The sequence below is a fragment of the Sphaerodactylus townsendi genome, linkage group LG07 (genome assembly GCF_021028975.2).
Source record: "Sphaerodactylus townsendi isolate TG3544 linkage group LG07, MPM_Stown_v2.3, whole genome shotgun sequence".
Taxonomy (NCBI): Eukaryota; Metazoa; Chordata; class Lepidosauria; order Squamata; family Sphaerodactylidae; genus Sphaerodactylus; species Sphaerodactylus townsendi.
In genome coordinates this window covers 114,717,917-114,820,460 of record NC_059431.1, presented here as the reverse complement: position 1 = coordinate 114,820,460, position 102,544 = coordinate 114,717,917, and the positions used below count along the sequence as shown (strand labels likewise).

General features: G+C 46.9%; 3 protein-coding genes across 3 annotated transcripts; 2 read left to right on the top strand and 1 right to left on the bottom strand.

Moving 5' to 3' along the window:
- Nucleotides 1-5,774: 5,774 nt before the first annotated feature.
- Nucleotides 5,775-9,780, bottom strand: NDUFB4 (NADH:ubiquinone oxidoreductase subunit B4). The gene is made up of 3 exons (XM_048502666.1): nt 9,523-9,780; nt 8,475-8,618; nt 5,775-6,006 (listed from the first exon to the last, which is right to left on the bottom strand). The coding sequence occupies exons 1-3, from the start codon at nt 9,724-9,726 to the stop codon at nt 5,944-5,946; spliced, it is 411 nt and encodes a 136-aa protein (XP_048358623.1). The 5' UTR covers nt 9,727-9,780; the 3' UTR covers nt 5,775-5,943.
- Nucleotides 9,781-20,317: 10,537 nt separating this feature from the next.
- On the top strand, nt 20,318-71,728 carry FSTL1 (follistatin like 1). Its single transcript, XM_048503717.1, has 11 exons — nt 20,318-20,476; nt 20,566-20,628; nt 44,133-44,237; nt 47,147-47,276; nt 48,700-48,732; nt 57,492-57,622; nt 60,424-60,542; nt 62,458-62,570; nt 63,905-64,015; nt 67,119-67,216; nt 70,147-71,728. Exons 1-11 carry the CDS (start codon nt 20,474-20,476, stop codon nt 70,189-70,191), a joined length of 951 nt encoding a protein of 316 aa, XP_048359674.1. The 5' UTR covers nt 20,318-20,473; the 3' UTR covers nt 70,192-71,728.
- On the top strand, nt 71,121-94,202 carry LRRC58 (leucine rich repeat containing 58). The gene is made up of 5 exons (XM_048504449.1): nt 71,121-71,134; nt 77,991-78,371; nt 80,752-80,880; nt 84,856-85,133; nt 90,636-94,202. Exons 1-5 carry the CDS (start codon nt 71,121-71,123, stop codon nt 90,827-90,829), a joined length of 996 nt encoding a protein of 331 aa, XP_048360406.1. The 3' UTR covers nt 90,830-94,202.
- The last annotated feature ends 8,342 nt before the right edge of the window (nt 94,203-102,544 follow it).

The following is a 102,544-nucleotide window of genomic DNA, read 5'->3' as shown; positions in this document are numbered from 1 at the left end:
TCCACCCTCAGGAATCTCCCAGTCTGGAGTTGGCAACTGATCTGCTCTCAAAATACCTTTGCCAAGCTTGCAGTCAATACATTTGCCCTTTTTGTTGTGGGGTTTCCAGCCTGTGTGGCCATAGTCTGGTAGATCTTGTTCCTAACGTTTCGCCTGCATCTGTGGCTGGCATCTTCAGAGGTGTATCACAACTACACTGTGTCCAGTGGGAAGGGAATGTTTAGTGGGGTATATATTGTCCATGTCCCATGTTTATCCTGTTTTTCTATCTGCAGGGAACTGCATGAGCGAGTTTATGGGCCTGATCAAAGGACATTATGAGGCCAAGGAACAAGGATTTCTACCGGGAGGGGCCACTTTGCACAGCATGATGACACCCCACGGACCAGACGCTGAGTGCTTCGAGAAAGCCAGTACAAGCAAACTGGAGCCTGAGCGGATTGCTGAAGGGACAATGGTAAGAAGGTCAAAGACCAGCTTTGACAGCCAACTGGTCTGTCATGGTGGTAGCAGAGACAGAAAGTGGCACCAAATCATAGCCAAGTTACGGTGACCCCGTGGAGTTTTCAAAACAAGAGAGGAAGAGAGGTGGTTTGCCATCACCTGCCTCTGTGGAGCCACCCTGGACTTCCTTGGTGGTCTTCCATCCAAGTACTAATCAGGGCTGACTCTGCTTAACTTCCAAGAACTTATTGGATCAGGCTTGCCGGGACCATCGAGGTCAGGGCAGAGATGAACAGAGGTGGTTTGCCATCATCTGCCTCTGTGGAGCCACCCTGGACTTCCCTGGCAGTCTTCCATCCAAGTACTAATAAGGGCTGGCTCTGCTTAACTTCCAAGAACTTATGAGATCAGGCTAGCTGGGACCATCCAGGTCAGGGCAGAGATGAACAGAGGTGGTTTGCCATCACTTGCCTCTGCACAGCAACCCTGGACCTTCTTGGTGGTCTTCCATCCAAGTACTAACCAAGACTGACTCTGCTTAGCTTCCGAGATCTGAGGAGACTGGGGTACCCTTGGCAGTGGCATAGCGCCAGCAGGGCAGAAAGCGATACCAGTGTGGGGGGCATGGCGGGGGGGTGTTCCGGGGCATAAAGCGGGGCTGGGGGGCATGTAGCGTGCCCTGGGCAGGCTGGACCCCCTTGCTCCACCCCTGACCCTAGGCTATCCACGGTAGGGCAAGATCACCATTATGGGCTTTACAAGCCTCGCTCCACAGTTCGAATTTCCTCAAAGGCTGGAGATGCAAAACAGAAGTGAACAACATGATGTGACCTGCTTGTGTTTACAGCTGAACTCACTGCTAGATATTTACAGGCCTGCTTGTGTTTACAGCTGAATTCACTCCCAGTTTTTAACAGGATGTGACCCAATGGAGAAGATTAGGATAGGGAAGTAGCATTTCCCCACTCCCATAAACAATTATCCAAACAGCACATAATGCCAGAGAAAAGCCACCGAAACAAAGATTCTGTAAAGGAACCGTGTCATAGCACGGGGAAATGTGCTAAGCCTAGCAGGCAAGAAGCGGGAAATTATTTTTTTGAAGTCACAGGCAAAACAGACCAGGAAAAGGATGCGACTAAGGATGCATTGTACCCCATTTGTGACACCACACGCTGCAGTGATTCACTTGTGCACCCAGCTGTTGTTGAATTGTGAACCCTATCAAAGTCTTGCCAGGAGATAACAGTCACTCAAATTCAGGAACGTTGAGAAATTAGTTTTAGAAGAATCTGCCTAAATAGATACAAAAATGGTCACAGGATCATTCTCTGAGCATGCTGGAAATGCGAGGACTCTATTCAGAGCACATAACTGAGCTCTGTTGACTCTAAATTGTCTATCACTTTGATTTTTAAACCCTGCAAAGATAGACTGGTGGGATTTCAAAAGGGGATGAATGCTGAATATGTTATTTAGTGGCTGAAGAACACAGCTTCACTGCCCTTTGTGAAATCAGGAACAGCAGAATAAAATTCATGAAAAGAAATAAACTTGTACAAATGTGCACACCTGCACAGATACCAAACTCAGCTTCTCTTGGCAGAACCCATCTATCCAACACATACAGTCCAGAGCAGTGGTGGGATCCAAAAATTTTAATAACAGGTTCTGATGGTGGTGGGATTCAAACAGTGGCGCCGCTGCACACGCGCACCTCCAGTCCCTATTGGGCAGGGAGGTTACTTTAGTAACCCCTTCTCGGCACTCAGAAAAAATTAGTAACCACTTCTAGAGAAGTGGTGAGAACTGGTTGGATCCCACCTCTGGTCCAGAGCATTTATCTTATTCCTTCTAACAGAAGGAAAGATGGAAACATGACGCAGTTCCTATTTACAACCAGATCAGAATAGGGGTCCTCCAACGTGGGGCCCACCACTTTTCCTGATGCCCACCAGGTGCTTTTAGAAAGTGGTTGCGGCCAAGTGGAGCATTTGTCCAGCAAGGCAGAAATTTGATTGCATGGTCAGATTTTTAAAAAAGCGGCCGTTTGACGGCGGCTGCTGCCGCAGCACAGGGACGTTAGATTTGTGTGTGTCTGAAGCTCAGCCACAGAAGCCGCAGGTTCAAAGAGACTGGGGAGGGGGGGGCTGATCTAGATCAAGCTTGAGATCTAGACTATACACATGTGCACCTCTGGAACTCCCAGCTACCAGTCCTTCTCGGCCAGTGAGCTCAATTAACATGTTATTACCCTGTTCCAACCACACAGAAACATCTCTGGTATTGCTGGAAGCGATAGAGCCGTAGCGGCTTGCATCGCGCATTGACAGAATCTGTTCAACAGCCAGTTGTTAGAACGGTGTGTGACGGTCTGCAGCGCACGGTGAATGTGTCGTAGCGCGTCGGATGCTGCAAACTCAGATCCCAGTGGCTTTCGCCGGGCGAGTCTTCTGGTAGCATGGCCGTCACCAATCAGGGCCTGAAAGCGATCCCTGGATACAAAGGCGTGCTTTAAGTGCTGGGAATCTCTCAAGAGCCACTTCAATCCCAAACCCTGAAGTGAAATTGCACCTGAGAAGTGCACCTTCAGCCAAAAAGAATCCCCTGGGGAAGGCGAGGGTCATGCACTTCTGCATCCAGAAATTCAACAATTTCAGGAATGGAATGGGCTGGAAGAGAGACCATCCGGCGGCCCCAGAAAAGTAAATAAATAAAATAAAACCACAGATCTTAACTGTTTGAGAGTTGTTTGTGAGAAGAGTTGGAGATTCCTTCTAGCCTCCCCCTGCAGGGGACCAATCTTTACACAATGCAACTGAGCATTTACTTATTTGCTCTTTCGGCTGTCAGAGGAACCGATAATGAAACAAGTGTCCTACAGTAGTGCCAGCGTGGTGTAGTGGTTAGGAGCAGGTGGACTTTAACCTCGTTTGATTCCATACTCCTCCACTGGAACATCAGACTCGATTTGCTTCCCAACACCTACACATGAAGCCTGCTGGGTGACCTTGGGCCAGTCACAGTTTTCAGGACTCTCTCAGCCCCATCAACCTCACAAGGTGTCTGTTGTGGGGAGAGGAAGGAAAAGTAGGAGGTTAAGAGCTCATGTATCTAATCTGGAGGAACCGGGTTTGATTCCCAGCTCTGCCGCCTGAGCTGTGGAGGCTTATCTGGGGAATTCAGATTAGCCTGTACACTCCCACACACGCCAGCTGGGTGACCTTGGGCTAGTCACAGCTTCTCGGAGCTCTCTCAGCCCCATCTACCTCACAGGGTGTTTGTTGTGAGGGGGGAAGGGCAAGGAGATTGTAAGCCCCTTTGAGTCTCCTGCAGGAGAGAAAGGCGGGATATAAATCCAAACTCTTCTTCTTCTTCTAAACTTGCAGGCAAACCTTGAGCTCTACAGCCCAGCTGCAGCCCCTCTTCAATAAGGAAAATGCACACAAAACATTCTTCAAAGCTGCGTCCTTTTCTATCTAGAAATCCTAACACTGGAACCAATGTTCCCTATAAGCTGCACGGCCACCGAATTGGTGGCTCAGTAGGTGGCTCAGTTCTACCCAGCAGTAGGGAACTTCTACGCCAGGGGTAGGGAACCTGCGGCTCGAGAGCCACATGCGGCTCTTCTGCCCTTGCATTGTGGATCCACGAGCTGAGCCGCCGGCCCCATCCTTGCCCGCCCTGCAGGCAGCAGGGCGGGCGCACCAACTGCCCACGGTCGGCCGCGCCGCGGGCTTCTCCTCTCGCCCGCCCCGTTGGAGCAGGGCGGGCGCTTTCCCAGCGGCCGGTGAGGCCGAGCTGCCGGCTTCATCCTTGCCCGCCCTGCAGTGTTATCTAGTGTTATCTTTATTTTAAATGTCAAAAATTATTTGCGGCTCCAAGTGTTTCCTTTTCCATGGAAAACGGGTCCAAATGGCTCTTTGAGTGTTAAAGGTTCCCTACCGCCGTTACAGAGACCATGGACCAGAACAAGAAATTAAGCTTACAACCCAGAGGCACTGTAGCAACAGCAAGGAGACAGCAGGCCTCCCAGACGTATGAGAGAAACCCACAGGAGATTGGCTTTTCGAAATCCACCACAAGCGTTCTTTATCGCCACCGCTTTTGAAATCAGAATGGCTTCACTCTGCAACACACCGCACACGGGCAAGTATCTGTTAAAGCATACCGACTCAGATAAAAACGGAGAGTTTAATTTACGAAGCTGATATCTTATAACAGTGGTGGCGAACCTTTGGCACTCCAGATGTTATTGACTACAATCCCCATCAGCCCCTGCCAATTGGCCATGCTGGCAGGGGCTGATGGGAATTGTAGTCCATAACATCTGGATTGTCAAAGGTTCGCCATCACGGTCTTATAGTTAAAGATTGCTGACATTTTAACAACTTTTTGTGGGGTTTTTTTGTACATTTACTCTACAATAAGTACTTTTGTTTCAGGGTAGAAAGCATATGATTTCATGAGGATCCTGACAGTATAAGCTATTTGCAAGTGGAATACGCTGACTCGAAGTGTGGCGGAGTCTCCTTGTTTGGAGGTTTTTAAGCAGAGACTGGAGGGCCATCTGTCGGGAGTACTCTTCCTGCATGGCAGGGGGTTGGACATGACGGCCCCTCTCTTTCAACTCTATGATTTTATGATTCCAAGTAGGCATCACAAAAGAGAAAACTCAAAAACTGTACTCATCACAGCAGAAAGGAACCACTAAACCAAAGGTCCTCAACATGATGCGGGTGACAGTGGGTGGAGCTCTTGCTCAGCACTGCTGCTGATTGGCCACTGAAGATCAGATTGACAGTACAGATTAAAATGTTGCTTTAATGACAGCTGCCACCGTCGAGCTAGAGTTATTCTGTGTCATTCCCATTTCCCAGGGTTTTGTTTAAATGACCCCTCTCCTCCTGCGCATTTGGACCTTGTGTGTGTATGGTGCCACCTTCCACAGCAGCCGTTCTGTGACTGCACTCACCATCGCTAGGGTCAGAACTCCAAAGGTGCCCACAGGTCAAAAGTCTAACCGGAGCCCTGCCAGGTGAGAAACTCCCAAAGCTTTCTATAATGAAACCTACCTTGGCTATGGACAAAGCTAGGATCTAGATCAAAGCTACCCTAAGTCTTTAGGTATAGAATTGGCCCACGAGCCACTAAGCGGATGGTCACTCTCCCGCTCCTGCCTGTCCCCCATTTCTGGACTGATACTGCTTCTCTCTGTTCATAGTCCCCAAACATGTGCACATTTTACCATCCCAGAAAGAAACCCAAGGTCTTGCGTTTTAAAATATGCAGACATGTAAGGAATAGATACATTTCAAAGCAAAGAGAAGTATTTTTGAGAAGTAGTTTATTGTAGATGACTTCTTGGAACACAGAAGAGAGAAACCGGCTCCTGAGCAAGGAAAGTTTACTTGCAACAGGCCCAACGCCGCTACACGGAGAGCGCAAAAGTGCAACAGTGTTCAGTCGGCAGCAGTCCAGCACACTGTCCGCAGGAGCTCAGTAGACGATATGGAAGGGCCGCTCATACTTGCCTTCTTGGATGAGTTTCTCTTTATAATCCTGGACGGAAACAGAAGTGCAGGAAATTAGAGCTGCGACATTTCCCAGGGAACCTCAGAATCAACTGAGATGAAGTAGCGAAAACCACAAACGGCAGATGCTGGGCCTTTCGCACTGAAAACCCTAGAGCCAGGAAGTGATGGGGGGATGTGGCCAGAGGTGGGATCCAGCAGGTTCTCACCAGTTCCCGAGAGTGGGTTACTAATTATTTGTGTGTGCCGGGAGGGGTTTACTAATTGAGTCCGCTTTTCCATCTCCACGCCCTCGCCTTCCCGAGAGGCATATTGCCTTTGAACATGAAGGTTCCATATAGCAATTGTGACTAATAATGTAATGCCCTGAACTGGGTTAATCCCTTCCAGGTACTGCAATTCATGGATTCTCAGCCTTTTGTACCTTTTATCTCACCAGTCTCTATCAAAGAACCTGTGTGTTTCACCATTGCTGTGTTCAGATTTGTGAGTTGGGCCATTTTCTATAATGTGATGATTTAGAAATGACCTGGTGCAAAAAGAATTTGGGGGTCATGGTGGGGTGGCTGCCCATGGGAGGGGCATCCAACTCAGGTTTTGCCCAGGGCTCAGGTTTGCCTAGGTACGCCTCTGCCCCCTTTGCTGAGGGGGGGCTGGCAAGGGAACCTGTTACTAAAAATTTTGAATCCCACCACTGGATGCGGCATACCAAACTTTTCAACACAGATTCACCAGATCACTGTTTGCAACCAAAGTTCAAGTTACATTTATGTCCTTGTGTTACTTCAGAAGCTTCATTTCCATAGGACTTTTGAACATTCAAAATCTTGCAACATTGTTATTTTTTCCTCCACTGCATTCTTAGCCCATAGGTGCCCTCCAGATGTTATGGACTACAGTTCCCATTTCCCCCTGCCAGCATGATGCTGGCAGGGGATGATTGGAACTGTAGTCCCTGCTTTTATCTGGAAAACTGCCAGTTTAACACCTGCTTGGCTGCTTGATTTAGCCAGTTCTAAATTACTGTCAATTAGCAAGAACAACTTACCCCACCCTGAACTAGAAGGACCACCATATGTTAGATATTTAAATTTCAAAGGGATTATAGCTGTTAATTGTTACAAGTGGCAAAATGAAATAAAAAGGTAGGGAATGAATGAATTCACTTGTCAACGCCACAGGTTTCCACAAAACACGTATTTTGAGCCAATGCGCTGTCAAAGGTCAAATCCAAATCTCTGCTGGCATATGTCACAATATTAAAATAGTTAAAATTCATACATACCACAACGAAAGCTAACAGATTTATAGCATTAACAGGGCTCCGATAAAAGGAACTAACATAACTCTCCCACCCTATTATATTCTGGATTTGCTACAACCAGGCAAGGGGAAGAGACACAATTATGAGTCCCTATTCCTTTCCTAAGGATGGAAAAAGGGCTGGTTTGTATTCCGATCCTCCGGTTTTGCAGACTCTCCGAAACAGTGCAGCTTTCCCACTGCCGAGTCTCTCCAAACCCACTGTTATAAACCCAGCACCAGCATCCTCTCAGGGGCAAGTCCTCTGTTGGTATATGGGTCCAGACAGATGCTCCATCAGGCTGATGCCAGGCCTGCTCAGAGGCAGCTAGGGCTTGGCGTCGCTGCTTTAGCAATTGAGGCATCATCATTTCCTGAAGCCTCTGGTCCAGTGATATGAGACCTTTTCGAGACCGAGTACCCAAATTACCGGCCGCCAAATACTTATTTATCACGAAGTGCCAATGAAGCGAGGCAACCTGAATGCTGAGAGTTTCGTTTTAGAAACCTGGCTGGTTCCAAGGCACATATTGCTCGGGAGTAAAGCAGTGGTAGTCAGTGGCTTTGCTTTGGAAACAACCATGCAGCGCTTCGAACGGGTGAATGTACAACCCTAGGAGGACACTCAGAGGCTCAAACCTCATTACCAGCAGCCGAGCTTACTCCACAGGAGTAAAGGATCACGCTTTAGTTCTTCCCATGAAAATCAGTGGGGTTTAACAGCGCTTAACAGGGTTACCTACACTGCTTCCCCAAAACTAGGTCTTAGGTTTAGTGCTAATAATCTCCCTGAAATAACTGGACTATTATCACATGACGAACTCTGTGCCCACAGAGAGGGCTCTGAGTGCCACCTCTTGCACCCGTGCCATAGGTTCGCCACCACTGCTCTAGTCTCTGGAGCCGGCTGTGGGGCGAACATTAATTTAAAATTTCCCTGAAGAAACGCTACAAGAACCGAAATGTTTTCAAACAAAACTGAAAAGCATAGAACTTATGCCTTATGTTTCCCCCCTCAGCATTGTAGAACTCAGCTACACTTTAATATCCTGTTGTTTCGCTTTTTAAAAATAACATAATACAATTTCTCTTCATTATATGCACATTCTGTATCACACCCAATACACTACATTCGTTTCGCTTGTATACCTGAAACGCACCAGTAGTTCTCTGAGCTCACGTATTTATACTCACTCTTTCCGTTTTGAAGACGTACCACCAGAAAAAAACGGGCCCGACTGCAAACACGGCACCCAATAAGGACGTTTTCTTGTTGACTCGGAAGTTAGGGTAGACGTTCGCTTTGGCGTAGGTCCACTGAGTCACGGCAGGGTCATCCTGCGGGGAAGAAAGAAGACAGTGACGGAGCTGGCCAATTCAGCACCATCGGCTGCATTTTTATCTCACTCCTTCTGCAAGAAAAGGCAGAACAGAAGGGCGTTTTACCCTAGCCACGTGAGGACAGCCGGCTGTTGCGGATTTCCCGGGCTGCGTGGCCACGATCTGGTGGCTTTTGCTCCTACCATGTCGCCAGCATCTAGGGCTGGCATCTTCACAGGCAGGTCACAGTGTCTCTCTTTAGATGCCACCAGCCATGAATGCCCAGGTGAAAGGAAGGGCTTAGAAACTTCAAACCAACGGCCGCAGAGCCCTAAAATACAACAACCAGTTAGTTCTCAATCAAAGCCACTGACAATACGTGTGAGTGACAGTTTTTTTATAATATTAGAATGTCTCATTGGGATCCATCATAGCATGACTTTATTTTTATTTTATTAGTGCAGTCTTGGGTAAATGCACCGGTTTCTCTGATAATGTTAGAATGTCCCACTGAGATCCATCATGTTATGACTTTATTTCTATTTCCTTTTATTTTATTAGTGCAGTCTTCACTGCATTCACTTGTGTGTGTTTTTGCTCGTTTTTTGGCTCTATCTCTATCTGTTTTGAATGAACTCTTTTCAGTTTGTATCTTTTTTTTCCACGTCCATCAAATATATTGCTAACGTTAATTAAAATGTATATTTTTAAAAGACAATATATGTGAGGTTAGTAGAAAGCGACTGGCCCAAGTTCCCAGAAAGAATCATGAACTTCCCAACGTTTTAATCACTGTGTTGGTGGGACCGCCTAACTCAGGGGGTCCCCAGCTGGGACCCCAATACCTTTCCTGGGACCCGCCAGGTGTGACTAAAAGGTGGGCGTGTCCAGGTGGGCTTCTGCGCCCTTAAGAGCCACTCACGATGAGGTGGGTCCGGCGGGGGTCGTTGAGCTGCAGCAGGAACTTGTGCTTGAGGCGGGCGCGGATGGCCAGGCGCTCGGCCTCGGCGCGGCGCTTGGCGGGCGAGGAGTCGTAGTAGGCCGGGTCCAACGTAGGAGGCAGCGGCGCCAACGGAGCCGGCCGGTAGCTGAAGTTCGACCCCGAAGAGGACGACGAGGACGCCATTTTTGCGCAGGCGCCCGCCCACCGCCCCACGTGGTTGCTTTTGGAAAACACGACCCCCGGCCCGGAAGTGACGCGTCCGCTCGCCCAAAGAGGACAGGCGTCGGAAGTGTCTACGTCCGGTTCCTAATTAGGAGTGGGTGGAATCCTCCATGTGCGGGGCGAGAGTGGCAGAAAGGCCCAAGAATTCATTCTTTCTCTCTGTGTTTATCTACCTGTTTTTCTGCCTATCTTATTTATTTATTCATTTATTTATATTTAAATATTTAAATTTATTTATATTTAAATTTGCCAAATTCGCCGAACTCAGAGTAGCTCACTAAAATTAAAACAAGTTGCACTTTCCACCACCGCTCAGGTACACATCTGTATATCTATTAGGTCTGCTATCATTTTTCTTATCTGTTTGTCACCCTTGCCCTGTCAGTCTATCATGTCTATCTACACCAATCTGTCAAGACTGGGCATGCGTCCATCTACCTACCTACCTGTCTGCCTATCTTGTCTGTCTGTCTGCCTGTCTATCTTGTCTGCCTGTTTGTCTACCTATCTTGTCTCCCTGTCTTATCTGTCCATCTGTCTAGTCTGTATGCCTGTCTTGTCTGTGTCTACCTGTCGGTTTATTTTGTCTGTCAATCTTATCTGTCTACCTATCTGTCTACCTGTCTATCTATCTTATCTGTCTACCTGTTTGTCTGTCTGTCTGTCTGATCTATCTGCCTGTTTGTCTTGTCTGCCTGTTTGTCTAAGTCTATGTTTTCTGCCTGATCTGTCTGCTTGTCTTTTCTGTCTGTCTACCTGTCTATCTTGTCCATCTGTCTACCTGTCTATCTATCACCGTGGTGGTGAACCTATGGCACTCCAGATGTTCATGAACTACAATTCCCATCAGCCCCTGCCAATTGGCCATGCTGGCAGGGAGTTGGTAGGCCATTCCTCGCCTCAGTAAGCTGCGGGGGTGCCATAGGTTCGCCACCCACCTGATCTATCATGTCTGTCCTAACCTGGGCCTCCCATCCCAATGCCTGTCACTGTCTTCACTGTCTTCCTGTCTGTCCTATCTGTATCTGTTTTCAAATCTTAGCAGTGAGAAAGGCTTAAACTTTAACCTGTTGGACTGTTACCATCATCAGGTTTTAAAAGCACGAAATTGACATTTTTGAGGTTTTTAGCCTCAGCCCATGAAGCTACCAACCTCCAGGTGGGGGCTGGAATTCTCCCGGGATTGCAGTTGACTCCAGAGCTTAGTTTTCCTGAACGAAATACCTACCTTTGAGGGGGTGAGTGGACATGATGGCATTATATTCCACTGAGGTCTCTCCCTGCCTTCTCTCCCCAGCCTCCACCCCAAATCCTTCAGGAATTTCCCAACCTGAAGTTGCCAAATCCAGGCTAAAAAATTCCTAAAGATTTGGGGGGGGGGGGGTGGAGATTGAGGACAGTGAGGTTTGTGGGGAAAGGGACCTCTGTGGGGTATAATCCTATAGATCCCACCCTCAAAAGTTGCCATTTTCTCCAAAGGAACCTAGTCTGGAAATCTGGTGTAATACCAGAAGCTCTCCAGGCAGGCCAGCAGCCCTAGCAGAAAGATGGGCAAATAAACATTGGAAGATGAGGTGGCTATAGCAAGGCAGAACAGTTTACTATGTAGGGTGCGAAGGCAAATGCTATAAATGTATCGTGCTTGACCTGATGTAAATTTGCTCACAGCACCACGCTTCCTATCTAGATGAGGCAGGAGGGATTTACTTACCTGCAGTGGGGCCAGCTGCATGTGCTGGACCCCCAGGTGTTCCTTAGATGAACTCGTAAAACTCAGCCCAGCTAGCAGATCCCGGCATGGTCTTCCACCCTTCTTTTTTTACCCCAGAGGCCCTGCTAAATCGCCAGGGCTTAGCAGTCGACTGCAAAAACGAGGTCATCATACAAACAAGTTTATTGCCTTTCAAATGTGCTGTCCTGGTCTTTTGGTAAAGCGAGCTCCTACGCTGTAGTGTATCATCAGACTGGTCCTAACAGAAGGCTTTGCACGGATGATGTCCTCTTGTTAGACGTGATGCCTGCCTCCTAGTACAATCTGTTTACAAAGGGTGGTGCATTGTCGAAGGCTTTCACGGTCGGAATCTCTGGGGTGCTGTGTGGTTTCCAGGCTATAGGGCCGTGTTCTAGCAGCATTCTCTCCTGACGTTTCGTCTGCATCTGTGGCTGGCATCTTCACAGAGAGAGAGAGCATCTTTTCAGAAACACAGAATTCATCTTGTAAACAGCAGCCCCCCACCCCCACCCCACAACCAAAATGAAGAAGTTTTGCACTAGCAATAAAACAACTCCAAATTGGTCTGGAAAAAAATTGTGCTAAAAAAAATGCAGTTGGAAAACCCAGGGGGGAAAACAAAGAAAAGTCAAACCAACTGCTGCAGACACCTGAACATATACAGAAAACAAACAACCCACCTCCTGCAAAGCAGTATGGGGCCCAAGGTAACAAAAATCCTATGTGTCCAAAAGGTCTTTGTTTCATTCAGGTTCTGTAGGGGCCCTTTCTAGAATAGAGATAGGAATGTGACAGAAAGATTCTTCTATACTTCTTTTCTTAGAATTCAAGAACTGCCCCCATCCCTCCAAAAACATTCAGGGCAGGCACAGCAATAGGGAATACCCCTTCTGATCACGGCCCTTCACCAGTACTTAAAAACTGGATCTTAGTGGAAATTAAGACCAGATGGATATAGCTAGCATTGTAGCAGAATGTCTCTGGCTTGAGAACACAATAGAATCTATTTGCATCAGAATACAATAGAATACATTTCCTAGCTGTGGGCTGGGAAATTCCTGGATATTTGGGAAATTCCCGGAGATTTGGAGATTCTGGAGATAATTGTAATTCCAGGAGAATGCCAAGCCTTGCACTCTCTAGGTTAGCAACCCTAGGGTACTAGAATCTTGCCCAGTAGCTTTGAGAGACGTGCATTGAGTTGAATTTTTCTCAGAAAGAAATACAATATAGGAAACCCTTTCAGGACTATGGGTATAGAACAAGGAAGAGGAGGAAGAAGGAAAGGAAGAAGGAAGGAAGGAAGGAGGAAGGAAGGAAGGAAGGAAGGAAGGAAGGAAGGAAGGAAGGAAGGAAGGAAGGAAGGAAGGAAGGAAGGAAGGAAGGAAGGAAGGAAGGAAGGAAGGAAGGAAGGAAGGAAGGAAGGAAGGAAGGAAGGAAGGAAGGAAGGAAGGAAGGAAGGAAGGGCACCTCACACGAGGCAAAGATGGCCAACTTATCAAAGTGGTGGCTCACGATGGACCACTCCACAAGTCACTCAACTGACTCAGAGCCAAGATTTTGAACAAGCCTTCTGTCCAACTAGACCAGGAGTCTGCAACCTGCGGCTCTCCAGATGGTCATGGACTTCAATTCCCATCAGCCCCTGCCACCATGGCCAATGGTGGCAGGGGCTGATGGGAATTGTAGTCCATGAACATCTCTAGAAGGAAGGGAATCTCAAAGGAAACCTAATCAAAATTCCCAGCCAGTAGTCTATGGGAACAAAATGCTCTGGAGAGCCACAGGTTGCAGACCCCTGATTTACTAGACCTTTCACAGTGGTCTTGAGGGCCAGTCTGCTCCAGGAAGGGATACTGCGAAAATTAGAAAAGATAAGTCTGCGCTTTTTTTTTAGAAAACCAGGTGTAATTTTATTAAACCGGAAGTTACATATTTGGCCTAATGAATAGACCAAGAAGGCTTTTCTCCTATAGGCAAGAAGGCTGAAGCCATTGGAAGAGCCTCAGTCCCATAAAACACAACTGAGTAATGGACAGGGCTGGGAAGGATGAATTACTACCACGTGTTTCTGCCCAGTATCTCTGCCTTATTGGGACAATCCCCCTGTGGAAAGGTATGGCCGGGCAGTGTGTGTGTGTGGTGGTGGTGGTGGTGGTAGTGGAGACGTCCAGAAAAAGCATTTCAACATTTCAAAAGATTATTTCACCCCACAAAATGATGGGCAGCTTTTCTCTATTCAAAGTAATAATTCTTCCTTGGGGAGCCTCCTCCTTTGGGGAAGGGCCAGGGAGATAGCTACGGACAGTGGTGGGATCCAAAAAATTTAGTAACAGATTCCTATGGTGGTGGGATTCAAACAGTGGTGTAGCGCCAATGGGACTGGGCCGAAGGGGGCATGTGAGTGGCTGGGCATTCAGGGGTGGGAGCATTGCTGGGCTGGGGCTGTGGCAAAGGGCAGCTGCTGCTCATGTAGATCGCTTAAAGGTGGGAAGCAGAGAATGCTGACAGGCATGAGCTGCCACACACGCCAGTGCACCTCCTGCTAGACTGCTTCAAGTTCTACACTTGCAGCTACTGCTGAGAGGAGGAGAATGAAACTAAAAGCCAAAATCATTGGCAAAATCACCAATTAAGTAACCCCCTCTCATTCTGACACACACACAAATAATTAGTAACCTACTCTCGGGAACCTGTGAGAACCTGCTGGATCCCACCTCTACCAAGAAGGCTTTTCTTCTATAGGCAAGAAGGCTGAAGCCATTGAAAGAGCCTCAGTCCCATAAAACACAACTGGAGTTATATGGACCAGAGCTGAGAAAGGATGGAATGGGGCCAAGACTTGCCAAGTATAATATGACAGGAATGAACAAACCAAATCGGCACACTAACTTGGACTTATGTGTATATAACAATTGTAATAAATGTGTGGATTCAAAGATCTGGCTTGTACAAAGTTATTGAAACAATTATTCAGCATAGGCTGAATGACGGCATGATTATATGCTAATACTAACCCTATTCTAATATCATATTGATGAAAGTCATAAAGCGCAATACATTTACATAAAGTGCCCGTGTCAATAAAACAATGTCAATATACAGTTTTCATCCTATCACTTGTCAAGCGTATATTCAAAAGTCCATATGAGACTTCAAATTGAGGAGTCCCAAGAAATATTTACATTTCCATTTTTATGTGATTTCCCAAATGGAACCTCACAAATTCTCACCACATTAATTGTCAAGCGTATATCCAAAAGTCCATATGAGACTTCAAAATGTTTAATTCCAAGGAAAATTTACATTTCCATTTTCATGTGATTCCCAAATGGAACTTCTCAACACAGCTAGTGTATCCCGTGCCTTGAGTCCATACAGTTCCAACGTACCATCCATTTTGAAGTCTCATATGGACTTTTGGATACACGCTTGACAATTGATGAAAATTGTATATTGACATTGGTCTACACACGTTTCAACCTCCTTCCAGAATAGATTACATCTTCAAGCAACTAATAGTGGGACTAATGGATGTGTTTACGAGGACACAAATGGCTCTTTAAACAAACTTATTGAATTAGATTGACTATTTGATCATTGCTTAAAGATCATAACTTGGAATATTGCTGGTTGGCATAATAAGATCCAGGATGTTGAATTTTCCAATCTCCTAACCAGGTTCAATATCATTGTTTTATTGACTTTCATCAATATGATATTAGAATAGGGTTAGTATTAGCATAATTGTGTTATAAACACATAAGTCCAAGTTAGTGTGCCAATTTGGTTTGTTCGTTCCTGTCACACCTCCTCACTGTGTCCATGGGAAGTCTTGCCCTATGCATGAGGCAGGGTTTAGCAATCTCCCTGAATCTTCAGAGATCACTTCCCCGGGGAGAAAATGGCTCCTTTGGAAGGTGGATTCCATGGCATTATATCCCCACTTTCCCTTGGTTCACCCCCAAGTGTCCGGTAATTTGCCAACCCAGTGCCGGCAACCTGTCAAACCTGGGTCTGAAAATAATAGAAACCACAGATTTGCTCCAAAGTCTTTATTTCAAGACGAATGGTCAACACCAGCAAAGACAAATCTGAAGATCCCGCACACAACGACTCGCCTCTACTTCCAAGAGTTCCCAGCCCCCCTATAGCCAAATGGCTCGCTCGATTCCCACTACAAAGTACTGTCAGGCTGGGAACGTTTCACACGTCACAAATGATAAGATCGGCTCATCCAGCCAGCCAAGGCCTCTGGCAAAGGAGAGTGTGAGAACCGGACACCTGCAGAGAATAAAGCAACACAGTTCTCTTTGCAAATGCCCACCCCCACACACACCCCCAACTGCCAGGCACAGCCCTGACACAACCCTACTTCGTCTGTATCAAAAAAAATCGTCCTCTGAAAGTCCTGGTGGGTTTCAGGAATCGAAATAGGGATGGGTGGAGGAAGGGGAAAGTGAGGATGGGGTATGAGTCTGAAATTGTGTGCATCGAGGAATGCTGCTGTAAATTTCGTTGTGCGTGCACAATGACAATAAAATGCTTATGCTTAAATCAGGATAAGTATCTTTTCAAGGTCATGTTCACAGAAGGAAGTATGAATCCCCTACAGTAGTGATATGCAGTGGCTCAAAAGTCACCCCTGGCTCTTTAACTTGCCACCTGTTGCTCTTCTATTGCCCATTGTAGCACCTGCCCCGCCCCCCGTGGTATAATGAAGTAGGCAAGACACTTGCCCAGTGGGGCTTCTACTTGGCAGGCGGCTCCCATCCTGAAACAAGCGTCACTCTGTTGAGGTTCTTCCTTGCCTTCCTTGACTCAGCTCCAGCTAAGTCTGTGGGCAGAAATCCCAGCTTGGAGTGTGCTCTTATGTCAAAAAACACCCTGCAAGCAGAAAGCAAGTGCCACAAGGGAAGAGGAGAGCAGTGTTGAAGCAGCGGATTTACTCGGAGTAGACCACCTTGTAGGACGCAACATAGACAAGAACTGATGGACACACAGTCACCAGTGCAGTTCTATTTATTGCTATCTACTAACAAAGTGCTTCACCAGACCACAGGTGTTTGTAGGCACACATCACTCTGCTGTCTGTGCTAACTATATACAAAAGTGGTACCAATCAGGTGCCCTCACCTTATCAGGAGTGCACACGGTACAAGCTGTGCACTCAGTCCTAATCTGCACACGGCACCTGTTAGAAGGAGGGTCCAGCTGTCATTTAGATTTTGCTCATCTAAACTTTTACACATGTTCTGACAAGCAGAACCCTTATTTTTCCAAACTCCACCCCCAAATCGCCAGGAATTTCCCAACCTGGGGCTAGCACCCCTATCCCAGAGATGGGAGTAAAGTGGCTTTTGAGGGACATTTGTTCTCAACGTTCCAAGGCAAAGCTGTGACCTCTTAAAAGCAATAGACACGTCTACAGCCCGCAGACTGTTTGGGGTGGGCTGAGGACAAGGGTGTCTCGTTCCCACCTATCAGCCACACATGAGGCATCTGGCATTATCTTCTGGGATTGCCTTTCAACAGCGTGGTTTGAGCTGAGGGTGGCCCAGGCAAAGATGGTGGTTAGCCTATCTTGGTTGGGGCAATCAACCCTCGACAGATCCAACAAAATCAATAACAAAGTCATGATCTTTCTGCAGTGGCAGTCTTTCAAAGACAAGATGTTCCCTGACCTATTTGAGCCTATAATCACTGTAGGAATTCTGACGCAGGGTGACACAGAATGGCGGCCACCAAATGATCCTCCTAGGATCATCCTCCAGGAGCAGCAGTGGCGTAGGAGGTTAAGAGCCCGTGTATCTAATCTGGAGGAACCGGGTTTGATTCCCAGCTCTGCCGCCTGAGCTGTGGAGGCTTATCTGGGGAATTCAGATTAGCCTGTGCTCTCCAACACACGCCCGCTGGGTGACCTTGGGCTAGTCACAGCTTCTCGGAGCTCTCTCAGCCCCACCCACCGCACAGGGTGTTTGTTGTGAGGGGGGAAGGGCAAGGAGATTGTCAGCCCCTTTGAGTCTCCTGCAGGAGAGAAAGGGGGGATATAAATCCAAACTCTTCTTCTTCTTCTAGGAAGCACAGCCAGTGAATGACTGCTGAGGCTTACCTTCAGCCACACAGTGAAGATCCTTGTGCTGTGGTGGCAAAATCTGCACTGCCAATAAAATCTCCAATGGCCAATCAGAAGCCTTGCTGGGCAAAAGCTCACCAGGTCCATCCCACTTTCTAAAAAGGAACCAGGAAAGACATCAGCGGGTACCATGATACCCATGGGCACCAATGCTGTGGACTTGATCTAGTATTCCTGTTACAGCCAAACTAGATGCTGATAACCCAACACCTATAGCAATGATGGCGAACCTTTTCAAGACCGAGTGCCCACATTGCAACCCAAAACCCACTTATTTATCGCAAAGTGCCAACCCTGCAATTTAACCTGAATACTGAGGTTTTCGTTTAGAAAAAAATGGTTGGCTCAGAGGCACGCGTTTCTCAGGAGTACGCTTGGTGAAGCAACCGTGCAACGCTTCAAATGGGTGAATCACGATCCTAGGAGGGTTTGCTCAGAAACAAGCAACTGAGCTTACTTCCAGGTAAAGGATCATGCCCAGGCCAGCCTAGGTGTGTGTGTGTGGGGGGGGGATGATTTCCACCCCCCTCCCACATGATGAACTTTGTGTGGGAGTGCCCACAGAGAGGGCTCTGAGTGCCACCTTTGGCACCTGTGCCATAGGTTCGCCACCACTGACCTATAGTGCCCTCTTATTTTCAGAGGCACTCCCATACTGTTGCTTCATATCTTCTTCCAGGGTTGCCCAGACCATCGCCAACGGATCAAGGAAGCTCTGGGGCCAAGAGGCTTGGCCCTAGCCAGCCACCGTGGCTTGGGGTGTGGGGTGGGGACAGACAAAGTCCTACCAATCAGTTGCACAGCAGGGACAAGACCAGCGATGGGTGGTGCAGCCAGCTCTGGACCCCAGTTCCTCTCCATCCATTTTCTCCACACCTTCCACCATTGTACAAACCTTTTGAACCATCTCCGACCTGTGGGATATCAGGTTTGGATCATGCCTGATGCCAGAGTACAAGGTCACAGAATAAACGACCGGCTCCAGCTAAGTCTGTGGGCAGAAATCCCAGCTTACGTCAAAAGCACCCTGCAAGCAGAAAGCAAGCACCCCAAGGGAAGAGGAGAGCAGAAGCTAGTTTTCTGTTTTCAGGGAGCACTTACGCAAAGGGACAAACCAAAGAGGAATCCACCTCCCTGCAAGTTTGAAAGGATGTGTCTATTCTACCCGCTCATTCTTCTGCATGTAGAACCCAGAGAAAAAAAGACAGGTATGGGGAGGGTGCAGGAGAGACCAGAGATTTACAGCCATTTTTTAAATCTCAGTTCTTCTCAAAGAGGAAGAGAAGAGGAGGGAAATGGAACACCAGCCAGCCTCCACGGAACCTGAAGGAAAGCATTCACCCTGCCATTTCTCTTGCAGTCATTTCAGTGCAGAACAATACGTTGCATGGGATGGGTCTGGAGGGGGACTCTGTAGACTACTTTGTGGCCCTGCACATCATTTCTTCGCCATCCTGCGGGACCTGAGAATTTGGGTGGTGCAGAAAGCTCAGAGGTGGGCATGTTCATTTTGTTTTCTTGAGTCTAGGACAGTGGTGGCGAACCTATGGCATGGGTGCCAGAGGTGGCACTCAGAGCCCTCTCTGTGGGCATGCGCAAACAGAGTCCCTCCCACACACATCTAGGCTGGCTTGGGCCGCTGGGCTCGATTATTAGCATTAAACCTAAGACCTAGTTTTGGGGAAGCAGTGTAGGTAACCCTGTTAAGCGCTGTTAAACCCCACTGATTTTCACCGAAGAACTAAAGTGTGATCCTTTACCTGGGAGTAAGCTCGGTTGCTGGCAATGGGGCTTGCTTCTGAGTAAACCCTCCTAGGGTTGTGATTCACCCGTTGGAAGAATTGCACGGTTGCTTCAAAGCAAAGCCACCGACTACCACCAAGCTTACTCCCGAGTAGCGCACCAGAGCCAACCATTTTTCCTAAACTAAAACCTCAGTATTCAGGTTAAATTGCTGTGTTGGCCCTTTGCGATAAATAAGTGGGTTTTGGGTTGCAATTTGGGCACTTGGTCTCGAAAAGGTTCGCCATCACTGCTGTAGACTATTCTGTGGCCCTGCACATCACTTCTTCGCCATCCTGCGGGACCTGAGAATTTGGGTGGTGCAGAAAGCTCAGAGGCGGGCATGTTCATTTTGTTTTCTTGAGTCTAGGACAATCCAGTTCATTTGGTTATGGTCAGGAACCCCCAGGGATATGTGCCAGAGTGTTTGGGGGACATGTGTAAAAACACAAGATGGGTTTACTAATATGGGGGTACAGCTTTAGGGTAACAGGTTGCCGAGGAGCAGAGGCGTATCTAAGAAAACTGGAGCCCGGGGACAAAACCTGAGCTTTAGTGAAAAAAGGTGGGCATCCGCTTGTACTTTGTCGAGGTTCAAACTGAGACGGTCAGGGCAAGTTTGGGTCCACCAGAATAAGTTTTCCTTCGTCGAGATGATCCAGTACTTTTGTACGGGGCCAAAAGGGTCGGGTCTCCAGCACCCCGGAAGTTGGCAACCGTGACAGCCCAGTCCTTTGAATACACTGCCCTTGAGTGGCTGGCTTAGTTCCACCGGCATAGAGGGCGCTGGTTGCCCATCCACGTGGGGGCGCCCGAGAGCCGCGATCTGGCCGAGCATCCTCGGGTCGAAGAAAGGAGACGGGGCGGGACGAGGATGCCTGGGCGGCCGCCCCTCCGTCTAGCCGGGCAGGGTGGGGTCTTGGGGCGGGTTGGGCGGCGCGGAGGGAGCCGCCTCTCCCTCGCCCGAGACCCTCCCCCGTGGCCGCCCGGAGAAGGAGACGCAGCGCAGGCCAGCCCCAGAGCCACGTCCCGGGGCTGTTGCAGCGCGATCCGGCAGGATGGTGAGCCGGAGCCGGGCTCGGTTTGGGGCGGGGCGGGCGGAGGGGATCGGCGCCGCTGACTCCTCTCTCTGCTTCTTTCCCCCCCGCAGCTCCGCGAGAGCCTCTCGGTGTTGGTGGCGGTGGCGGCGATCGCTTGGGCGCTGCAGGCGGAGGTAGGCGCAGGCCGGGCTGGATGCGTAAAAGCGCATCGGTTTTGGGAAGGGCGTGGGGGGGCGGCCGTCGCGGACCCCCGAGGGACGCCCCCTTCCCGCTGCTCCAGCCTCGGGGCGGCCCGCGGGGGCCCCGCAAGGTGGAAGCTGGGGCGCGGAGTGGGGGGGCTCAGACGGCCGGACGTCGGGGCTTCCCAAGGCCCTCCCGGAAAGTGAAGTCAGGGGCGAACTATTTGCGCGCGGCGCCCGGGCCATGTGGAAGCGATTTGCCCGGCAAATGGACTCCAGCTGCTGGGGGGGGGGAGGGGTCTGCCTGTCCCCTTCCCGGCCCGCATTCCTTCCCTCCGGGCGGCTTAAGCGCAGCTGCACGATCCCTCAGCAGCTTATGCCTCCTCTCCAGGCAACACACACGCAAAGCCTTTCTCTTTTTTTTTTTGGGGGGGGGGGGAATGGAAAAAGGAGTTCTTGTCCCCTCCTGGCAGGAATAACAGAGGATTTTTTTGTTTGTTTGAGAGTGTGTGTCCCAACCAGTCATGAAAGGGTTAAATTTTCAATTGAAGAAAAAGATCCCCCCCCCACCCAGTTGTGGATATGCGGGATGCTGTTGAGCATATTCGCAAGTTTCAGTGACGCAAGAGCGCCCCCAGGCATCCCAGCAGATGCAGCACGCTAATAACAACAGGGTCATCGAGGTAGCGGAGGGCCCGGGGATGCCAACCTCCAGGCGGGGCCGGGGGGGGGGTCCTCCCAAATTGCATCTCTCCTCCAGGCTGCAGAAATCAGCTTCCCTGGAGAAAATGGGTTCTTTGGAAAGAGGGTGGGCTTTATGGGACTGTGTGCCCGCTGAGGTCCTGGACCTTCTCAGTCTCCGCCCCAAAATCTCCCGGAGCTCCAGGACCTGGATCTGGCAACAGTGGTGGAGCAAGAGGGGGATGGAGCCCCGGGTGGATTTTCCTTGGGGGGCGCATTGCAATTGTGCCCCAGCTCCGAGCTACGCCCCCGCCTGGCAACCCTACCTGCCCATTTCCTGCCGCTGTTAGTATACTACAACAGTCATACTGTTCAATTCTTAATAAAGGAGGAATCAAAAGTGTAATCGTATTTAAATGTTATTTATTCTATTATAAAAATAATTATAATGTATATTGTTTTAATTGGTTTGATTCAATTGGAATTTCATATTCCAGAATAGTTTTTATAATTATATTTTAAAATGAATTTTTTGAAAACGATATATACTTATATGGTAGTTTATACTGCTACTTTTAGACTGTATGCATCTTGTATGTCCTTGGAATATGCTGCCACAGGAGGTGGTGATGGCCACTAACCTAGATAGCTTTAAAAAGGGCTTGGACAGATTTATGGATGAGAAGTTGATCTATGGCTACCAATCTTGATCCTCCTTGATCTGAGGTTGCAAATGCCTTAGCAGACCAGGTGCTCGGGAGCAGCAGCAGCAGAAGGTCCTTGCTTTTACATCCTGCATGTGAGCTCTCCAAGGCACCTGGTGGGCCACTGCGAGTAGCAGAGTGCTGGACTAGATGGACTCTGGTCTGATCCAGCAGGCTAGTTCTTATGTTCTTATCATTCTGTTTAAAGCAGGTTTCATTGTAGGGTTAGATGTAGGTTAAAAGGGTAGCCCTGACCACCCTAACGGGTCGTTGAGCCACAGATGGAGAAGGGTTGCAGGATTTGGATTCCAATCCCAAGGGCTGATGGGAATTGTAGTCCGTGAACATCTGGAGGGCCAGAGTTGGACACCCCTGCTCTAGACAGAGAGGAGGTTTGGGCATCATCCCAAGTCTTTCCCCTTCTCATGGTTAGCCGGGTGTTGGCTGAACAATGAAGGTGTCTCCCTCCATTCCTCGTGTCCTGTCTAGCCATACTCTGTGGCTCTCTGGCTTCCCAAGAGGCACGAAGGGCCAATTCCCTGTTCAAATTGTGGTTGACTTGGGTGTTCATGCTAATGGATGCTTTCAGTCTCACCCTTTCCGGAAGGTTCCAGACTGTATTTTAAAAACCCTTTCAATTTCAAAGCAGTGTCAAGACACTTATGAATTCAAACACTTAAGGCACTTAAACATTCATGCGTGTGAGAGAGGCACTTAAGGCGTTTAAAAATTCACACGTGTCCCAAAAACCCCCCCAGAGAAATCATAAATTACGGGGGTGGATGTCTCAGCTGACTTATGGCAAACCCATAGGCTGATTCCGCATGGGCCAAAAACAGCAGTGTGGAAATGGTGTAAAAGAGTTTAAAATGGTGTAAAAGGGTTTATACTGTTTTCACACCACTGTTTTTGGCCCATGGGGAATCAGCCATAGAGTTTTCAAGGCAAGAGACGAACAGGTTATTTGCTGTCGCCCGCCTTGATGTGGATTTGCTGTGGTCTCCCATTAAGATACTAAGCAAGGTTGACCCATTTTAACCTAATTCTAAACCTACAATGAAACCTGCATTTAAACAGAATGATATATGTGTAAAGGACGTACGAGATGCATACAGTCTAAAAGTAGCAGTATAAATCCAGGTTACACCTGTAAATTATGGCTGTCCCCCAAATGTCTCTTTTACTGTTCCATGAGAAATCCAGATGTGGGTACAGATGTCGTGTTTTTGCAAAGATCACAGGCTCCCTGCAAGGAATTGGCTCTTACTCCTTTAGATTATTTTCATAGTCTGCATTGCTAAAGGAATGCTCGCTCCTTCAAATGGGCCTCGGATGTCATTCATTTCAAAATTAACCAGATTTTTAAAAAGTAAACATGTGCATTTAGTATGGTCGCTGCTGTACTTCTGACTTGCAGGAGAGAGAGAGAGAGATTATAAATGCCAGGAATTAGAATTTTAAGAAGAGAATTTAACATGTCAGATTGCATCGTGCAAGCATATAATTCTGCAGTCAAGGTGTGTAGTCTGACCTCTGAATTTCCATATCTTTTGGACCTCAGGTTTGTAATTTTAATTCTTCTCTTAAAACTGATTTTTTTAAAAAAGAATTGAGAATGGCTTTGTTTTTTTCAAATGGAAAAACACAGACTTCTGCGAGCCCTCTGCTGCGATGAGAGCAAAACAGTGTTTATTTTTCTTCCCTTTTCCAAAATGCAATAGCAGCTCCGGACGAGAAACCCCAGCCGACCTTTCCTTCACGTTGAAAAAAAAAATGCATCAGCCCCCAAATTCCATTTCCTTTACTTCATCTTTCTCTCACTCTGTCTTGGGACTTCTCTCCCCAATCCACCAACATTTTGTAATAGTTCATGGAGTCTCTTCTCTGTTTCCTTGGGCAAGGGGTAATCATTTTCATTTTTTAAAAGGCATTTTGGTGGGGAGGGGACTTGTTTTACTGACTTCACATTCATTCATCATTTGGCTCTACTTCGTTGAATAATTTAAATGGGAGTTTCTGAACTGCATAGCACTATGAATACTCAAAGGGATTTCACTGAACCAGAGCAGAATTCCTGGTATATTTCTCAGCTTCTGACGGTGTATACCAGTGGTGGCGAACCTGTGGCACGGGTGCCAGAGGTGGCACTCAGAGCCCTCTCTGTGGCACGTGCAAACAGAGTCCCCCACACACACACACACCTAGGCTGGCCTGGGCCTCTGGGCTCGATTATTAGCATTCAACCTAAGACCTAGTTTTGGGGAAGCAGTGTAGGTAACCCTCTTAAGCGCTGCTAAACCCCACTGATTTTTCATGCAAAGAACTGCTGATCCTTTACCTGGGAGTAGAAACGGTTGCTGTGTGTGGCTTGCTTCTGAGTCAACCCTCCTAGGGTCGTGATTCACCCGTTGGAAGAGTTGCACGGTTGCTTCAAAGCAAAGCCACCAACTACCACCAAGCTTACTCCCGAGTAAACCATACCTCCGGGAATAACCGTTTTTTCTAATCCTAAAACCTCATTCGGGTTAAATGGCCGTGTTTGGCACTTTCTGATAAATAAGTGGGTTTTGGAGTTTGCAATTTGGGCTTTTCGGTCCCGAAAGGTTAAGCCATCACTGGGTGTATACACTGGCAAAGGAAGTCAGATGCAGCTTACGATACTCAAACTTTTAAAACATTCAAGATCAAGTCATTTTTTTTCAAATTCAGCCATTTTGCATAAGTTTTTTGAAGCCTGGCCAGGTTTTCTAGATAGGTTTTCCCTTTTCTAGATAGGTTTTCCATGCCAGACTCCAGATTTAGGGACGTTACAATGAATGGAATTTTCAGGCCTTCTAATGCAGAAAAACTGGCGGGACTGAATTATACAGTCAGTCCAGTGGCTGTGTCATCACAGAGTCCAGTACACAGAGGAAAATATAGGAATCGGACTTAAATTATTCTCATACAATTTAAGACTCTAAGCAACTATAATGGATTTATACCCCCACTTTCTCTCCTGTAAGGAGACTCAAAGGGGCTTACAATCTCCTTTCCCTCCCCACAACAAACATCCTGTAAGGTGTGTGGGCAGAGGTGGGATCCAGCAGGTTCTCACAGGTTCCTGAGAGTGGGTTACTAATTATTTCTGTGTGCCGAGGGGTTGCACTGGTGGTGGATCTTGCCCGTGGTTGCCTTGAGATTCACGCCCCTCCTCTCAGCAGTAGCGTGCAGAACTGGAAGCAGTCTAGCAGCTTTACGGCACTCTCCACCACCATCCTTGCAGGAGGTGCACCAGCATGCTTGCGTGGCAGCCTGCGCCTGCATGCATTAGATTTCCCGCAAGGGACGAGCGCGGCGAGCTCAGGTCTTACCACAGCCCACCCAGGAATGCCCTGCCCGGAATGCCCTGCCACGCTCCCGTCGTGCCCGCTTAGCCCCATTGGTGCTACACCACAGTTTGAATCCCACCATTGGGAACCTGTTACAAAATTTTTGGATCCCACCACTGTGTGTGGGGCTGAGAACTCAAGAGCTGTGACTAGCAGCCCAGGGGGTAGGGAACCTCTGACTCTCAGATGTTAGAGACTACAGCAATTCCCATCAGCCCCTACCAGCATGGCCAATTGGCCAGCCGTGAAACTGATGGGGAATTGTAGTTCAAAATCTGGAGAGCCGCTACCCTGGACTAACAAGGTCACCCAGCTGGCATGTGTTGGAGTGCACAGGCTAATCTAGTTCCCCAGATAGCCTGCATAGCTCAAGTGGGAGAGCGGGGAATTAAACCCGGTTCTCCAGATTAGAGTGCACCTGCTCTTAACCACTACATCACTGCTGCTCATATTGGGTTGGTCGCAATGATTCCCTTTTGGTAGGAGTGTTGGATCTAAAGTGTGTGTGTGTGTGTGAGTGTGTAGTTTTAAACACAGGTTTAAAATTGGAAAAAAGCTGTTTTGGGAGGGGCACTTCACACAGATCCCACCCCTGAAGCAAGTCTGCTCTGTCTTTCCCCAAACCGTGTTTTCTGAGAATCATGCTGTTTGTGAATCTTTTGAAAAATCCCGGGTTGCAGCTGCTTGCGAGCAAACTGCCGAGCAAGAGGCGCTTTATTTGGCTGCTCTTTCCTTTTAAAAAAATGTTGTGGCTTGCATCTGCGTAGCCCGCGCAAGGAACAAATGGTGCGTGTGTGAGGCGATCCAGCATGGCAGCCCGGGGTTCATTTGACTGCGTACCCTGCTTGGCCAGCCATTGGTGGGAGGTAAATAAAAAAAAAATTAAGGCCCAGCCTCCGTGCGGTGATCCAGCAACCCGCGTTGTTTCCGTGAGCTCCAATCGCAGCCCGCATGGATGCATGTGAACGCAAAGACAGGAAACCGGGTTACTTTTTCCCAACTGCAGCCCGCTATACATTTGCTGTACTGAAAAGGCCTAAGCTGCTCGTGACAGATTCTCCAACGCTTTGACTTGGATATATTGTTTTCCCATTGTTCATGGAAACAAGAGATTTGCATACCATGTGACATACGGATATTGTTTCATGCTACCTTGCTGGATATGGTGTATGTATCATTAGCCTGACATGTTTAAAGGCTGTTTTTAGATCCTAGTACTTTAGCTACAATAACTGTGAATAGCAGAAACAATCGTTACAGTTTACATTTATAAAATGTAAAGCTTGTTGACATAACATTGACTTCACTAACGCTCACCTATTCATTCATTTCCATTGTCCTATTTAATGTAAAAATGGGGCACACTTGTACAGGTCTGATGTCATCATTAATTCTCCAAAATTCAGAAAAAGATTTCTGGCAATCAGAAAAAAACGTGACTTTTTTATTTTAGCGGTCTCTTCACTTGAACAAGTTCCATGGCGTTGATGGTTTCTACCCCACTGCTTTGGTCAGGCCCCTTCCGCTGCATAAAGTAATGCGTTTTCAAACCACTTTCACAACTGTTTGCAAGTGGATTTTGCCATTCCGCACAGCTTCAAAGAGCACTGAAAGCAGTTTGAAAGTGCATTATTCTGCATGTGCGGAATGAGCCTATGATTTGATTGCGAGAAGTCTACCAGTTTTCCAGAGCTTTTTTTTTTTTTGCTAATAGCTATTTTGCAGCAGTGGCCACATCAACCGTTATTTCTCATACTAACTTTTCAACAATATGCATTAACTGGTCTCAGCGATGCCACCTTGGAATCTAAAGGGAACGTCATCCTTGTAATCAGAAAACATTTCTGTAAGCATCTTAGACCAGAGTATTTTCACCGTTTAAGACAGATGGTCTTAATTGCTGCATGAAAAGTCTCTCCGGGGGGTAAACGGAGGAAGTGTTCAGAAGTCGGTGTGACTCCGGGTGTCTGGGTTTCAAAGAAAAGGCAGGAAAATATGACTTGCCCTTCCCATCACAATGTGAGAGATTCTTAAGGCCTTCCTATGTAATTTACAGTTTAATCCAGAATAGTTACTCCAATCTAAACCCATTGTCTCCAGTGAGTTTAGACTGGGGTCATTCTGTTCTAGATTGCACTATTAACCCTGCAAGGCTGTTATTTATGTTTTAATTAAGAATTTTGCAGCCAGTAGACCCATACAAAATGCAAGACATAAAATGCAAAATACAAACCCAACATCCAGTGGTGGGATCCAAAAATTTTAGTAACAGGTTCCCATGGTGGCGGGATTCAAACTGTGGCGTAGCGCCAATGGGGCTGGGCGGGGCATGGCCAGGCGTGGCCGGGCGACCGAGTAGCGGGGGGGCATTCCTGGGGCGGGGCTGTGGACGCTGGCCACTGCTTGCGGTCCTTGAAGCCCGAGGCTGAATGCCTGCGCAGGCTGCCACACCTGCCTTGGTGCACCTCCTGCTAGACTGCTTCAAGTTCTGCAGCTGCTGCTGGGGAAGTGCCACTAAGGCTACCGTAAAAATCCGTGGCGAATACACTGATTAAGCCCCTCTGGCACACACAAATAATTAGTAACCTACTCTCAGGAACCTGTGAGAACCTGTTGGATCCCACCTCTGCCAACATCAGATTAACCCACAAGGCCAAATCAAACCATAATAGTTGACCCAGAAATATCTGAGAGTTAAAAAACAATTAGTGTCCGATAGTCCACGATACTTTCTCCCAAACACCTCTGCAAAAACTGTACTACGGCCAAGGTGATATGAGGACTCTTATCCTCTAATAAGAATGTCAAGTTAGACCGTATGGAATTTACACGTATTGATACAGCAGGATACTGGAGGGGAGGGGGTCGCCTTCGATCAAGTTGCTTCGTTTGTGTAGGTGTGGGGTTTGTAACCAGACTCCGTGGAATTTCCTCTTCCAAAGTCGCAGGACTCCTGTTAACAAGACTTCTTTTTAAAAAATCAGACCCCTTCTGTGGAACAGTCAAGACTGCGTTGCAGACAGTCCTACTGAGCCAAGTTTTGTCTGCCTGCCTGCCCATGCCGTTGTGTAAGCAGCCGTAACAAGCTCCAATCAAAATTACCTCAAAAAATAGCTGGCAAGTTTTGAGTTCCTCGACCACTTCACCAAATCGGACGTTTGCTCCAAGGAGATGAAAGGGTGGGAGAAAAGATGCAGGCTGACCATACTGTAGGAAGCAACACGTTGGTAGTGTATGAACATAGTCTGCATTAATGTGTGGCAAACCCTAATTGGAGTGGGCGTCCACTAGGCAAGGTGAAAAAACAGCATTCAAAAGCTGCACCAGAGAGTGAAGGATGGAATTGGGGTAGTTGCAGGTGCAGTAAAACTGCCATTCACTCTGGCGAGACCTGCAGGGTTTCAGCTAGGACAGTGGTGGCGAACCTATGGCACTCCAGATGTTCATGAACTACAATTCCCATCAGCCCCTGCCACAGGGGCTGATGGGAATTGTAGTCCAACAATCCATGAACATCTGGAGTATACCATGGGATTCACTCCTGGGAAACAGGAGGATGTTTAGAGGTGGTTTGCTATTTAGCAGCGGCCATGCATAGAGAGACCACCGGACTAAACTCCCAGACCTATTCACCTCCGAATGGTATCAATTACTCAAATCAAAAATGTATTTTCTGGGTTTACTATTTGAAGATCTTTGTATGTTGTCACCCAGAGAGATATTCCAAACCTTAAAAGCACACTTTTAGAACAGGAATACCATATCTCATTGGCGCAAGCAAACAAATCACGCTCGCCCTTTTCAGCCGAGATAATTACCTGAACAGAGTCTAGCTAAATATCTTGAATTATTAACTGAACCCCAACAGAGATGGATTATTACAAGGGCCAGATGCAATACTTTCCCATCTGCCATTACAAAAGGTCACTATTTATCCATCCCTCTCCAGGATTGGGTTTGTCCACACTGTAAAAACCAAGTGGAGACTCTTGCTCACATTATACTCGATTGTCCGAGATACATGAGTATTAGGAATTTCTCTCCTTGGCTGGCCCTAGACAAATCTGAAAGAGACTCTGACAATTCTGTTGTCTTCTGTTAAATAATATAGACATCATGCACTTGGGAAAAGTAGCAAAATTTATTTTACAAGTGGCAGAACTTTCTAATGCTTGGTGCAGTTTTTCTGTGTTCTGATCATATTCTTGCTTTGTACATCACAAAGGTCTGGCAACGTTCTGGAGCTTATTTTATATGCCTAATAAAAGTGGTTGCTGTTGTTGTTGGCCACAGACTTCCATATGGTCTCCCATCCAAGTATCAAACAGGGCTGACCCCATTTGGCTTCTGAGCTGTGATAGTCTCCGAATACAGTACTCTGAGTCTGATTCATATGTAATTGACATGTGTAACTCACCGATCTATAAGCTGCAACTGACTTATGGCGTCCCCAGCAAGGGGCTTTAAATGCAAGTGAGAAGCGGAGGTGGTTTACCATTGCCTTCCTCTGCAGAGCCTTCCTCAGTGGTCTCCCATCCAAGTAACAATCTGGCTTCGCTTCTGAGATCTGGTGAGATCAGGCTATAGCGTGCCATTCCACACACCCCAGTCTGATCCGTAAGGACTGATTTAAACCATTCTTGGTCGCGCCCCTTGATACCTACGTCAAGCTTAAAATGTCTCAATGGCATAGCATGGTCCACCATTTGAACAGCTGCTGATAAATCAAACCAAAAGATGCTAGCCCTTGTCCATGTTGAAATGGCGATCACCTCCAGCAGTTCGGGCCCTGCGGGACCTTGGAGAGTTCCGCAGGGCCTGCAAAACTGTGTTGTTCCACCAGGCTTTTGGGGGGACCGGCCGCTGAGCCCGCCCCTCTTGTTGCCCTGCGCACTGGCTATATATTTGACCATCTGCCAACCCCCTCCCCTCCCAGGGTTTGATCACTGGGGTCTGATGCCAGACGTCTCTTATTATTAATCACTTATTGTAGGTTACTGCTGCTATAGTTTTATAGTTTTAAGGTCTGTACTGTTTTAACTGGGGCTATTGATTTGTTTTTATTGTGTTTGTTTTGTCTGTTATTTGTACCCGCCTGGAGCCGCGCCGGGGAGGTAGGGCGGTTTATCATCAATTAATCATCATCATCATTATCTAAACAACAATAATTCGCGTTGCACCTGCCGCAATTTTATAAAGTGAACAGTGCAGTTAACATAATACGTGAAGTGCAAATGCAATAATAATATCTACAGTTCCATACATTAGGCTATTACAGAAATTTCTTTAGAAGGGTAACATTACAGTTCTCTCTTATTGTCCTGTAATGTTACCCTTCTAAAGAAATTTCTGTAATAGCCTAATGTATGGAACTGTCGATATTATTATTGCATTTGCACTTCACGTATTATGATAATTGCACTGTTCACTTTATAAAATGGCGGCAGGTGCAACACGAATTGTTGTTGTTCGATGTCATATTGACATTGCACTAACGTAGAGACCATCATCTAAAGCAGGGGTCTTCAAACTATGCCCCCCCCCCCCGATGTTCATAGACTACAATTCCCATGAGTCCTACCACTTGGCCATGCTGGCAGGGGCTGATGGGGTGTAGTCCACATCTGGAGGAACCATGGATTTGAAGACCCCTGATCTAAAGCCATCAGAGCCACCCCTAAAACCAGACGGAAGGGATCTAGAGCAGGGGTTTCATCCAGAAAAACATGGAGTTGCTCCGCCTCAATTCTCTCGGTTCTCTTCCCTCAAAAGAGCAGATTGGTGACTGGACAAGAATTTGCCTCGTAATATGTGGTAGTTTTTATAGGAACATCGCTCAGAATTAATTTTAGGTTATATTCTAGCTAAAAGTGCCAGTAGATGCCAGACTGGACTATAGTATACAATTATTGGTGGGTGAGCAATCCTCATAAGCAAAATCTTTTGTTGAAAAATCCATCCCTGAGGTAAATTAAATAAATTGGAATATTAATGTTTAGCTGGTTTTATTATTGGAATGTTTTAATATTTAGCTGGTTTATGTGTTTGATGTATGTTGGGAGCCGCCCTGAGCCCGAAAGGGGAGGAGCGGCATATTAAATCCAATAAATAATAATACATTTATATCAAACTTTTCTTCCCAGTGGGGACCAGCTGCCCATTCACATGCTTCCACTGTGGTGGCTCCTACTTTGTGGAGCTCCCTGCCTGAAGAGGTCAGAAAGGCTCCCCTGCTCATTCTGTAGCATATACAGAATAGAAGTGTTTAGTGGGGTGCTGTGTGGTTTCTGGGCTGTATGGCCGTGTTCTAGCAGCATTCCCTCTTGACGTTTCACCTGCATCTGTGGCTGGCATCTTCAGAAGATGCCAGCCACAGATCTAGTAACTTTATCAGGGCTGCTAAATTGCAACCAGCAGAAGTACAACACCAATGTTCGACCGTGAAAGCCTTCGACAATACATAGAAGTGTTTAGTTTAGTTTAAACTATGCTTCACCAGGGGTGAAGCATAGTTTAACATTAGGAATATATTATCGTCCCCCTGACCAAAGCGCACAAGAGGATTCTGAGATGGAAAAAGAAATTAGAGAGGCCAACAAAAGCAAAAATGTAAATTGGTAAGTGGGATTTTTAACTATCCCCATATAAACTGGAAAAATGCATGTTCAGGTCATAGTAAGGAGAGAACATTCCTGGATATGCTAAATGACTGTGGCTTAGAGCAGATGGTTGTAGAACCAACCAGGGGAGATGTGATCCTAGATCTAATTCTATGTGGGACCCAGGACCTGGTGCGGGAAGTCAGCGTTGTTGAGCCGATAGGGAACAGCGACCACAATGCTGTCAGATTCAGTATCTCTGCATGCGAACAAGTGACAACTACTAATGTAGTTACATTAAGCCTTCAGAAAGGGAAATTTCTCAAAGATGAGGGGGATAGTACTTGAATGGGACAGGGAAAATCAAGAGAGTCAAAAATGTCCAAGATGCTTGGAGGTTATTTAAAACACAGTCTTAAAAGCTCAAGCTGGAATGTGTTCCACAGGTTAGGAAAGGCAGCTCCAGTCCAAAAGAAAGCCACCATGGTTTAACAAAGGGGCGTTGAGGGAAATTATTAGGAAAAAAAAGATGTCTTTTAGAAAATGGAAGTCCAACTTAACTGATAAAGAGGCCACCAGAGAAACACAAATGGTGGCAAAAGAGAAGCAAGTTAGCTGTAAAGGGAGGCAAAAGGATTATGAGGAACATGGCTGTGAACATCAAAACCAGCAACAAACAGTTCTTCAAGTACATCCAAAAGCAGGAAGCCAGCAGGGGAAGTGGTAGGCCCGTTAGATGACAAAGGAACAAAGGGTGTGCTAAAGATGACAGGGAGATTGCAGAGAAGCTGAATGAATTCTTTGCATCTGTCTTCACCCAAGAGGAGGTGAGGAAAATTCCTGCACCTGAACCAAGCTTCTTAGAAGGCGAATCCGAAGCACTAGAAGATAGTGGTAGACAAGGGAAAGAAGTTCTGGCAGCCATTGATAAACTAAATGCTACCAAATCCCTGGCCCAGATTGCATTCACCCAAGAAGAGTTCTTAAAGAGCTCAAGCATGAAATTGCCTGATGTTCTCACTTTAATATGCAACTTATCCTTGAAATCAGGCTCCATCCCACAGAGACTGGAAGATGGCCAATGTCACACCAATCTTTAAGAAAGGATCTAGGGGGGACCCAGGAAATTACAGGCCAGTCAGTTTGACATCTGTTCCTGGTAAATTAGTAGAATCTGTCATTAAAGATAAAATTATAAAACATGTACAAAAGCAAAACCTGCTGAGAAAGAGTCAGCATGGCTTTTGCAGAGGCAAATCCTGTCTTACAAACTTACTAGAGTTCTTTGAGGGATGTAAATAGGCATGTGGATAAGGGGAACCAGTGGACATTGTCTACTTGGATTTCCAAAAGGCTTTTGGACAAAGTTCCTCACCAGAGACTATTGAGAAAACTCAGCAATGAAGGAATAAGAGGGGAAGTCCTCCTATGGATTAAAAACTGGTTGAGAAACAGGAAGCAAAGAGTGGGTGTAAATGGGAAATGCTCACAATGGAGAGATGTGGGGAGTGAGTGTCCCCAAGGATCCGGTAATATTGGGACCAGTGCTCTTTAACCTATTCATAAATGACCTGGAAGTAGGGGTGGGTAGCGTGGGTGGCCAAGTTTGCAGATGATACCAAATTATGTAGGGTGGTGAGAACCACAAAGGATTGCGAGGAGCTCCAAGCGGACCTTGATAAATTAGGTGAGTGGGCTAAGAAATGGCAAATGCAGTTCAATGTAGCAAAATGCAAAGTGATGCACATAGGGGCAAAAAATCCAAACTTCACATACACGCTACAGGGGTCAGTGCTATCAGTCACAGACCAGGAAAGGGATTTGGGCGTCTTAATTGATAGTTCCATGGGAATGTCAACTCAATGTATGGCAGCTGTGAAAAAGGCAAACTCTATGCTGGGGATAATCAGGAAAGGAATTGATAATAAAACTGCAAAGATTGTCATGCCCTTATATAAAGCTGTGGTGCGACCACACTTGGAGTACTGTGTTCAGTTCTGGTCACCACATCTCAAAAAGGATATTGAAGAGATAGAAAAAGTGCAGAGAAGGGCAACGAGGATGATTGAGGGACTGGAGCACCTTCCTTATGAGGAAATCCATTGAAAATGCTGGGGGGAAGAATTAGGACAAATAAAAGGAAACACTTCTTCACGCAACGTGTGATTGGTGTTTGGAATATGCTGCCACAGGAGGTGGTGATGGCCACTAACCTGGATAGCTTTAAAAGGGGCTTGGACAGATTTATGGAGGAGAAGTCAATTTATGGCTACCAATCTTGATCCTCCTTGATCGGAGATTGCAAATGCCTTAGCAGACCAGGTGCTCGGGAGCCACAGCCGCAGAAGGCCATTGCTTTCACATCCTGCATGTGAACTCCCAAAGGCACCTGGTGGGCCACTGCGAGTAGCAGAGAGCTGGACTAGATGGACTCTGGTCTGATCCAGCTGGCTTGTTCTTATGTTCTTATGTTCTTATGTTCTTAGTTTAGCATTTTTATAAAGAGTTTCGAATTGCACTATAGACTGTGAGGGTGTTTTTATAAGGGAATAAGATGATAACCTGTGGCAACATATTTTGCTTTTGCTGTAGTGTCTTCGATTTTCTACATTTCACGTTCTGCGTTATGCGTTTTCCGGACACTTTTCCATTTTCCGTTTGCCTGGTTTTCCAATTCTGGAGTACAAGGTCTATTGCCGTGGTGGCAAACCTTTGGCACTCCAGATGGTATGGACTACAATTCCCATCAGCCCCTGCCAGCATGGGCCATGCTGGCAGGGGCTGATGGGAATTGTAGTCCACAACATCTGGAGTGCCAAAGGTTCGCCACCACTGGCCTATTGCGTTCATTATTGGAGGTCTAGTGCACAGGTGTCAAACTCGCAGCCCTCCAGATGTTATGGACTACAGTTCCCATCATCCCCTGCCAGCTGGCAGGGGGTGATGGGAACTGTAGTCCATAACATCTGGAGGGCCGCAAGTTTGACACCTATGGTCTAGTGTTATCTGTTCGATTTCCTTAAAAAATATTTTGTAACCTGCCTTGACCCTCAGCAAGAAGGGCCGATGATAAGCAAAGCATATTAAAAAAAACATATATTGTCCAGCATTTAGTTTCCGGGTAACATAGTCAGTAGACGTTCAGTTTTAGCCTGGCTTTGCGGGCAGTTTCCTGGAAGACAGATGGAACTTAGAGCGGAGAAGAAAGAGAAGAGCCACACTTTTTGCCAAGTGGTCTGAGAAAGTTCCTGAAAGCGAGCGAATGTTTTTCTAGGATTCTTTTGTGAATTCTCACGCCACTCTGGCACTTCGGAGGGTTTCAAGGAGATGCTGATTCAGAGCACTTAGTTGGGGCCTTCATCATGCAAATAACTGGCCAATCTACAAAACGGCTCTGAGATGTGTTATTATGTAAATTTAGATATTCGGTCAGGCTGATTCGGTTTCAGCTGATTCGCGTGGATGAAAGGGCGAATAGTTGACTCAGAAAGGATTGCCTTTAGAAGAATTTTTGATGGTTTCAAATATGATTTTAGTACATTGGAATGTAAAAAGAGCCTTGCTGGATCAGACTGGTGGTCCATCTAGTCCAGCATTCTGCCTCACGGAGCACCCAACAGAGGCCATGTCCTTTTCCTGATGTTGCTTCACGTCACTGCTGTTCAGACGTTTAGTGCCTCTAGATGTGAAAGGTCCCGTCCGGAGGTGGGATCCAGCAGGTTCTCACCAGTTCCTGAGAGTGGGTTACTAATTATTTGTGTGTGCCGAGAGGGGGTTACTAATTGGGTCCGCTTTTCCATTAGAAATTCCACTAGGTCCAAAAATCATAAAGTCCTGTTGTCTCCACTGCGGCTGGTTAGCGAAGATAGAAAACGGGATAATTCTCCCTGTTGGGCTGTTTTAAAAACGTGTTTTCAAAATATGGTAAAGTTCCTTGTTTAAGGAAAGTATCCTTCTTTTGATTTCTAGAAACAAAATGAAGTATTTGAAAGTATTAAGTATTTGACAGGCAGTCAATTAGAGGAGAAGTAGTTGTTTCTGTTGGCAGTAGACGATAGGACTTGCTATAATGAGTTTAAATTATGGACAGAAAGATACCAGCTGGAAATTAGGAACTTTTTTTTTTACAGTAAGAGTTTTTTACAGTAACAGAGAAAATATTAATGCCCCGCCCCCGGAATGCCCAGCCACGCCCCCGTCGGGCCCCGCCCAGCCCCATTGGCGCTACGCCACTGTTTGAATCCCACCACCATGGGAACCTGTTACTAAAATTTTTGGATCCCACCACTAGTCCCGTCAATCACCATGGCTAGAAGAGAAGAAGAAGAAGAGTTTTGGATTTATATCCCCCTTTTCTCTCCTGCAGGAGACTCAAAGGGGCTGACAATCTCCTTGCCCTTCCCCCCTCACAACAAACACCCTGTGAGGTGGGTGGGGCTGAGAGAGCTCCGAGAAGCTGTGACTAGCCCATGGTCACCCAGCTGGCGTCTGTGGGAGTGCACAGGCTAATCTGAATTCCCCAGATAAGCCTCCACAGCTCAGGCGGCAGAGCTGGGAATCAAACCTGGTTCCTCCTGATTAGATACACGAGCTCTTAACCTCCTACGCCACTGCTAGTAGCTGTTGATGGGTTTCTCCTCCACAAATCTATGTACCCCCCCCCTTTTTTTTTAAAGCCCTTAAATAGAAGCGCTGGAGAGGAAAGGAATTGCTTCTATGCCTTTCCGACCTCTCAGGCCTTCATTGTTCATGAAACGCTCAGCGACCGACAGGAAAAGTTTCAAAAGCTTCTGAGGCGAAAAAGAGCCTTGCAGTTGTTCGCCTTGTGGCGCACATTTGCACCCTTGTCTCTCTCAGGGCATTCCAGTCCGCTGACAAGAACAGGGAACAGTGTTTTCTGTGCGGGCGGCCCCGTAGTCAAAGTCCTGAGGGAGGTTTTTGCAACAGCTCTCCCCACTGCTGCTTTATTGTAACTTTCTCTGGAATGCGCTGGCTGGCCGGCCTCCTGGAGTCTCGAGACTCCATTGGACGGGCATGTTGGTTTCCCCCCCTCTCCAGCAGTGCATTTTGCAGCTGTTTCTAAGCGTGCGAGCGAGCCAAGAATATGTAAGGTGGGTGGAGCGTCTGGCTGGTTTTCAACACTGGAACAGGGTGGGAAAGAAAACTGTGTCATGCAAGGAAAACTTGGTTCATGTTGGACCGTGAGCAAAAGGGTCTCCGAGTCGTCCCCCCCACCCCTTTTCCATGGTCCTCTTTTCCTTTTGCTCCAACTGGTGTGGATGTTGGTTGGTGTTCCTGCCATCCTGTCTCTGGTCTGGGCCAAGCACGGGCAGGAGAAGAAAGGAAGGCATTTGAATGTTTTCATTAACCTGCAGAGACGAAATTCACAGACTTGTGGTCTTCCTGCTTTGGGATTCAGCCGCCGCCGCCGTCTTTCCTCCCAAACAGCCTCTGCTGGCGTTCGGGAGGAAAAAACACGAACTCTGCTCACTCTGTCTTGGAACACCGTGTTAACAGGCGTACATTTTCTGCCGCTGACCCATTTTGCACAACATAAATAAAACAGGATGTTTTAAAAAGCATCTTAAGGTGGAATTCTGCACAGTTCCCCACCCCCGTTCCCAAAAATGTTTGGAAGATGTTTTATTTCTGCTCCAAAGGGATTTTTTCCCCAAAAAATTTTAAGCTAGCGACTGTTTTCCTGAAGTCGCTTTGAAAATGTTTCCTGCTCGCTGTGCGGAGACCAGGAAGCGTTTTATTTTTCCCGCCCGACTTGTTACAACTCCCACTTTCGGTTTCTGAGCGACTCACGCCCACCATTTCCTGCCGCTTCAGGAGAGCAGCAGTGGCGTAGGAGGTTAAGAGCTCGTGTATCTAATCTGGAGGAACCGGGTTTGATTCCCAGCTCTGCCGCCTGAGCTGCGAAGGCTTATCTGGGGAATTCAGATTAGCCTGTGCACTCCCACACACGCCAGCTGGATGACATTGGGCTAGTCACAGCTTCTCGGAGCTCTCTCAGCCCCACCTACCTCACAGGGTGTTTGTTGTGAGAGGGGAAGGGCAAGGAGATTGTAAACCCCTTGGAGTCTCCTGCAGGAGAGAAAGGGGGGATAGAAATCCAAACTCTTCTTCTTCTTCTCCGTGCCATCCACCGTTTGCAGAAGGTTCCCATGGATATTTGCTCTGCTTGCGCAACTGCCCGCCATTTTCATATCTAAAGTACATGAATAAAGTTCATATCTAAAGTACATGAATAAAGTTAGTTTTGACTGCTGATTCTGGGTACATGTCATTATTCCCCCCCCCTTTTTTTTTTTTTGTTTTCTATGAGAGATCTTTGAAGCTGCAAAGACTCATATCCTGCTCAGAAATTGAATGTGACAACTGGCGGAAAGCAGACAAAAGAACCGTTTCCCCATGGATTGCTTTTTTCCTCCCTGCTATGCGGACAAAAAAACCCAAAATGGTTATTTTTTAAAACATCTGCAAGACGTTGTATTTGCGATGTGTGGAATGGGCTACTATGGTAATGCCACATGGAAAGATGCTGGAGACCACAGATAATCTTTTCTCTACTTTCCTTGCTTCTTGCGTCTGGACTTTACCACTTCAGCATACATGTGATAACCTGCATGATTTAATAACCCTCCCCCCTCCAGTTGGCTAGAACGCTTCTCACCAATGGTAACCATATACCTGACTTACTAGCTTTCCGTAGCTTCATTCACATGTAGTGTCTAAAACACAGAAATCTAGCATAGTGTCCCCATTCGTAACCACATGTTAGTTTTTCAAACTTTTTATCTCTTCTGGGTGCTCAGATTCCCTGCCTAATTCTTGATTTTTGTAAATTTCCTGTCGTGTACTAAATTCACTTGCACCTTAGAATTGGAATCCAGAGTTTGGACTTGGTTGCAGTTCTGGTTTCTATACCATCTCTGGTTTGTTGAAACCATCGCTTGTATCTGAATGGGAAGGTCCCACTTAGTTACTAAGACTAACAACCACCGTTTGAGTTTATCTGTTACAAAAATACTGTGCTCTGTCCCTTTTTAAACCCATAACCCGGGAGCAATTGTCTCATCTTGTGACTACAAATTCCATAAATCGATTAAGCATCACCTCGAGACGTCCTGCCTTTGTTCTGAATCTGCTGGTTTTCAGTCTGGTAGCTATTTTATGAGAGAGACATTGACGTCACTTTTTCCACCGCATTTGTGGTTTTGTAAGGCACTGTAAGAATTTAAGAAGGAACTTTCCCAAGGTTCCTAGAGGCAGACGAAGGAAAATCATTTCTTGAATTAAGAAGAAGAAGAAGAAGAAGAAGAAGAAGAAGAAGAAGAGTTGGATTTATATCCCCCCTTTCTCTCCTATAGGAGACTCAAAGGTCTTACAAACTCCTTTCTCTTCCCCCCTCACAACAAACACCCTGTGAGGTAGGTGGGGCTGAGAGAGCCCCGAAGACCTGTGACTAGTCCAAGGTCACCCAGCTGGCGTGTGTGGGAGTGCACAAGCTAATTTGGTTCACCAGATAAGCCTCCACAGCTCAGGCAGCAGAGCGGGGAATCAAACCTGGTTCCTCCAGATTAGAGTACACCTGCTCTTAACCACCATGCCACTGCTGCTGCTGTGGGGACTCAGTGCTGGTGACACTCAGCTGTATAGCTCATTAATTTTGCTCCATTGCCCAGATATTGTGATCAAGTGACTAAAGTTGGGGTGCCCAACATGACACCCACTGACAGCTTTCTTGGGGCCTGCACAACTTCTTTAGAAAATGGGCGGGACTGAATGGGACTCTTGCTCAATACTAGAAGAAGAGATTGGATCTATACTCCCCTTTCTATCCTTTAAGGAGACTCAAGGCGGCTTACAATCTCCTTTTCCCTTCCTCTCCCCCACTACAGACACCTTGTGCAGTGGGTGGGGCTGAAAGAGTTCAGAGAGAGCTGTGACAGACCCAAGGTCACCCAGCAGGCTTCATGTGGAGGAGCAGGGAAACAAACCAGATTCACCAGATAAGATTCTGCCGCTCATGTGGATGAGGGGAGAATCAAACCTGGTTCTCCAGATTAGAGCCCACCTCTCTCAACCACTACACCACCCTGGCTCTCTGATTGGTCTTCTGATTGGCCACTGAAATGTTGTTTCAGCAGCCGCTCCCACCCATGTTGGTTTTGTTCTCTCTCACTCTTCTTTCCTAGTATATTTTTTAAAGTGCCCCTCTTGACCCCTGGACCTGGGCTCCCTGTCTGTGTGGCTCTCCATTTTTCGGCAACTATTTTGTGTCCAGCTTTGCCTGTGGTTGCGCTCATCACCCAGTGCTGGAAGTCCACAAATCCCCACATCCTCCCAAAAGGCAGGGACCCCAGGTTAAGATGTGGGAAGATGGAGAGCTGAAGCTCTAACCCGGACAAGGAAGAGCTGATACAGGTAGGAAACCTTGGCGCTCTGGAGGGTGCTTCTGTTTTTGGAAGGGGCAACTCTTGGCAGAATACCGTTTGCCATCAACCATTATTAGCCTCCAACTGTTATCCTTAGCGTGGTAGGTTTTTTTTTGGTATAGAATATTATTATATTTGTTACATTCAATATGTTTGTTCCAACTATACATTTTTCCTTTTTCACCCCCCTCCCCCCCCTCTTTTCCATTGATTATTTCAAGCAAGCAGCAGAAGGTTCATTCTTCTTATTCTCTTATTCCATGGTTCTTCGTTAAATCCGGCTTCTTCCAGCCATTTTTCATACAATGTCCACAGCTTCGTAATATCTTCTAGTTTCTCTTGCCATAGTGTATTTTTTGCCAGTCTCTCAAAAATCTCTAACTGAATTTGTTCCCAAATATATTCCAACCGTTTTGAGACTGTCCATTTCTTGTGATCTTTCCATCCCAACGCCAACACTGCGTGTGCTGCTCTAATCATTATTTTATACATTGGTTCCAAATTTCTGTTCACTCTTACATCATCTATTATCCCCACAATTAATAAATCATTGTTTATATCAATTTTTACTTTTACTAACTGCTCTACATATTTCAAAATATTCTCCCAAAACTTTTTTACCACTTTACATTCTATCCACATATGAGTATAATATGCTCCTTTTTCTCCACAGTGCCAGCGTGGTAGGTTTTAATTGTTAGTAGTGTTGATAAGGAATTCACCATCTGGACCGTTGTCTTTTTAGATATTTTAATGATGAAACTAGGCTGGTTGTGATATTTATTGCTGTTTCTGTTGAAATGTTCGTATGTTTGTTGTATGCCACCCCGAGCCCGAAAGGGGAGGGGTGGCCTATTAAATTGAATGAATGAATGAATGAATGAATGAATGAATGAATGAATGAATGAATGAATGAATGAATGAATGAATGAATGAATGAATGAATGAATGAATGAATGAATGAATGGCATTTGGGCAGTGGTGGGATCCAAAATTTTAGTAACAGGTTCCCATGGTGGTGGGATTCAAACTGTGGCATAGCGCCAATGGGGCTGGGTGGGGCACGGAGGGGGTGTGGCCGGCCATTCCAGGGGCGGGGCATTCCTGGGCGGGGCTGTGACAAGGACGCAGCCGCTGCGCCAGTCCTTGGGCGGGAAATGAATGCACACAGGCGCAGACTGCCACGCACGCCAGTGCACCTCCTGCTAGACTGCTTCAAGTTCTGCGCGCTGCTGCTGAGAGGAGGGGCGTAACTAAGGCAAAAATCACGTGGCAAAATCACCAATTAGTAACCCCCTCTCGGCACACACAAATAATTAGTAACCTACTCTCGGGAACCTGTGAGAACCTGCTGGATCCCACCTCTGCATTTGGGGGTTACTGTGGGGCCCAGTTTAGCTGATGCTGAGACAAGCATGTGTTGTTGTTAAGAGGGTTTTGTGCTAGTTTGTAATATTAATGGAGGCACAAAGAGATTCCTGTGAAATGCAAGAGAGAGAGAGAGAGAATAGGGACTGTGGAACAGTGTCAGTGACTTTTGCTTTCGACTCAGCTTCCTTGGACTATGTACAGTACAGTAAACCTTTATTAGGCATAAACAATTCTGCATACAGTGTGTTTGTATGATAAACAACAATACAACGAGGAATCCAATACACTAAGTTGGGATAGAATTATACACAAACTTTCTGGAGACCTATTGTGATATCCATGTGTTAATTAAAACCTATTTAAATGACTTCTCGTGTTTATTACAATGACTTGAGCCTCAGATATTAAATCGATGTAATTTAGATGATTTGATACATCGAGGGACACATTTCAGTACCGTCTTTGAGATATTACTTCCGCTAGACATGTAGCGACCCTAAAGGTTATCTCAGAAGATGCATCACTCAGTAAATACTTCACTACATAAGTCTTCAGAGTTGCTTTCTGGCAAGAGGGAAAAGGGCATTTTAGATAGGTAGGGCAGCCCTGCTGGCGGATAGAAAGGTGGACAACAGTGCCGCCTGCTGTTAAATGTTTGAATTGCAAGCACGTTGATTTTATTTGAAGAACCTTTGGGGGGGGGAAGCGTCATAAGAACATAAGAACAAGCCAGCTGGATCAGACCAGAGTCCATCTAGTCCAGCTCTCTGCTACTCGCAGTGGCCCACCAGGTGCCTTTGGGAGCTCACATGCATGGTAGTCATGTTAATCTGTAGCAAAATCCAAAACGAAAAGGTATGACATACCTTTCATTACGTCTAACGAAAATAACGCAACAAGAGTGTGCAATCTTAAAAGTTTTTCAGGACTGTTAAGCTTGTTGAAAGCTCGAAGTAAAGGGAAGGATTGTTTCAGTCATGATAATAAACCTTTTCAGAGGGTTCAGTTGATTTCTTTATTATGAAACAGCATTAGGAATAAGGGTTGCCAGCTGCCAGCTGAGCCTGGAGATCTCCCAGAATTGCCATTTATTTTGTGACTACAGAGATCAGGTTTCCTGCGGGGAAAAGAGCTGCTTTGGAAAGTGGAATCTAAGGTATTGGGCCCAGCTGAAGTGCTTCACCTTCCCAAGCCCCGCCCTCCTCAGGCTCCGCCCCCAAAGCCCCAGGAATTTCCCAATCCAGAGTTGGCAACCCGATGTGTTTTGTCATCTAAGGCTGCTTTGCTACCTTCAGTGGGAGTACGATCTGACTCTATTTGGGGATGCTGGGAAGAAGGATTGAAAAATGGATGCCATCCGACTGTGGACGCCAAAATCAGGAGCCGGTTAAAATGTTTCTCTGAAACCACATGGATCACCCAGGTCCCTTAAAAGACTGAAAGCAAAAGAAAAACATGGCAGTAGCAATATTTGGACATTAATTTTAGTTGATTTCAGGAGCTTGTTTCAGCTTTAAAAATATTAATAATTTGTCATTCTCTGGCTGAAAAAACATTATAAATGTGCTACAACTCCCCTACTCAAATTTACTTTTCCTTTTATGTCCTTCTCTGAGGAGCAGCAGTGGCGTAGAAGGTTAAGAGCTCGTGTATCTAATCTGGAGGAACCAGGTTTGATTCTCCACTCTGCTGCCTGAGCTGTAGAGGCTTATCTGGGGAATTCAGATTAGCCTGTACACTCCCACACACGCCAGCTGGGTGACCTTGGGCTAGTCACAGCTTCTCGGAGGTCTCTCAGCCCCACCTACCTCATAGGGTGTTTGTTGTGAGGGGGGAAGGGCAAGGAGATTGTAAGCCCCTTTGAGCCTCCTACAGGAGAGAAAGGGGGGATATACATCCAAACTCCTCCTCCTCCTCCTCCTCCTCCTCCTCTTCTTCTTCTTCTTCTTCTGTAGGTGTAGCAAAGTAAGGGAATCAAATAATATATTAGCTTTAAAATAGAACAGAAAACGGGGGTAAAAAACCTCCATTACCAAAAAAAAACATTTAAAATAGTTTCAGAGGGGGAGCGTGTTAGTCTGCAGTGGATAGCCGGGCACAAGAAAGGAGACATGGCAGGAACAAACAGGGGCTGATCATGCGGAAAATACCACAGTAAACACGCTTCAGTTTAGAGTTTTGTAACGTTCATGGTGTTTTGATGCCACAACTGGGCACATACCATTAAGGTTAGTTTGTTAGAGCATTTGTAGTGTGCTACTCTGTGTGAAGATGCTGCTTTTCACAAAGGAAACTGCTGTGTCAACTGTGCGTTTCCTTTTTGTGCAGGAGGAGCCTAAAAGCAAATCCAAAATCTGTGCCAACGTCTTCTGCGGGGCTGGCCGGGAGTGCGCTGTGACGGAGAAAGGCGACCCCACCTGCTTGTGCATTGAGGTAAGACTTGGACCGAGATTTTGGCGTCCGATTCCTGGGACTGTGGAGTCAAAGCTCGATGTGGAACAAATGGGGCACTCCCAGACTCTAGAGATTCAACTGGTCCAACAGAGAGTATCCTGCATGTTTCCTCTGCTTTCTTCAGGCCTTTCTGCAGTCTACTGTCGAAGGCTTTCACGGCCAGAATCACTGGGGTGCTGTGTGGATTCAGATCCTCTGAAGATGCCAGCCACAGATGCAGGCGAAACGTCAGGAGAGAATGCTGCTAGAACACGGCCATACAGCCCGGAAACCACATAGCACCCCACTTTCTGCAGTCTTTGTTCAATATTATAAATTTGCTTCTATCACAGACGCAGACAAAATATTGGGTGTTTTTTTAACATTACTAGTATCATTTTGTTAATTTATTGAATGTAAGGTTTCTTTGGGGAGAGAATTAAGGGGGTATATCTGGAAATGCCTGCACTAGTTCTCCATTTAACTCTTGAGAGGTCTCTCGCTGTTTCTTTAACAGAGACCGTTTCAAAAGTGGCCATAGCGTCGTGAGCTGCCTGCTTTTTCGTAGACATTTGTGAGTTTGCTGCAAGCCTAATGCTATCTAGGTGGTTAAGAGCTCATGTATCTAATCTGGAGGAACTGGGTTTGATTCCCAGCTCTGCCGCCTGAGCTGTGGAGGCTTATCTGGGGAATTCAGATCAGCCTGGACACTCCCACACATGCCAGCTGGGTGACCTTGGGCTAGTCACAGCTTCTCGGAGCTCTCTCAGCCCCATCTACCTCCCAGAGTGTTTGTTGTGAGGGGGGAAGGGCAAGGAGATTGTCAGCCCCTTTGAGTCTCCTGCAGGAGAGAAAGGGGGGATATAAATCCAAAAACTCTTCTTCTTCTCTTCTTCTACTTAGTCAGAGCCTCCAATGTCGTTAGACAAGTTTTCCAAATACAGTGGTTAAATTATCTTCCACCTCTTTCTCTTATATGCCTCTAATATTAGGGTGTGATCCTTGGCTTTTATTATCCAGCTCCTCAATTTTCTCTTCTGTGTGATCATCTCATCAGAACTTCTCTGGCACCATTAATGGGCATGGTGCTTGACAGAGTAACAGTAGACCAGGGATGGCCAACCTATGGTGCTCCAGATGTTCATGGACTACAGATGGCCAACCTATGGTGCTCCAGATGTGGCTATGGTTAGCCAGGGATGGCCAACCTATGGTGCTCCAGATGTTCATGGACTACAGATGGCCAACCTATGGTGCTCCAGATGTGGCTATGGTTAGCCAGGGATGGCCAACCTATGGTGCTCCAGATGTTCATGGACTACAGATGGCCAACCTGTGGGGCTCCAGATGTGGCTATGGTTAGCCAGGGATGGTCAACCTATGGTGCTCCAGATGTTCACGGACTACAATTCCATGTACCCCTACAGTAGACAGATCCCTGCTCCACGAGCTTCCTGCAGCAAACCTGAAACAGTAGAGGTACCAGGAGAAAGATAGAGGTGTGGGTAGATGGGAAGCCCTCCAGTTCAGTTGTTCATTTGTAGGATTAGTTACAGTGAGGGTCGGGACAAAGTTGCTTTCCCCCAAAGATGGGTTTGGAGATGACATTTGGAGGAAAGAGGATGCATCAAAGAAGTATTCTGTGAAATCCACTTGATGCGCAACCCAACCTCTTTCCCCTCCCAGAGCCCCACCGTTATGAGAAGTTTTCTTTTATTTGGGTCTCTTCCGTATTTTTTGAAGTTCTGCCCTTTGAACTAGAACAGCTTCAGACGAAGATCACACACTTTGCCGTATTCTTGCCACTGAAAAGTCACTTTGGGGGATAATATGCGGTGGCTAAAATGTTTTTGTTTGTGCAGAGATGGCTGCCAGATGGATGTCGTGTAAAAGATGGGCCAGGCGTGGTTGGCTGGGTGGCATTTTGTAGTATCCAAAAACTCCCATCTAGAAATCGGCATGGCTTTGTCAGTCTGGGAGATGCGTTTTATAGTTTTCTCCAGGTTGTCCCCACTTCAGAGGCACCCCCAAGGTTTACCACTAGCTCTTCCACCTCTGTACACATGTTGATACAGCCCTGTCACATGACACCCAGATGTGGGAACAGCCCCCCTTCCCCCCAATGAGGTTGCTGTCTCCACCATCAGCAAAGAGACACCTTGTATTGTCGAAGGCTTTCACGGCCGAAATCACTGGGGTGCTGTGTGGTTTCCGGGCTGTATGGCCGTGTTCTAGCAACATTTTCTCCTGACATTTCGCCTGCATCTGTGGCTGGCATCTTCAACTGCCTCTTAGAGCAACTGTGAGGAGGTCAGGTGAGTGTCCCTGAGGTAGTTCCACAATTGAGGGCTGCCACCAAAAAGTCCCTTCCTTGTGCATCCACCAAATGACCGTCTATGATTGGTGGGATAGCCAGGAGGCCCTATCTTTGTGATCTTAATTCCTGGGCAGGAACATATGGGAGAAGATGGTCCTCCAGATACCCGTCTCCCAAGCCAGGTAGAAGAACATTTTGGATTTTTACCCTGCTTGTCTCAATCATAAGGAATCTCAAAGCAGCTCACAAACCCCTTTCCTTCTTCTCCTTACAACTGACACCTTGTGAGGCAGGTGGGGCTGAGAGAGATCTGAAGAATTGTGACTGGCCCAAGGTCACCCAGCAGGCTTCATGTGGAGGAGCAGAGAAACAAATCCAATTCACCAGATTAGAGTCCACAGCTCATGGGGAGGAGTGGGGAATCAAACCTGATCCCCCAGATTAGAGTTCACCACTCTTAACCGCTGCACCACGCTGATCAAGTCTGCATGATTCGTATTTCTCTCTGCTAATTCTAACAGGCAATGTAAGGTGCTTCGCTTTATTCCTTTCATACTTTGACCGACCTCCTCGCATCTTTTTTCTTTTTAAGAAATGCAAACCCCACAAGAGGCCTGTCTGCGGCAGCAACGGCAAGACGTACCTGAACCACTGCGAACTGCATCGTGATGCCTGCCTCACTGGCTCCAAGATCCAGGTGGACTATGATGGCCACTGCAAAGGTAAGCCAGCTGTCAGGTGGGGCCGCCTTGGAAGAACATCTTGAGAAAATGAACGGCGGAGTTTCTGTTTGATCTCACAAAGGGACGTGATTCAACAGTGTGCTTGTTTGCACCAAAAGTTGCTGGGGAACAATATGGCGGGTTGGGAAAGGGCCCGTTCAGGAAACGAAATGAGGCAGGAAGCTGAGCATCTTATTGCCATGGCAACAGAGGCACAACCCTACCTGTTGAAGCAGATGGTACCAGCAGCATCTGTTGCTGGGGGAGGTACTGTGGCTGCATGGTAGAGCATGAGACCTTGAAAAGTCACTGTCAGTCTGGGGTAGACAATAATGAGCTTAATGAACTAAGTGGCTGATTCACTATCAGACGTCTTTATGTGTTGATGTGTAGATGGTGGAGGCGTGCCTCTATCTCTCAAGACAGTCTGGAGCAGCGTGGTGCCTGTGAGCATCAATCAATGCCTTTCTTGGCGCCTGTCAAGTGGTTTTAGGTAGTGGGTGGGGCCAAGTGGGGCTATTATTATTATTATTATTATTATTATTATTATTATTATTATTATTATTATTATTATTATTATTATTATTATTATTATTATTATTATTATTATTGATTTATTGATTTATTGATTAAATTTATAGGCCGCCTCATCCCCGGAGGGCTTGAGGCGGCTCACAACATGACTGTTTCCAGAACAGTAAATCAATATAACATAACATCTAACTCATTAAAATTCAGCAGCAATTAAAACAATAAATACAAATTAAAACAAACAAAATAAGCCGTTGTGTAAAACCTTACACACACACACAGGTGCTTTCGGCTCTAAAGGACGTCAAAGGAGAAGCGGAGGAGAAGTTGCAGGGCCCATTGGGATGGAATCGGGGGCCCTACCAAGGATAGAAAAAAGCAGCTTCAGTTCCGGTCGCTTCAATGCGGGGGGGCAATGGGGAAATCCCCGGACCCGGCCCCTCCAAAAGCCCGGTGGAATTGCTCCGTCTTACAGGCCCTGTGGAATTCACCAAGGTCCCGCAGGGCCTGGACAGCTTCTGATTGGCATTGGAAATATGATTGGATGTATACTTTTTAAAAAAACATTGCATTTTGGCAGTGACAGCACAAGGATATTCACTATCTGGCTGAAGGTAAGCTGTGGCAGCCGTTTTTGTGGTTGACTCCACCTCTTGAAGCAGCCATTTTTGTGGTTGACTCCACCTACTGAAGCAGCCATTTTTGTGATTGACTCCATCTAGTGTAGGAGGCATTTTGCGGTGGTGCCCACCTCACGTGTCAGAATTCCAAAGGTGCCCATAGACTCAAAAATGTTGGTCCAGAGGTCATTGAAGAGGCGCCTCGCTGAACTGGCAAAGTGTTTATGGGAAGAGCCTTTTGCCAAGATTTTCTCATTTCTTTCTGTTAATAGAGAAGAAGACTGATAACTCTGCTGCAAGCCCAGGTAGGTCCACTCTTCTACTTGTAGTTGATCACATGCAAACTCTGCCATAATTAGCTATGGTTCTAATAAATATACATCTCTGCATTGATTCTTGGTATCGATTACCAAGCAGGTAGCTGCAGTTCCTTCCTGTGGCCACAGCAGTGGTGGCGCTGGAGTGCAGCAGAGGAAACCAGTCGGCTACCTCCTTTGGCAAACTACCAAAGAGGCCAAGCAAGTTGGGCGTCTTGATTCTGTTCGGGGAATCCCTGGTTCGAAACCCCTGTTGCCTCCCCAAATATAAACGCCACCTTTATTTCACTAGGCTTTTGGTCATCCGTATGTTGCAGATGTCACTAACATTTACAGACGTTCTACAAAGTAATGCTTGAGCCATTTCTCACAGTGGTCAAAGAGATCGAGGATAACCCGGTGGAAACGTGCTATGCAGATTTCATTGTCGATCCCCATTCTAATAAATTACTATAACCTTGTTTGGAAATAACAACTTGCTGACATGAAATTTGATGTGATGTCACGAAAATGATTTGATTCCCTAAGAATATCAGGTTACTCCTGAATGAGAGAGATTTGTCTGGAAGAAGGGTTGCATGGACCGTCTTTTGGACTATGCCTGGTTTATTACATGGATTGTTGCAATGTGCTATACATGAGGCTGCCTTTGAGGACGGTTCGGAAGCGGCTCGTCTGCCGACCAGTTCTTTGTGCCAGGATCACACGATGCCAATTTGCACTGCACTGGCTTCTGATGTGCTACCGGGCCCAATTCAAAATGAAGAAGAAGAAGAGAAGAGTTTGGATTTATATCCCCCCTTTCTCTCCTGCAGGAGACTCAAAGGGGCTTACAATCTCCTTGCCCTTCCCCCCTCACAACAAACACCCCGTTAGGTAGATGGGGCTGAGAGAGCTCCGAAAAGCTGTGACTAGCCCAAGATCACCCAGATGGCATGTGTGGGAGTGCCCAGGCTAATCTGAATTCCCCAGATAAGCCTCCACAGGTCAGGCGGCAGAGCTGGGAATCAAACCCGGTTCTTCCAGATTAGATACATGAGCTCTTAACCTCCTACGCCACTGCTGCCCCTTGGCAGGCTCCTGGCTCAGTGCCAGCTGCTGCCGGCCCCGCCCACCTCCATCAGAGGCCCCTTACCTTCGCCTCGCTCAGAAAGGGACTTGCCAGCAGCCCGGGCGCCCGGCTTGTTGAAGGTCGACAGGGAGCCTTCTCATACCTGCCAGAGGGACATGCAGGCTCCTGGCCCTTGACCACAGCTTGATCGCATGGAGGGGTATGATTTTGTGCCCCCCACGTGATCAAATGGGTGTCTCCCGGGGACATGAGACCCCACATTTCCCTCTGGCAGGTACGCCTCTGGTGGAATGCCCTCCCACCAAAGGTCCGGCACTCACCTACCCTCCTGAGGTTTCAGTGCCTGGTGAAGGCCAGCCTGTTCGACTGGGAATTTGGATGTACTCTAAATCAGTGATCCATCGCAGCTTAGTGGATCGTGGGCTGTCACTTGCGGGGATTCAAATAGGGCTTGGATCTGGAAAGTTTGACGTCCCTGGCTCTAAACTACCAGACCGTCCACCTTCATTCAGCAAGTGTAACAAGAGATTCCCTTTTGCATCCTGTTATTTAGGAGGGACTTGGTTTATGCATACAGACTGCCTTGGCTGTGGTTAGCAAGAAGGCTCCAAAGCAAAGACTGTAAATTTATCTTGAGGCTTCTAAGGAAACAACAACTGAATGGAAAACTCCTGGTGTCCTTTTACCGCTGTGCTATAAGTTAAGGAGAAAGTGTCTTAACCTACTGCATCTCGTGTGTGGTTCTCCAGTTGCAATAAGTGGCAATGTGGCAGATAGGAAGAAGCTTCCAAAGGGTGATCACTACTGCACAGAGGATTATCGGCTGCCCTCTCCCCCCCTTGGAAGAACTCTATAATTCCCGAAGCCTAAAGAAAGCCCTGGGAAAATATTTCTGAGAGACCCTGGTCTCATCCCAGCACACACTCTCTTTTTTTTTGGCAGACTGTTAGCCATCCGGCAGACGCATCCCAGGTCTATCAAAACTAGGACAAAGAGGCTGAGAGACAGCTTCTACTCTAGAGCTGCGGCGATGCTGAACTCCGTGGCTTCGTGTTGATGTGTTTGGGGCTGTGTAGGGATGGGTGGAGGAAGGGGAAAGTGAGGATGGGGTATGAGTCTGAAATTGTGTGCATCGGGGAATGCTGCTGTAAATTTCGTTGTGCGTGCACAATGACAATAAAATGCTTATGCTTATGCTTAGGAAAGATTCCCTCTTGCATCCTGTTAGAGGATGCTGACGAAACAATTTTTAAGGCTTTGCCTGTGCAAAACTGATTGGGCAGCCAAGTTCTCCAGGATTTATCTTATTAAAGGAGATTTACAACTAACTCTGATAATATACAAGAGCAAGGCGGGTAAAGTTCAGTCCTCTGAACTATTAACCAGGGAACCAGGCAGAACATCGGTAGAAACCTTTATCCTTTCTTGAAAAACGGAAGGATTCTTTTTATTGAGCAAGACAGGGGGGAAAAATGTAGGCATTGAAAAAACTAACCCTACAATTTCTGTGAAGATAAAGGCTAAAATGATAAAGGTTCCAAGCACTGTTTAATCATATTATAGCAAGAAATAGTTTTTAAAAGCAAATGAGCTTTGAGCTTTGCGTCTCTCTGCTTTTAGGGATCATCAAAAAGTCCAAGTCGTACAGCAATGAGAATCTTCTACCTCGATCTTCTCAACTTCCGTCCAGAGAAATTTGATTTGCTTGTAGAAAAATATCAATCTGATACTTCTCTAAATCTCCTGATCTGTTATAATCATGTCATCATATCTAGATAACTGCGTGGTTGGTCACCAAATACCTAGATAGGCAAGGCGTAGATAAACATAGGTGCCAGTATCGAGATGCATTCCTGATTATGAAGCAAGATAAGAAGGTCAGCTCTTTGCTATTCAAAAGCAAGCAATCTAACGATATTCTGTAATTGTTTCAACTAACAGTCCTAGATGAAGGTAGCTCTAAGCAATTGAGTTCACTGATAGGGGAAATGCGCTCTAACTCTTAGTCAGCATGCCGAATTCCTTCAGCAAGAAACAGACAAGTGATAATCATAGCTGCCAACCACGCAAGCTGCCATACACTGCAAACATTGAACTTCCATAGTCCAGATTAGTTCAGGGTTGGCGTCAGTATTCCAGTGAGGTGGGCAGCTTGCCGACCCATTATGTTCTCACCCCTCGCCCACCATTTGCAGTAAGTGCCCCAAGCCCCTGCAGCCAGTCTTACCTGTGGTGTAGGTGGCTGTGAGCACAGTCAGTCAGAGGGATTGTGAGGAGGGGGAAAGAGGCACAGTCAGGTGGGGGAAACATGCAGGCAGTGTCGTCAGGATGCCTATGGCGGCGGGGGTGGGCACATGCATGTGGGGGTGGGCAGCAGGGGCAACAGGGCGTGTAGCAGTTCTGAGGGCTAAAGTTTCCCCTCGCTCCGGCCACTTCTCATGCAGGTAGGTGAATGAAAAGTGTATACAGAGGAGGAGGAGGAGGAGGAGTTTGGATTTATATCCCCCCTTTCTCTCCCGCAGGAGACCTCAAAGCGAGCTTACAATCTCCTTGCCCTTCCCCTCACAACAAAACACCCCTGTGAGGTAGGTGGGGCTGAGAGAGTCTTCGTGAGAGCTGTGACTAGCCCAAATAGTCACCCAGCTGGCGTGTGTGGGAGTGTACAGGCTAATCTGAAATTCCCCAGATAAGCCTCCACAGCTCAGGCGGCAGAGCGGGAAATCAAACCCGGTTCCTCCAGATTAGATACACGAGCTCTTAACCTCCTACGCCACTGCTGCTCCTTGTGCACGGAAGGGCCCCTCAAAATCTGGAACTGGCACTTAACCCATGGCCATAAGCCACCTTATACGGGCACTTGTGGTCTTTGCATTCGGAGGTATATTCCCCAATCGGGTTGATTTTTAGTTACGACGCTTGCTACTCTCTCTAGAACCTCGTCACGCCCAAGATCAGAGAAACCCTGTGCTTTGTGAAAGCAGGCAAAGTGTGATTTCCAGGGGCCCCCGTCTGTGCAGGGAAAGCGCGGTGAACAAAAGTATGCGTTTTGCTTCTCCGGCGCTTTTTCTTCGACCCCTTTCCCTGCCTTCCCACTTAACGCTGCTCACCAGTTCTGCCCATTCCCTCACGGACATTTCTGGAAAAAAAAATGATATCTTCAATCGCCCATTGTAGGAGGATATGGGATTATGGCGTAAATTAAGCTTTTTTTAAAAGTGAGGGCGGCAAACGGACTCTCTCTGACCCAGCAGAAGCAGGGGGCAGGCAAAGTGGCAGCTAGTTTTGGGGGGAGCAGCAGGACACCTCCTTGCATGTGAATAAAGAAATGCGGGAAGACCCTAATTACTGTCAGCACCTCTCGAACGCGTGAAATAAATAGAGACCGGGGAGGGAAAGTGCCTAGAAGCGTAATTTCATATTTCAGCACACAATGCGTAGAGTAATATTAGAAAGCTGAATCTAAGCTCTCCAGCTAGATCCAGAGATTATATCCTTCGTAACACACAATAATATCACCCATCTACTGTCCCACACCTTCAAATGTGCCTTCACAATTCTTCTGGCCACAACATTTTGCACTTCAACAGAGCTTCAAAGAACCTGGGAACCGCTCGCGACCTTCTTGCAGGGGAGCTGGCGCCAGGGAGTTGCAAGGAGGGGAAGAGGGAAACAGGAAAGCAGTTGCAGGAAAACATTTGTAATTCTTACACAGCAAGACATCTGGGCACAGACAGGCTTGGTCCTGACAACTGCGGAGCACACAGCCGTGCTGCAAACAGTGAGGGAACTTCTCCCCCGGTCAAATCACAGCTGACTTGTGGGGACACCATAGGATAGGGATGGCCAACCTATGGCGCTCCAGATGTTAATGGACTACAATTCCCATCAGCCCCTGCCAGCCTGGCCAATTGGCAGGGGCTGATTGGAATCGTAGTCCATGAACATCTGCAGCACCATAGGATTTTTGAGACAAGAGGTGATCGGAGGTGATTTGCCATTGTCTGCTGTCACGTCATGCCCCCCGGTATTCCCTGGAGGTTTCCCATCCAAACACCAGTCAGGGCTGACCCTCCTTAGCTTCTGAGATCTGACAAGATCAGGCTTACCTGGGCTATCCAGGTAAGGCCAGGTAAGGCCAGGTCTCTGGAGCTAATCTGGAATTAAATAGATACCATTTTCATGCCGGGACCGACAACTTACTTAGGACCTCTATAAACCTTTCAGTATTTACATATGTAGTATTTTCATCATGCCGGGACCGACAACTTACTTAGGACCTCTATAAACCTTTCAGTATTTACATATGTAGTATTTTCATCATGCCGGGACCGACAACTTACTTAGGACCTCTATAAACCTTTCAGTATTTACATATGTAGTATTTTCATCATGCCGGGACCGACAACTTACTTAGGACCTTACGGTACCTTACCTGCTGTGCTCCATTAGCTTTGCACTGTGAGCAGCAGCCGTTGCTGTCTCAAACTGAAGGCTCATTGGATAATCGAGGAAGAGTCTTAAGATGGGTGACCGAGCAGTGTCAAGGGAGATCAGAAATATAGCTTTTGCCTCCTTTAAGCTACTTGCTCACCTCCTGGACACAGCAATCTTCAATTTGCCTGGGTTGCCAACCTAGTACTTGCTGTGTTGTTATTCCTGAGAAAGGCAGAACATCAGGGGTTGCTCCAGTCTGAAGAATGGGGGTGGTTCTCATTTCCACTCCAGATGAATGGGAAGAAACTCCATTCGTCTTTTCCCCCTTCTCTTTCAACTGTTTGTATCAGTGGCGTAGCTATAACGGGGATGGGTGGGGACAAACGCCCTGGGCAGGCCACCGTTGGGTCACGTGGGGGGCGGAAAATCACCCCAGACACCTCCCCCCTCACCTGAAGGAGCAGCCTCGACCCCCGCCAGGCCGGGCCCCGCCAGTCTGCCTGAGACTGCTGTCTTGCCAGCTAAGGTATGTGCGGTGCAGGGAGGTGGGGGCATAGCCTGGCCCTGAGGGGGCCAAGCAGAGCCTTCCCCCCACCCCACCCCAAAAGGCCAGCCGGGCCCACGAGAACTCAACAGAGGCCTTATCACCCCATGCCACCCCTTGCTACCCTTCCCCCCCAGCCACCCCAAGCTATCCCTTGCCACTTTCTCCAATCCCTACCCAACCCTCACCTCCCTCCCCCCACCCCTAGGTCAACTGGCATTGAGGTGGTGATTTGGTAGTGCAAAATTTTTTATTTATTTATTTATTTATTTATTGTATTTGTATACCGCCCTCCCCGAAGGCTCAGGGCGGTTTCCAACAAAATAAAAAGTTAAAACATCATATATATAAGATAATTAAAATACATAAAATATTATATTAGAGATGGCTTCAGCTATTCTATTCCCTTCTACATGAACCCATCCTGAGGCCAGATGTTTGCTTTTTATTGCAGTTGATATCCAGCCCGGTTGGAGTCTGAACTTCATCATGGAACAGGTCCAGCTTTTACAGGCCCCGCGGAAACTTTGTAAACTCAAGCAGGGCTCCCCTGATCTCACCTGGAAGCCTGTTCCACCAAGGTAGGGCCAGGAGCCGTAGTGCCCTGGCCCCTTGTAGAGGCCAGCCGGATCAGCTTCTGGGGCCAGTTGGATCACCAGTAGGTCCGCCTCTGATGAACGGAGGGGCCTAGAAGGGCGATATAGGGAGAGACGGTCCCTTAGATATGCAGGGCCTAGGCTGCGAATGGCTTTAAAGTGCTAGTCAAAACCAAAACTTTTAAACATGACCTGGTACTCGATCGGCAGCCAGTGCAGTTGGTATAGGACCGGAGTAATCCGGTCCCTTACTGTTGCTCCGGAAAGGAGTCTGGCTGCCGTGATTCTGTACGAAGTTTCAGTTTCCGGATCATGGCCAAAGGTATAAGCTCCGCCATGAGAGCCAGAAGTTAAGCAGTAGTCTAATCTAGAGGTGACCGTGGCATAGATCACAAGTGGCCTAGATCAGGAACGTGGGAGAGATACGGGGCCAGTTGCCGTGCCTGGCCGCAGATGGTAAAAAGCTGCCTGGGTTGTCTGGGTGACCTTGGGACCACCCTCAAATGATAAAGATGGATCCAGAGTCATTTCAGGGCTCTTGGCGGACAAAGTATAGCATTTTAACGTCTCGCCAAGAAGGGTAGGGCAGGCCAAAGGCCATCGGACACTCCCTCCCAGCCCAGCCACATTGTTGGACCTCCGCCTTCTAGTGGGATTCCTGAACTTCTAGTTTCCGACTTCTAGACTCAATCCAAATTCAGCCACAGAAGACATCAAGACAACGCTAGAGAGCAATCAGGGGCCGAGGTCGGCTGCCTCCATTGTGAACATAGGAGCTAAGGGTCATCAGCATATTGCTGATGACATTCTGCAGCCCAAAACTCCCTGAACTAGACTCGCCAGGGGTGCATGTAGATATTAAAAAGCATCGTGGAGAGAAAGTATCGCCCCTTGCGGCACGCCACACATTAATGGGGCTTAAAGCCTTTGGAGATCTTGCACCTCTCTGAGCAAGCCACCTTGCTGGTCTCCCTGGATCTCGGAGGTGGAACGAGATCAGCCAATTTAATGCTGAATCTTCGAACCCCTCGACATACCATGACGTAGGCGGTGGACCAAATTGTGGTCAGTGGTTCACCATATTGAACGCCGTTAGTGGAGATCTACCAACAATTAACAGCGCCGAACCGCCTCTGTCCAAGTGTAGTCGGAGGTCATCCACAACAGTGACCAGCACCGTCTCGGTCCCATGACCAGTGCGGAAGCCAGACTGGAAGGGATCCAGTACGTTACTGGATCCACAAGTATCCATGTTTTCCAAGTTGGTTGGAGCGTGGGATGCGTGATTGTTGTGTTCAGGCATGTGGCCTGGGGCTATGATTTGTTGCTGATTTTTTTGGGGGGGGGGACTTAGCACAAAAATCATAAGGATCCATGAGGATCCGTGTTTTCCAAGCAAGTTTGGGCGCCGTTGCGGTGCCAGGGAGCATGGGATATGTGATCGTTGTGTTCAGACATGTGGCCAGGGGGCTTGGGCTATGATTTGATGCTGATTTGGGGGGGACTTAGTGCAAAAATCATGAGGATCCGTATTTTTCAAACAAATTTTTCCACCACTGCAGCACCACAGGGTGTGGGATGTGTGATGGTTGTGTTCAGACATGTGGCTAATGGCTGGAGTTGTGATGTGCTGGTGATTTTGGGATGACTTAACTGCAAAAATCATGAAGATCCGTGTTTTCAAGCAGGTTTTGCGAAATCCTCTGGTGGCAAGGCCACAGAGTGGGATGCGTGATTGTATTAGGTGCTGCTCTGTAGACTAAGACATTACGTCTCTCAGAAGTTTTCATGGTGGTTTCATCTCAGACACCTAATGCAAAAAATCATATGAATTCATGAGGATCTGTTAAAAATCATCTGGATCCGAAATTTTTCCCAATTTGTGAGTTGGGGCATGTTCTTTAATGTGATGGTGACTTTGAGATGACCTGGCGCAAAAAAACTTTGTTTGGTCGTGATGGGGGGAGGGCTGCCGCCCATACGGGGGGGAGGGGGCACCCTCAGATTTTTCCCCGGGCTCCATTTTCCCTAGCTGTGCCTCTGGTTTGTAGTTCTCCACCTTTCCCGGCCTGACTTCCCCATTTTGCTCCTCACTCGACAGTGGTCTGCTACCAGGCTGACCGGGACGAGCTCCGGCGTCACCTCATCCAGTGGCTTGAAGCAGAGATTGTTCCTGACGGCTGGTTTTCTAAAGGCAGCAATTATACAGAAATCCTGGACAGGTATTTCAAGGTAGGGATGACAGCAGAGGAAAAAGAAGACAGTTGCCTGCTACAGGAAGCAAGTGGATGTTCATTGTTCTAAGATGCTGATGTTAAGATGGACCAGCTGGAATGATTGATGTGTTCAGCTTCTGAATCGTCCACTTCTGACACCTTTGATTTCAGCCTCCCCGCCCCCACCTGCCTGCATGCATTTACAGTGAGTAGTGTTGCCAGCTTCCAAGTGGAGCCTGGAGGTCTCCCAGAATTACATCTTATCTCCAAATGACAGAGATCAGTTCCCTGGAGAAAATGGCTGCTTTGAAGGGTACGTTCTGTGGCATTATAACCATGAGTTCCCTCCCCTTCCCAAATCCCACCCTGCCAAGACTCCCCCTTCAAATTTCCAGGAATGTCCCAATCCAGAATTGACAACCCTAACAAAGAGGGTGATCTGCTTACTTAACTTTTAGAATAAGCATTTTATCTTCAGCAAGGTTCAGCCATGTTGGCATTCACTTGGGAAATCATCAAGGGACCACCTGGGCAGCTCGGGGGGGGGGGGGGGCGTGGCAAGCTTTGTAAAGCTTTGTAATGTCACTGCCCCCTCTTTGACTACTCTGGCTCGTGGATATAGGAGGAGGAGGAGGAGGAGGAGGAGGAGGAGTTTGGATTTATATCCTCCCTTTCTCTCCTGCAGGGGCTTACAATCTCCTTGCCCTTCCCCCCTCACAATAAACACCCTGTGAGGTAGGTGGGGCTGAGAGAGCTCCGAGAAGCTGTGACTCACCCAAGGTCACCCAGCTGGCGTGTGTGGGAGTGCACAGACTAACCTGAATTCCCCAGATAAGCCTCCACAGCTCAGGCGGCAGAGCTGGGAATCAAACCCGGTTCCTCCAGATTAGATACAGGAGCTCTTAACCTCCTACGCCACTGCTGCTCCTTATAATACAATTCTGATACTCTCACAAACAGAACCATGATGCCCCCACAAACAGAACCATGCAGGCAAAGGGTCTGGTGGAAAAGAGGAAGGAAACTGAGAAACTGTAAGGAATTGAAAAATAGGGTCAACTTAAAAGGAGGCAAGAAATGATAGGCTCACTAAACGTCAGCCAGAATTCAGTCACATGGGCAAGACATGTTAGTGTCCTTGCAGTACAACAGAAGAATTAGATGTGCCCAAGAGATCGGTGGGAAAGAACGGAAGCCCTTTGGACTATACCATTCGGGATGGGTAGAGGGAGGGGGCTGGCTCCCCAGGAAGGCCGTCATCCCGGCCCTGCGTATGACCCAGTCCCATCCAGTCACTCCTTCTCAAAAGGACGAAATCGAATGCCAGCGTCCAATAAGGTCTTGGAGCAGTTAGCTCATAGCCACACCTACAGCTTTGACACTAAGGTGATTAAAGGATCAGTTCCTAACGAGAGTCACTCAAGTCCAATCCCATTCATTTCACTGGGTGTAGACCGGAGTAACCCTGCATAGAGTTGTGCCGTAAGTGAACAATCCCAAACCGGTGTGCTCAGAATCCTCCTCAAACCCTCTTGATGGAGCTCATTCCCGGATAAGGATTCCGGGGATTGCACTCAATGGCGTATCTAAGGGGAGAAAGAGGGGGCACGCGATCCAGAAGGGGCACATTTTGCCCACTGGTTTCCTCTCTTCCCCCCCTCATGCCCAACCCCTGGCCAAACTCTCCCTGCCCCCCACCACACCCACACACGCCACTCCCACCATTGTTGCCAACTGTGGAACTGCCCAGAGGGACGGAGGAAATCTAGCTGCATTTTAAATGCTCCTAACGTTCCTTCATCTCTCTGAGCAGTGCCATGGCGGGCAATACACTGGGGGCTAAGGCCCGGTGCCGCTCAGAGGGGCGGAGGAAAGTTAGGTGCATTTTAAAATGCAGCTGACTTTCCTCCAATGCTCCCTCCATGCGCTGCTGCAGCTGGCAACACACCGGGGGTGGGAACAAGACACCTTGTGAGGTAGGTGGGGCTGAGAGAGTTCGGATAGAACTGTGACTGGCCCAAAGTCACCCAGCGAGTTTCATGTGCAGGAGAGGGGAAACAAATCTGCTCCACCAGATAAGAGTCCACCATTCACATGGAGGGATGGGGAATCAAACCTGATTCTCCAGATTAGAGTCTACCACTCTTAACCACCACACCACACAAAGGGGAAGGGTTTAGATCAGTGGTGGCGAACCTATGGCACGGGTGCCAGAGGTGGCACTCAGAGCCGTCTCTGTGGGCACGCGCAGAGTGCCCTCCCCCCCACATCTAGGCTGGCCTGGGCCTCTGGGCTCAATTATTAGCATTTAACCTAAGACCAAGTTTTGGGGAAGCAGTGTAGGCAACCCTGTTAAGCGCTGTTAAACCCCACTGATTTTCATGCGAAGAACTAAAGCGTGATCCTTTACCTGGGAGTAAGCTCGGTTGCTGGCAATGGGGCTTGCTTCTGAGTAAACCATCCTAGGGTCGTGATTCACCCGTTGGAAGAGATGCACGGTTGCATCAAAGCAAAGCCACCGACTACCACCAAGCTTACTCCCGAGTAACCACGCCTCGGAGCCAACTGTTTTTTCTAAACTAAAACCTCAGTATTCAGGTTAAATTGCCGTGTTGGCACTTTGCGATAAATAAGTGGGTTTTGGGTTGCAATTTGGGCACTCGGTCTCTAAAAGGTTCGCCGTCACTGGTTTAGATACAGTCTTTGAAGTGTGAGGAACTGTCGAGGAGAAGGGAAGATATGGTTCTTGGGTGCTTCAGTGAAACATTTGCAGAAAGGAAGAGTAAGTAAAGCCTCTTTTTGCCTCCCGCTTTCCAGAACGTCGACGACGGGGACTCTCGCTTGGACCCCAGCGAGTTCCTAAAGTTTGTGGAGCAAAACGAGACTGCTGTCAACCTCACCACCTACATGGACCCAGAGACCAACAGACTGCTCAGGTAGGCCGAGGCCAGAGGAAACGGGAGAATAAAGTTCAGCCGACATGTAGAATTCTGTTATGTTGTGCTAGCAGGGAAGAGTTTTTTTAAAAAAAACGTAAGCAGGGGCTGTAATTGAAAGCAGAAAAACGGTGGGTGGGCTGCTCGAACCCTTTCCGTTCCGATTGAGTGTCCGTCTACCCCGCATTTTGCTGGCCTGCTTGGGAAAAGAAAAACCAGCCGATGGAAAAGCCGTTTGAAGAGGGAGAAGAAAAAGGGCAGGAGGGGACTTTCCGTTGCAGCTTCCACCTTTTTAATGAAAAAGAAATGCAAAACCCAATGACGCCAGCGGGGAAACCGTCTCATCAACGAATATCGTCGGTGGCTTAAAAAGGAAAGAAACTTCTCTGTCAATTACCAGAGAAGCGACACCTGAGAAAGAGTCGCAGCGATATGCCTGCGTGTGACTGTCGCTTCTGCTACCTGTTCTTTAAAAATAATTTCGCCTTCTGGAGCAGCAGTGGCGTAGGAGGTTAAGAGCTCGTTAATCTGGAGGAACCGGGTTTGATTCCCAGCTCTGCCGCCTGAGCTGTGGAGGCTTATCTGGGGAATTCAGATTAGCCTGTACACTCCCACACACCCCAGCTGGGTGACCTTGGGCTAGTCACAGCTTCTTGGAGCTCTCTCAGCCCCACCCACCTCACAGGGTGTTTGTTGTGAGGGGGGAAGGGCAAGGAGATTGTAAGCCCCTTTGAGTCTCCAGCAGGAGAGAAAGGGGGGGATATAAATCCAAACTCTTCTTCTTCTTCTGTAGCTGAGTAAAAAAGCAATTTAAATTGCCCTGGCACTGAATTGCTCTGTTCTGCTTTAGATGTCTCCTCCTCTTAAAAACAGGACCATGAGCAAAAATAATTTCCACTAGGCTTTTCTGCTCTGGTTCTCACAGGGCTGTCCTCGCCGTGAACTGGCACTTTGCTCATTCAAGCAAATATATCCAAAGTTCTTGCCATCTGGTTTGTAAGTCATCATTCATTAACCTTGCCAACTCCTGGAGTTTGCGTTTCTCTTCAGAAGCGACTGAGAGTGGCCAGTGGTTGTGGGACTTTCCAAATCAATAAGGAAAGGGTTCTATTAATTTACTCCAGGGATCCCAATGTGGTGCCCATGTACACCTTTTCCGGTGCCCACCGAATGTCCTTAGAAAGTGGGTGGGTCTTTTCCCCAGCAAGGCTTCTGATGGGCCATTGGAGATTTGATTGGTGGCCGCCAAGACAACATGAGCATCTTCACTGGGTGACTGAAGGTAAGCCAGGGCAGCCATTTTGTGTCTGACTCTGCCTCCTGCAGCTACCATTTTGTGGAAGCGATTTTCTGACTATGCCCACCCCACTGGGTCAGAATTTCCACAGCGCTGACTGGCTCAAAATGGTTGGGGACCCCTTATTTAGGCCACAGAAGGTCAGAAGGATGGCTACTCCCAATAGCCTGAGGGCCTTCTGCATAAGTGCTCCAGAAAACCCAGTTAAACTGAGTTGACTCCAATGGCTTGTAAAAATGTGAACTGTTCCTGCTTTTCCTGAATCTGCCTCAGGGTGGAAGATTTCCGGAGCCAATTGACCTCTCTCTTCTCTTTCTTCTTCTCTTCTTCTTTCCTTCTTCTCTTTCCTTCTTTCTCTTTCTTCTTCTTCTCTTTCTTCTTCTCTTTCTTTCCTTTCTCTTCTCTTCTTCTTCTTCTTCTTTCTTCTTTCTTCTCTTTCCTTTCTTTCTTCTTTCTTTCTCTTCTTTCTTCTTCGTTCGTCTTTCTTCTTCTTTCTTCTTTATTATTTCTTCTTCTTTTTTCTTCTTTCTTTCTTTCTTTCTTTCTTTCTTTCTTCTTTCTTTCTTTCTTTCTTTCTTTCTTTCTTTCTTTCTTTCTTTCTTTCTTTCTTTCTTCCAGGGGACTGTGTGTTGATGCCCTCATTGAACTTTCCGATGAAAATGCTGACTGGAAGCTCAGCTTCAACGAATTCCTCAAATGCCTCAATCCATCCTTCAACCCTCCAGAGAAAAGTAGGAGCGGCTGGCCTGTATGAGGGATGGGGGGGAGGGCTATGAAAGAGCAAAGCAGTCTAAGACATGAGTTTGAAAGCCTGGCTGGACGGGGCTGGTGTGCTGCCATAGCAACACACAGCACTGAGGAGGCTCAGAGCTGAGTCTGTGCTGACAATAGTTTAGCAGGGAATAATTCAAGAGATACCAAGTCCATGGGAGAGTCCAGAGCAATGTTCATCAAACCAGGAGTCAGAAGCCAGGAAGGTACACAGCAACAAGGAGAAGCCAAAAGCAGAGGGGGTGGGGGTGCGCATTGCACCGGACGTACGCCTGGGGAGGCGAAAAATCGCTGCCCTGCAAGGGGGGGGGGCACTTACCTTAGTTCAGCCTGAAAGTGCAGTCTGGAAAAAGTGGCCTGTTCACTTGAGGCTGAAAACAACCTGTTGGGAACTACACTTCCCAGGAGACCTTGCAAGCCCCAAGGTCTCCTGGGAAGTGTAGTTCCCACCAGGCCTTTTGCAGCCTCAAGTGAACAGGCTGCTTTTTCCAGCCTGCGCTTTCAGGTTGAACTAAGGTAAGTTGGGGGCGGGGCACAGAGTGCGTACCGGGTGCAGTATGGCCCAGCTCTGCCTCTGGCCAAAAGTCAAGGTCAAGAAGCCGGTCCATAGTCAGTCAAGGTCTGGAACCAACAGTGGCATGCAGGCACAGGTCAGGAAGAACACACTTTGCAACCACAACTGCAGTTCCTGCCAAAGACCTTTTACTCCTCAGAGCTACTTGCCTGGGACTGCTCCTGCAAAGACTCTGGGTAATGCCTAGCCTGCAACCTTGCTGAGCGGCACTGTTCCTTTAAGGCCAATCTCAACGTTTGTCTGCAACGCAGGCTCACATCTGGAGACCCAGAGCTACTGGTATATTCCTTAGTCTTGTTAACTAGCTCTGAGCCAGACGCCTGTGCTGGTTCCGGGTCTATTTCTTCAGCTGGTGTCTCTCTGTGAAGCTCTATTAACTCTTCCTTGGATGAGCTGTTAACTGCAGCAGGAGTGGCCATGACATCCCCCACCCACTCCTGTTCCTGGTGATCACTGGCTCAAGTTTCATCCCACACCTCTGCTACAAAACTGAAGCTGCAAACGCTTGCTTCTGCGCCACCTCGCAAACAGGGTAGTTTCCAGCCATCACCAGCACAGCGGACACCAGCGGTTGCCCTTATTTTTGAGCAAAAACCGTCAAATGTAGCGGGTCAGGCAAGAATGCAGGTAGCGGGTCTGATCGGAAGACCAACGTGGGGCACTCCAAATCTAAACCATTCCACAGACGTTCAGACCAAATTCTCTCCTCTGCCATTTCAGAGTGCGCCCTTGAAGACGAGACCTACGAAGATGGGTCGGAGGCTCAGGTGGAGTGTAACCGTTGCGTCTGCGCTTGTGGGAAGTGGGTATGCACAGCCATGACATGCGAGGGTACGTACAGCTGAGAAAGACGGTTTTGTTGTAGAAGGATCTCTTTTGTTGATCCCATGGTTGCTAGCATGGGCAAGAAGTACAATGCAGACCGTCTTAACAGCATTATAGGCCATCTGGGCAAAGCAGTGCCCTAGGGCTCCTACCCAAACTACTCCCAGGAATAAAAATGTAAAAGGTTGATAAATTCGTGTTAGGTCTCAGACCTTGAATCAATAAACGGGCTCCGTATTGTTGATCAGCAGCATTTATTGGAAGGCAATGAAGCATCCAGCTTGTTAAAGCCCGCTCTGACGATCCTGGCTTTTGCTACCCCATTTATTCAGAAATAGTCCCCCCTCCCGTCTTCCCAAAGAATGTGAGAAAAAGTTACTTTGTAGCCAAGGCACCCCAAGGTTGATGGCAGAGAAATATATAATCAACCTGGCCTCCTGCCCCCACAGAGCAACGGAAACATCCTGTTTCCCATGGGAGCAGAAGGTGTCGAGGTAAGCTAGTTATCTTCAAAGCGTGTAAAGCCATAAAGAAGAGATCAAGGGAAGAATGTCCCATTACAGCAGTGGCAACATATAGCAGGCTGGTTATCTATATCTTGTAGCAATTACACTGAGGTAGGAATGCATCTCAATCAACTAGATACAATCACCCAATATATTTTGTGGCAACTATTTTGACTTAGGAATGCATCTCAATCAACTAGGTGCGATCCCTGGCAATTCATAAACTTGAATAACTACTACTACTACTAAGTGTTCCTAATGAATCTCAGATTCAATCTCTAATAACCAATGGCATATAAATATAGTTGCTACCGTGTTTCCCCGAATATAAGACAGTGTCTTATATTAATTTTTGCTCCCAAAGATGTGCTATGTCTTATTTTCAGGGGATGTCTTATTTTTTTGTGTTCTGTTCACGGGCATGCTGTTCTGTCTGTCAAGCATGCTTTGCTCCGTCAAAAAACTTTTGGGATGTGCCTTACATTTCAAAGACTTGGGGATGCCTTACATTTCGCACTTCTTATATTAATTTTTGCTCCCAAAGATGTGCTATGGTTCTATGTCTTTATTTTCAGGGATGTCTTATTTTTTTTTTGTTCATTGTCTCTGGCCGGGCATGCTGGGCATGCTTTTTCCAATAACAAAAAACTTTGCTACGTCTTACTTTTGGGGGATGCCTTACATTTCGCACTTCAGCAAAACCTCTACTATGTCTTATTTTCCGGGGATGTCTTATATTCGGGGAAACAGGGTATGTTGCTATTAACTGTCAAGTGAGTTGAAGTGACATTGACATGTGCTTTTACGTTGTGTAGTGCGTGAAATACGTACTGTGCGGCCAGCAGACAGGGGTGTGGATGCCCTCGTTGAACTTTCCGATGAAAATGCTGACCAGGGCAAGCGTTGAACTGTGGGCCCCCCCAACCCCCTTACTCCATGTGAAGTTGGGGGGTGGGGCCCACTTCAAGGCTGGCCTCACCTGCTTTATCTTTAAATTGCAGGCTGCACCTCCCAAGACTACAGTTTAAAGCTAGATCTAATGAGCCCAACTTTGAAGCGCACCCCCAGCCCCCGATCTCCACATGGAATTGGGCAGGGGGCAGTTTGAGGGGGGGTCTTCTGGGTGGCCTGGCACCCCTCTTCAAGCAGCACCCAGGGCACAAACCCTGCCTTGCCCACCCTACTGACACCCTTGCCAATGAGGTCTTCTCCTCAGACTCCACTCCAAATCTCCAAGCATTTCCCAGCCTGCAGTTGGCAGCCCTACCCTGCTATTCCCCTGCCAATGGCCAGTGAGGACGTGGCAACCCTACTTAAATCTTGGCGTGGCCCCAACAGTGGCCTCAATAATCTAATTACGCCGTCTGCAGAGAAGGGTTTCCTTTGATCGACAGAGGGTTTGCCCCTATTCAAAATCACTGAATACCTTCTCCTTCTGTTCTGTGGGCCTTCCACAAAAAAACCACCTCCTTCTCTGCCTTCCAAGTAGCAGCTATTATTGTGGGAGTAGATACAGTCCCTTTCATTATGTCCCCTCTTATTGATCCTTTTCCGAGGTCAAGAATCCCAGCCTGTTCACACTTCAGCATGAATTTTCATCTCAGACCCGTTTCGGCTGGCCATCTTTGAATCTCACTCACGATCTGCCAGGCGTAGCATTGCTGAATTTCCTTTCCTTTCTTCAAGTTTGTCACTAGCTACAATACTCTCCCCCCTCCAAGGCTGACTACTCTGATTTCTCGCTGGCTGTTGATGAAAGCAGACGGCAGGCATCCAAGCGGTTTGGCTTCTCGGGGAAGCTTTAAGTGATTGTACCCAGCAGTGTGTGTGTGTGTGTGTGTTAGTGTGCCAAGCCAAAAACAAGATCTGACAAAATGCTAGCGCCCTGAGTTAAATCTAAGCTCTGGAAGATTGTGGGAACAGTCTCAAGATGGGATCAAAAGGGCTGAGTGGCAAAGAAGTGGCAGAGACTTGGGGCTTTGTAACTCCCTCCCCAGGGAGATTTGTCGGTCTCCCTCTCTGAGTGTCTTTCACCAGCAGGGGAAGAATTCGTTTTGTTTTGTTTGGCGTTCCCCCGGTAGCAATCACTGGCCCTCCTTCCTGATTCTGGTGTTGTTTATGTGTTTTTATTGAATTGCTGCATACATTGAAACGTTCTTTCGCTTGTTCAAAGGTTTTAATGTTTGACGCTTTGGGGAGCCCAGTCAGGTGGGAAGGTGGCATCAAAATGTATTAAATACATAAATATTTTGTTCATGTTCAGCAGGCTGCAAGTGTTCTTTTCCTAACCACAGATTCTTCAGTTGTTAAACTTGATGGAGCTTCCGGTGACAATGCCCTAGCCCAGGGGTCTGCAACCTGCGGCTCTCCAGATGTTCATGGACTACAATTCCCATCAGCCCCTGCCACCATGGCCAATTCGTAGGAGGAGGATTGGCCACCATGGAGGATTGGCCATGCTGGCAGGGGTTGATGGGAATTGTAGTCCATGAACATCTGGAGAGCCGCAGGTTGCAGACCCCTGCCGTACCCCTTGCCCTGAAACACCCTAATGATCCTTATCCTGCCACCTGCGACTTGAAAACTCTGCTTGCTTTTTGTAGGTAAGACCCAGCAGGTGCCTTCCCAGGGGCAGCATCCGGAAGAGAAGCTGACGGAAGAGGAACTAGCCAGATACGTTCAGGAGCTGCAGAAGCATCAGGTAAGAATGGGCCTACAGGGATCATAGAATCATAGAGACCAGAAGGGCCATCGAGTCCAACCCCCTGCTATGCAAGAATACACCATCAAAGCACTCTTTACAGGTGGCAATCCGGCCTGTGTTTAAAAACCTCCAAAGAAGGAGACTTGACCACACTCCAGGGCATTGTATTTCACTGTTGAGCAGCCTTGACGGTCAGGACGTTTTTCCTAACGTTTAGCTGAAATCTCTTTTTCTGTACCTTGAACCCATTACGCCTTGTCCAATCTCTGGAATAGTAGAAAACAAGCTTGCTCCATCTTCAACATGACATCCTTTCAAATATTTAAACATACCTGTTGTGTCACCCCTGGTACCTTCTTTCCTCCAGAATAAACACCAGTCAGGGTCTCTTCAGTCTGTGTACCCTGAGCTGGTGGCGGAATTTTTATACCTGATGTTGGATCATATTATCAGCCCTTCCAGCAATGCCAATTAGCCATGCTGAGGGGGGGCTGGATACCGTAGTCCAACATCTGGAGCGCTCACCACTGTTCTTATAGTTGCAGGGAGCACTATACAGGGCTGTTGGTTTTCTTATCAGCCCCTTCCAGCAATGCCAATTAGCCATGCTGGAGGGGGCTGATGGGAATTGTAGTCCATAACATCTGGAGTGCCAAAGGTTCGCCACCACTGCCCTATAGTCATATCAGAGTTTTTTATTCGTCTGGAAAGCCAAGAGTGTCTTTGGTCGTTGGATTCTGTGCATGCTGGGGATAATCAGGGGTATGATATCCTGCAAGCAGCGTTCCATGGAGGGCTGGGCCTATGTAGATAAATTTTTATATTTAGCAAGCCTTTATTGGCATAGACAACAGTACAACAATAATAAAAAACTGATTAAAAATCATATACAATACAGGAAATAAATGTTAGGTCAAAGGAAATCTACTGGCGTTTAGTAATTTCCAGGAGAAAGTCTGCCACTATCATACAGAGAGAAGGATCAGGATTGTCCAACAAGTAGTGTAATCTAATTAAATTGGGGAGATCGGGTAAATGTAAAGGAGTAAGATTCACATACTTGGATCTGATTTCCTTGAATCTGAGACAGTGTAGTAATTGGTGGGCCAGAGATTCAACTGAGCCATCATTACATGGGCACAATCTTTTAGCCTTTTCTTGCTTATTAAATCTGCCATGTAACAAGGCAGAAGGCATAACATTAAACCTGGCGAGCAATACAGGTAGTGTGCCAAGTGGCCCCGTTCAAATGGGAGAGAAAAATACAGGGGGGAGCACGTTTTCTTGGCTGCAGTGATTAGAGTAGAGAACTCTCTATCCAATAGTTGACCTTTTAATTTCCTATAAGCTTCTGAATAGGACAAAGGGCAAAGTGAATCCACTGGCAGTCCAATAGAGGCCATTTTTTCTTCAATTATGGAAAACCAGGGGTTGGAATGGGTGTCAGAGAGCAGACGGTGGACCAGGGAATTACAGTCTGAGAGAAAATGAATTCGCAGCCAGAATCTAAAAGTCCTCAGCCAAGCGGCTGATTCCAAGGAGTTTTGACCTAACTCCAGACAAAGGGCTGCATAGGGCACGCAATTTGGGAGTCCAGTTATCTTATGAAACATTTTCATGTAGATAAATTTGAATTGTAAACACTGCAAAGGAGGGATTGTCTGGTTTATATTTTTCTATAAGCGTGGCCACTGTGTGTTCTGTACACATGTCTGAAGAAGTGAACTTGACTGATGAAAGATCACGCTGAAATAAATGCAATTAGTCTTCAAGGTGCCACTGAACATTTGGGAAGGGTGGAGGAGTGGCAGCCAGGCACGATTTATCTCTGCCACCTTTAATTTCTATAAGAGACAAGCAGCCAATCCTAAAGGAAGAACAAATGGATGGCAGCCAGGCACGATACAGGTCTGCCACCTCCAAAGAGGATCGCAGAGCCTCAGTGAGCAAGGGAGAAAGAAAGTTCCCCCAACCATACTGCAGGACCGCTATACAGCTCAGAGGCTGTGCCTGCCTGTTGCCGGCATAAGTCTACGCCGGCAAAAGAGGTGTTCCAGGCAGTGGCGTAGCAAAAGGGGGACAGGGGTGGAACACACCAGGTGCGTGCCCCTGCAAGGGCGTGGCAGGGGCACAGGGCGCACACATGCCCCGGGCACAGTTCCCTTTCGCGCCGCCTCTGGTTCCCAGGACTAAGGGACTCAGGAAGCCTACAAAATCTGGGTCCGCCACTGGGAACACACACACACACACCGTGGCACTGGCGTGGGCTCCTATGCTGGATAAGTGCCAGTGTTGTGGCTATGTCTGCTCTTGGGTGTCGCACAGCCACGCTGCTCCCCGCCACTGGTGTAAATGCCACTTAAGCCAGCATTAAGGGGCATGCTGCATCCAGATCCCGCCCCCAGGACTGCACAGTAACACAGCTACCCTTTAGCAATCAGCGTATGTCCCAACATTTTAGTTTCTTTTTTTAAACCTTCGGAAGGCTCTTTCTTATGTTCTTAAATGTTTTATTATTAAACCAGAGCATTGTTTTTGCATATGTGATGTTGTTTTAAATCTGAGCCACCCAGAGCCTGGCCTTGGGCTAAGTAAGGGCGGGATATCAAATCACTTACGGGTAGTTCTAGGAATCAGCAAGAACTCTATGGCCAGACCTTCTGTAAGAAACGGAGTCTGTATTTTTCTTTTTAATGATTCTCTGAGGACCCTTCCTGCCCCATCAACTTGTTCAACTGCTTCCTGACTCTGAGCATCCCTAAATCAACATCTGTCTTCACAATGTCCTGACCGCAGTGCGTGCAATCTCAAGACAACCGTTTACACCTCTTTTCTTTCTTTCTTTCTTTCTTTCTTTCTTTCTTTCTTTCTTTCTTTCTTTCTTTCTTTCTTTCTTTCTTTCTTTCTTTCTTTCTTTCTTTCTGCAGGAGACGTCTGAGAAGATAAAGCGATTGAGCACCAAAGAGATATAAGAAGAGGATGTCTTCAGGCGGGGGGGGGGGGCGGGGGTGTTCCTTGCCCCGCTCACCAGTCTTTCCTCAGTGCTGATCTCAATATGCAAACGTGTTTAGGATTGATTGCCCAATTCACAGATATTTTACATTGTATAGCGTCGGAAGGGGGACAAAGAAAAGCAAGCTCTTCTGAAATTTAAAGGAGGGGCAAGACCCCGTATAACGGTCTGTAGCGAGAGGGTCAGGAGCTGCACTGTTAGGGATAAGTGAGGATAATACACTGTTCTGCTCAGAGGAATCATCACCGTGACCCCGCAGTCTTTGGAAGCATCTGTGGGAATTTATTTGCCAGTAGCGGAGTCCTTCCCAATGAACGGCTCCTGGGATTTTCCATGACAGTTTATCCAGCCACGTCCACAACCACTAGACAACCACAGGAACCAGGGAAGGAAATGCTTGTTGCTAAGCATCTGTTCTAGGCAACGTTGCTAGATCTCACACCTCCCATTTTTAACATCTTTCTGTTTCTCTGTGCATGCACACACGCGCTCGCCCTTCATTCTCCCCTCCATTTTCAATCCACACCCTGCTTCAGGCAACAATTCTTGTTCACGTACATTCCCACATTGTTGGCTTCCGGCCCCCTGAGGTCGGTTTGACGTTTGGCAACTGGAGAGGGGCTTCCTCTCGATCTCAGACCAGACTGCCTCTACTTGCCCAAAACTGGCCATCTTCGGTGCATCGCGGGCTCAAGAGTGACCTCGTTTTCTTTCCCCCTCCCTTTGCAAAGGTGCTACAATATATTTTCTTATCACACGCACACCGGCTCCCTTTTTTTAATTAATGACTTTTAATTGAGCTTTTTGTATCTTGGATTTAATAGATATTGTTTTTGTATTTACTGAAAAAATGCTGTACTTCCGGTCCAAGCTTTGTATTATAGCGACATGTATCCCAAAAAGTAAAATCATGGCAGCGCCAAGAGGAACCGGAGAACTGGAGACCCTTCCAGCATCCGGCATTTAAATTGCCCTGAAGAGGGCAAGGCTGGGTTTTCAGAACAGGACCACAAGTATAATAATTGCCTTCCTGACTGGTCCTCTCTTGCTTTCTATCACCCCCCAAGATTTTCTTCTACGAGGAAGGGATTCTTGAGCTCACACTGGGAGGAGCTGTGGCCAAGCCTGGTCATTAAATAGAAGGCATTAGAAATGTTCGGTGGACACACACACAAGTTGTTCTCCCCATAACTTTCTCAAGAGAGGCTCATGAAGTAATTCAGTTATTTTCAGATAGTAACTTTGGACACTGCAGCCCCACGTAAATGCCTGGGCAGTTCTGGTTGTGTTCCCTCTGCTCTGAAGGGGAACTCGCCCAGCCAAGATTTTGGTTTTCCCATGCAGTGAAAGGGAATAACTAGACCCCCAGCAGTCTAAGTAGAAAGGTCGTTGAATTCCTTGGCGTGAGATCAGAGCCTGTCCCAATGCAATTTAGGAATCCTGACAATAAAATCCGGGGTCACAGTCTCCTCACTTTGGTATACCAAACATTGAAAGCTGCGTTGTCGTCCTTTCATGTTAAAAACTTGTTTGCTTGAAGTGGAAGCTGTTTGGCGGTAGGGGTGGGGGTGGAGCCTGTGTACAGGAAAAGGTAAATGACATTGCCTCGTTCTTGGAAGGGGGCCCCACTGAATTCAGCGTTGTTTACTTCTGAGTCAATAGAGCCATGGCAATAGCTACTGCATTCACTGGGTGTTTACTGCCCCACAAGAAACATGAGATTAGGGCTTTAGAGGGAAGAGGGTTTTGGATTCCTGGTTATGGCTTTAAAGACTAGCCGATTCACTAAACGAGAGTTATATCAGCAGAGTTGAAAGCGGAATCACTCTGATAAGATAAGAAGATCTATAGTCTTCTTGCACTCACTGCAACCTTCTAGCGCTCTTGGAAAAGAATACTCTTCACGCAAGATGCTCTTTCCATAGGAAGGTTTTGCTTTAGCAGTTGCAAGGTTACACAAGTCTATGCTATACAAGACTATAAGACTGTACAGAACTCTTCAGCAAGAACAAAGTTGAACACACACAGAACTCAACTTAGACTCAGTCTCTGAACTTAGCATACACAAAGCATTGCTTATGGCACCTCCGCCCAGGATACTTTCCCCAGGCATCTGCCTCCCATTGCCCAACTCCCATGGTGGCGAACATCTGCCACAACAGATGTTATGGACTACAATTCCCCTGGGCCCTTCCAGCATGTTCAAATGCACTCATCTGTCATTCTGGAGGTTAACTGCCATTTCTCACCCTAGACAGCCAATTGCGCCTCCAGATGCCTGGGAGAACCTTGGCTTTATCATCCTGCCAGCATGATGCTGGCAGGGGATGATGGGAACTGTAGTCCATAACATCTGGAGGGCCACGAGTTTGACATCTATGCCCTAGACTGACTGTCTCCAGCCTCTGTGTTGGGCAAACTTCTGCTAACTTGAAGATGACCCTTCTGTGAACCTTTACTCTCTTTTTTAATATATCATGACAAGTTAGCCTCTGGACAAGGCATTTATTCTCCCTATGCACAAATCTATGAGCAAAGGTGTGATATCAGAACTTGTGAAAGTGTTACTCCTTGATAGTGATTCTGGACTCTCTTTCTTGTAAGAGTGTTTAACCCTAGCTCTGGTAGCCTTTTATCACAATGAAGGCCTTGTTTTAAGTTCCTTAGGATTGATGCCTGGTCTATCTGCCCTTTGTAGGGGCCAGGAGATGAATTGTATTGGTTTGCACCATCTGATGCTGGACATCAGCACAGAGTTCCTCCCATGCTGGTGTTTTCTTCTTAAAGTCCCGGCTAATACTTCTGACTCGGGACCAAAGTGTATCAAGCCAGGAATAAAGGAGTCTCCCCTACAAAGCGCTGCATGACAGTTCGATGCTCACTGGCTGTAAATAGCTCATATTGGATCTCAGATTATATTGCCTCTGCAAACCCCCAAACTATACCTGTTTAAAGGAGTTAATTAGAAGTACCGGCGTACCACCCTAAAATGGCAGAGAGCCATACCAAGCCACAGCTCCTGCTATGAAACACTACATGTATTTATTTCAAAAACACATCCCACCTTAGCCAGACTTGAAACTGGCTTAGAACCAGTGCTATCCGTCTCACCAGAAGTTCAGAACCTGGGCTGAAAACCTGGTTTTATGATCAGTTGCGCTTCTGGCAAATTGCCTCGCTCTGCATTCCTTGTGGTAGGTTCCAATTTATTACAGTATGGAGCTGTTTCTAGAGGAGTGCCATATTCCCAGTTTGGGAGCAGATGTGTGACTCCATTTCTAGCAGTCCGGGTGGTTATGCATCGGGGCTCAGGCCACGAATGGACTTAGTTTGTGCTACCTGAGGTACAAGACTCCATGTTGCGCATGTGCCCGATAAGAGCATACCCCTTGCTTTTGCTTTCTTAAGTCTGGGGCCTTGGATAGCAGGAACTGAGTGATCTGGTGTAATACAAGATGGGGTGTATAAACGCAGTGGTAGAGTGTGTGTCCTATTCCCCAAGTAAAACATCTTAGGGTGCCCTGTATTCCACCTCAGAACAGAGTGGAGACTCCGCTGCAAGCAAGGTGTACCAGTTTTTTTAAAAAAAAGGTTTTGATGCAAGGAAGAATCAAGACCCTAACTCCTCCCCAGGGGTCTGACTCAAAACAAAGTACTTGCTTCTGACTAACTTGAAGCTTGAGACTCTTGATTCTTTCTTGACTCTCTTCCAAGCGAAGTCCATACTCTTCATGTTCTGTAAGCTCTTCTCTTGGTTCCCTATGCGCTTCTATCTGGACTCTTACTTTCTGTAACACCTTTAAACTCAATGCCTCTTTGGTACACCTTATGACGTAAGAGATATTGGGTAGCCTTCCAGCTCCACTGGCACCTTAGACTAAATTAACTGAACAGGAGCACTACTGGGTAATGAAAGGAAGACTGCCTCTAGGGGGGCTTTTAAAGGGACAGGGTCTAACTAAAGTTCCATCCCATAGAACACTGTGCAAAAGGAACTAAACCCAAGCTAACTATAGGGACAACTGATGCATAATAATGAAAATAGTAAGAGCTCTGGGGGCATGACAGAGTGCATGTATTACATGTGGGAATTTGAGTCATCAGAATCTCCAGCTCCATAGTGGGCTGGCTCATGGGGTTTTCTTTTTAGTGCCCTAAGCAAATTATGGCCATTTATGCATGCATTATTTACCCAGCAGTTGAGAGGCAGTGAACTCTCAAACTTTCCTTCGCAGTGAGATTTTCTGTTTGCACTTCCCTGTGGAGGCCGGGTCTACCCATTGGTTCTTAACTGTGGCTAGAGCAGCCCTCCAATCAGCAGTGGCTCTCTGCTCAATGCCAGGCTCCCACCTGACATTCCACCCCCCTTAAGGCCTTTCCCCCCCTTCTGTGGGTGATCAGGATAAGACCGGTGGAAAGCTTTTATTAGTAGAGGTGCTTGTACATGGCAAGCATCCATCCACCCACTCATTAAAACCAGGGGGTAGGGGATAATGAGTCCATGACACCAGGTATTGAAGTTTCTTTCTGTGGATGCAGGAATCTAGGATGGCTTCAACCTCATGGTAAGATACACAAACACTCGTGGCACATAGGCGCTGGCTCAAGCAATTTATATTACCTACTAGTTACTTGTAAAGTATCCCAAATTGTTGGCTATTAGACTTATCAAACTATTGTATCTCCATAACACATATATATCTCCACTTTAAATCCAATTCATGCAACAATTTATTACAAGACAACCTTCTCTCAAGTCCATAATCATGTATTTGTTAAACCAACAATGTTCATAATCTTGTAAATATTATTAAGCGCCAATGTCACCTGCCGTGACTGTGGATACAAGTTCATACCACCAATGAAAATCCTGGATTGGTGGCTTGAATTACTTATAAATACTGTCCCAATTCAAGGGCAGTCAAATTTCTCATCATTTTCAGTTGTATATATTTCAATCCGCTCCGTTGTACTTCCTTTCGCGCTGATTACCGTGTTTTCGTCTGCCTTCTTCAAGGGAAGTGTTCGTGCACTTGATAAGGAACCCTCAACAGGTGATTCTGTACATAACAATCTTTATATCATCTTATTATTGCCATGAATGAAGGTTTATTTCTTTTTGTAAAGTAACTGCATCCTTCCTGGCTTTTTAAAGCTTACGGTAAGCTGACACTGTCTCTTTGATGTGTCAATTGCTACTCTCAGGGAACTTCCTTCCTTCCTGCTTCTCCTCCTCCACACCCTCCTCCTTGCACCACGTGTGCAGAGAGAGATACGGACACCATCTCTCACCATCCAGCTAGATAGTTTAGAACAGAGAAACTCTCCACTTTTCTTTCTAGAATGAATGGAGCTCACTAATAACAACTCCTCTTTTTAGTTAGAAACTATGGGTTGGCTCTGAGATTCTTTTGTTGCCAGCACACACATGCATGAGTAAGCTTTGCTATATTTTGCCCCAGCGCACTCTGCTTGTAAAGCAAAGGTACCTGTTACCAGAGAGAATTGCCAACACTTTGTATGAGGCCAAAATGGCTAACGTATGATAGCAAGAGATAGGGACTGAAGAATATTGCCACATTGGGATGCATTGCGCCACCACCAAGACACGACGCCAGTTGCGTTTCTTGTGTTGTTCAAACGTGGGACTGGCCCAAACCTATTCCCCTTTGTTTCGTGGAAAATTACCAGCATGTTGTTCGTGCCAACAGCTGCTGAATGCATAATGGGTTCAAAGTGCCTGGCTGTCGTTCACTGCATTCATTGCTTTAGTGACCCTAATACGCGTTTGTCTTTTCTTTCAAGCTTTGAAATATATACTGTGGAACCTGAAGAATTCAAGGAGGGGAATATCAGCTTTTTTAAAAAAGCTTTAATTTTATAACTTTTACCTATAAAGTGTATAACTATCATGTGGGGCCCCAAAGAAAACAGTTCCACCTATTTTGTATGCACGGCTTAAGCAAAATTAGCTTCACAGTGTCTGGACTTCACCCAGTGACATAGGTATAGATTTTTTTATGGGGTGGGTTCAGTGACTGAGGGCTTTCCGGCTGTTCCATTCCATGCATTGTTTTAAGGAAGCCGGACATGTAACGGGAGGGGTTTGAACCCGAGAACCCCCCCCTTACCTACGTCCCTGCCTGTGCTCTCTCTGCTCTGTCCCATGAATGCATAAAGAAATAAATTGCAGAAATGGAAACTGCTACACAGCAAAAATACAAATATGTTCATGCAACTTAAAATCAAAATATCCTAACAAAAGGCCCCAAATCGGCTTGCAAACATACATCAATGAAAATCATAACACATAAAGCCTTGTGCAATAGACTGAGACCTAAACGCATTTCGACCCATCAGCCTTCTTCGGTGGTCAAAAATAACGTCACAAAATATTACAGTCTGCCAAAATGTAACAATATTGGCAAAAATGCCTGATAAATGATAAAGGTCAGTGTCTGTAAAACAGAAAATCAAGGGGTGGGTTAAAACGCCACCATTTCAAGATTTGGATATTTCTATACAAAGCTCAAAATCTGCAATGTTAACACAGCCATAATAAGCGAAGCTGATTGTAGGAAGCAGTTCAAACACTCATCCCAATTAAGGAAGGTACCATTTCTGTTTAAATCTTGCCCGATACAGCAAATTAGTTCTAATTCAGCATTTTCTTGCTGGAAGCTCCACAGACATGCTTTTGCTGATGAAAAATGACTTTCTTGCCTGTTATGAAAGGAATTAGTATTCTTTTCATTTTTAAAGCCCATCCTTCAGGTTGAACTTGCAGGTTGAAAAACTGGAGAGTTAGCAGTTGAGCCTGGGAGTGCGGGGTAAGGTTTGGAAAAGGTAGGGACCTCAGTGGGGTATAATGCCACATCCCACCCTGCGAAATGACCTCTTTCTCCTGGGAACTGATCTCTGTAGCCCGGAGTTGTTAAAAATTCGTGCATCTAGCGTCCTCACAACAGACCTGTGATGTAGGCTCGGCCTAGTGAGGAACGATTGCTCCAGTTTCTTTGGCTACTGGTTAATATAGGGCAGATCATGGTATGCTCCCTCACTTGTCATAGCATTCTAGATAGGGTGAGGGGAGGGGAGAAAATTCTAGCCCAGATTAGCCTCCTTTCTCCCTGAGAGGCTAGTCTTCTTCCTGCAAGGCTGCGGTTTTGTGCTGGGCGGGGCATCCCAGCCTTTAACCAACCGCTTTCATCTAAAGTGGTTCAGCCCGGACTCCATTTAACTTTTGTCCCGTCGCATGCCCGGAAAGCTGCATTGGTCATAAGAAGGGCTGTTTGGTCTGCCCGGGAATTCGAATGAGAGGGGAAGCCTTGCTGGGGGAGCAGGGTCAGACTTTGCCCTAGTCAGGTTCCGGGGCGGGGCTCCGGGAGAGTAACCTCTTTGGGGCTACCCGGGATCCTGGATGGCAGCGAAAGGTTTGCTGAGAGAGGAGGGTCGGACTTTGGCCTAGGCAGGTTCCGGGACAAGACTCCGTGGAGAGCGAGACCTTCGGGACGACCGCGGAACCTGTATGAAAGTGGGAGGTTTGCCGAGAGAGGAGGGCGGACCCTTGCTGTAGGTGAAAGTTCCAAGCGAAAGCGCCGAGCTGCTCCGGCAGCCCGGTAAGGAGGGCGGGGAAGCTTGCTGGGGAGGTGGAGGCTGAGCCCCCGGGCTCCGGGGCAGGTTCCGGGGCGGGTCCCGCAGTGAACAAGATGGCGGCGGCCGGGGCGAGCACGGCGAGGCTTGAGGAGCCTGAGGCAGCGGAGGCGTCCGACGGGGCGTCGCGGCGCCTGGTGCTGTCGGGCCGGCTGCCGGCGGGGCTGGAGCGCCGCTTCCCGGCGCTGGAGGTGCTGGACGTGAGCGGCGCGGGCCTGGTGTCGCTGGGCGCGGAGCTGCTGTCGCTGGGCCGCCTCCACACGCTGCTGGCCAAGAACAACCGGCTGGGCGCGGAGGGCTCGCTGCCCAAAGGCCTGGCCGCCTCCCCCGTCGGCCGCTCGCTCCGCGTCCTCAACCTCAGCGGCAACCGCTTCGCCCACCTGCCCGGCGCCCTCCTCGGCCTGCGCGGCCTCCAGAGCTCTCGCCAGTAGCCTGGCGGCAACTGCCTATCGCCATCCCCTGCTGCCATCCAGGAGAGCTCAGCAGGTGGGCTGCCGGGCCAGGAGGAAGGGAGGGGAGCCCCTTTCGGCAGACCCTCCTCGAGGGCCTTGGGCGGAGGGGGGGGGGGGAGGGAGGCTCAGGAGTTCACTGATAGGGGAAATGCGCTCTAACTCTTAGTCAGCATGCCCACTCAGCAAGAACAGACGAGTGATATCATAGCTACAACTACTGCGAGCCAAGCAATAAACTCAAACATTGAACTTCTTCATAGTCCAGATTAGTTCAGGGTTGGCGTCAGTATTCAGTGAGGTGGGGCAGCTTGCCGACCCACATGCACCACCCCTGCCCACCATTTGCAAGTGGCCCCCCAGCCAGTTTTACCTGTGGTGCAGGTGACTGTGAGCACAGTCAGTCAGAGGGATTGTAAGGAGGGGGGAAGAGGCACAGTCAGGTGGGGAAACATGCAGGCAGTGGCGTAGCGCCCATGGAGCAGGGGTGGGCCATGGCAGGGGTGGGCGGCGGGGGCACAGGGCGTGTACGTGCCCCGGGCGCAGTTTCCCCTCGCTCCGCCTCTGCATGCAGGTAGGTGAATGAAAAGGGGAGCATAAGGAGGAGGAGGAGGAGGAGGAGGAGGAGGAGTTTGGATTTATATCCCCCCTTTCTCTCCTGCAGGAGACTCAAAGGGGCTGACAATCTCCTTGCCCTTCCCCCCTCACAACAAGCACCCTGTGAGGTAGGTGGGGCTGAGAGAGCTCCGAGAAGCTGTGACTAGCCCAAGGTCACCCAGCTGGCACGTGTGGGAGTGTACAGGCTAATCTGAATTCCCCAGATAAACCTCCACAGCTCAGGCGGCAGAGCGGGGAATCAAACCCCGTTCCTCCAGATTAGATACACGATATAAGGACAATGAATAGTCTGTTTTTGCTCAGTCCAGGGGTGCCAAAACTGGCACCGCAGATTGCAAAACTGTGCCAAACACATACATGGTTATAACATTTCTTTATTCCGACAGTTTCATGGTATGCAATAATAATTTTTATGTAAATGGGGAAAAATAGGAAAAGAACCTGTTTTTGCTCAATCCAGGGTGCCAGCTTTCAGGGAGGAACCAAATATCACGAAACTGTGCCAAACACAATGTTGTAACATCTGTATATTACAATTTCATGGCATGTAATAATAATTGTTATGTAAATGAGAACAACAGTAAAAACCTGCTTTTGCCCAGTTCAGGGGGTGACAGCCTCCAGATAGGGACCTCATATTGCAAAACTGTGCCAGTCACAAGGTTGTAACCTATCTATGTTATAACAGTATGTAATTTAGGAGCTGCATGGCGTAGTGGTTAAGTGCTTGCACTGCCACTCACATGGTCAGGAGTTCGAGCCCCCTGTGGGTCAGATATCCTGGCAGCTAGCACATGGTCAACTCAGCCATCCATCCATTTCTTGGTTGGTAAATGAGTACTAGCACATAGCTAGGGGGTAAAGAATAGCCGGGAAAAGCAATGGCAAACTACCCCACAAAAACGGCTTGCCTGTGAAATCTCTGCTTGCAGTGGTTCCCCAGGTTTGGACACGACTGAAGGGGAAACTTTACCTTAATTGTAATTTGTATATAAATGGGGGGGAAATCTCTGTTTGCTCTGTCCAGGGGTTCTAGCTTTCAGGTCGGAACCAAATGATCACAAAAACTGTGCCAAACACACTGCTATAACATTTCTATATTAAAACAATTTCATGGTATGTAATAGCCATTTTATATAAATGGAAAAAACAGGGGGACAAAAACCTTTTTGTTTAGTGAAGGTGTGCCAGCCCCCCGGTGGGAACCCAGTCAGTAGAACTGTGGGTGGTACAGTGATGAAGTAGAACAAATGTCACAAAACTGTGCCAAACACAATGTTATAACATTTCCACATTATAAAAATTTAGTTTTAGCTGTTTTTATACAAAATGAAATAAGCTTATATAAAGTCACAACTTGTTTTGTTTCTTATTATAATTAATTATTCATAATGCAACATGTATCATTCTATAAGGTATGAATGGCCATAGGATCAACCATATGCTTATGCAGGGGCCTTTTAGAGTCATTATAATTATTTTCCAATGTCCTTGGGTGCTTCTATCCCCAGATAGAGGCCTTGATACAGCAGACAAATCTAGGGATGTAGAATTCTACACAATCAGCAGCGTTCCATCCTAAACAGGGTTATGCCTTCATTGATTTCATTATGAACAGCTGAGCCCACTGCAGCGGGAGAGAGTGGGATAACGATCAAATTAATAATAATGATACCTGTTTGCATCTTCCTGCGGGAGGGTGTTTAGGGAAAGCCACGATTTTCACCATGAACTACCTGGGTATGAAATGCTGGGAGGCACTGAAGTTAACTGAGAGGCCGTTATCCTTTCTCTTTCAGTTTAGAGTTTTTGTATCTCGGAGGGAATTTCATTACTTCAATCCCGCCAGAACTGGCAAACCTGCCTTCGCTAAGCTATCTAGTGCTGTGTGATAACAAGATTCAGAGTATTCCTCCTCAGTTGGCCCAGTAAGTATCTCTAATCCCTTTTATAATTTGGAATCTTGGTCCGTGGTCATTAAATAGCTGCTTTTGAACTTGGCAGCACCTTCTTGAGAAGGTATTTGTGTGTAGGAAAAAGTATGTAAACTGTGCCTACATTCTCACGTTATTGGTCTTGTGTATGCTGGGCAGCTGTGATGGACAGCAACTGGCATCATGTGTACCCCCATTTTAATACACAGGAAATGTTGCCATCTCCATATGCCTGCCTGCAATTTGCATTCACTTCACTTATCAGAAGCATTATCTCTGTAGAAGAAGAATATTCCTAAATGTGGAATCTTATCAAGATGGGTCGAGCAGGTCCTTGTATGCCCGTTTCCTTCCTGCTTTTTGCACCATAAGTTTGAACTTTTGAATCTGTAAGGGCATTTTCGCACATGCAGAATAATGCACTTTTAATCCAACTTTCAATGCACTTTGCAGCTGGATTTTATTGTGCGATATAGCAAAATCTGCGTGCAAACAATTGTTAAAGTTCATTGCAAATGGATTGTTCTGCATGTGCAAAAGTGCCATTAGTGAGGTGTTACAGATAGAACTTTAACCTCATCTCAGATGGAATTTTTCATCTCCTGTTCACACATTTCTCTGCAGATGGTCACTGTGCCTACATCTCATGATATAGTTGGGATACATAGGCTGAATACAAATCAAATCATTTTATTTACGGTCTACGACCAGAACAGCAAAAACAGAAATACATAATTCAGCAATAATAATTCACAAATCAAAGATAGTACATAGTACAAAATATATAGTCAATATTACTGACTGAGGGGATATTCGCAGGAATTAAATAATTTATATGAAATTTTTTCCTGTGACTTAGGTTTAAAATCCTGTTACACCTAAAGTTGCGATACAATGGATAAAAGTACAAAGATTGGGATAGTGATAAAAGTTTAGGTATAAAAGGCCTCTACAGTATTTCAAAAAGGAAGCCAATAAGGACTGGCTAAAAAACTGGACTTCCGGCCAAGTCTAAAAAAACTGGACTTCTGGCCAAGTCTGGCCATAGGCTGAATACATACATACCCTGTTTCCCCTAATATAAGACATCCCTGAAAAATAAGACATAGTAGAGGTTTTGCTGAAGTGCAAAATATAAGGCATCCCCCGAAAGTAAGACATAGCAAAGTTTTTGTTTGGAAGCATGCCTGACGAACAGAACACAGGAAAAATAAGACATCCCCCGAAAATAAGACATAGCACATCTTTGGGAGCAAAAATTAATATAAGACACTGTCTTATATTCGGGGAAACACGGTAGCAGAGAAGAAGACAGACTGTTTCTGGAGTCTTACTGGACAACATGAGTCAGCTCTCCTTTTTCCCTCCCACAGTGACTCTTCCCCTGTTTCTGTTAAGTCAGAAATGCCTGAACAGATTTGGTAAATTGCTGACCCCATGCAGCAGTTAAAAGATTAAAGTGCAAGGTGTGGCCAAAGTTACTCTCTGCACCTTAGTAATTTAATGAGTCATTGATAGAGGGTGTATATTACATAAGACCTAATGTTAAGGGTCCCAAACCTTTTTAAGCTGTGGACTCATTTGGAATTCTGGCACAGGGTGACCACGAAGTGGCTGCCACAGGAAGGAGAGCATCACCCCCCTTCCCCCGAGGAAATCCTAGTGCGGGGGAGAAGGGGCATAATTTTAAAGAAATACACTGGGAAAGAGGAGTGGGAGAATAAAACCATGCTGTGGCAACTGCTGTGGAAGCAAAGTTGTTTTAATCTGCACAGCCAATCAGAAGCCATCCTGGGCAATCTGCCCCTCCCCTTTCTGAAATTTGACAGGTGCCATGTTGCAGACCTCTGGCCTAAGGGATAAACCACTGGGGCTTAAAGAATGAGGAGGTGTCAAAGTTGCTTTAAATGTTCAGGGCAAACAAAGGAAGCTCATCCATTCCCAAAGGCAGGAGGGAGACCTTCCAGTACACAGATGGGGGGAGGGGAGGGATGACATGGAGTAGATGCAAAGGCAGCAGAACACAGTGCTGAGAAAAAATTGTATGCTGGACTTTTCCCCAGTGTTCCCTCCTGGTGGCCAGAATGTTGTGAAATCCCCAAGGCTCGAATGCACTCATCTTCACAAAGTGACGCTTTTCTCCTTGGCCTGGTTCCAAAATGGACGAGTTCCAGGAATGTCAGCGTTCCTGACATTGGTGCCTCTGTTTCAACTCCCACCCCTTCTCAGATCTTTGGAAGAGATTAAAAAGAGGAGATTTAATGGGCATCCAGATGACATGTGAAGAAATTACCCTCTGCACCTTGAGTTGGGGTTCTCTTTGCCGCAGAATACGCAGCCATGGAGCCAGACCACCAGACCCCAGGCCCTTGGTTCCCCACATCTAGTCATAAGGGCTGGCTTATATGCCAAACTAGTGGGGCTTGAGAAATATGGGGCTTGAGAAATGGCTGGCTGCTAGGTATGCAAAAGAAAGGAGAGGTGAGCTGTTTGTGTATGACAGGAGTCCCCAACCATTTTGACTCCTGGAATTCGAACATGGCATGGTGAGCGCAGCAGCCAAATGGTGGCCGCAGGAGGTGGAGCCAGCTGCAAAACGATTGCCGCAGCTTCACTTTAATAACAGTGTAGATTCTTGTGATGTAGGACAGCTTCTGCTGAAGCAACGTTTTTCAAAATCTACACAGCCAGTCAGACACCTTGCTGGAGAAAAGCCCTACCTGGCCTCACCCACTTCCTAAAACATTTGATGGGGGGTGGAAAAGGTGTTGTCAAGTGCCATAGTGCCTGTCGGCGCCATAGTAGGGACCCCTGGTATAGGGCCTTCCACATATTTCCCTTGCATGAATAATCAAGTTGTCAGCCGTGCAGAAAATCGTTAGGTTTCAATCCTTGAAGCAAAAAACGGGCTCTGGACTGTTGATCAGAAGCGTTTATTGAAAAGGTAACATAGCACCCAGCTTGCAAGAAGCTAGTTCTGCCAGACCTGGGTTTTGCAACCCTCTTTATTAGAAACGAAATCCCCCCTCCCTGTTTTCCCAGAGAACGTTACATCGGAGCGTGAGAGGCCCTAAGGTCAGCGACCGACAGAGATATTGCCACCTGGCCATCTGCCCTCATAGAGCAATGGAGATGCTCAGTTTCTCAAGGGATCAGAAGGTGTCAGGAATAAGCCTTGTTTGGATATCAGGCATGAGAACAGTGAAAATAAGAACAAAGCTGGAATGTTCCATTAACAGAATGGTTACATCTAACAAGCAGGATACATACCCTGTTTCCCCAAATATAAGACATCCCCTGAAAATAAGACATAATAGAGGTTTTGCTGAAGTGTGAAATATAAGGCATCCCCCGAAAGTAAGACGTAGCAAAGTTTTTGTTTGCAAGCATGCCCGACAAACAGAGCACAGAAAAATAAGACATCCCCTGAAAATAAGACATAGTGCATCTTTGGGAGCAAAAATTAATATAAGACACTGTCTTATATTCGAGGAAACACAGTATATCTAAAAGCAGTTACATTGACAGGACTGCCCTTCAATCACCAGGTGCAATCACCGTCTACATTTATATGGCCTTGCCCTGGAATCAAGAATGTACCTCAATCACTAGGTGATGTCCGTGACAGAAAATACCCCCCCCCCCCAACACAGTCTATCTAATGCTTGGTATTAGCAGAAACCTAATGGTGCACAACAGCATTCAATCTTCTAAGTTCTCCAGAACTTTTCTTCAAATTGGATGTTGCAAAAAAATGGAAAAGGAAGGAGCTTCAGAACACGATGTCACATCCTGGGTAGTCTGCTGAGTGTTCTTCTGTCAGGTTCAGAAGATGGTGCAAAGAATGTTAGAGGTTGTTAAGATCAGCTCCTGAAAGTTTTCCTTTTAGGATCCCTGGGATTTGGGAACATTGGAGGTGTGGTGTGGTTGTATCTTGTCTTACCTTTTTTTTTCCACCTGGGATTCCAGATTGCCCTCCCTGCGTTCTCTTAGCCTACACAACAACTTGTTGACCTACCTTCCGCGAGAGATCCTCAATCTCGTTCACCTCGAAGAACTGAGCTTGCGTGGGAATCCTTTGGTTGTGCGATTTGTCCGTGACTTGACGTATAACCCTCCCAGTCTCCGGGAACTGGCTAGCCGAACCATTAAGATCCGCAACGTTCCCTACGTGTCTGGTGACCTCCCCGAGAATCTCCTCCGGTACTTAGATCTGGCCAGCAATTGCCCCAACCCCAAATGTGGAGGTGAGTTCTGCAGTATGTATTATATAAGAACATAAGAAGAGCCATGCTACATCATGCCAGTGGTCCATCTAGTCTGGCATCTGTCTCACACAGTGGCCAACCAGTTCTTTTGGGAATTTAACAACAGGGCATAGAGATCTTCCACATATTTCCCTCCTGGCACCAGTATTCAGCCGCTTACTGCCTGAAAATGTGGATGTCCCCTTTAGTCACTGTGGCTAGCAGCCACTGATAGACCTATCGTCCATGAATGTGTCTAATCCCCTGTGTGTGCCTGTGGCCATCTCTCCATCTTCGCAGTGCATTCCACGTTTTAATCAGTCACTGTAAGAAACAAATTTGTCCACCCTGAATCTACTTCCCATCCTCTTCATTGGATGCTGTTCAGTTCTGGTATTTTGGGAGAGAGAAAAAGTTCTCCTTATCAACTCTCTTTACTCCATGGATGATTTTACGAATCTCTATCGTGTACCCTTTTAGTTGTCTCTTTTCTAAACTGAAATGTCCAAGAAGCTTCAGCCTTTTCTCGTAGGAAAAGTGCTCCAATTCCGTAATCATCCTGGTTGCCCTCTTTTGTACTTTCTTTTAGCTCTGTAATATCCTTTTGGAGATACGCTGGCCTGATGCAGAGCCTTGTGTGACCACGCTGCTTGCTTTGAGAGCCAGTGTGGTGTAGTGGTTAAGAGTGGCAGACTCTAATCTGGAGAACCGGGTTTGATTTCCCACTCCTCCACATGAGCAGTGGACTCATCTGGTGAACTGGATTTGTTTCCCTGCTCAAGTCACATGAAGCCAACTGAGTGCCTTTGATCTAGTCCCATGGTGGCGAACCTTTGGAACTCCAGATGTTATGGACTACAATTCCCATCTGCCCCTGCCAGCATGGCCAATTGTAGTCCATAACATCTGGAGTGGTAAAGGTTCGCATCCACTGACTAGTCACAGTGCTCTTTGAGATTTCTCAAAAAAAAACAACACCCCACCTCATAAGGTGTAAGTTGTGGGGAGAGAAAAGGAAGGAGTTTGTAAGTTGCTTTCAGACTCCTGACCGAAAAGTGGAGTATAAATCCATACTCTTGTACTACTTCTGTCCTTTGTGAGAACTGTCCATTTATTTGCTTCCTGTCATTTAACCATCTTTAATCCATAAGAGAACTTGTCCTCTTTTCCCATGACTCCTGAGTCATGGGAGTCTTTGGTGAGATATTTTGTCATATAATATATAATGTCTGCTGGGTTTCCGTTATCTACATGCCTTGTTTGCTTTCTCATAGAACTTCAAAAGGTTGATGGGGCAGGACTTCCATTTGCAGAAGCCATGCTGACTTTCCCTCGGCAGGCTTTGTTCTGCTGCTGTCTTAATAATTCTATATTTGATTAGAACTTTGCCTAATTTGCCTGGGGCAGACGTTAGGCTAACTGGCCTGTAATGTTATGGTTGCCCTCTGAACCCTTTTTAAAAAAAAACCCATTATAGCATTTGCCACTTCCCAGTCCTCTGGAACAATGTCTAAATTTAGTGGTAAGTTACCCTGTTTCCCCGAATATAAGACATCCTCCAATTTAAGACATAGTAGAGGTTTTGCTGAAGTGCAAAATATAAGGCATCCCCCGAAAGTAAGACATAGCAAAGTTTTTTGTTTGGAAGCATGCCCGACGAACAGAACACAGAAAAATAAGACATCCCCTGAAAATAAGACGTAGCACATATTTGGGAGCAAAATTTAATATAAGACACTGTCTTATATTCGGGGAAACACGGTATGTACACAGGTTAACAAATCAGCATTCTCACATTTGTGTTGCCTAGGAACTCTCAGGCCTATGCCAGCAAGACCCAGAGATTTCATTAGTTCTTCATTTCCCCCAATTGGTGTACAATGTAATCTCGCATCTCCTCAATCTGACTCAGTTCTTCAGACTCCATTCCTGAAAATAGGGGCTGTGTCATGGGTATCTTTCTGTAGTGAACACTGAAGCAAAAATGCATTGAGCTTCTCTGCCATCTCCCCATCTTCCTTTTAAAAAGGTAAAGTTTCCCCTTCAGTCGTGTCTGACCCTGGGGTACCACTGCAAGCAGTGACTTCATAGGCAAGCCTCTTTTGTGGGGTAGTTTGCCAGTGCTTTCCCCAGCTATTCTTTACCCCCTAGCTATGAGCTAGGTACTCATTTACCGACCAAGGAATGGATGGATGGCTGAGTTGACCATGAGCCAGCTGGCAGGATATCTGACCCACAGGGGACTCGAACTCCTGACCATGTGAGTGGCAGTGCAAGCACTTAACCACTACGCCACGCAGTTCCTCATCTTCCTTTAGCAATCCCTTTATTCCTTGGCCATTCAAAAGCCCAACTGCTTCTCTGGATATATCTAAATTAATACATATTGTTTGTCTTGATGCTTTTAGCAGTCGTCTTCTCGGGTTCTCTTTTTGCACGCCTAATTATTGGCTTGCATCTCTTTTGCCAGAGTCCGTGCAGGAGAGAAAGGGGGGATATAAATCCAAATACTACTACTTCTTCTTCTTCTTCTTCTTCTTCTTCTTCTTCCTCCTCCTCCTCCTCCTCCTCCTCCTCCTTTCTGTTCAGTTCAATTAGTGTGCTTTTAAATAACTTCCAGGCATCCTCCAGGGCTGTGCCTGTCTTATGTTTCCCTTTCAGCTTCCTTTTAACTATCTTCCTCATTATAAAATTTCTTCTTTTGAAATGGAGTGTTACAGTTTTTTGACTTTAGGGGCAACTTTCCCTTGACGTGAATGCTGAGTTTTAATAGGATTGTGGTCACTGTTCCCAATTAGTGCGAAAACCTCTACATCTCTCCACAGCCTTGCAGAGAGCCAAGTGTCCTCCTGACTGGCTCTTTGACCAGCTGTTCCAAACAGGAGGCTCCCCATCGCCTGTTGACTTTCCCCGTGGGATTAATTTAAAAGCTGCTCTGCTACCTTTTTTTGATATTAATCACCAGCGGCCTGGTCCCCTTTTGGTTCGTGTGAAGCCTGTTTCTTTTGTACAGGTTCAGCTCACCCCAGAAAGTCCCGCAGCGCCTAACAAATTTAAACCTCCCAGCACCGCTTTCTCATTTACACCTTGAGACCTCGTGATCTGCAGCTGTCTAGCTGGCTCTGTGCCTGCAACCAGGAGCCATTCCAAGAATGCTGCCTTTGAGTTCCTGGCCCCTGCTCACCTGCTGGCATTCTATCTTCATAACTGGTCTAATTCATTAAAGCTGTTTTTAGAGTGAAATAGGGAGCTTACCTGAACTTTTGTGGATTTCCATAGGAGGTTTCCATAGGATTTCCATAGGATTTCCACAGCAGTTTACTACCCTCCTGGCTGTTGTGGTACTCAAATGTTCTTCCACAGGAAACTCGAACTAGAGAGGTTCTTTCCTGCTCTGTCTTGACCTCCCATCCTGAACTGCCAAGGTTAACTCCCCTGTGGGAACCCTGTTTGAAGTACTGGTTGCAAGCCCCACAGGGATCCTAAAAGTACCTCTTACAGCAGTGGTGGTGAACCTATGGCACAGGCGCCAGAGGTGGCACTCAGAGCCCTCTCTGTGGGCACGCGCAAACAGAGTCGCCGTCCCCCCACACACACATCTAGGCTGGCCTGGGCTGCTGGGCTCAATTATTAGCATTAAAGCTAAGACCTAGTTTTGGGGAAGCAGTGTAGGTAACCCTGAAGTGCTGTTAAACCTCGCTGATTTTCATGCAAAGAACTAAAGCACGATCCTTTACCTGGGAGTAAGCTCGGTTGCTGGCAATGGGGCTTGCTTCTGAGTAAACTCACGCCTCGGATCCAACCATTTTTTCTAAACTAAAAGCTCAGTATTCAGGTTAAATGGCTGTGTTGGCACTTTGCGATAAATAACTGGGTTTTGGGTTGCAATTTGGGCACTCAGTCTCGAAAAGGTTCGCCACCACTGTCTTACAGTTACAGCAGAGACCTATTGCTGTAGGATTCAAACAGTGCAGGCAACTGACTCACTTCAGTCAAGCAGTTGCCCCTCCTGCAGGACGGGGTGCCTCTTGGGTACTCTAAAAGCCAGGAGATTTTTATAGTCGCATCAAATATAAGCACAGTTAAAAATTTACCACTTGTTCCCAAGTTACAATTGTGAAATTATAATTCAATTAAGTCTTCTCATTACTCATTCAGTAGGATTCACTCTTTTCCTGTTAGGTCCTTTTTCTTATTCTAGCCCTCATCATCAATTCATTTTTATCTGTTTTTAGAGTCTTATTGGGTTTAGAGTCTTATCCAGTTATCTATAAACTTAAATTAAGTTATTTTCTCCAATCAAAGAAGTAAGCCATCTCAACTGTTTCCAATATCTTCACAAACCATTCTTCTATTGTAGGTATAGATGAAGTTTTCTTTTTTATGTAGTATTTTTATTAATTTTTATATACCGTGTTTCCCCGAAAATAAGACAGTGTCTTATATTAATTTTTGCTCCCAAAGATGCGCTATGTCTTATTTTCAGGGGATGTCTTATTTTTCTGTGTTCTGTTCGTCGGACATTTTTCCAAACAAAAACTTTGCTACGTCTTACTTTTGGGGGATGCCTTATATTTCAAACTTCAGCAAAACCTCTACTACGTCTTATTTTCCGGGGATGTCTTATATTCGGGGAAATGGTAGTTTATAGAAAGAAAAAAGAAAATACAATTACCAATAATCAATCAATCAATCTCTCTCTCTCTCTCTCTCTCTCTCTCTCATATATATTAGCTCTAATACATTTGATCTTAGAATGACAACACTAATATAATTCAGAGAGAACATTACATAGTTTTAAAATTCATTACCTTCTAACCTTTAGTTGCAAAACAATAAGTATCTAATAAGCACTTATTTATATTTTAATAGCAAACGAATATTCTTGCTATTGTTATTCTTACGTAATCAATGCAGCGACATATAAGAAATACACTTCCCATTTCTGTATAGATGAAGTTTTCTGATTGCCAATGTCATATTTAAAAAGCAAATTCAGTGGTTATTTTCCTATTGTCTGTCCATCAGACCCAAAAGGAAAGCTTCTGGTTTCATTTGTATATTAGTCTTTAAAATCTTCTGGATTATAGAATGTGTTGGTGTCCAACTTTTTTTTAGCTTTATTACAAGGTGAAACGACCTTTCATAATGTTCACATTTCAAACACACATTGCTATACATTTTTGCTGATTTCTCTGGTAAGAACATAAGGACATAAGAACAAGCCAGCTGGATCAGACCAGAGTCCATCTAGTCCAGCACTCTGCTACTCGCAGTGGCCCACCAGGTGCCTTTGGGAGCTCACATGCAGGATGTGAAAGCAGTGGCCTTCTGCTGCTGCTGTTGCTCCCGAGCCCCTGGTCTGGTAGCACATACCGATATTTCATTTTCTAGAAGTTCTCTTGGAGATTGGAACTTTAGGGTTTGATGTGTCTTGTCTACATTTTCGCTGTTGACAAAGCATCCATTACCTACAGAACTACTTTTTTTCCTCTCTCCTAGGAGTCTACTTCGACAGCTGCGTCCGACAGATCAAGTTTGTCGACTTTTGTGGGAAGTACCGCCTTCCGCTGATGCACTACCTGTGTTCCCCAGAGTGCTCTTCCCCCTACAGCTCTGCTTCCCAGAGTGAGTCTGACTCGGAAGATGAAGCGATTGTCGCTGCACGCCGCATGCAGAAGGTTCTGCTGGGGTGAAAGGGGACAGGAGAAACTCAGAAGGGATTAATGTGTGTGTGGAAGAACAGCTGTAGGAAGACCTTTTCCAAGAAGCACTGCGAAAAATTAAGTCAACCTGCTCCCGTTTTTGTCACTTATGGAAAGAGCATCTTGGTTCCGGCGCTGTGCTCCTGAGGATGCCCAAGTCACTGTCTGTTTTTCCGGGTGAAAGAAGGGAGCTGGCATAGGAGCCATCTGTGAAGGATGACCCTTTATTGGAGACCTTATTGAAAGGGTGCTTTTAAGCCCTTCACTACTGTGACTGATATGAAGAGGACTATTTTGAGCCATGTCACTGTGATAAAATAGTGGGGTGGGAATCCCCCAGGGGTTATAATAATTAGCAATCGTACTTGAACGCTTGTTTCTCTCCCTGGAAGCACTTAGTCATTTTAGCCACATTCCTCCAGAAATATATGAATTTTGCGGTTTACTTTGTCCAGAGTTTACTTTGGACTCTAAGGAGCCCCTTGGCACAGAGTCGTAAGCTGCCATACTGCAGTCAAAGCTCTGCTCGTGGCCTGGGTTTGATCCCAACAAAAGTCAGCTTCTTAGGTAGCTGGTTCAAGGTTGCCTTAGCCTTCCATCCTTCCAAGGTAGGCAGAATGAAAGCCCAGCTTGCTGGAGATAAAGTGCGGAAGGCAAAGTGGGGAAGGCACCCAGAAAACAGCCTACCTAGTAAACATTGTGATGTGAAATTACCCCAGGGGTCTATAATGACCAGGTGCTTGTCCAGGGGACTACATTTACCTTTTACTTTTGGACCTTGCTATCTATGACCAGTGTTCAGTTCTAGAGGGAGAGAGACCTGCGCCTTCCTTTTTTATATAAAGCTTTGGGAATATTGTTGGTGCCTTTGCTCAGCTTTGCTTATCTCTTCATTAGAGCTGCGGCATCAGCAGTTGTGACACGTGCCTCGAAGAACTTTTCTTCACTCTCGTTTCAACTACATCTTAAGTTGCTGGGGTGAAAATTCTCATTAATTGGTGAACTGCTAAATGTATTGGGACTACACTTTAAACTAATTTGCAATCAAGTGCCATTATTTTTACAAGCTTCCATTCTATAGTTTTGTCAAAGAACATAATTCCCTGCCTGGAAAAGTAGCAGTCAGCCCCAAAGATTTCTTAATACCTACCCCCATATCCAGTGGTGGGATTCAAATAATTTAACAACCGGTTCCAGTAGTGGGGTTCAAATAATTTAACAACCGGTTGTTTACAAGCACCACTTTAACAACCGGTTCTGCCGAAGTGGTGCGAACCGGCTGAATCCCACCGTTGCCCATATCATTGCGATCTGTACCACAACTGCCATCTCTCTCACTCGTTCCACTCTCAGATCGTTCCCGTCATATGTTGTGCTGTCTCTTTTTCCTGCAGGGCATGGATTTGCTTTGCAAACCTCTTCCATGCTCCTGTAGAAATGAGCCTTTCATCTACACCTTTGCTGCTTCTCTGTATCAGAGTGGCTCAAGCGTGGTTCTTCGCCTCCATAGACGATCAAAGCGCTAGAAGGTCACAAAAGTTGAATGTTTGCTAGGAGTGCCATGGGCCCGATCTAATACGAGCCAGTGATCTTTTGGCAACAATTTTTCTAGGTGGGTGTGAATATGCCGAGGACAGTCTTGGTAATTTTCGTTCAAATTACAAAACACTGTTGGATGGCTGAGAATCCATGAAGCAGAAACCCTGCCGTGAGGAAAGGCAGTTGGATCTCCTCCAGAAACAGGGCGGGCAAATTCATAGGGAGAAGACAGGAAAGTGTCTTACGCAGAAGGAACTAACCTTGCTGCTGCTTCCCTATTTGACCGAATCCCAAGAGGGACCCCTAGAAGCTGGAAGTGCTAGCTTCTGCCAACGCACAAGTGCTAGCTTCCGGCAGCGCACAAAACACAAACTTTTGCAAATGCACTTTCAGGTTAAAAGACTACATTGCGGCTTGTGCTTCCTAAAATTTAGCTCCGACAATTGAAGCTATAAATGAACTCCCGGTATCTTGCCGTGACTCTCATGGAACGGAGTCTTGATTTGAGACTGAAAGCAGGTCTCAAAGCTAGGCAGTAGCTGATGCTTCAGATTGCAACCCGAAGGCATGCTTGCAAGCAGATTAGTGCCATTTAACCCAGTGGGATTTACTTCTGAGTATACGTACTTAGGATGGCACTGTCTTATTTGCTTTTTCTAGTAGCTTTTTGATTGCTGGTCAATAACGAAAGGTTTTTGTATTTTGGAAGCATCAATTATAGCTAGTTAAGGAGCCAGAGAAACCCAGAACAGGGTTGCTGGTGTATTTCCTGGTCGAGGGAGAGAGACGGAACAGCAAGAAATCTTAATATGAAAGATTTCCGTGATTCCTGTGTAAAATCTAGTTAAGTAGCATATCCTGCAATAAAGAAATAGCATAAAATTCGGAACTAAGCGTGAAAACTTCCCTTGCAACTCTTGATGTGTCCTGGGGTGACTCTAATCCAAACCGCTGTCTTTTCTTTGGCTTTGCTGTCTGTGGGTATTTTAAGGTTTCATCAAAACAAGTTTCTGCAGATACGAAGACCCTTATTTTTATCTCCGATGCATTTAAGGGCGGCAAATGTAGATGCTCTTTGCGAATGAAATAACGCTGTTTCCCCACTGTGTTCTTCATTCCATCCCTTTAGCTAAGAACAGTGGAAGGGTCTCTCTCAATGTGAGCCCACTGTGTTAAAATCCGTAGGGAACGTTTTTAAGGAGCAGAATAGCTGCTTGACTGGGCACGGTTTATACAGCTTCCAATCTTTACATGCTTCTCCACGTTCAGGATTTACGGATCTTGCTGAGTTCTTTAATACGCCCCTGAAGTACTCCTGTGGTCTTTCTCACACGTCTCTCGACGACCTTTCTGATCCTATCTTTGAAGCTTGGCAAGACGGGGATCTCGGCCCTTTTTCATTTATATTCCAGTTAGCGGCAGGGAAGGGGGAGGAATTTTAACCCAGTGGGCAGAATGAAACTATCCTTACAGCGCTTCTTTGTTGTTGATTTCAAAGAGTCCTTTAATGCATCTTAATTGCTCTGGGGAGATGGGTTTTTCTTCCACTTGAATACTCTCGGAGTGCTCGGGAATTATTCTTGTGCTTCAGCATGCTGCAGTCGCAAACTTTCCAATCAGCCTGGCGCTTGCCTGCCCTACTTGATTGCGCTGGGAACTCTGGGAGAGCGGCGTGTAATCACGGGCTCTGCTTCTGGTCTACCGACGTGCCTTAAGTTTTTTAATCTTAATATTTTGGCAGAGGTGTATAGAGCATTCCTAACAGTATTTCATTGTGAATTGTAAGCTGCTTTTGAACACTAAACCAAAAAAAAAAAGACTTAAACCTTGCCTCTGTTTCTCATTTGTTACCCTGTGTGTGGCTATGTGCAGCAACTGAACAAATGACACATTGGGGCTGCATGACAGCCCTCCCCAGTGCCTACACAAGGTTAGGGTTTCATTTCCATGTTAGCCCTTTTACACAGTGGCTAGTTAAACTGTGGAATCTGCTGGATAATGTTATTGTCCTGAGCATAGATGTCTTTAAAGGGGGTTAGACAGATCTGTTGAAGAGAGGTCCATCAGTGGCTACTAGGGTGGAAACTGAAGGAAACCTCAATATTTAGAGGTGTCCAGTCTCTGAATACCAATGCTAGGAGGCACCAATTAGGACGTTACATTTTTTAATCTCCCGCATTGAAGAATTCATGATGGTCATCTAGCCCTTGCAACGGCTTGTTTCCTCTGCCTAATACAGGGGTCTTCAAACTATGGCCCTCCAGAGGTTCATGGACTACAATTCCCATGAGCCTCTGCCAGCATGGCCAAGTGGCAGGGCTGATGGGAATTGTAGTCCATGAACATCTGGAGGGCCATAGTTTGAAGATCCCTGGCCTAATACATCGGTGACCTTCCCTGAGAACAGTGGTTCAGGTGGAGGTGTCTCTGCAGTCATTTCTGCAATGAAGGCTAGATGCAAAAATGCCACATTCATAGGTTCTTCTCATTCGTTTTATTCCTTCAGAAGGGTGTTGGCCACTCCTCCATCTGGCTTCATCCTTGCTTGCTTGTATGAAATATTACTTTTTTGTTATCTCCAATCGTTTTCTCCCCAAGCTGCTGATATTTGCTGAAGTTTGTGCTCGCTTTCCCGCGTTAACTTGCTCCTCCATGAATAATATTGGGTCCAGTATAACCCCGAGGCTCATTACTGAGTTGGCAACAGTTGGCCGAACCCCACAAAGCGTGGGGCGTAATGTCCGTCAAGACCCCCGCCATCTGAACCAACATTACTCCTGTCTTTCCAGGATATGGTTTCAGTTTGTTCACTCTCAGCCATTTCATCTCAGCAGCGAGTTGGGGTCTCTGCTGCATCACCAGGAGATTTGGATAAGGCCATATATAGCTGTGTGTCATCTTCAAACTGATGACAGCCAAATTATGTGGCCAAGACTGGGGGGTTGAACTCATTTGTTCCGAGGGCTGGATATGACATAAATGGGCCTTGGCTGGGCAGGGGAGGGGTGGTTGGTTTGGCTGGTGAGTCCCCACAGGCTCGCCAGCCCAGATCAGAACCCTTTGAGACAACTTATGCCCACGAGCCAGGTGAAGCACCCCCCCCTTTCTCCAGTTTTGGCCTGGTGAGCTCAGGGACAAGGGAGAGAAGAAGAGTTTGGGTTTACATCCCCCCCCCCTTTCCTATAGGAGTCTCAAAGGGGCTTACAATCTCCTTGCCCTTCCCCCTTCCCAACAAACACCCTGTGAGGTGGGTGGGGCTGAGAGAGCTCCGAAAAGCTGTGACTAGCCCAAGGTCGCCCAGCTGTGTGTGTGTGAGTGTACAGGCTAATCTGAATTCCCCAGATAAGCCTCCACAGCTCAAGCAGCAGAGCGGGGAATCAAACCCAGTTCCTCCAGATTAGAGTACACCTGCTCTTAACCACTACGCCACTGCTGCTCCTGTTTTGGCTCAGTCCTGATGAACCCTCTGAAGAGGCTCAGGTGTGGCTCAGTCCTGATAAACCCTCTGAAGAGGCTGGATCTGCCCACTGGACTGCATGTTTGACTTTCCTGGCCTAAAGGCTTTACATAGAGATTGAAGAGCACGGGGGATACGATTACACACTGTGGAACTCAACAGGGTAGGACCCACACGAATGGCAACCCGTCTCCCACGCCAGTCCTTTGATCTGTGAGGAATGATTTGAACCAGTCCAATGCACAACCCTTGAGCCAGGATGGCGTAGTGGTTGAGAGCAGTGGAGTCTAATCTAGAGAACCGGGTTTGATTCCCCACTCCTCCACTTGAGTGGCAGACTCTTTATCTTGAGAACTGGATTTGCTTCCCTGCTCCTCTGCCTGAAGCCTACTGGGCGACCTTGAGCCTGCCGCAATTCTTTCAGAACTCTCTCAGCCCCGCCAACCTCACAAGGGGTCTGTTGTGGGGAGAGGAAAGGAAAAGGAGTCTGTGAGCCGCCTTCACCCTCCTTGCAGGAGAAAACAACGACGTATAAATCCAAACTCTTCTTCTTCTGCCTCCAAGCGCCTCAACAAGATGGCATGCTCCACCGTGTTGTGCCCATGCGCATGTAAACATTACACACACGTAAACCCAGATAGGGCCAGGGTGACGGAAGCAACATTATAGTCTTGTGTGAAAATTGGGCCTTCATTTACAAGCATGCGCGTGCTGTTTGTTGAGTTTGCCAGCTCCCGGCATTGGCGCTGCTGCAGAGGTTTCCCGAGACGCCTTATCCAATTCCAAAGCCTTTATTGGCATTATAAACTACAGAGTTAGTAGAAAAGTAGAAAAGAGGCATTTATCTACTAACTGAGACATTAAAACATTAAAATGCATTAAAACATTAAATACATTAAATACATTAAAACAATGTTAAACGTTCACAACCACGCCTTGTAAACCGCACACATATAAATTAATTAAACTGCTTTACTACTATCGGGTGGTGATACGATTGGCGCCCTGAACCAAATAGGTGTGCCCTCAAAAAACTTGGCAGGTAACATTCTCACATACAAGATCACAGGACCCATTGAGTAGAAAGTTCATCACAGATGGTAACCTGACAGCGTTTGAGCTCTCTACCAATGGACAGATGTACATGGAGCGTGATAGGATCGTCAGATATTGGACACTCCAATAGTACATGTTGAACTCTGCCTCCAACAACGGCCATGTTACATTGACATAACTCTGTTCTCATATAAGGAAGTGTTATTATACCTGCAAGCAAGAGTCATAGCGTGCTAGGTGGTAGAGCATTAAAACGAGCCAAAGTGTACACTCTGGCGCTAGTTTGGGTTGCACAGAATGTACAGATAGTTGGCACCAGTAATCTGATCGGACAATTCCCAAGGCCTGTGGGGAGCAGCTTTTCCCTCCTGCAACATTCTCAGTTTCTCTCGTTCAACTAAAACAGATTTAATTTCATTATGAATTCTGATGGCAGACATAGTTTGGAACTGGGTCAGCTGTTAAGCCCATGTTGTTAAGTTTCTTATCTATGTCAGCCAACCATTCTCTACAGAGAGTGTAGATTCTTGGATAAGAGTTGATCTATAAAACTATTGGGTCTGGGCTCAAAATGAATTTGGGTCCAGTACTTAAGTACTCTTGTCCATGCCATCAGTTCCATACTATTTTGTCCAGTTTCTCTGCATAGGGTGTCATATGGGACACACCTTGGTGACCCTAAAATTCTTCGCAAAAAGTATCCCTGTACTGACTCATAAGGTGATTTAATTTCGGGGAACCATATTGGGGCTCCATATAATAGTTGAGGGATTATCTTTGCATTGAAGATTTTCAGTGCAGCGGGGACAAATTGGTGTCCTCGAGACGCCTTATGCCCGACTGCGGTTCAGAAGAAGTCTCAGCTGCCGATCTAACTGGCATTGTGTTCCACTGTGACAAGGCACCGTGCCCCAAGAGGCGCGCACACAAATCACACTTGTGTGGAGTGTGATGCGGCAGCCGTTCTTTATTCCATGTCACCGGAGAGCATCTTTTACATCCCCGCTTCCCTTCATTGTGTGGGTCAGCCTCTCAAGAGTACAGAAGAATGAAGCTCAGCCGTTCAGAAGCATTGAATTTTGAGCCTGGCGTTACTCGAGCAATTTAGTGGCTTTCATAGGCGGCCGAAGACACAAGAAGAGCTGCTGAACATCTGTTTGCCCTGAGCTAAATATTTCAGTAGGCGGCCCGACTCGAGGCAGCTGAAGAGAAGAGATCACATTTCCTCATAATAAAGGATCTGTCTGGTGGGCTTTCCCCGGCTCCTGTAAACTGAGCATGCGGCAACCTTGTGACAGCTTCTAATACCTGGTCAGGAACGAGGCCGATTTAAAGACTTCGAGAAAATCTTTCTTATCTGCAATTAAGAATGCAAGAAAACATGTTAAGGGGGAAAGATGGTTGTCACCTAAAGGCAGGTAGTGCAGAACAGAGAATCTGACCACCCTGAATTTTTTTTATTATTATTATTATTATTATTATTATTATTATTATTATTATTATTATTATTATTATTATTATTATTATTATTATTATTATTATTATTATTATTATTATTATTAAGGTTTGTATACCGCCCTCCCTCGAAGGGTTCTAATTTTACTTGGAATTTTACTTCCATTACGAACAACAGGTGGCGTCCAACAGCTTAAAATCCCCTAAAAAGAGGGGGGGGGGACGACAGAGGGGGGGATTTTTAAAAAGTAATGCAGAGATCAGGAGGGGGGGAAGAGCTAAGGGAAATTATATGCGTCATCATGGGTGGGGGATCCAGTTAATGTTTGGTCTGCAATCTGCGGCTCTCCAGATGTTAATGAATTACAATTCCCATCAGCCCCTGCCAGCGTGGCCAATTGGCCAAGCTGATGGGAATTGCAGTTCATTAACATCTGGAGGGCTGCAGGTTGCAGACCCCTGTCATTTCGGCAGAGAGGAACCATAATTTGTCTTCATAAATGGTGAAAATAACTCCTCAGTTGGTCTTCATTATTGTCTCAGGGTCCATTGGGGTAGCGATTCAGCGGCAGGCTGGTGGCAGAGATGCATGTTTGTATGTAAAGGAAGAGCAGCTTAGATTCCAGCATGGACAGTAATAGCAACTCTCTCTCTGGATCTGATTGGGCAATGGGCCCTCGGACTCAACGGGAGCATCTCTGCGAGTCGGAAATGGCGACAGGACGAATTCAAAATCTCCTGAGATCATTTGGTGAGATAGAGTATAGAACAGTGGTGGCGAACCTATGGCACGGGTGCCAGAGGTGGCACTCAGAGCCCTCTCTGTGGGCTCGCGCAAATAGAGTCCCCCCCCTGCAATATCTAGGCTGGCTTGGGCCGCTGGGCTCGATTATTAGCATTAAACCTAAGACCTCATTTTGGGGAAGCAGTGTAGGTAACCCTGATAAGCGCTGTTAAACCCCACTGATTTTCATGTGAAGAACTAAAGCACAATCCTTTACCTGGAAGTAAGCTCGGTTGCTGGCAGTGGGGCTTGCTTCTGAGTAAACCCTCCTAGGGTCATGATTCACCCGTTGGAAGAGTTGCACGGTTGCTTCAAAGCAAAGCCACCGACTACCACCAGGCTTACTCCTGAGTAGCGCACGCCTCGGAGCCAACCGTTTTTTCTAAACGAAAACCTCAGTATTTAGGTTAAATTGCCGTGTTGGCACTTTGCGATAAATAAGTGGGTTTGGGGTTGCAATTTGGGCACTCGAAAAGGTTCGCTATCACTGGTATAGAATGTCACACTTCAAAGGACAGAGAGGAAGACTGCCAAGCGTCTGAAAATGTTTCTTCCTGCTGCAAACAGGAAGATCCAAAGGGCCATGATGGTGGGGGATCTTCAAGGGGCAGTTGTAAATTCCCAGAATCTGAAGGTCACAAGCCAAGGGACCCTGGGATGATGCCCCGAGTCTGAGAACGAAAGCAATGTGGACCGTTATATCTTGTTTCCCAGGAAGGTCAGGTCAGGATAAATTACTATTCTTTCGTCAGACAGGGAGAAGTTTATTACTTTCCAAATGGCAAGGTTTGTTGCCTCGGCCGTAAAGATAAAAACATGATGAGGCATGCTGATGTAAGCACGGCACGCCACCTACTCCGCTCTGAGTCATCAGCCGTTCAACTTGCAAGGTGAATTTATCGTGAGATATTTTAAATGATCGTTATGGTATTTTTAATTTTGCCTGGGGAAGCGTCTGGAAGTCGCTTGGTTTTATTTCAGTGGAATGGTTGTTGTTGCTGCGATGACTTGTTCACCGAGGCAAGAAAGACAGGTGCAGAACTAATTTAATCTGGATAGCATGGAAGTACTGTTGATCGGGGACGTATCGTTTCCAGGAGTAGATGACCATCTTTTGGGGAACATGGTTGTGTCCTGTAGGTTTGCAGTTTGGGTAGCTGCTGGATGAAGAAGAAGAAGAGTTTTGGATTTATATCCCCCCTTTCTCTCCTGCAGGAGACTCAAAGGGGCTGACAATCTCCTTGCCCTTCCCCCCTCACAACAAACACCCTGTGAGGTAGGTGGGGCTGAGATTGCTCCAAGAAGCTGTGACTAGTCCTAGGTCACCCAGCTGGCGTGTGTGGGAGTGCACAGGCTAATCTGAATTCCCCAGATAAGCCTCCACAGCTCAGGTGGCAGAGCTGGGAATCAAACCCGGTTCCTCCAGACTAGATACACGAGCTCTTAACCTCCTACGCCACTGCTGCTCTCCTTTCTGGAGAGGGTAAATCTGGACCTAGCTCCATGCTTTGGTGGATTCCAGGGATAGACTACTGTAGTGTGTCCTAAGTAGTTTTCAGAGTAGCTTTGAATAGTTCTCAGAGTACGTTTTGACCTAGTAACTACTACCTTGAGTAGTTTTCAGAGTACCTTTTCACTAGTTTTCAGAGGCCTATGCTGCCTCAGACTATGGCCGCCACATTGTTCAGAGGGGTGTCTTCCTCATTCATTTATTTATTTGGTGTGTTTTCATCCTGCCCCTTTTTCGATGAGTCCATGGTTGTTGAGAGTCATTAAGGGCTCCTTACACAAGGATTCCCAGCGGGGCCTTCTTTGCATCATTTCCCCCTTTCAGAAGTCCATCCAAAACATACTTTGTGGCTGCAACTTAAGTTCAAGGGCTCCATGAAATCTCACATCCCTATCCCCCCTCCCCTGTTTTATCTTCACAATGACCTCGAGACCGCATCATTCCCATTTTGAAGCAACGGTTCCTGGTCAGTATCTGGGGTGCCCACTGACGCTTCTCCCGGCAACTGTCAAGTATTTTTAGACAGCGCAGGAGGACAGATGCAGTTTTTTCCCCCAAGAAAAGCTTCTGATTGGCCATTGGAAATTCGATTAACTGTGCAGATTTAAAAAACAACAACATTATTTTGCAACCGCTGCCGCCACGACTCAAGGATCTTTGCTGCTGGACTGAAGCTGTGGCAGCCATTTTTATGGCTGGCTCTGCCTCCTGCGGCAGCCATTTTGTGGCTGCGCCCATCGCAGCATGTAAGTATTTCAAAGGTGCCCACGGGCTCAAGGTTGAGGACCCCTGCCGTCAAAGGTTAGGGATCAAATAGCCTTAGGATACTTTTATATGTACTCCCGGGGCCTGTCCTGTGTTTGTCTCCTTGTGAGAGAGAAGCCAGCAAGCTCCCCAAGACGAGCCAGCCAAATTATCACTCTATGGGGCATGCGGTGGGGTGGGCAGGGATGCCTTCTCAGCTGCCACCCCTTCCTGGACCTGCACTGCAAGGGACCTGGAGAATTAGGGGTGAAACCTGCCGAGTAGAGTAACTGTTACCGCGCTGCCTGGGTAATTTTTATTCTCCCAGATCAACCTGCTCTCAGCAGCGCAGAGGAACCGAAACAGGACCCAACACAGCGAGAATAGTGAAAAATGAAAATGAGTTTATTGAGATGCTGACCTACGCGTCAGTACCTCCGCACCACGGCAACTGCCACTGTCTAGCAGCTGTACAACAACTTAAATACACTTTCTCCCGCCCCGGGAATCCGGGGGAATACAGGACAGCCTACAACCATTCATTTACAGATACATAGGAACCAATTAGAGTCCGGAGGGCAGTCCCTTCTTGAATTTCGCGGCCGAAGCAGGGCGAGGCGATGACGTAGGCACGGGCGGGAAAAACACAAAAGAGTCCTTTGGGTGAGTGAGGTCAGGAAACGAAACCTAACGACGACGACCCCCTTATCTGCCTATTGGTGTGACTAAGGCAGATGGATGTGCTTCTTCCGGGGGTTCCCTTTGTTAAAGGTCCATTCATGGTTTTTGTACATGAAAGGGACATGCCCAGGTGGAGCAGGGGCGGATTCCTGCCTTGAGCAAAGGAGGTTCCATACAGACACAAATACAAAATACAACTGCAATTCCTACTTTCTACCGAATACAACTTATTCCTGTCTAACTTTCACCTTTATTAGAATGTAAGATCAGAAAAGGAATCATTCATTTCTGACTCCGCTATCATAACCACAGCAGGATATGATATCATAGAGCCTGCTAGGGAGCAGCAGTGGCGTAGGAGGTTAAGAGCTCGTATATCTAATCTGGAGGAACCGGGTTTGATTCCCAGCTCTGCCGCCTGAGCTGTGGAGTCTTATCTGGGGAATTCAGATTAGCCTGTACACTCCCACACACACCAGC

What these genes read in the sequence shown, in the direction of transcription:
- FSTL1 (XM_048503717.1), top strand. An exon ending in CCACCTGCTTGTGCATTGAG is followed by an intron (nt 44,238 to 47,146) that starts GTAAGACTTGGA and finishes TTTCTTTTTAAG; the next exon opens with AAATGCAAACCCCACAAGAG. An exon ending in CTTCAACCCTCCAGAGAAAA is followed by an intron (nt 62,571 to 63,904) that starts GTAGGAGCGGCT and finishes CTGCCATTTCAG; the next exon opens with AGTGCGCCCTTGAAGACGAG.
- LRRC58 (XM_048504449.1), top strand. An exon ending in CATCCAGGAGAGCTCAGCAG is followed by an intron (nt 78,372 to 80,751) that starts GTGGGCTGCCGG and finishes TTTCTCTTTCAG; the next exon opens with TTTAGAGTTTTTGTATCTCG. An exon ending in CCCCAACCCCAAATGTGGAG is followed by an intron (nt 85,134 to 90,635) that starts GTGAGTTCTGCA and finishes CCTCTCTCCTAG; the next exon opens with GAGTCTACTTCGACAGCTGC.
- NDUFB4 (XM_048502666.1), bottom strand. Translation starts at nt 9,726, where the DNA reads ATGGCGTCCTCGTCGTCCTCTTCGGGGTCGAACTTCAGCTACCGGCCG. An exon ending in CCCGCCGGACCCACCTCATC is followed by an intron (nt 8,619 to 9,522) that starts GTGAGTGGCTCT and finishes TCTTCCCCGCAG; the next exon opens with GATGACCCTGCCGTGACTCA. An exon ending in ACGTCTTCAAAACGGAAAGA is followed by an intron (nt 6,007 to 8,474) that starts GTGAGTATAAAT and finishes GTTTCCGTCCAG; the next exon opens with GATTATAAAGAGAAACTCAT.